The sequence below is a fragment of the Salmo trutta genome, chromosome 31, assembly GCF_901001165.1.
Source record: "Salmo trutta chromosome 31, fSalTru1.1, whole genome shotgun sequence".
NCBI classification, from domain to species: domain Eukaryota; kingdom Metazoa; phylum Chordata; class Actinopteri; order Salmoniformes; family Salmonidae; genus Salmo; species Salmo trutta.
This window is the reverse complement of record NC_042987.1, coordinates 11170511-11314689: the sequence shown is the minus strand read 5'-3', so window position 1 is coordinate 11314689 and position 144179 is coordinate 11170511. Positions and strand designations below refer to the sequence as shown.

The window sequence follows — 144179 nt, the reverse complement described above, 5'->3', positions numbered from 1 at the left end:
AAACCAACCAAAAAATTCTAAAAGTTAAAATGCTCTCAGTGAAAGATTTGTAAAACAGAGTCAGTATAGTACGGTCATCATTAAAAGATCCCAGCTTTTAGAGAAAATACACTCTCTTCTGGCTCTTTTTGTAGATCAGGTCTGCACATTTACTCCACTGAAGCTTATTGTGCAAGAGGACACCCAGATATTTGAATTCCTCTACAATCTATATTGTTCACTTCCTGAAGTCTATGCACATATCTTTGGTATTGTTGGTATTGAAGACCAAGTGTGATTCATCACACCACTCTACAAAGTCATTTAGGACTAGGCCATGGTGTTCCTCGTTATCATGCAGCAGGCTGATCAAGGCAATGTCTTCAGTGAACATGGCGAGATGTCTGTCAGGATGGGAACTTACAACTGTTGGTGTACAGATATACAGGAGTGGGGACAAAACACATCCCTGTGGGGAGCCTGTGTTGGTGGTGCGTTTGTCTGACACGTGGGGACCCACCTTGACCCGCTGTGAAAACCAGCCCCCCATCTAAGGAGAAGTCCCTTATGAGTCTCTGTGCCTGAATGTAAGGCTGAATTGTATTGAAGGCAGAAAAAAGGTCAAAAAACAGAACCTTGAAAAGGAATTTGGCGCCCTCTAGATGTCGATAGACTATGTTGAGGAGAGTAATAAAGGCATCTTCAACTCCTCTGCTGGGCTGATAATCAAAGTGAAAGGGGCTGAGAAACTGCTGGGCGGCGCTGAGGATCTGACTTTTCATAATCGTCAAGGAGACAGCGGGATTAGATGCTATTATTAAAAAATATATATACGTTCTTTTATCTTTTCGACATACTTTTTATTTGGTTTTAGTCATTGAAGTTGACACTAAAAGTGTTTTTCCATCCCAAAAAGTATTGCATTTTCTTTTATACAGAAAATGTAATCCCGCGACCCACCTGGACCCCTGCCAAGACCCACAAGTGGGTCCCGACCCACAGTTTGGGAACCACTGATTTAGCAGACGTTCTTATCCAGAGCCTCTTACAGTTCAAATTCACTCTTCGTACTGTAGCCTACAAATAGCATAAACAAGCTTACAGGCTACAGGCTTACTGTCCCGATTCTGCTCCAATTGACGTATCTGATTAGCCAATTGTTCCAAACAGATAACGTTCATAATATGAATAGCTTAAGTACCAAGAAATTTTATTAACTTAAGTCGATGTTGAATCTACTTATCTCAAGATCTACTTATCCGCCCCAACAGATCCACAGACAACACAATCGCCATTGCACAGCACACTGCCCTATCCCACCTGGACAAGAGGAATACGTATGGGAGAAAGATGTTCATCGACTACAGCTCAGCTTTCACATTTACATTTACATTTAAGTCATTTAGCAGACGCTCTTATCCAGAGCGACTTACAAATTGGTGCATTCACCTTATGATATCCAGTGGAACAACCACTTTACAATAGTGCATCTAAATCTTTTAGGGGGGGGGGTTAGAAGGATTACTTTATCCTATCCCAGGTATTCCTTAAAGAGGTGGGGTTTCAGGTGTCCACCATAGTGCCTCCAAGCTCATTACTAAGCTCAGGGCCCTGGGTCTGAACCCCTCCCTGTGCAACTGGGTCCTAGACGTCTTGACGGCCGAACCCAGGTTGTGAAGGTAGGCAATAAAACCTCCACCACGCTGATCCTCAATACGGGGACCCCACATGGGTCAGTGCTCAGCCCCCTCCTGTACTCCCTGTCCCCATAACTGTGTGGCTACACACGTCTCCAACTCAGTCATCAAGTTTGCTGATGACACAACAGTGGGAGGCCTAATTACCAACAACGATGAGACAGCCTACAGGGCGGAAGTGAGAGCCCTGGCGGAGTGGTTCCAGGAAAATAACCTTTCCCTCAACGTCAACAAAATGAAGGAGCTGATCATGGACCACAGGAGACAGCAGAGATGGGGCCACAGTGGAGAGGGTCAAAAGCTTGAAGTTCCTCTGCGTGCATATAACTGAGGACCTGAAATGGTCCCTCCAGACTGACACCGCAGTGAAGAAGCAGCAACAGCGCCTCTTCAACCTCAGGAGGCTCAAGAAATTCTGCTTGGCCCCTAAGACCGTCACAAACTTCTACAGATGCACCAGAGAGCATTCTGTCGTGCTGTATCACCGCCTGGTACAGAAACGGCACCACCCGCAACCGCAGTGGTCTCCAGTGGTGCAGTCAGCCCAACACATCACCAGGGGCACACTGACTGCCCTCCAGGACATCCATAGCACCCGATGTCACAGGAAGGCCAAGAAGATCATCAAGGACCTCAGCCACGCAATCCACGGCCTGTTCACCCTGCTACCATATATCTCTTACATTTTGTAGGTATTTTCTTAAAACTGCATTGTTGGTTAAGGGCTTGTAAGTAAGCATTTCACTGTAAGGTCTGCACCTGTTGTATTCGGCGCATACCATTTTATTTTGATTTGATAAAAGCTGGGACTGACATACTGAAAAACACCTATCTCCAGGCCATCAGACCGTTGAACAGTCATCACTAGCAGGCCTCCGTCCGGTACCCTGCCTTGCACCTTAGACACTGTCACTAGCCAGCTACCACCAGGTAGACTACCTTGCACCTTAGAGACTGCTGCCCCATGTACATAGAGTCACTGAACACTGCTCACATTAATAATGTTCACATAATGTTTATTGTAGTTAGAGAAAGATACAATTAGCATTCCTGCAACATTATTTTGTTGACATTTTATTTGATCTGAGAAATTAAGCTTATTGATCACTCAGTATATATGTACAGTGCATTCAGAAAGTATTCAGACCCCTTGACATTTTCCACATATTGTTACAACCTTATTCTAAAATATATTCAATAGTTTTTCCCCCTCATCAATCTACACACAATACCCCATAATGACAAAGCAAAAACAGGGTTTTAGATTTTATTGCAAATGTATTAAAATTAAAAACTGAAATATCACATTTACATAAGTATTCAGACTCTTTACTCAGTACTTTGTTGAAGCACCTTTGGCAGCAATTACAGATTCAAGTCTTCTTGGGTATGACACTACAAGCTTTGCACACCTGTATTTGGGCAGTTTCTCCCATTCTTCTCTGCAGATCCTCTCAAGCTCTGTCAGGTTGAATGGGGAGCGTTGCTGCACAGCTATTTTCAGATCTCTCCAGAGATGTTCAATCAAGGTTCAAGTCTGGGCTCTGACTGGGCCACTCAAGGACATTCAGAGACTTGTCCCAAAGCCACTCCTGCATTGTCTTGGCTGTGTGCTTAGGGTCATTGTCCTGTTGGAAGGTGAACCTTCGCCCCAGTCTGAGGTCCTGAGCGCTCTGGAGCAGGTTTTCATCAAGGATCTCTCTGTACTTTGCGCCGTTCATCTTTCCCTCGATCCTGACTAGTCTCCCAGTCCCTGCCGCTGAACAACCATCCCCACAGCATGATGCTGCTGATGGGGGTCACCTTGGGGTCATGATAGGGGCTGCACCAAATTATTAATGTATTATAATAATTGATTATGCTTATGTTGTATTAATAGAAGGGGAAGGGCTATAAGACCCTCCCCCACTACATTTATAGGGTCTTGGACCACAGATTAGCAATATATGCATTATGAGGTTTAATACTGTTCCACAGTTCTTTTCTAGTCTCGGCCTCTTATAGAAACGGTCTGAGCATATTGCAGTCAAAATAGGATGTCTGTTGAAAAGCGTCTTATGGCTTAAATTAGGTAATGACTGACAAGGAACAAGGAACCTACCCCAACACCATGCTTCACTGTAGGGATGGTGCCAGGTTTCCTCCAGACGTGACTCTTGGTATCCAGGCCAAAGAGTTCATTCTTGGTTTCATCAGACTAGAGAATCTTGTTTCTCACGGTATGAGTCATTTAGGTGCCTTTTACTGAGGAGTGGCTTCTGTCTGGCCACTCTACCATAAAGGCCTGATTGGAGGAGTGCTGCAGAGATGGCTGTCCTTCTGGAAAGTTCTCCCATCTCCACAGAGGAACTCTGGAGCTATGTCATAGTGACCATCAGGTTCTTGGTCACCATCGGGTTTGGCTGGGCGGCCAGCTCTAGGAAGAGTCTTGGTGGTTCCAAACTTCTACCATTTAAGAATGATGGAGGCCACTGTGTTCTTGGGGACCTTAAATTCTGCAGAAATGTTTTGGTACCCTTCCCCCTTCTGAATCCCTTTTCAAGGGATTCAGAACCCTTGAAAAGTCAAGGGTTCTGAATCCTTTCTAAATGCACTGTACATACTGTATTCTCGACATAGCTCATCCTATATAACTACTGCTGTACATACCTTTTTTCTACTTACATATTGTCCAAATTGTCTATACACACACCACATATTTATATTCTGGACTCTGGCATTTCTTGTTTTGTTATTGCTTGTTCTGATGTTTCTTAATTTCTTGTTTATTCTTCCTTGGGAGGGTATATTTGTGTATTAGTATTGTACAGTTAGACATTGACTGCACTGCTTGAGATAAAAACACATGCATTTCACTGCACTTGCTTTAACATCTGCTCATCTGTGTAAGTGACAAGTAAACTTTGATTTGAAGTCTGAATTTGGCCCTATGTGCATGAAGAGGCCATGACCTGCCCAGCTCAATTAAAAACACTCACTCTTCGTCCTGCCATTTAACTATCAACAGCACTTTCAGTCTTGGGCAATAACAAACAGAATGCAGATAGGGAGGGATATTGCAAACTAGGCATTTCTTGCTTCTCTTATGACCAAGTGCTACTACATGCAGGATTATCATGAGGATAATCATGTGGTTTTAACTACGGTTGTGACCTGCATGTTGGTAGGCAAGCAGGCAGCAATGCAGGCTTTTGGTTCCAGCGTCTTCGGCCCAGGCCCTTATTGCTGCCGATTGTGATGTTTCACTTGCACACTAAAGGCAATACTGCCGTCTAGTGGTGTTGATATGATTAGATGTTTGGTATTTGCTTAGTTAGGCCTAGTCATTAAACTCAAGACCGTCGATCCAGAAAAGTATGAGGAAGTTGCCTGCAGCAAGTAACTAGCTAGCTAACTAGAGAAATTGAGGACCAGCAAGAAACTGTGCAGGTTGGTGTATTATATTTTCTTTGTGAAGAAAAGGTTCCATTTCAGCAATTTCGATAGTCATGATTTTCCATTCAAATAATAAAATGATCTGACCCCATCTCTCACATACCCGCAGAAAAATGTAGCGCGCCTGCTAAGTTCTGTTTGCTTTATAGGAAAGATGTTGTCATGAGCCGGTTTACAGTTTGAACCAGATCAGATGGTGGTGATGATATAAAGACAAGGGATTTTTTGGTGACTGATACATGCACAGTTATATGCATTGACTTTAACTTTAAAGGAGATAAGAATCAAAAAACAGTTGAAGATAAAAGCAACAGGCAGAACAGGAGAAAATATTTGTCACTTGAATCATTATGATGGTATTTGTTATATACCAGCATGTTACAATATGTATATGTTATGTTTGAGATTGTGTCATCTTTCATGTTTCTTGTGCTCTTCTCCCTAGAGTCAGACGTGTCTGCTTGGAGAGTCCTGCACCATGAAGCAGTAGTATGTGTGTACAGTCTCTGTGACACCACCCCTGTCTCTGTCCTGGTGACATAGCCACCATGTCCTCAGTAATGTTTCCACCCTGCTCCCCACCTTCATCCCTGGGAGCAGGGTCTGCAGTGGCAGTGACATATCTGCAGCTGGCGTGACGACCCAGTCCCCTGAGCAGGCTCTGTTTGTGTCGGACCGCTATGCCCGGCTCATCCTGGCCCAGATGAATAAGATGCGTCTCCGGGCAGACTTCTGTGACGTCAGGCTGCGGCTGGGAGGCCGGGTGTTCAGTGTCCATAAGCTGGTCCTGGCTGCCAGCAGCCCCTACCTTTCTGCTCTGTTCTCTGGGTGGATGAGCGAGGCAGGTGAGGAGGTCCAGACCCTGGGGGTGGAGGCACAGGTGTTTGAGGTCCTGCTGGAGTTCATATACACAGGTTTGTCCTATCATGAAATGTACCATTTACTGAATGTGTAGTGTACAGTAGTGTTCATACACAAAACAGTATATAATACAGATTTCTTTGTGTTCCTTTGAACTGAATCCGTCCAGGCATGATTTATGCGACGGTGGAGAACATACAGGAGCTGATGGTGGCAGCAGACATGCTGAAACTGAGTGAGGTGGTGTCTATCTGTGGAGAGTTCCTCAAGAGCCACATGGACCTGTCCAACTGTGTGGGGTTATACCAGTTCCTGGAGCAGATTGCCTGCATGGACATGCTGGAGTTCACTGAGATCTACGTCCATGTAGACTTTCTGGAGGTGCTACACAGTATTTTTCTTCCTCCATTGCTCTGTCTTCAGATTCTCTCTTTACCCTTCCATCTCATTCCAATCTTCTGAGTGTGTGTAACAAAAAGTGAATAGCCTGTTACCAACCTGTTACAACACTTACACCAACGAACAAAAATCACAATCGGAACATCTGACCTTTAGGTATGTGTGTGTAGGTGTGTCGGATGAGTTCTGGGGCCTGTCCAAGGACCAGCTGGTGAAGCTGCTGCGGAGCGAGGAGTTGTGGATCGAAGATGAGTACCAGGTATTCACGGCAGCCATGGACCGGGTCCTTCAGGACGTGGCCAAGAGGAAGAAACGTGGTGGAGGTGCTGGACCCAGTCAGGTTCCCCCTGCTCTCCCCACAGAGACTCTTCAAGTACATAGGTGATGAGATGGAATGATACTCCTGATTTGTCAAGCAGGATCTTTCTTATTTTTACTTATTTATCAAGAAATCCTCTTATTTCTTATACCATTAAAATCCCCCCCCCAATTTTCATTGTTGCGCTGCTAATTATTGAAATTATAACAGTGTCCAAGTCTTACTTTTGGGATTTTTTTTTTAAGAGTCTATGGGATAAGGTCCTGTATGAATAGGTCACCATGATGTCTCCTCACTACTGTGTTTCTGCAGGTGGTTAGGTTGGATCAGAGATTGGGAAGACGATGGAGCGGTACGACCCGACAGAGAATAAGTGGGAGATCATTGGAAGCATGGCAGTGCCTCGGTACTACTTTGGCTGCTAATTCAATTCACTTTCTTTATCCCAAAATTGGCAATTATTTCTGGGCATGAAAGTTGCAGGCTGACAATGCATAACAAGACATTTCTAACGAAATATACCATATCAATATAATTGCTTCTGCTGTCTCAATGTTTATTACATAATTTCTCTGAATGGCCTCTGCTCATTCCCATCTCCCCTCTGTCTAGGCTTCATCTATGTGATCGGGGGGGAATCAGTGATGAGAGGATGGAGCTGCACTCAGCGGAGGTGTACGACCCCATCTCCCGGCGCTGGAGCGCCCTGCCGTCATTGTGACCCGGCAGGCCTACGTGGGCGTGGCTGCATCTATGCCGTGGGGGGCTGGAACGAGGCACTGGGCTCCCTGAAGACGGTGGAAAAGTACTCCCCCAAGGAGGTGAGGGAGTTAGGGTAGATTTATATACTGCTAGTCAGGTCAAAACTCAGAGGGGTTGGCACTCGGGCAGTCTTCACATGTCCGTCCCAATTGGGACGTATATAAATACTGCTTTGTTTGAAAAGCAACACGTTGTCACAATACCTCATCATAGCTTTATGTAGATATTGACCTCAGACGGTGTCCCTCGAACATGTCTCTGTTTCCCTCTACAGGAGAAGTGGGTGGAGGTGGCCCCAATGGCGGTAGCTAGGGCCGGGGTGTCTGTGTCAGCTGTTAACGGGCTGCTGTACGGGGAGGGGGGCTCCAGCAGAGACTTCTCGGCCCTCGTGACAGTGGACTCTGTGGAGATCTACGACCCCCACCTGGACGGAGATCGGCAACTTGATCACCAGCCGCTGTGATGGGGGCGTGGCCGTGCTCTGAGAGGAGCCCTAGTGGAACAAGCGTAGGTGGTTCGGTCACCTTATGAGTAGCCTCGACTTTGCGGTTTGGTACCTGGGTGGACACACTAGACAACACATCTTGGCCACATCAAAGACGAGTCCTCAAGTTCATTGTCAACATGGCCTTCACCAGCAATGTGTTTTAACTTTTGAACAGCAGTGGCAGAATGCTGCAGGTGAATCGAATTCTGTTATTTCCCATATTGTACTCATCTAGCCAATAGAGGGTGCGACTCTTAGAATACTTTTTTCATCACCTCACAGAGCATGAACACAGAGCCTTTTTCTAGCTCGAACGGTTTGGTCTTTGCAAAATACAAGGCAAATCACTTTCTGTGGTCTTGCAGGGGAATTGATGGATTTCAGAATGTTTGGATTGTTCTGTTATTTTGGATAGTTTATTGCTTTTATGTAACTGAACTAGAAGTTCATTGTACACAGACAAACAGATGACTGGGAGAATGCCAACCGGGAGACTGTTGAGTCAAATGAGCTAGCAAGACTGCAGTACCTACTCCGATAGTTACATGGCAGACCTGTCTGTCTCCATCACTCAGTCATATACTTCCTGCTCTGTTTCAGAGGTGTGCCAGTGTTTCTGGAGGGTAAATAGCTTTCATTGTTTACTGTATTTTCTCTGCTAATTTGTGTGGACTTAAACATTGGTGCTTTCAGGACCATTACATTATACATAAGTGTAAAGGATGCTTGTCTGTTTCTGAGAATGGGATAGCTGTCTGTCACTGATATCCTATCAATTGTTTCAGCCTGTGCACTTTGATTGTATATTTGAATAATATTTTTTTGCCCAACTTCAGTGTAACATTTAAAATAAACACCAAAACTATTAACTTACATGGGAGTTGTCCATTATCCATGTTGACTGAAGGTAGACTGACTGCTAGTGCGATGGGCTTCATGCGTTTACACGGAGGTGTATTAAACCTTGTACTGCACTTGATGACTGAAGCAAGAAGCTACTACGAGCAAAATGTTACTTATGGTCCTCATGTCACTGTTATGGTTGGAAATGCTAAGCTTACAGTATCATTCTGCTGTGCTTACAGCATCTGCTAAACGATCACTAAGGTTGATGTTTTAAGTTGCAATTACTCTAGTACAACTGTTGCACTCAGTATTTGCTTAATATGGCTCATTGACCGAAATGCAGCCATAGAACACCACTAAATATCAGTGCCTTTTTAGTCAGTACAGAGTAGTCACCATTTTAAAACACTGAGAAATGTCCCCTTGGTTGGAATGAGCTTGCATCACCTTCATTCAGCAGCAGCACTAGATTACAAAGTGAAATTGTATTTCACCACTCACCTGTTGAGGTACGGAAGTGTCCAAGTAGCACATTGATTAAAAGGAAATCTAGTGAAAATGTATTTTATTGGAAAAGTTTGTTGCGTCGCACCATTTCCATATATATTTTTTATGTTGTTTTCTCCCTGTTTGCTCCTACTGAACAAATCCCACAATGGTCAGTTCCACTGTTCACTTTGAGAGAATTTAGCTTTCAAGTGCTAACTTTAATATCCCTTAGTAAGTACCTAGTCAATTCTCTTGTGCCTTGATCTTCTTCTCCGGGCACATCTTCTGCAATGTCAGTGTGGCCACAAGGGAAAAGGTAGCCACCAGAGTGAGTATGGTTCTCATGGCTTTGAACCAGCCGGGGTAACCAGGCAGCAGGGTGAGGTCATAGTGCAGGGCCAGGCCCAGCCCCATGATGACCACAAGGGCTCCCTCTGTGATGTTGTCTCTGCAGAGCAGAGCCAGCCAGGCCAGCAGGGAGGGCACCACACTGTTGCCAAGGTTCATCCAGTCGGGCTGGGCAGGGCTCCCCTCAGGCAGGGCAAAGCCCCAGCGGGCCCCACCCAGGAAGGACACGATTGAAGCCCCGTAGACCACCTGGGCGTAGGCCACCTCAGGGAGGTAGGACTGGGTCACAGCCATCAGGAGGGGGGCACCCAGGAATGGAAGGAGGCCGGAGAAGCCGAGGTACAAAGCAGGCTTGGGCGCATAGGCAAGGGCTTTCATGCTGAGGCGCTGTTGGTTCTCCTGTCTTCTCCCAGGGGCCGTGGGCACAGGGTGACTCTGGCAGAGCAAAGAGGCAGAGAAGCTTAGGGGCCTGAGCCTCAGAAGCCTGGAGGAGGCTAGTCTCGGGAACAGTAGTGACGTTGCCATGTAAACTTGTGGAGCCAACAAGGGGTTGGAACTGGTGTAAAAACATTCCCTCTTCACCATGCAGCTGGACCCACAGAGTACCCACTGCAGAGATCGCCATGATGGACCCTGAGAATAAAGACAGTTGCAAATGCATTTCTCAGTAGGGTTTTACATGATCTGTGCCTCTATTCTGGTACAGAGATCCCAGATGTTCTTGGCTATTTGTTCCAGATCAAATGGACAAAAGATAGACCAATATTATGGCGTCACAGAACTGATGTAATGTGTATTCTTACCACACAGGGATTGAAGTGCCTTTTCAATGCAAATGAGAACATTTTCAACCTAAAAGGAAAAGAGGCGCATGCACATTTTAGAACATAAGGAATGTAAAGCCAGTTTCACATGTGATTGGCATACGTTATTAATACGCATTTCGTAATGTCATATTTTACTAAATCAAGTTGGTTAGTTAGCTGTTGATTAGCTTTGACCTCTTCAGCATTAGCTAACGCGTTAGCTACCCAAAATAATAATGTGTTCTAACAAAAGCCTTTGCAAATGTAATTATATAACGTTTAGAAATATATATTATCCATTTTACCCTTGATCTTCACGCGGTACAGTCCACTTAAAAGTTAGCCATAGCAAAGGTCTGTAAGGTCGTTTTCTCGATTCACAGTGTCTGGCGAAAGTTCGATGTTCACAAGGTTTGATTAATAGAGCTAGTGAGTAGCGTTCAATATCACAAATATGTACCTAGTATTTTGTTTTTGTACTAGTTAGTGTAAACGGACAATTTTGATGTAACTCTAGTTTGTTTCTAAGCTGCATCACCTTTTTATTTGTTTTACTTTTTTCCACACTCCTGTTCAGTTTGAAACACACCCTGCAACGCGCCAGGCTGCAATATTATTTTCAAGAACTTGAACGTACCCCCAGTAAGCTGCGCGAACCCGCTCCAAAAACCCAAACAAACACCAGAACGCCTCTTCATCTAGAGGCACATAGCAGGAAGAAAGTATTTCAATGCTAATCATCGATGGAATATTACGTCTAAATATATTTTTTATAATATTTATTGAAGAACATCTTGCTTAACATAGCAGGTAGGTTTTTGGCATCATCATATCAAATATAGCAAGCTAACTAGCTAACATGCGAATCCCCGTGTGGGCTAAAGGTAGCCATTTTGAAACCGTCTTGTTCCAACGAAGGTCTGTTTACCTCTATTTGCAGAAATGTGACAGCAATATTATAAACAATTGAAGTTACTCTGTTGCATAACTATACGTTATGTCTTTTAACAGTAGTTTGGGACTGAGTAGTAGTTGTGCAAGCTAATGTAACTAGCTAACATTAGATATTTAGCTAGCTAGTTGACTTGCTAGCTTCTAACGTTGCTGTAGCTCGCTAACAACTCGGTGAACGTTACAAAAAGTTTCAAGGGAACTAACTAGCTAATTATTCAGCAGTGATCAACGTTTTTGTTTTCTGAATCGGATCAAATCCTTTGTCAGTTTGCTGTCAAGAATGTTGATATTGTAGACACATGTTAAGACACTCCATTGCTTCAAGTCAAAAGTCACTACAGTGTTTGTGAATTGGTGCATCACTGAATGTGTCCTTCTCAGCTGGCAGTTCTTCATCAATGGCTCTCAAGCAATTTTACTTTGCAATTAGAGTAATAACTTGGTACACTCAATATACCGTGGAAGCCATTGGGCAGCATGTCACAGTGCTATACAGGATGTTTATTGATTTGTCTTTAGGAAGTACTGCAGCCTCGGTCACTCATGATGACATGCTGTGGTTCGCAGGACTTAGCTAACAGTTTAGAACACAGTCACTCGCTGTGCCTTATTTAGATTAGGGGCTGAGTGAGAGTGTTCAGGTCTAGAGTATTTTTAGACTGGTATAAATATTTGATCAAAGCTTGCAGTTCTATAAGGGAGAAATCTGAGTATAACATGGCTTTGATTGTGTTTTTTTTTTAGCACCATTGCAACATGCTTGCTTTCTATTTGTGGGTTCATCAAAGATGTTCTGGGAGCACATGTCATCAAATTTGACATGCAATACCAATTTAGCTATCAAACTCCAGGCAGAATTCTTCCTTCTCCCAACAGTTCTCAGCCATTAGCTTCACCCACAACTGCCTCGTGAACTACAATCCCTACACTATTTTAACATTTAGAAACGTCAATAATCAGCACTTGCGATATGGCTTTCAAAACATATGGCCCTTCTCTTTCATCAGCGAGAAAGAATCCTTCAATAAAAAAAGATACACTTGTTGTAGGAGGTTTGCACAGATCCATACAGCTATGGGTGTCTCCATCCAACAAAGCTACACTTTTCCGAGTTATGCTTACACACAGGTGTTCGGCGCTGTAACATGGGGATATGGTAGTGTGGGAACACTAACCCTATCAAGGTGTGTATCAATTGAACCTTTTTGTTTTTAGAAAATTAATTTCTAACTGATGTGAAAGATAAGGTCCTTATGCTTCCGAAACCATACCGCAAGCGATGTATGTTAATGTTCAGACCGAGCGTCTGGGCTCTAAACAAAACCCCCCCCCAGAGTCATGATCTAGGGCTAGAACACTGCGCCGGAAACATGACTACAGAAACTTATAGGCTTAGGCGATGGCCATGTGCATTACAACCTTACCGGTGTGCCTGAGATTCAAAAGTATTTGTTGTCGGTTTCTGAACTAATGCTATTTCTGTTTTCTTTTTGCAGGTTGGGTCTGCAGAAGTTGCAGGTTGGGTCTGCAGAAGTTGCAGGTTGGGTTCGCAGAAGTGCATGTGGAAGCAACACTACAAGAGGACTGAAAATACTTGGATTAACTGCATAGCACCTGTCTTTTGTGTTGTGAAAAGCTCCGAATCTTCAACAAAATTATTACGTTGACATTATCTGTGACATTCTCCATATGTTCCTGCGCTTTCTTTTGCTTTGAAGGAAGACATTTGTGTTTGCATTTGAGGTTCCCTCGTTTATGGGAAAGTGTATTTTTATATTTCAACAAAGGAGTCCCAGGTGTGTTGTGACACAGGGCACTGTGCTTGTAAGAGATTGCTGTTATATTGTCTAAAAGCTCACTCATCTATGAAATCTGAGCTATTGCACTCTCCTCCTGCAACCGCACAACCACGGATAATTCTACCGGCAGTTAACAGATACAGATATAAGACGGATGAAGAAAGCAACAGGTCTAACCAGCCATTTAGGCACCATTGTCTTTAGCATGCACTGAAAAACAGCATTATAATGCATTGTTCTGCAGTATCAAAATTTCGCTGACCTCGATTGAAGATGTCAGAAATGTAACAGTGGATTCTACTGCCTTTACTGTCATGTGACTTTAATACTAGACACCTTTTTTTCCTTCAACCCTGGACAGCCTTTTCACCAGTTTAATGAGGTGAGCTGTGGTTTTCAGTGACCATTGGAATAAAAATACTTTCTCTGAATCGATTTATTTTCTGCATGTGTTTGGGTAGAGCTTTAAAATGACTCTGTAAAAGGTGAATCTTGGTCTAAGAGCTGGCACTCATAGTGGCAGGAGAAGAGCTAGAACCACCTCCTACCCATCTTCTGATGTCATTGTGGAACTGTCCTGTTCACACTGACCGGGATCAATACCCCAGAGCGTCAAATCTCAACAGACAACCTGCAGCTGCCTCTCCCATTGGACAATTCACCTTCCAATCTACTGAGCCCGCCAATCAGAACCTTCAGTTTCACAACACAGGTCAAGCTGACTGTGTCTCTGCCCCTGACAAAGAATTCTACCTGCTTCAGTAGAGTGATCAGGAAGAATTGGGGGGGTGGGGGTAACGGTGCTCCCCGAAAAACACACAACTTCCCCAGCTCAAACCACGTGTTAAAATCGTTTGAGAATTTCACAGCCATCAAATCCCCTCCAGGGTACCGAACCCTTGAATCAACCCCAGGCCTCTGGATCACCATTCCAGATCATCTCAGAACCCTGTGACCCGTCTCCCAACACTTCACCCTGGACGACAGGGTCTGCGTCTGGGGAAAGGGGCTGTTCTGTCCTGGAGGAGGAGGGCTCGGCAGTGGGGTGCTGCTCTCCATCACACACTCTGAGTCTAAGACCAGTGGTGTGTCTGAGCGGGCCAGAGAGAACAAGCCCGCAGAGGAGGGAGAGACCGGGCGGAGGAGAGGACTTCAGAGCCAAAGACTCTGGGGTAATAATGATACGTTTTATGCAACAATGTGTTGTTTCTTTTGTCCCAAAGTCCAAGATTTCTCATTCATTTTTCTCTGTCAGATCTTTGCCATGAGGTTTGATGCCTCGATCCACTGACTGGAGACACTGGACCTAAATGGCGCAGCATGACTTTGTCCCTGCCTGGCTTAACTTCTCCACGCCCCAGCCTGCCAAGGTGAGCTCCTGTGTGTGTGTACGTGCGGGCGTGCAGCCAGGGGCAGGCCGATCGGGGGCAGACTGACTGCCATCAGCACAGGGTTCAGGAAAGATACTGTGTGTACTCAGGGGAAACAGACAGGAGAAACGCAAGTAAGTGGCATTGAATCAGGGAATACTGTGCACAAGAGATATTTGTTCCTCAACGAGTGGCTATCTTCCAGGCTCTGATAGAAATGTGTTTTCTTAGTGTGGTAAGTGAAAGCACTAGAAAAGGAAAGATAAATGTGCAGAAGTGTGAAAGACAGGAGAGCTCGGTGTGGTGTTGTCTTGCTCTTGGAGCTACTAGACACAGGGTTGAGATTCAGCTCTAGCTAAGTGAGATCAGTGTTTTTGTACTCTAAGCAAGAGCTTGGCGTAGACAGGGTGTAGACTATACAGATGACTTTCAGGGTGTACCAGCCGAATTACTTGTCTGTGGTGTGGACACAGACCTTAACCTTGGTCAGTGGCAGTCCAGTAAGATCAATCTGATAGTGGTGACTAATGGACTACACCAAGTTATTAAATAAACACCAAACCTAAGCTGCTTAAGGTCTACGTTACTGTATATTACATAGATATGTGTATTATGTTTCTGTGTGATATTCTTCTGCTAATGAAATCAGATAAGATGTGTAGAGTTTGGTGTGGGAGAAGGCTTCCTGTTTCCCACCCCTGAAAGTGTGTGTGTGTGTGTGTGTGTGTGTGTGTGTGTGTGTGTGTGTGTGTGTGTGTGTGTGTGGAGATACTAGAGTTATCTGGGAGCAGATGGATTTTACTTCACTGACTTTTTTTTGTGTCCAGTCCCCTGCAGCCAGCCTTGAGAAGCATGGCAACCCCCATCACCACCGGGACAGTCGTGCTGCTGTGAGCCGCCGCAGACACAACTCCTCCGATGGCTTCTTCAACAACGGGCCCCTGCACGCCCCCGCAGGTAACCCTGATGATCCTAACCCCCTGTGCACCCCCCAAAAACGCATTTTCACCTCTAGTATGTTGACAGCTCGCTTATAAGAACGGTGTTTGTTTTGTGTTCCATAGTATTAACCTGTCTATGTTCCTGTCTGTGTCTGTAGGTGATGGGTGGCAGCAGCCTTCTCTCCTCCTAAGGCATGACTCTGTGGACTCTGGGGTGGCAAAGGGGGGGCATGGTGGCCTGGCGGGAGTGCCCTGCTGGAAGGAGGCTCCTCCCACATGGCACGGGGCACCAAGGGGGGTGCAGGACGGGCACCACCACCAGGGGCGCCACACCAAACGCACCGGGCCCGGAGGAGGGGACAGGGACAGGCAGGGGGGGCACCGGCAGCGCAACGGCAACTTCCATCCCCGCAAGGGCACCCCCGGGGCCCCCTACCAGGACAAGTTCCCCAACGAGGAACACAGCGGGGAGGACAAGCTGAAATTTGTGGAAGAGGACTTTGTGAGTAGTAATCTCATTCTCGAACCCCTCTGAACACCTTCTTGTATCATTTTAAGCAAATTTAGCAAAGGCATTACAGGAGCTACATGTAGAATTTTTTGCTTTGTAATTTCAGAAAATGTCCATAATATATCTGCAGTAATAGTTGAATGATGGTGTTTCACAATATTTTCACAATAAAATCATATTACGATAATGGAGCCTTCCCATGTTGTCAAATGGGAATTCTGCACCCTCCCTCTCTTCCATCAGTGTCACTCAGAGGCATGGTCATCTCTTCACAAGCAGAATCAGCAATGGCAGACTTGGACAGTAGAAATAGCTCTGCATTATGTGGTTTCAAAAATATTTTTGTTGTGCAAAACAAGCAATGTGTAGGGCAGAGGTGTTCAACTGCGAAAATATATATACAGTACCAATCAGAAGTTGGGACAAACCTACTCAGGTTTGAAGACATCAAAACTATGAAACATATGAAATCATGTAGTAACCAAAAAAGTGTTAAACCATTCAAAATGTATTTGAGATTCTTCAAAGTGGCCACACTTTGCCTTGATGACAGCTTTGCACACTCTTGGCATTCTCTCAACCAGCTTCACCTGGAATGCTTTTCCAACAGTCTTGAAGGAGTTCCCACATATGCTGAGCACTTCTTGGCTGCTTTTCCTTTCACTCTGCGGTCTAACTCATCCCAAACCATTTCATTTGGGTTGAGGTTGGGTAATTGTAGAGGCCAGCTCATCTGATTCAACACTCCATCGCTCTCCTTCTTGGTCAAATAGCCCTTACACAGCCTGGAGGTGTGTTGGGTCATTGTCCTGTTGAAAAACAAATGATAGTCCCACTTAGCGCAAACCAGATGGGATGGCGTATCACTGCAGAATGCTGTGGTAGCCATGCTGGTTAACTGTGCCTTTTATTCTAAATAAATCACCGTGTCGCCAGCAAAGCACCCCGACACCATCACACCTCATCCTCCATGCTTCACGGTGTGAACCACACATGCAGAGATAATCCGTTCACCTACTCTGTCTCACAAATACACGGTGGTTGGAACCAAAAACCTTAAATTTGGACTCAGACCAAAGGACAGATTTCCACCGGTCTTCTGTCCATTGCTTATGTTTCTTGGCCCAAGCAAGTCTCTTCTTCTTATTGGTGTCCTTTAGTAGTGGTTTCTTTGCAGAAATTCCTCCATGAAGGGCTGATTCACGCAGTCTGCTCTGAACAGTTGATATGTGAAATGTCTGTTACTTGAAGTATTTATTTGGGCTGTAATCTGAGGTGCAGATTTGCTGATTTCTAAGGCTGGTAACTCTAATGAACTTATCCTCTGCAGCAGAGGTAACTATGGTTCTTCCTTTCCTGTGGCGGTCCTCATGAGAGCCAGTTTCATCATAGCGCTTGATGGTTTTTGCGACTGGACTTGAAGAAACTTTCAAAGTTCTTGACATTTTCTGGATTGACTGACCTTCATTTCTTAAAGTAATGATGGACTGTCGTTTCTCTTTGCTTATTTGAGCTGTTCTTGCCATAATATGGACTTGGTATTTTACCTAATATGGCTATCTTCTGTAAACCACCCCTACCTTGTCACAACACAAGTGATTGGCTCAAACGCATTAAGAAGGAATATATTCCACAAATTAACTTTTAACAAGGCACACCTGTTAATTGAAATGCATTCCAGGTGACTACCTCATGAAGCTGGTTGAGAGAATGCAAAGAGTGTGCAAAGCTGTCATCAGGGCAAAAGGGTGGCTACTTTGAAGAATCTGAAATATAAAATATATTTTGATTTGTTGAACAAGTTTTTGGTTACTACATGATTCCATATGTATTATTTCATAGTTTAGATGTCTTCACTATTATTTTTCAATGTAGAAAATAGTAAAAATAAAGAAACCATGGAATGAGTAGGCGTGTCAAAACCTTTGTCTAGTACTGTGTATATATACATTTTTATATATTTATTTTATTTCAATGTTTTTATGAATATCGCTAGAAACAACAGAATAAATTAATTTGGAATTGCATACCTACAGTATGAAAGAGAAGAATATCTTTCTAATGATGTCAACTTTATTTCTCAACTCCTAATATTGAGCAAATTACACTCATTGCAGGAAATTTAACTCACTGGAGTCAATTACACTCACAGGAGAATCTTGCTTTGAAAAGCACTCGCAAATAGGCTACCAGTGTGGCAAGTAGATATGCAGGGGTACGAGGTAGCTATGTATATATAGGTAGGGGTAAAGTGACTAGGCAATAGGATAGATCGTAGACTGAGCTGTAGCAGAAGTGTATGTGGAGCAGTACAGTGTATTCAGACCCCTTGACCGTTTCCATTTATTTTCTATTTTTAATACATTTGCAAACATTTCTACAAACCTGTTTTCACTTAGTCGTTATGGGTTATTGTGTGTAGATTGATGAGGATTTTTTATTTATTTAATCCAATTTTATAAAGCTGTAACGTAGCAAAATGTGGAAAAAGTCAAGGGGTCTGAATAGTTACATACAGTGTCTTCAGAAAGTATTCACACCCCTTAACTTTTCCCACATTTTGTTACGTTACAGCCTGATTTTAAAATATATTCAATTGAGATTTTGTGTCACTGGCCTACACACTAACTCTATAATGTCAAAGTGAAATTCTGTTTTTAGACATTTTCAGAAATTAATAAAAAATTAAAATCTGAAATTTCTTGAGTCAATAAGTATTCAACCCATTTGTCATGGCAAGCCTAAATAAGTTCGGGAGTAAATATGTGCTTTACAAGTCACATAATAAGTTGCCTGGACTCACTCTGTGTACAATAATAGTGTTTAACATTATTTTTTTAAATTACTACCTCATCTCTGTACCCCACACATACAATTATCTGTAAGGTCCCTCAATTGAGCAGTGAATTTCAAACACAGATTCAACCACAAAGACCAGGGAGGTTTTCCAATGTTTCGCAAAGATGGGCACCTATTGGTAGATGGGTAAAAAAAAAAGAAGACATTGAATATCCCTTTGAGTATGGTAAAGTTATTAATTACACTTTGGATGGGGTATCAATACACCCAGTCACTACAAAGATACAGGTGACCTAACTCAGAAAAGGTCAATGGTGACTTTAAAACAGTTAAGAGTTTAATGGCTGTAATAGAAGAAAACTGAGGATGGATCAACAACATTGTACTTACTCCACAATAATAACCTAAATGACAGAGTGAATGTGTGTAACCTTCATTTAACTAGGCAAGTCAGTTAAGAACAAATTCTTATTTACAATGACAGCCAAACCCAGACGACACTGGGCCAGTTGTGCGCCGCCCTATGGGACTCCCAATCACGGCCGGATGTGATACAGCCTGGATACGAACCAGGGACTGTAGTGATGCCTGTTGCACTGAGATGCAGTGCCTTAGACCGCTGCGCCACTCGGGAAAAGAAGGAAGCTTGTACAGAATACAAATATTCCAAAACATGCATCCTGTTTGCAACAAGGCAGTAAAGTAAAAATGTGGCAAAGAAATTAATTTCATGTCCTGAATATAAAGTGTTTATGTTTGGGGCAAATCCAACACATCACTTCATATTTTCAAGCATGGTGGTGGCTGCATCATGTTATGGGTATGCTTGTCATCGGCAAGGGCTAGGGAGTTTTTTAGGATAAAAATACACGGAATAGAGCTAAGCACAGGCAAAATCCTAGAGGAAAACCTGGTTCAGTCTGTTTTCCAACAGACACTGGGAGACAAATACACATTTCAGCAGTACAATAACCTAAAACACAAGGCCAATATACTCTAGAGTTGCTTCGCAAGACGACATTAAATGTTCTTGAGTTGCCTAGTTACAGTTTGTAATTAAATCGGCTTGAAAATCTATGGCAAGACTTGAAAATGTCTGCCTAGCAATGATCAACAACCAACTTGACAGAGCTTGAATGATTAAAAAATAATAATGCGCAAATATTGTACAATACAGGTGTGCAAAGATTATTAATCCTTTTTGAATTCTGTCTGTAAAACAAAGCATTTTAGAATAAGTCAAGGGGTATGAATACTTTCTGAAGGCACTGTATATGTGGTGAGTGTGTGTGTGTGTTGGTGTGTGGGTGGGTGGAGTCCAGTGTGTGCATAGAGTCGGTGAAAAATAGTTATTTAAAAAAGGGGTCAATAGGCATAGTGACATTGAGACCTAGGGGGGGGGAAATGTCTGGATTGGTACAGGTAAACATAAAACATCATAGCAAATATACAGTATATACAAACTTCAATATAACGAATAATGTTAATGTTTTTTCTCCCAGCCCTCCCTTAACCCTGAAACAACTGGAAAGTCTGGGAACCAGACGAGGCCAATGGCTCCTCACGCTGGAGTATGGGGTAATCACAAATTTATTGATTTCAACATTAGAAAGCTCACATCAGTAACATCTTCAAAGTTCAGACCACTCCTTTGTCTCCATGTCATTACCCTCTAACAAGTTGTTGGTTCCCTTATCTCCAGAGAACCCTCCTAGTGGCAAGCAGATGGTGTCTAAGATGCTGGTGATCAAGAAGGTTTCCAAAGAGGACCCAGGATGCACTGCGTTCTCTGCCAGCTTTGCCAGCTCCGGAGCCCCACCCATCAACAGCAGCAAAGCCCTGCCTACCATTGCCAGTTCCACCCACTCTGTCTACAAGAACCTGGTGCCCAAGCCTGCCCTGGTGACCACCAAGCCCCACCAGTGGAAGCCGAGTGGGAGAGACTCCATCAAGCCTGGCCTCCACTTGTCAGGACGAGACTCTGTCTTCACCAGTCCTGTGTCTGCAGCCAAACCCTATGCCTCTGCCACCCAGCTACAAAGCCACAACACCCCCAAAGAGGTGAGGGCAGCTCTGCAGACACCTAACACGCGTGAAAGGGTTCAGAGTGCATTTGGAAAGTATTTTTTCCACATTTTGTTTTACGTTACATCCTTATTCTGAAATTGATTACATTAGCATTCCTGTAACATTATTTTGTTGACATTTTATTTGATCTGAGAAATTAAGCTAATTGATCACCCACTTTATATGTACAGTGCGTTCAGAAAGTAGACATTTTGTTACGTTACAGCCTTATTCTACAATTTATTAAATTGTTTTTTCCCCTCATCAATCTACACACAATACCCCATAATGACAAAGCAAAAACAGGTTTTAAGGATTTTTTGCAAGTGTATTAAAAATAAAGAAAGTAAATATGAATTTACATAAGTATTCAGACCCTTTACTCAGTACTTTTTTGAAGCACCTTTGGCAGCGATTACAGCCTCGAGTCTTCTTGGGTATGATTCTACAATCTTGGCACACCTGTAGTTGGGGAGTTTCTCCCATTCCTCTCTGCAGTTCCTCTCAAGCTCTGTCAGGTTGGATGGGGAGTGTCGCTGCACAGCTATTTTCAGGTCTCTCCAGAGATGTTCGATCGGGTTCAAGTCCGGGCTCTGGCTGGGCCACTTAAGGACATTCAGAGACTTGTCCCGAAGCCACTCCTGCGTTGTCTTGGCAGTGTGCTTAGGGTCGTTGTCCTGTTGGAAGGTGAACCTTCACTCCAGTCTGAGGTCCTGAGCGCTCTGGAGCAGGTTTTCATCAAGGATTTCTCCGTTCATCTTTCCCTCGATCCTGACCAGTCTCCCAGTCCATGCCGCTGAAAACCATCCCCCAAGGCATGACGCTGCCACCATGCTTCACCGTAGGTATGGTGCCAGGTTTCCTCCATAAGTGACACCTGGCATCCAAGCCAAAGAGTTCAATCTTGGTTTTATCAGACTAGAGAATCTTGTTTCACGTGTTCTGAGAGTCCTTTTGGCAAATACCAAGCTCGCTGTAATGTGCCTTTTACTGAGGTGTGGTGTCCGTCAGGCCACTCTACCATAAAGGCCTGATTGGTGGAGTGCTGCAGAGATTGTTGTCCTTCTGGAAGTTTCTGCCATCTCTACAGAGCAACTCTGGAGCTTTGTCAGAGTGACCATCAGGTTCTTGGTCACCTCCCTGACCAAGGCCCTTTTCCTCTGATTGCTCAGTTTGGCCAGGCGGCCAGCTCTAGGAAGAGTCTTGGTGTTTCCAAACTTCTTCCATTTAAGAATGATGGAGACCACTGTGTTCTTGGGGACCTTCAATGCTGCAGAAATGTTATGGTACCCTTCCCCAGATCTGTGCGGCAACACAATCCTGTCTCGGAGCTCCACGGACAATTCCTTCGATCTCATGGCTTGGTTTTTGCTCTGACATGCACTGTCAACTGTGGGACCTTATCTAGACAAGCGTATGCCTTTCCAAATCATGTCCAACCAATTGAATGTACCACAGGTGGACTCCAAGTTGTGGAAACATCTCAAGGATGATCAATGGAAACAGGATGCACCTGAGCTCAATTTCGAGTCTCATAGCAAAGGGTCTGAATATTTATTTAAGGTATTTCTGTTTTTTTTTTTAATGAAATTTGCAAACATTTCTATAAACATGTTTTCTCTTTGTCATTATGGGGTATTGTGTGTATATTGTTGAGGACATTTTATATTTAATCCATTTTAGAATAAGGCTGTAACGTAACAAAATGTGGAAAAAGTGAATCAATCAAATGTATTTATAAATCCCTTATTACATCAGCTGATGTCACAAAGTGCTATACAGAAGCCCAGCCTAAAACCCCAAACAGCAAGTAATGTAGATGCACTGTGGCTAGAAAGGCAGTAACCTAGAGAGGAACCAGGCTCTGAGGGGTGGCCGGTCCTCTTCTGGCTGTGCCGGTTTGAGATTATAACAGTACATGGCCAAGATGTTCAAACGTTCATAGATGACCAGCAGGGTCAAATAATAATAATCACAGTGGTTGTAGAGGGTGCAGCAGGTCAGCACCTCAGGAGTAAATGTCAGTTGGCTTTTCATGGCCGAGCATTCAGAGGGAGAGGGAAAGAGAGAAAATTAGAGTAAGCATACTTAAATTCACACAGGACACTGGATAAGACAGGAGAAATACTCCAGATATAACAGACTGACCCTAGCCCCCAGACACATAAACTATTGCAGCATAAATACTGGAGGCTGAGACAGGAGGGGTCGGGAGACACTGTGGCCCCGTCCAACGATACCCCCGGACCGGGCCAACCAGGCAGGATATAACCCCACCCACTTTGCCAAAGCATAGCCCCCATACCACTAGAGGGATATCTTCAAACCACCACCTTACTACCCTGACTGCAAGGCTGAGTATATCGCACGAAGATCGCGATCACGGTACGAACCCGATGGGGGCGCCAACCCAGATAGGAAGATCACGTCAGTGACTAAACCCACTCAAGGGATGCACCCCTCCTAGGGACGGCATGGAAGGCACCAGTAAGCCAGTGACTCAGCCCCTGTAATAGGGTTAGAGGCAGAGAGTCCCAATGGAGAGAGGGGAATCGGCCAGGCAGAGACGGCAAGGGCGGTTCGTCGCTCCAGTGGCTTTCCGTTCACATTTACACCCCTGGGCCAGACTACACTCAATCATTGCACCTACTGAAGAGATGAGTCTTCAATAAAGACTTAAAGGTTGAGACCGAGTCTGTGTCTCTCACATGGATAGGCAGGCCATTCCATAAAAATTGAGCTCTATAGGAGAAAGCCCTGCGTCCCTAGAAATTCTAGGGACAGTAAGGAGGCCTGCATCTTGTGACCGTAGCGTACGTGTAGGTATGTACGGCAGGACCAAATCGGAGAAACCGGTAGGAGCAAGCCCATGTAATGCTTTGTAGGTTAGCAGTAAAACCTTGAAATCAGCCCTAGCCTTAACAGGAAGCCAGTGTAGAGAGGCTAGCATTGGAGTAATATGATCAAATTTTTTGGTTCTAGTCAAGATTCTAGCAGCCGTGTTTAGCACTAACTGAAGTTTATTTAGTGCCTTATCCGGGTAGCTGGAAAGTAGAGCATTGCAGTAGTCTAATAGTGACAAAAGTACTAGTGACAAAAGCATGGATTCACTTTTCTGCATCATTTCCGGACAGAAAGTTTCAGATTTTTGCAATGTTACGTAGATGGAAAAATGCTGTCCTTGAAATAGTCTTGATATGTTCGTCAAAAGAGAGATCAGGGTCCAGAGTAACGCCGAGGTCCTTCACAGTTTTATTTGAGACGACTGTACAACCATCAAGATTGTCAGATGAAACAGAAGATCTTTGTTTCTTGGGACCTAGAACTAGCATCTCTGTTTTCATCTCCACTTCCTTATGTCTGAAACACAGGCTTCCAGGAAGGGCAATTTTGGGGCTTTGCCATATTTCATCGAAATGTACAGCTGTGTATCGTCCGCATAGCAGTGAAAGTTAACATTATGTTTCCGAATGGCATCACCAAAAGGTAAAATATATAGTGAAAACAATAGTGGTCTTTAACAGAACCTTGAGGAACACCGGAAGTTACAGTTGATTTGTCAGAGGACAAACCATCCACAGAGACAAACTGATGTCTTTCCGACAGATAAGATCTAAACCAGGCCAGAACTTGTCCGTGTAGACCAATTTGGGTTTTCAATCTCTCCAAAAGAATGTGGTGATCGATGGTGTCAAAAGCAGCACTAAGGTCTAGGAGCACGAGGACAGATGCAGAGCCTTGGTCTTTTGCCATTAAAAGGTCATTTACCACCTTCACGAGTGCAGTCTCAGTGCTATGATGGGGTCTAAAACCAGACTGAAGCGTTTTGTATACATTGTTTTTCTTCAGGAAGGCAGTGAGTTGCTGCGCAACAGCTTTTTCATTTTTTTTTGAGAGGAATGGGAGATTCGATATAAGCCGATAGTTTTTTATGTTTTCTAGGTCAAGGTTTGGCTTTATCAAGAGTCTTTTTTACTGGCACTTTTAGTGAGTTTGGTACACATCCGGTGGATAGCGAGCCGTTTATTATGTTCAACATAGGAGGGCCAAGCACAGGAAGCAGCTCTTTCAGTAGTTTAGTTGGAATAGGGTCCAGTATGCAGCTTGAAGATTTAGAGGCCATGACTATTTCCATGAATGTGTCGAGATATAGGATAAAAAAAACTTGAGTGTCTCCCTTAATCCTAGGTCCTGGCAGTGTTGTGCAGATTCAGGACAACTGAGCTTTGGAGAAATATGCAGATTGTAAGAGGAGTAATTTGCTAATGATCATGATCTTTTCGTCAAATAAGTTAAAGAATTTATCACTGCTGAAGTGAAAGCCATCCTCACTTGGGGAATGCTGCTTTTTAGTTAGCTTTGCGACAGTATCAAAAATACACTTTGGATTGTTCTAGGGTCTGAATACTTTCCGAATGCACTGTAGCAGGCTATACAAATCCAGTCCTGGAGACTGAAAGTGAGAAAAAGTTCACATAACTGTTAGAAGCAAGGGCTAAGCATTCTCTTCTGTCTCTACATCTGTGTTGTCTAGCAGCATCCCTACAGTACGACTCCTCCCATGGACATTGGCCCATCGTCGCGGCTAAAGCTGATGCGGCGCGGACCAGACCGGAAGAGTGACTTCCTGCGGACGCTGAAGGACGAGTGCACCGGAGACCTGACCTCCAGCAGCAGCCCTGCAACTCCTGGACAGGTACATAACACCCCTAAAAAATGTCCAAGTGGGACAGAAAGGCCCTCCAAAACTTTAAAAATCTTACATTTAAACCAAGTGAAGGTAAATTCACAGGCTGACTGAGGAAAATGAACTAGAGGAGGGGAACGTTACATGGTTCAGTTCATATGTCTTTTCTTTGGTGTGAATGACTCCTCAGGGCGAGAGCAGCACCCCAGAGTCCAAAGCCTACAGCCAGGGAGTCTGCCATGAGAATGGCCTGTCTCACTCCCTCTCTCTCAGCAATTCAGACACCGATCACCTGTCTAGCTCCCTAGAGGCAGAACACAGGTAGGACTGACACACACACACACACACACACACACACACACACACCCCATTAGTCTACTAAGCAGTGTTTGCTGTTTTCTTGTAGATTACTGAAAGCCATGGGCTGGCAGGAATACCCAGAAAATGATGACAGCTTCCTGCCCCTGACAGAGGATGAGCTCAGAGAGTTCCAGACTAAAACTGAACAGGTACGAGTTTGTGGCAGTCTTGCAATATCATCAATATGTTATGTGCATCTTCAATGACAGACTGTTATAAACTTCATAGGAAGTGGCATGTGGTTGTACAGAATGAAAACGGGGTGTTTAGGTAACCCAAGCCCCGTTTATACCTGGTGCTAAGATGCGTCCTTTGTCCTGATTTTGCCCACATTCTGATTGTGCCATCATTTTTAGATGGGTGTAGAGTAGCCAATCAAAAGACATTGTGAACTGATTGTAATCAGATCTTTCTGACTACCCTCCGGAGGTAGTCAGGCACGGAATGTATCTGGATATCTTACGAGTGTAAAAAGATCTGGATGGTGAAACCATTTGAATCATCATTATAGCGCCCAGTTGCCTTCCTCCTGGCTACTCCAACCCCAGCCAACAGCTCCCCCCCTCCCACCCCGCAGCTATTCGACCAAGCCTCCCCAGCTTCTCCTTCACCCAAATCCAGATAGCAGATGTTCTGAAAGAGCTGCAAAACCTGGACCCGTACAAATCAACTGGGTTAGACAATCTGGACCCTCTCTTTCTAAAACTATCCGCCACCATTGTTGCAACCCCTATTACCAGCCGGTTCAACCTCTCTTTCGTATCGTCCGAGATCCCTAAAGATTGGAAAGCTGCCGCAGTCATCTCCCTCTTCAAAGGGGGTGACACTCTAGACCCAAACTGTTACAGACCTATTTCCATCCTGCCCTGCCTATCTAAAGTCTTCGAAAGCCAAGATCACTGACCATTTCTAATCCCACCGTACCTTCTCCACTGTGCAATCCGGTTTCCGAGCCGGTCACAGGTGCACCTCAGCCACGCTCAAGGTACTAAACGATATCATAACCGCCATCGATAAAAGACAGTAATGTGCAGCCGCCTTCATCGACCTGGCCAAGGCTTTCTACTCTGTCAATCGCCGTATTCTTATCAGCAGACTCAATAGCCTTGGTTTTTCTAATGACTGCCTCGCCTGGTTCACCAACTACTTTGCAGACAGAGTTCAGTGTGTCAAATCGGAGGGCATGTTGTCCGGACCTCTGGCAGTCTCTATGGGGGTGCCACAGGGTTCAATTCTCAGGTCGACTCTCTTCTCTGTGAACATCAATGATGTCGTTCTTGCTGCGGGTGATTCCCTGATCCACCTCTACGCAGACGACACCATTCTGTATACTTCTGGCCCTTCCTTGGACACTGTGCTAACAAACCTACAAACGAGCTTCAACGCCATACAACACTCCTTCCGTGGCCTCCAACTGCTCTTAAACGCTAGTAAAACCAAATGCATGCTTTTCAACCGTTCGCTGCCCGCACCCGCCCGCCCAACTAGCATCACCACCCTGGATGGTTCCGACCTAGAATATGTGGACAACTATAAATACCTAGGTGTCTGGTTAGACTGTAAACTCTCCTTCCAGACTCATATTAAACATCTCGAATCCAAAATCAAATCTAGAATCGGCTTTCTATTTCGCAACAAAGCCTCCTTCACTCACGCCGCCAAACTTACCCTAGTAAAACTGACTATCCTACAGATCCTCGACTTCGGCGATGTCATCTACAAAATAGCTTCCATTACTCTACTCAGCAAACTGGATGCAGTCTATCACAGTGCTATCCGTTTTGTTACCAAATCACCTTATTCCACCCACCACTGCGACCTGTATGCTCTAGTCGGCTGGCCCTCGCTACATATTCGTCGACAGACCCACTGGCTCCAGGTCATCTAAAAGTCTATGCTAGGTAAAACTCCGCCTTACCTCAGCTCACTGGTCATGATAACAACACCCACCCGTAGCACACGTTCCAGCAGGTATATCTCACTGATCATCCCCAAAGCCAACACTTCATTTGGCCGCCTTTCCTTCCAGTTCTCTGCTGCCAGTGACTGGAACGAATTGCAAAAATTGCTGAAGTTAGAGACTTTTATTTCCCTCACCAACTTTAAACATCAGCTACCTGAGCTGCTAACCGATCGCTGCAGCTGTACATAGTCCATCTGTAAATTGCCCACCCAATCTACCTTCCTCATCCCATACTGTTTTTATTTTATTTACTTTTCTGCTCTTTTGCACACCAGTATTTCTACTTGCACATCATCATATGCTCATTTATCACTCCAGTGTTAATCTGCTAAATTGTAATTATTTGCTCCTATCGCCTATTTATTGCCTACCTCCTTTTGCACACACTGTATATAGACTTGACTTGTTTATTGTTTACTCCATGTGTAACTCTGTGTTGTTGTCTGTGTCACACTACTTTGCTTTATCTTGGCCAGGTTGCAGTTGTAAATGAGAACTTGTTCTCAACTAGCCTACCTGGTTAAATAAAGGTGAAATAATATTTTTTTTTAAGTTAAATGATTGACAAGACAGACTCGAGGCATAAATAATTGTCTAATTTTATGATATATAAAATATTATTTTGAAACACTCTCAAATACTTTTTATACATGGAGTGACCAGGAAATCTGGCCACAGTGGACGGATAAGACACATTTTAATACCATGTGTAAACGTAACAGAACTTGATCAGATAGTGAAACCACATGTTAGCGCAAGGTGTAAAAAAGGCTCCTGTGTATGTGTAGCCAACACTCCCATGCCGTATGGAAGAGTTGTCTAAAGCACATAGCATGAGAACCAGGTTAGTGTCTAGGTTCTTGTTTTGACTCAGGTGGTTCTTGTTCTTCCCAGCTGAAGAGAAACGGGGTCCTCCACCGGGGCGCACGAGGCGTCACCCTCCACTTCACCCCCTGGAGGTGTGTGGCTGAGGCCCACCTAGAAGATGACGAGGGCTCAGAGTCTGAAACCAGCAGCAGCAGCCAGACCTCAGACGACGATGACGTCGGCGACTGCATCAAAACCTGACGAAGTGGCTTTACGAAACAAACCCAACACACACACACACACACACCCCTCTTGTCTTCGTTTTCAGAACACCTGTTTCGACTTGATCTTGCACAAGCTAAAACCAATCACATCCTAGTGGAGGGGGAAGTTTCAGCTTCCCCATGCGGAGGTCTTTTTCCCTGCGTTGCCTCCTTCACTGCACCTCCTCCCCTCTTCCCTTCCTCCTCGCTTTGTGGAACTGAGTGTTCGTCAAGAAAAGGGCAATGCACATCCGATTCTGCTTTAAACAGACTAACTCATCTCAGTGACACTGACGACATTAATGATATTAATAAAATTGGTTCCTGACATGGTGAGATGTTTCAATACGAATCCGGCCTTGCTTGGTGTTATGTGTTCTGATTGTTGTTTCTATGAACAAGTTGTTGGATTGTGTTAATGGTCGATCGCATCACATGGATTCAGTCACACATAGATATACTAACTCTTTCTTCAGTACAGTGTTAACCATGCTGCTTAGAGTACACAAACCTTCCAGGGGTCAAATCTGAGCCAATGCCTGCGACACTCCTATCTTTCCCAGTTTCTCACCTGTCCCATAAATCAAATATGAAAAATGGAACAAACTATGCAGACTGCGATTACCACTAAAACAGATGAAGTGCTCTATTCACTATCGCAGGAACGGTATAGATTGCACACTAGAAATGTAAAGGTAGTTTCTGATTGAGCTGTCATTCAGCGTTTACCGTGAATGCAGTCTGTTAACGAGAGAACATTGCCTTTTAAATGTCAAATCACGCTGTAACACTGAATTTTCCTACATGATCCGCCTCTGTTCCCTCTCAGCAAAGTGTTTCTCACCAGCCCAGTCATCTGATAATGAGTTAATTCAACTGGGCTGGCCACCGAGCAAGGATATCTATTCCATAGTAAGTAAGTAACCTTGGCTTGTGCGAATCGCAACGGCTCATATGAGCAGGAGCCTTTCTCCTGTTTTTGTAGCGTGAGGCAGCTTGATGTACAAGTACACCCCCTGGACAGGACGCTAGTCTTATTGCGGGGCCTTACCTACAATCTATCTCCTTAATGCTGAGTGCCAAGAGACGATGCGTGTAATTCATAACCATACATCTATTCCATAGGTATACAAATTGCAATGTGTTTACAGTGCACCACTGATCACTGCGAGGACGAACTGAGGCATTCGTTTAAACTGTTTCAAGAGGTAGATATCTTCCTACCAAATTCCCATTTTAAGTTTCTTTACAATTCAAACAAAGATGATTCATTGGTCAATTAGGTACTCTTTATTAATACAAAATATTACAAATATGAAAAACAAAGCACAACCAGGTGCACCATAGAAACATGACATATTTACAACTTCATCTGCATTAGAAGGATGTGATGGCATCAGGCAGTCACCAGAGCTTCACTGGCTGCAGGGAGGAAGCATGAGAAAATGATCACAACACTGAATTCACTGACGATGACTTTGTCATTGCAATCACAAAGAGGCACATGCTATTGAATGTGGTGATCTATTTAGTGCATTTAAAATTGGTCTAGTAGTAGTACATGTAGGTATTCCATGATATTTACTGTCACTACCTGTGCAGTGGAAAACACAATCAATATATACCTTTCAACCTCCATTTTGTTAACGTGAGTCTCCTGTTTCACCTTTTTGAAGTCACTCCTTTACTAAGCTGTCTTCTGGTTTCCGCTGTTAAATGGTACAAATAGGTGTGTGTAGATGCTAGGGGGAGGACTAGAGGTGTTATCTGGGAGCAGATATGTTCACGTCACTGACCTTTTTTTCAGACCAGGTGTGATATGTCGGAGACTGAGGGGCCGTTTCTGTAGATGGACCTGATTTGAATCTGAGTGAGGGGTAGGACGCATAGTCATAGAATATGTTGTTTTAAAACACAAACTAACCAATAAACCTGCCTAAAATCCCACATTTTAGGCTTACCATAGATGCAAACGTCCCACCGTTTTGAGAACTTCCACTCGAAGCTGGAAACGCTGAACCACCTGCCTGAATAAACAACCAATGAAAGGTGAAATCAAACTTCATGCTAGCCGTATTGCATGAGCTCAAACCTAATTAAGAGAGCCTAAAAAGGTAAGGGGGCTAGAACTAAGTTAATCAATCTGGTTAGATCCCCCTCCATCTCAATCCCCTGCTCACCAGTGTCTCCTGCATCACAGCCTCTGCTGCAGCAGAGGCAGCCATCTTCTGTCCCACTGTGGCGTCTTCCACCTTCTCCTGGATCTCTGTCAGTAGATCCTTCAGCTCCACCGTTTCCTTCCTCTCTTCAACTGCTGCATCGGGCCCCTCTGCTTTTAACACCCCCTGATGCTTGGTTGGGAGACAAACAATGAAAGAGTGTTTGTTACAAGGTAGAAAACTACAATTTTCCAAGAATTAAACCATCTAAACAATTCCTTTTCATTCAAAATGAGAATCACTCATCACATTCACCTCCTCCGCTAGCCTGCTCTTGATGACCCTGGCGGAGTTGTTGAGGTGTTTGATGGCCTGGCTGTACTGGCAGTCAGAGGGGGGGTGAGACCCAGGTGGTAGTGCATCTCGGCCTGGGCTCCCAGCAGCTGGTCCTCCTTACACTCTTTCCTTCAATAAAACAGAAACTCAGGTTCTCAAACTGTTAAGTCGGTCTCGTATACATCTATCCAACGGGTCAAGGTTATTATAATTAACTAAAAACTGAAACAAACAAAATCTAATCAATTTAGTAAACTGAAATAAAATTAAGAAACCTGTTTGAAAACCTACAACTATACTGAAACTATTATATTTTACTCCAAAACAAAGTAAAATCAAATTAAACCATCATGAATTATCTTCAGTTTTATATTTTTGGGGGGCAAAATTCGAACGGGGGGGTTCAAGCTTTTTTTCAAAGAGGATATTCAAGCTTCTGAATCTGGCAGGTCACATTCTCAATCTCTTCATTCAAAGAGTATCATGGACACTCGTACTGACAGTTGTGGCTTCTCTGTGTGAAGTATTGTCTACCTTCTTGCCCTTTGTGCTGTTGTCTGTGCCCAATAATGTTTGTACCATGTTTTGTGCTGCTACCATGTTGTGCTGCTCCATGTTGTTATGGTGTTGCTACCATGCTGTGTTATCATGTGTTGCTACCTTGCTATGTTGTTGTCTTAGGTCTCTCTTTATGTGGTGTTTTGTTGTCTCTCTTGTCGTGATGTGTGTTTTGTCCTATATATATATATATATATATATATATATATATACATTTAAAAAAATAATAATAATCCCAGCCCCCGTCCCCACAGGAGGCCTTTTGGTAGGCCGTCATTGTCAATAATAATTTGTTCTTAACTGACTTGCCGAGTTAAATTTAAAAGAAATTGAGGTTGACTTTCAACAAGCAGGACCGTAGAGATTGGGCACGTTTAAATGGTAAGGCTAAAGTAACCGACTGTAGACAGAAAGCCGAGGAGTGAAGTCGAGGGAGTTGCATCTGCAATAGCCAAAAGTCGGACACTAATATGGTTTTCCAACAGCAAGGCTTAGATCAACATGGCAGTGTTGCCATTGTTTATAAAACGTTTTCTTTATAATGTTGAAATAAACATGTATCTAACCCCCATAATCACACACTCACAAACTGAAATAAACAATTGTGTATATTGTACAATCAATTAGTGAGAGAGACTCAAATATTTATTTGTATCTATCTACTATATACATAAATTGCAGCAAATTGGTTTCAGTCATGTCTCACATTCGTTTGGGTCAAACAAAAACACCCTAATGATTGGTTGACAATAGAGCCTCCCACAATGCAGGTCATGGCAGCAGGATTAAGTTTAACCATAACTGCAGAAACTTGCAGTTCACTTGGGCACAAGTCAGACAATTTTTTCCCCCAGAATGCAACACATTTTGAAAGACTGACCAACAATGGTCACTGACTTGACAAAAGTGATCCACTCTAACATGGCCATTGAGATGAGCACGATGAGACTTTGCTCTCACACACATGTACACGGGTGTGCTTCAAGCTGCTACAACTGGTACCTACAGGACCAAAACAGTGGAGAAGTTTAGCCTCATGCTTCAAAGCTCCAGGGGCCTCATTTATCAATCATGCTTAGGTACAAATCCGTACATAAAGCATGCATGGGATCATTTCCATGCAAAGTGTGAAATTTGTCAATAAGAACATTTGCTTGTGAGTGTGCATAAATTTAAACACAGCCATGACCATACGCAGTGCTGTCATTAGGCCGGGCTTGGTTTTGATCCAGTCCCAATCTTCTTTTTTTTTACATTTCAGTCTGATATAAGTTTCCATAACCACACATCACTTGCACTATAAAGTATTTAAAAAAGTGTTTTACTAACACATTTTTATGTAAAAAATGAACAATACAAGCCCACCTGCAGGGATTAAAAATTAAATAAAAATATAGGACAAAACACACATCACGACAAGAGAGACACCACTACATAAAGAGAGACCTAAGACAACAACATGGCATGGTAGCAACACAACATGACAACATCATGATAGCAACACAACATGGAAGCAGCACAACATGGTAGCAGCACAAAACATGGTACGAACATTATTGGGCACAGACAAGAGCACAAAGGGAAAGAAGGTAGATACAACAATACATCACGCAAAGCAGCCACAACTGTCAGTAAGAGTGTCCATGATTGAGTCTTTGAATGAAGAGATGGAGATAAAACTGGCCAGTTTGAGTGTTTGTTGCAGCTCGTTCCAGTCGCTAGCTGCAGCGAACTGAAAAGAGAAGTAACCCAGGGATGTGTGTGCTTTGGGGATCTTTAACAGAATGTGACTGGCAGAATGGGTGTTGTATATGGAGGATGAGGGCTGCAGTAGGTATCTCAGATAGGGGGGAGTGAGGCCTAAGAGGGTTTTATAAACAAGCAAAGATTACCAGTTTACAGAGTAGTATAGAGTGCAATGATGTGTCCTATAAGGAGCATTGGTGGCAAATCTGATGGCCGAATGGTAAAGAACATCTAGCCGCTCGAGAGCACCCTCTCCTGCCGATCTATAAATTACATCTCTGTAATCTAACATGGGTAGGATGGTCATCTGAATCAGGGTTAGTTTGGCAGCTGGGATGAAAGAGGAGCGATTACGATAGAGGAAACCAAGTCTAGTCTGCAGCTTTGATATGTGCTGAGAGAAGGACAGTTTATCGTCTAGCCATACTCCCAAGTGCTTGTATGAAGTCACTACCTCAAGCTCTAAACCCTCAGAGGTAGTAATCACACCTGTGGGGAGAGGGGCATTCTTCCTACCAAACCACATGACCTTTGTTTTGGAGGTGTTCAGAACAAGGTTAAGGGCAGAGAATGCTTGTTGGACACTAAGAAAGCTTTGTTGTAGAGCGTTTAACACAAAATCTGGGGAGGGTCTAGATGAGTATAAGACTATCTTCTGCATATAATGGATGAGAGAGCTTCCTACTGCTTGAGCATGTTGATAATGAAAATGTAGAAGCGTGTGGGGCCTAGGATGGAGCCTTGGGGTATTCCCTTGGTGACAGGCAGTGGCTGCGACAGCAGATGTTCTGACTTTATATACTGCACTCTTTGAGAGAGGTAGTTAGCAAACCAGGCCAAAGACTCCTCGGAGACACCAATACTCCTTAGCCGGCCCACAAGAATGGAATGGTCTACCGTATCAAAAGCTTTGGCCAAGTCACTAAAAATAGCAGCATAACATTGCTTAGAGTCAAGTGCAATAGTGACATCATTTTGGACCTTTAAGGTTGCAGTGACACATCCATAACCTGAGCGGAAACCAGATTACATACCCGAGAGAATACTATAGACATCAAGAAAGCCAGTCAGTTGATTATTGACAAGTTTTTCAAACACTTTTGATAAACAGGGCAAAATATAAATTGGCCTATAACAGTTATGATCAGCTTGATCTCCCCCTTTAAATAAAGGACGCACCATGGCTGCCTTCCAAGCAATGGGAACCGCCTCAGAGAAGAGAGACAGGTTACAAAGGTCAGAGATAGGATTGGCGATGATAGGGGCTGCAACCTTAAAGACGAAAGGGTCTAAACCATCTGACCCAGATGTTTTTTGGGGGTCAAGTTTAAGGAGCTCCTTTAGCACCTTGGACTCAGTGACCGCCTGCAGAGAGAAACTTTGTAGTGTGGCAGGGGAAAAAGAGGGAGGAGCATTGGGGATAGACACATTAGAAGGGGTGGGAGATGATGAAATGTTGGACGGGCAAGGAGGCAGAGTCAAATAGGAATCCTGACTTAATGAAGTGGTGATTAAAAAGTTCAGCCATGTGCTCCTTGTCAGTAACAACCACATCATCAACATTAAGGGACATGGGCAGCTGTGAGGAGGAGGGTTTATTCTCCAGGTCTTTAACTGTTTTCCAGAACTTCTTGGGGTTATACCCATAGAGAGAACTTCTCCTTAAAGTAACTAACTATGGCCTTCTGAATAGCCTGAGTGCACTTATTTCTAATTTGCCTGAACAAGAGTCAGTCGGCCTGAGTATGCGTGTGCCGAGCGATTTGCCAAATGGAATTCTTGAGGTGGAGTAACTCTGCCAGATCAAATAAAATAAAATGTTATTGGTCACATACACATGGTCAGCAGATGTTACTGTGAGTGTAGCGAAATGCTTATGCTTCTAGATACGACAGTGCAGCAGTATCTAACAGGTAATATCTCACAATTCCACAACAAAACCTAATATCTGACATATTCCACAACAAAACCGAATACACACAATCTAGTAAAGGAATGGGATAAGAATATATAAGTATAAAATATATGGATGAGCAGTGACAGAGCGACTAAAATGCAATAGATAGTAAAGGATACAGTATACATTATATTCAGTTGAAGTACACTTAGGTTGGAGTCATTAAAACTTCTTAAGGCTAGGGGGCAGTATTTTGACGTCCGGATGAAAAGCGTGCCCAAAGTAAACTGCCTGTTACTCAGGCCCAGAAGCTAGGATATGCATTTGGATAGAAAACACTCTAACGTTTCTAAAACTGTTAAAATAATGTCTGTGAGTATAACAGAACTGATTTGGCAGGTGAAAACCCGAGGACAAACCATCCAGGGAAAAATAAAATTGAAGTCATAGGATTTTCCAATAGTTTTCTACGGGAAAACCTATTTATTAGGAACCTGGTTGCAGTTCCTATGGCTTCCACTAGATGTCAACAGTCTTTAGAAATTGGTCGATGTTTTTATTTTGAGAAATGAAGAAGTAGTGCTATTCATTCCATGTGTCACTCTGAAGGTCCCTACTATTTTGGGGCGCGTGAACAGGAGCGCGCTCTGTGTTATTTTTCTTCGGTATTGGAAACAGGTTATCCCGTCTTAAATTTTATCGATTATTTACATTTTAGGATACCTGAGGTTGGATTAGGAACATTGTTTGAAATGTTTGGACCAACTTTACAGGTAACTTATCAGATACTTTGTAGTCATGTTGGGCGAGTTGGAACCGATGTATTGCTGAATCAAACGCGCCAAATAAATTGACATTTTGGGGATATAAAGAAGGAATTTATCGAACAAAACAACCATTCATTGTGTCACTGAGACATTTGGGATTGCAAAAAGAAGATCTTCAAAGGTAAGGCATTTATTATATCGTTATTTCTGACTTGTGTCGCACCTGCCTGGTTGAAAAATAATTTTCATGTGTTTGTATGCGGGGCGCTGTCCTCAGATAATCGCATGGTCTGCTTTCGCCGTAAAGCCTTTTATCTGACACAACGGCTGGATTAACAAGAAGTTAAGCTTTATTTTGATGTATTACACTTGATATTTCTGTAGTTTGAATTTGGCGCTCTGCAATTTCACTGGATGTTGTCAAACCTATCCCGCTAACGAGATTGCCGTGTGAAAGGATCACTAAGAGGTTAAAACTCGTATTTCAACCACTCCACGAATTTCTTGTTAACAAACTATAGTTTTGGCAAATCGGTTAGGACATCTACTTTGTGTATGACACAAGGCATTTTTCCAACAATTGTTTACAGACAGATTATTTCACTTATAATTCACTGTATCACAATTCCACTGAGTCAGAAGTTTACATACACTCTGTAACGGCTGTCGTCTGAAGAAGTGGACCAAGGTGCAGCGGAGTTAGTGTTCATTATTAGAATTTAATGTAAACAACGTGAACACTATACAAAACAAGAAAATGAGCAAACCGACAGCAAACAGTCCTGTCTGGAACAAAACACTGACAGAAACAATTACCCACAAACCCAAAGGAAAAAACATGCTCCTTATGTGTGACTCCCAATCAGCAGCAACGAGCTTCAGCTGTGCCTGATTGGGAGCCACACTCACGGCCCAAAACAAAGAAATACAAAAACATAGAAAAAGGAACATAGAACGCCCACCCAATGTAACACCCTGGCCTAACCAAAATAAAGGACAAAAACCCCTCTCTATGGCCAGGGCGTTACAGTACCCCCCCCCAAAGGTGCGGACTCCGGCCGCAAAACCTGACTCTGAAGGGGAGGGTCCGGGTGGGCCCTCTTACGGCGGCGGCTCAGGTGCGGGACGTGGCCTCTGCTCCACCCTTGACGTCGCCCTCTTCGGTGGCGCACCTGGCCGCGCCGAAGGTCTGGTGGGCGACACTGACTGCGCCCGGCTGGCGGCCGGCGATGGTTGCGCCCGGCTGGCGGGCGGCGATGGTTGCGCCCGGCTGGCGGGCGGCGATGGTTGCGCCCGGCTGGCGGGCGGCGATGGTTGCGCCCGGCTGGCGGGCGGCGATGGTTGCGCCCGGCTGGCGGGCGGCGATGGTTGCGCCTGGCTGGCGGGCGACCCTGGCTGCTCTGACGGCACTGACCCAGGATTCACCAGGCTGGGGAAACATGACAGAGGCCTGTCCCTAGGCGTAGGCACCGGACTCACCGGGCTGGCGGGCGTCCCTGGCCACTCCGGCAGGTCAGGGCAGTCTGGCCACTCCGGCAGGTCAGGGCAGTCTGGCCACTCCGGCAGGTCAGGGCAGTCTGGCCACTCCGGCAGGTCAGCGCAGTCTGGCCACTCCGGCAGGTCAGCGCAGTCTGGCCACTCCGGCAGTTCAGCGCAGTCTGGCCACTCCGGCAGTTCAGCGCAGTCTGGCCACTCCGGCAGTTCAGCGCAGTCTGGCCACTCCGGCAGTTCAGCGCAGTCTGGCCACTCCGGCAGTTCAGCGCAGTCTGGCCACTCCGGCAGTTCAGCGCAGTCTGGCCACTCCGGCAGTTCAGCGCAGTCTGGCCACTCCGGCAGTTCAGCGCAGTCTGACCACTCCGGCAGTTCAGCGCAGTCTGACCACTCCGGCAGTTCAGCGCAGTCTGACCACTCCGGCGACTGTTGACTGGCGGGCAGCTCCGACGACTGTTGACTGACGGGCAGCTCCGACGACTGTTGACTGACGGGCAGCTCCGACGACTGTTGACTGACGGGCAGCTCCGACGACTGTTGACTGACGGGCAGCTCCGACGACTGTTGACTGACGGGCAGCTCCGACGACTGTTGACTGACGGGCAGCTCCGAATACTGTTGACTGGCGGGCAGCTCCGAATACTGTTGACTGGCGGGCAGCTCCGACGACTGTTGACTGGCGGGCAGCTCCGACGACTGTTGACTGGCGGGCAGCTCCGACGACTGTTGACTGGCGGGGCTGGGGACACGCACCTTGGGCTTGGTGCGGGGTGCTGGTACTGGGCGTACCAGATTGGAGACACGTACCTCAGGGCTAGTGCGGGGAGCTGGCCTGGGGCTCCATCCTTGCCCCTCTTCACAGCCCTTGTGCCCCCCCCCAAAAATTTCTTGGGGCTGCCTCTCGGGTTCCCTTAACTCTTCCATAGCCCTGGACACGAACCTCCTTAAATCCGCCCATGTCCATCCATCCATGCTGTTCTCCTGCTGCTTGGTCCTTTGGTGGTGGGTAATTCTGTAACGGCTGTCGTCTGAAGAAGTGGACCAAGGTGCAGCGGAGTTAGTGTTCATTATTAGAATTTAATGTAAACAACGTGAACACTATACAAAACAAGAAAATGAGCAAACCGACAGCAAACAGTCCTGTCTGGAACAAAACACTGACAGAAACAATTACCCACAAACCCAAAGGAAAAAACATGCTCCTTATGTGTGACTCCCAATCAGCAGCAACGAGCTTCAGCTGTGCCTGATTGGGAGCCACACTCACGGCCCAAAACAAAGAAATACAAAAACATAGAAAAAGGAACATAGAACGCCCACCCAATGTAACACCCTGGCCTAACCAAAATAAAGGACAAAAACCCCTCTCTATGGCCAGGGCGTTACACACTCATTTGAAAGTGCCTATAAAAAGCTTGGAAAATTCCAGAAAATGATGTCATGGCTTTGGAAGTTTCTGATAGGCTAATTGACATAATTTGAGTCAATTGGAGGTGTACCTGTGGATGTATTTCAAGGCCTACCTAGCACTGGAGTAATATGATCACATTTTTTGGTTCTAGTCAGGATTCTAGCAGCCGTATTTAGCACTAACTGAAGTTTATTTAGTGCTTTATCCGGGTAGCCGGAAAGTAGAGCATTGCAGTAGTCCAACCTAGAAGTAACAAAGGCATGGATTAATTTTTCTGCGTCATTTTTGGACAGAAAGTTTCTGATTTTTGCAATGTTACGTAGATGGAAAAAAGCTGTCCTTGAAACAGTCTTGATATGTTCTTCAAAAGAGAGATCAGGGTCCAAAGTAACGCCGAGGTCCTTCACAGTTTTATTTGAGACGACTGTACAACCATCTAGATTAATTGTCAGATTCAACAGAAGATCTCTGTTTCTTGGGACCTAGAACAAGCATCTCTGTTTTGTCCGAGTTTAAAAGTAGAAAGTTTGCAGCCATCCACTTCCTTATGTCTAAGACACAGGCTTCTAGCGAGGGCAATTTTGGGGCTTCACCATGTTTCATTGAAATGTACAGCTGTGTGTCATCCGCATAGCAGTGAAATGTAACATTATGTTTTCGAATGACATCCCCAAGAGGTAAAATATATAGTGAAAACAATAGTGGTCCTAAAACGGAACCTTGAGGAACACCGAAATGTACAGTTGATTTGTCAGAGGACAAACCATTCACAGAGACAAACTGATATCTTTCTGACAGATAAGATCTAAACCAGGCCAGAACTTGTCCATGTAGACCAATTTGGGTTTCCAATCTCTCCAAAAGAATGTGGTGATCGATGGTATCAAAAGCAGCACTAAGATCTAGGAGCACGAGGACAGATGCAGAGCCTCGGTCTGACGTCATTAAAAGGTAATTTACCACCTTCACAAGTGCAGTCTCAGTGCTATGATGGGGTCTAAAACCAGACTGAAGCGTTTCGTATACATTGTTTGTCTTCGGGAAGGCAGTGAATTGCTGCGCAACAGCATTTTTCTAACATTTTTGAGAGGAATGGAAGATTCGATATAGGCCGATAGTTTTTTATAATTTCTGGGTCAAGATTTGGCTTTTTCAAGAGAGGCTTTATTACTGCCACTTTTAGTGAGTTTGATACACATCCGGTGGATAGAGAGCCGTTTATTATGTTCAACATAGGAGGGCCAAGCACAGAAAGCAGCTCTTTCAGTAGTTTAGTTGGAATAGGGTCCAGTATGCAGCTTGAAGGTTTAGAGGCCATGATTATTTTCATCATTGTGTCAAGAGATATAGTACTAAAACACTTTAGTGGCTCCCTTGATCCTAGGTCCTGGCAGGGTTGTGCAGACTCAGGACAACTGAGCTTTGGAGGAATACGCAGATTTAAAGAGGAGTCCGTAATTTGCTTTCTAATGATCATGATCTTTTCCTCAAAGAAGTTCCTCAAAGAAGTTCATGAATTCATTAAAAATAAAGCAAACTGGATGGAATATGGAGAAAAATGCACAAAATTCTTCCTGAATCTCCAATACAGGAACGCTAACAAAAATAATTTGCAGAAACTCGTTACTGAAGACGGAGTCATCTATGATTCCCCAAATGATATTTAAAAGAGGAAGCTCATTATTTTGGGCAGATGTTCTCTTTTCCGTCTCATCCTTTCCCACTGAATGAAGATTATGGTAAGGAATTCTTTCCAAATAATATAAAAAACGAAAATTAACAAATGTACAGAAAGATCAGTGCGAAGGCCAAATTACAGAGGAAGAACTTTTTGAGGCTATTAAATCCTTTCAGTCTGGAAAAACCCCAGGGCTTGATGGCATACCGGTAGAGGTATATGAAGTAGTTTTTGATATACTAAAAGCTCCATTGTTAGATTGTTTTCACTACTCCTATAGAAATGGTAGCCTGTCAGGTACTCAGGAGGAAGGTCTGATTTCTCTATTATTAAAACAAGACCCAGATGGCAAATAAAACGACCCAGTCTATCTAAAAAACTGGAGGCCCCTTACACTTCAATGTTGTGATGCAAAAATACTAGCAAAATGCATAGCACTCAGAATTAAAAGGGTTTTACCAGGTATTGTTCATCCTGATCAGACAGGTTTTTTACATGGACGACACATTGGAGATAATATACAACAACTACTAGAAATAATAGAAAACCATGAAACATATAAGAAGCCAGGAATGGTATTTATAGCAGATTTTGAAAAGGCATTTGATAAAGTAAGACTGGAATTTATTTATAAATGCCTGGATTTTTTCAATTTCGGTAATTCTCTTATAAAATGGGTAAAAATAATGTATAGCAACCCCAGGTGTAAAATAGTAAATAACAGCTACTTCTCAGAGAGTTTTGAATTGTCAAGAGGAGTTAAACAAGGGTGTCCGCTGTCACCTTATCTATTCGTTATGGCCATGGAAATGCTAGCTATTAAAATCAGATTGTAACGATCGTCTGGAAGAGGGGACCAAGATGCAGCGTGGTAAATGGTCATAATGATTTTTAATGAGACACTTCAAAAACAAACAGGAAAACGAAAGCCAACAGTTCTGCCAGGTGAACACACACAAGACAGAAAACAACTACCCACAAAACTTTGTGGGCTATACTCGGCCTTGTCTTAGGACGGTAAGTTGGTGGTTGGAGACATCCCTCTAGTGGTGTGGGGGCTGTGCTTTGGCAAAGTGGGCGGGGTTATATCCTGCCTGTTTGGCCCTGTCCGGGGTATCATCGGATGGGGCCACAGTGTCTTCTGATCCCTCCTGTCTCAGCCTCCAGTATTTATGCTGCAGTAGTTTATGTGTCGGGGGGCTAGGGTCAGTCTGTTACATCTGGAGTATTTATCTTGTCTTATCCGGTGTCCTGTGTGAATTTAAATATGCTCTCTCTAATTCTCTCTTTCTCTCTTTCTTTCTTTCTCTCGGAGGACCTGAGCCCTAGGACCATGCCTCAGGACTACCTAGCATGATGACTCCTTGCTGTCCCCAGTCCACCTGGCCGTGCTGCTGCTCCAGTTTCAACTGTTCTGCCTGCGGCTATGGAACCCTGACCTGTTCACCGGACGTGCTTGTTGCACCCTCGACAACTACTATGATTATTATAATTTGACCATGCTGGTCATTTATGAACATTTTAACATCTTGACCATGTTCTGTTATAATATCCACCCGGCACAGCCAGAAGAGGACTGGCCACCCCTTATAGCCTGGTTCCTCTCTAGGTTTCTTCCTAGGTTTTGGCCTTTCTAGGGAGTTTTCCTAGGGAGTTTTTCCTAGCCACCGTGCTTCTTTCACATGCATTGCTTGCTGTTTGGGGTTTTAGGCTGGGTTTCTGTACAGCACTTTGAGATATCAGCTGATGTACGAAGGGCTATATAAATACATTTAATTTGATTTGAAAACCCCAAAGGAAAACAGGCTGCCTAAGTATGATTCCTAATCAGAGACAACGATAGACAGCTGCCTCTGATTAGGAACCCTACTCTGCCCAAAACAAAGAAATACAAAAACATAGAAAAGGGAACATAGAACGCCCACCCAATGTAACACCCTGGCCTAACCAAAATAAAGAACAAAAAACCCTCTCTATGGCCAGGGCGTTACACAGATCCAATAACAACATTCGAGGATTAGAAATCCAAGGCTTAAAAACAAAGGTGTCCATGTATGCCGATGACTCAAGTTTTATATTAAGTCCGCAAGCTAGATCCCTGCAATGTCTCATTAAAGATCTAGATAACTTTTCTGTACTCTCTGGACTAAAACCTAATTATGATAAGTGTACAATATTATGTATTGGATCCTTAAAAAATACAACTTTTACATTACCCTGCAGTTTACCTATAAAATGGGCTGATGGTGAAGTAGACATACTCGGTATTCATATCACAAAATATATAAATAAGCTCTCCACAATGAATTTCAATAGAAAACTTGTAAAAATAGACAAGATCCTGCAACCATGGAGAGGTAAATACTTGTCTATTTATGGAAAAATTGCCCTGATTAACTCTTTAGTCATATCTCAGTTTACGAACTTACTTATGGCGCTGCCTACTCCTGTGGATTCGTTTTCAAATCATATGAGCAAAACATATTTTGCTTTATCTTGGATGCTAAACCAGACAAAATAAAACATGCCTAGCTATATAATAAATATGAATTGGGTCGGTTGAGATTATTAAATATAAAAGCACTAAACCTCTCTCTAAAAGCTTCACTCATTCAAAAGTTTTATTTGAACCCTAAATGGTTCTCAAGTAGATGACTAAGAAAAGCTCATCCATTGTTTAAAAATTGCCTTTTTGCCTTTGTGCAGATTGCCATGTCTCATTTTCGATTAAATGAAAATGATACTTTTTTCAAAGTATCTCTCTTTTTTCAAACAAGCATTGCAGAGCTGGCTACAATTTCAATTTCATCCCCCTGAAAAGATAGAATATATTACAACAAATATTATGGCTGAACTCAAATGTGCTGGTTGATAAAATACCTGTATTTATGGGAAAGATGTTTGAAAAGGGTATTTTGTTCTTAAATTATATTGTAAATTGGAATGGTAGAGTTATGTCCTTCATGGAGTTATCAGAATTGTACGGAAAGGTCTGCTCAATCCAAGAGTACAACCAATTGATTACAGCATTGCCCCAAAAATGGAGGAGGCGGGTGGCAGCGGGAGGAGGTAGGGAACTGGTCTGTCTGCCCAATATAAAGAATAAAAACTGGCGGAGGAATAAAAATAGCATAAATAGGAAAGTATACCAGTTTCATTTGAGGACCAGAATGTTGACAACTGTGCCATACAGATTGCAAAATAGTTGGGAAGAGATTTTTTATGTACTGATTCCATGGTACAGGGTGTATGAGTTGATATATAAAACAACGCAAGATTCAAGACTTCATGCTTTTCAGCTAAAATTATTATATAGAATTCTTGCCACAAAATGTGGAATATTTGGGGCATAAAATCATCGAAGCTCTGCTGATTTTGTTGTGAGGATACAGAATCAATAGACCATATATTTTGGCCTTGCCCTCAGGTAGCCTGTTTCTGGTCTCAGGTTCAGGAATGGCTGAAAATGCATAGCATTGATCTAAAATTGACCCTAGAAATAGTACTGTTAGGAGATCTGGAGAGACAGGGTCAGTCAATTACTAATATACTAATACTCTTAGTAAAATAATTTATCTTCAACTCGCAATCTGTGGATTCTATTTGATTAGATAGATTGAAAATGTACATTAAACATCACAGTATAGTTGAAAGATATGTGTTGTGTAGAAACCCGAAGTGGGTCGCCAGCAGAGATAGATGGGATGGGCTGAGGGAAGCTGAGGGTTGGTATGTGGAATTGGAGACAAGTGGGAGTGGAGTTGCTGTGTGAGAGATAGAATGATGGCCAAAGATAAAAGTAAAAAAGAAATGTAAAAGAAAGTCAAAATAAATCATAATAAAAAGTACATTTCACTGACACTAAGTGGCAGTGTTTTTACAACTAATGCCGGTTTGCCGTGCAGGTGTTTGTACACATGCATATACACACACTCTCATTCAAATAAACACAAACAAGAACACACACATACATGTAATAGTGCCAGACATGCACACAAACATAAAGTAGTCATTGCTGTTATGATTTCAGTTGTCCTTTATGTCCTTTGTTTTAAATTTATTATTTTGCAAAAAAAAATGTGCATTGTTGTTTGCTGTTTTCTTCTGTCTTTTCCTTTTTTCTCTTTAGTTCATTCTCTTGGTTGTTGGTTCATTCGGGGTTCTTGGGGGTGGGGAATGGAATTATTATTATTTATTTATTTATTTTTCTTTAAGGGGGACTGTGGGAGCGGTCTCGAATGGTTGAGGGACAGCTATTGGGGAACGGTGGGGGGATGTTGGAGGGTTCGGGTTCACGTTTTTTGGCCTGGTGGTAGATCGGTCAACATGCCCTTGAGCAGGGCATTGACCCTGGATGCTTCTGTGTGTCGCTCTGAATGGGAATCTGTTGGATGACTGGTATAATGTAGTTATTGAGCGGCTTCACTGCAAGTATATTGTATGTTTCAATTAGTCAATAAATAATACAAAAATAAAAAATAAAAATAGACTGTTGGAAAAGCATTCCAGTTGAAGCTGGTTGAGAGAATGCCAAGAGTATGCAAAGCTGTCATCAAGGCAAAGGGTGGCTACTTTGAACAATCTAAAATATATTTTGATTTGTTTAACACTTTCTTGGTTACTACATGATTCCATATGTGTTATTTCATAGTTTTGACGTCTTTAATAGTTAAAAAAAAATTAAAAAATAAAGAAAACTCTTGAATGAGTAGCTTTGTACAAACTTTTGACTGGTACTTTATGTAAATATGATTTTTCAGTTTTTAATTCATAATAAATTAGTAACATTTAAAAAAAAAAAACTATTTTCGCTTTGTCATTATGGGGTAGATTGATGAGGGGGAAAATAAATGTCATCCATTTTAGAATAAGGCTGCAACATAACAAAATGTGGAAAAAGTCAAGCAGTCTGAATACTTTCCGAATGCACTGTATTTGAAAAATCTATCATTCGCAATGGATTTTTTTTAAACTTTGTTGATTTGTGTGTACGTGGTGTTGTGGTGTACGTAGTGAGTTAAGACAATCAGAAATAAGACATGGCAATGTCACCATATGGCCCACGCACAGAGTCAATGTGCGTGGGCACCAGTGTCGAGGTAATTATGGTAATATGTACATGTAGGTAGAGTTATTAAAGTGACTATGCATAGATAATAACAGAGTAGCAGCAGCGTAGATGCTTTTCACTGAAAGCCGCAACTCAATCAGTTAGACCTATTGCCATGCATGCGCACTACCCAAATTGTGGGCTTCCCAAACACACTTGTGATTTGAAACAATCCACAGCTATTTTTTTAAAGAAGCTAATGATTCTCTGTGGCTAAGTAATGACCTCTGGTGAAGTATTTTGAATGATTGTATTTAGACAGGAGTAATTATATAATTTTGTCGAAACATCAATTTACTTTAGGGCATTAAAGCATCCTAACAGCGCACTGTCACACCCGCCAAATTTCCTTTCCAATTCGCAAGAGGCAGACACCAGAGATCTATATATATTGACGAGATGCTCATGTCTCCGCCCTAACAATGGGAGTCTTTGTCCCAAAGGTAGGCGACAAGTTTAGGTCTACATATTATTCCCATAGAATACTGGACAGATTTGGGCGAAAGTGACCCCTCTCGCTTCGCCTTTTCCCTCTCTGCTGAAACTATATCACCGGAGAAAGCATCCGAGGGAGGGAAATAGCGCCCCTCTATATGTAGCCCATGTATCTGATGCTCTCTGGACAGAAATAGTATGACATGCCATACTGCTTTGGTCCAGAACAGCATCACATACATGGTCTACACATAATGAGACAGAGGGACGCTGCTTCGCTCACTCGGATGCTTTAACTGAGGTTGATGTGTATTTCTATCGGCGCGCGTCTAGGTCAAATAAATTATACATATTTCAATATTTTATTTGGACGGGTAAAGAAGTACGGTAAGGCGAGCAGGCCGGGCGCGCCCATAACGCCGCCCCTCACGTGTTCCAGAGAGTATAGGGTGTTCCAGAGTAGAGACCCACAGTAGCAACTGTAATTCAGTACTGGCAGTGTCTGCTGTGATAGGTGGGAAGGTGCAAATTACCTGAAAAATATATCATCTCTCAATGTTATAATCTCTCAATGTTAATCTCAAAGTGCACCAAATTCATGCATTTAACTGTTAAAATTATTTACTTTTTTGCTGAGAGAGAATGCCCACGGACACCTCTACGAGCTTTGCATACGCACAATGCCAAGGGGTGGAATATGGAAACTGCTTGTCAAGCATAGAATGTGGAAAATATACACAATGTTTCAAATGTGTAAAATTGAGAGAGTAATAGTGTAATAATTGTTCGATTTCATTGCATTTCCATTGAGAATTCATGCAGCATATCTTGACAGACTATGTCATGTAATTTGACCACATCAGTGCATTTATTATGATAATAATCCATATAATGTATGGTCATTTGTTAAATTAGAGGCACATGTGAAAGGGAAACCATTGCTGAAACACTATAAAAGACAGATAATGGGAAATTGAATAAGAGATGGCTGACCTTGCTCTGTTGGAAGATTTGGCACACGCTGCATTTTGCAGGGAGCGTTTTTAGAGACAGGTGGGACTTTTTTTGCAGAAAGTACAGATTTGTTTTGGGAAACGATATCTGATGAGCCAATCTTGTAGGATTTTTGCGAGGTTTTAGAACCTACTTTGGAAAGGCAAACATGCCATTCCGGTGCACATCCAAGTGCTATCCATGCACCGTCAGGTTTTTGGCAACGGCCAAGGAGGATTGGCATCTCACAGCCCTCGATGAGCAAATGTTTTGGTTGCAATCAGCAAAAGGAACAGTAACATACGATTTCCATACACCATCACACAGCAGGTTGAAGTCAAGAGGGGTTTCTTTGCCATTAATGGGTTTCCCACATTGCCATAAAAGCACCATCCCAAAACGAGTTCAACTATGTGAACAGAAAAGACTTCCACTCTTAATGCGCAGGTAATAGGTTGTAAATGCTCAAAAGACGTATGTATTGGCCAAGTGGAACGCACGACTTGTTCCTTCTGCAGAACAGCAATGTTGGCCTATACTCCTACAGAAGGGCGCTGTTGAGGATGGATGGCTTATTGGTGACTGTTGCCTACTCATTTGAAGTATATTTTCCATTGCTTAAGAAACTTGCACTGTCCTAATGGTCCTCTCTTTGTAGCTATGCTTTTATTTTTACTGGTCAAGCCACAACTGAGCAAGCCAAATAACACATTTTGGTTGTAATCAATATCTGACACTAGCACCTCTGAAGCGTTTTTTTTTCTTACCTTTTTTGGGTCGCGCTGTTGTATTTCATGCACAGGAGGTCGGCGACACCTTAATTGGGGAGGACGGGCTCGTGGTAATGGCTGGAGCTGAATCAGTGGTTTGATGCCACTCCATCCCGCGCTGTTCCAGCAGCCTCCACTGATTTCATAGTACAGCATTATATATTCCTCACAGGATTTAAAGTCATGATTTTAACAATATGGTTAATTAGGGGTGTTTCGATATGCAAATAGCCAAGGTCATGCACAAGCACAGATAACAATTGGTATTTATCAATGTTATCTCCTACCAGTGTGCTTATGACACTCACAGGGTTGTTTAATAAATCACACTTATTCTATGTGTACAAACATTCAAAATTCTGTCCATAAGTAGTATTTTAGAATAGTTACTAAGCCATATTGATAAATGAAGGCCATGGTTGTTGCGGAAAATATCTCACTACTACTGTTTACTTCGTGCATCTCGCTGAGTCTACCTGTAAACCTAACCTAACCTATGACTTGACCTATCACCTTATGCATTACTCCCCCAGTGGCAAGAAGTGACATCCCCAAAAACGATACAACACATACAGATGAAGTCAGACATTTACATACACTTAAGTTGGAGTCATTAAAACTCGTCTTTCAACCACTCTACAAATTTCTTGTTAACAAACTATAGTTTTGGCAAGTTGGTTAGGACATCTACTTTGTGCATGACACAAGTACTTTTTCCAACAATTGTTTACAGACAGATTATTTCACTTATAATTCACTATGTCACAATTCCAGTGGGTCAGAAGTTTACCTACACTAAGTTGACTGTGCCTTTAAACAGCTTGGAAAATGCCAGAAAATGATGTGTTGACTTTAGAAGCTTCTGATAGACTAATTGACATAATTTGAGTCAATTGGAGGTATACCTGTGGATGTATTTCAAGGCCTACCTTCATACTCATACTTCATTCTTTGCTTGACATCATGGGAAAATCAAAAGAAATCAGCCAAGACCTCAGAAAAAAATTGTAGATCTCCACAAGTCTGGTTCATTCATGGGAACAAATTCCAACCCCCTGAAGGTACCACATTCATCTCTACCAACAATAATACACAAGTATAAACACCATGGGACCACGCAGCCGTCATACCACTCTGGAAGGAGACGCGTTCTGTCTCCTAGAGATGAACGTACTTTGGTGCGAAAAGTGCAAATCAATCCCAGAACAACAGCAAAGGACCTGGTGAAGATGCTGGAGGAAACAGGTACAAAAGTATCTATATCCACAGTAAAACGAGTCCTATATCGATATAACCTGAAAGGCCGCTCAGCAAGGAAGAAGCCACTGCTCCAAAACCGGCATAAAAAAGCCAGACTACGGTTTGCAACTGCACATGGGGACAAAGATCGTACTTTTTGGAGAAATGTCCTCTGGTCTGATGAAACAAAAATAGAACTGTTTGGCCATAATGACCATTGTTATGTTTGGAGGAAAAGGGGGGATGCTTGCAAGCCGAAGAACACCATCCCAACCGTGAAGCACGGGGGTGGCAGCATCATGTTGTGGGGGTGCTTTGCTGCAGGAGGGACTGGTGCACTTCACAAAGTAGATGGCATCATGAGGAAGGAATATTATGTGGATATATTGAAGCAACATCTCAAGACATCAGTCAGGAAGTTAAAGCTTGGTCGCAAATGGGTCTTCCAAATGGACAATGACGCCAAGCATACTTCCAAAATTGTGGCAAAATGGCTTAATGACAACAAAGTCACAGTATTGGAATGGCCATCACAAAGCCCTGACCTCAAGCCTATAGAAAAGTTGTGGGCAGAACTGAAAAGCATGTGCGAGCAAGGAGGCCTACAAACTTGACTCAGTTACACCAGCTCTGTCAGGAGGAATGGGCCAAAATTCACCCAACTTATTGTGGGAAGCTTGTGGAAGGTCACCCGAAACATTTGACCCAAATTAAACAATTTAAAGGCAATGCTACCAAATACTAATTGAGTGTATGTAAACTCCTGACCCACTGGGAATGTGATGAAAGAAATAAAAGCTGAAATAAATCATTCTCTCTACTATTATTCTGACATTTCACATTCTTAAAATAAAGTGGTGATCCTAACTGACCTAAGACAGGGAATTTTTACTAGGATTAAATGTCAGGAATTGTAAAAAAAAAACTGAGTTTAAATGTATTTGGCTAAGGTGTATGTACATTTCCGACTTCAACTGTAAATGGCTCCTAGCCTCGCGCACATAGACTACTTTCTGTCCCTAACACTAAAACTAAAAACAAAATAGGAATGTTTTGATAGAACTTAAAAGTACATTTAAAAAATAGTTAAGTAGATCAGAAAACTAACTGAAATTAAACTGAATTTCAAACAAAAAATCTTAAAACGAATAGAAATAAAAACAAATATAAAAACACAACTATAATAACCTTGCTGAATTGCTCAATGGCTGAGTTGAAAAGTACACAACTAGAGCCTTCAAACTCAACTATGGACCTTGAAGCCAGTTCCATTGCATTATTCCATTGGCCGTTAGTAGTGTCAGAACCATTAACATGGCCGTTAGTGGTGTCAGAACCATTAACATGGCCGTTAGTGGTGTCAGACCCATTAACATGGTCGTTAGTGGTGTCAGAACCATTAACATGGCCGTTAGTGGTGTCAGAACCATTGACATGGCCGTTAGTGGTGTCAGAACCATTAACATGGTCGTTAGTGGTGTCAGAACCATTAACATGGCTGTTAGTGGTGTCAGATCCGTTAACATGGTCGTTAGTGGTGTCAGAACCATTAACATGGCCGTTAGTGGTGTCAGAACCATTAACATGGCCGTTAGTGGTGTCAGAACCATTAACATGGTCGTTAGTGGTGTCAGAACCATTAACATGGCCGTTCTCAGTCTGTCCCTCATTGTCTCCTCCACTGTGATCTTATCTGAATCTGCCTTTCTCACCGTTCTTCTCTTTTGTCATGGCGTTATAGACCTGAACTCTGAGCTCATCCTTGGTCTTCTCTGTGATAAATTGAGATGCGTGTTAAGAATCAAAAGATGGTAAAATGTGACTACTACATTATACATTGAAGTTATTTTGCAGATGCTCTTATCCAGAGCAAGTAGGGTTCAGTGCCTTGATCAAGGGCACATCAACAGATTTTTCACATAGTCTGCTCAGGGATTTGAACCAGCGACCTTTCAGTTACTGGCACAAAGCTTTTAACCGCTAGGCGACCTGCTGCCCTATAAATAGCATTAATCTGATCTACGGCATTATCTGATCTACAGCATTATCTTCACTATCAGAGAGATCAGCACAACCACTAGGCCAAATTGTATAATTAGGCAAGCGTTAACTACTTGTGAGGTTTAACAATTCAGAATGCTTACTGTCATTGGGCTACTCTTCCTCATCTTCTTCAGGAACCCTCATCAGAGCATTCCCCAAGACACCATTCTCCATCCTGCTTCACAAAGACAAAATTACATATTCAAAGTCTTACCTACAACTGTAATGGAGGTGGTTTGGTGAGACCCGAAGATGTAATTTATAATAATAATTAATATCACTTAAAATACTGCGAAAGACCATGAAAACCTACCTGGCCAGCTCCAGGAGAGGTTTACCACACATGAAGAAAGCCTCTCCTCACTCATCTGCTGCTGTCACCATACTTTTTGGTTTTGGAAAGATAAATAGGGCAAAGTTATTGATTAGGACATTAATTACAAATTGGAAATGATTTTACAGACAGATTGCTTGAACTGTGTGTGTGTGTGTGTCTTCCAGCCCTACTCACAGCATCCCGCAGGCTTCTTGGAGGACGTTGACTGCTGACACCACATCCCCCATGATGAGATGTCTTTTCTCTGTGCCAATGAGTTTATTTGCCTCCTCCATGAGCATTGTGTAGAACTGAGAAAAAACATTGATAAACAAACCATGTTTGCTGTCTGTTTATTGCCACTAACAAGGTGTCTAGTTAGCTAGTTTACGTTAAACATTGGCCAACAATATTCAGCTGTCAAAGGTAACATGAAATCCATTGACAATAGTTTATTCACTATGCGGTGCAACGCTGCTAGCTTCTCAATCTCAGTAGTGCATTTTCGTGAGCGCTGTTCCGTGATCTTGACCATCACAAATTAAACTAAATGACTGGTAAACATTTACATACAATGAATGCGCGTGTAATAGTTGATCAGAGACAGGCACATCACTCTGCCAATCTTGCAGATCATTTCCGGTCAACTTCAGTTTGGGGAAACCGCAGGAGAAAAATGAAAGGCACTGTGACACATTTTTACATCTGTCGAATGATGACAAATAATGATGCCATATTCATATTTTCTTGACAATATCACAACAAATAATGGAGAAATAGCTCAACAAAGATTATGGTCAGATGATTAGCAACATGTAAAATAGCACTTATTTTAAAACTTACTTGGTAGAAAGTGTGGCAACAAGAGTAGTAGCAAAGGAAAATAGTTAGGGTGGCATGTAGCCTAGTGGTTAGAGTGTTGAGCCACTAACCAAAAGGTTGCTGGATTGAATCCCTGAGCTGACATGGTCAAAATCTGTTGCTCTGAACAAGGCAGTTAACCCACTGTTCCCCGGTAGGCTGTCATTGTAAATAATAATTTGTTCTTAACTGACTTGCCTAGATAAATATAACATTAGTGTAATAAGGAAATCTGCACTACTTTGCCTACAGGTGGGGCTTTAGAAATCTATCCAGCTCACATCAGTCCCTATCAAAAGAACACTCATTGAGACTGAGCTCTTTGAGCCCTTCACTATGGCACCTGCCATGCAATCATTTGATTGAACTCCAGTATGCATGAGATGCAAGCCTTTAGTCTACAGGTAAGCTATCTATCGGGAAGGAGACATCAGAGAGGATGAGAGTTGAAAACAACTCAGAGGGGTTCTGTTACCACACACCACACATTTCTCTCGAGGCTTTTTGTCAGGCCTGCCGTTAATACTAATTTGCCTAAGCCCTAAGGGAACCAATAACATTAAATCAGAGACATTAGCTCTGTCGGGCCTGTATGCTGCTAGCCAAGATCCATCCAGAGAGAACAGAAAGACAGGTGCAAAGGAGGAACCTGTTGCTCTTGCTCTGTCCAGGGAGCTGAGAGAGAGCAGCCCTGCTGTCAGTGCCTTCTGTGAGGGGGGCTCTAAGCACCAACCCCCTCCTGAAGAACCCCCGCTGGGTCCCCTGTTTACAGCCCTGTCAGGGCAGGCCTGGACCTGACAGCCAATCACATGGCAGGCCTGGACATGACAGACCCAATCAGGCTCACACTGAGACCCTTCACACCAATTTGGTCTATATGTCTTCACCAACACAATACTTCTATTCTAACACCCTGTGTCCTATGAATTGTATAATGTCAATGTGTATTGTGACTTGTAAAGGTAATTTAAATGTGAATTGTGTGTGTAATATGTAAAATATGTCTTAGAATGCTGACAATTTTGCTCTATTATGGTGAATGGTAAAAAAGCATCATAACCATCTTCATTCACTAGAGGGGCTGTCGTGAGGAAAATGGTCAGCTGATGGCCTCAATTATATAGGTCTGGATGGCATAGTGTGTAATATCCTGTCTACATGTACACAGTCAGTTTATAAGGAGCTTCGTACTTTCCATAATATAACATGCAGTGCATTCGGAAAGTATTCAGACCCCTTCCCTTTTTACACATTTTGTTATGTTACAGCCTTATTCTAAAATATATTAAATAATTTTTCCCTCATCAATCTACACACAATACCCCATAATGATAAAGCGAAAACAGGTTTTTAGAAAATTTTCGCAAATGTATAAAAAAACAACAACTGAAATACCTTATTTACATAAGTATTCAGTCCCTTTGCTATGAGACTCGAAATTGAGCTCAGGTGTCTCCTGTTTCCATTGATCATCCTTGAGATGTTTCTACAACTTGATTGTAGTCCACCTGTGGTAAATTCAATTGATTGGACATGATTTGGAAAGGCACACACTTGTCTATACAAGGTCCCACAGTTGACAGTGCATGTCAGAGCAAAAACCAAGCCACGAAGTCGAAGGAATTGTCTGTAGATGTCCGAGACAGGATTGTGTTGCCGCACAGAACTGGGGAAGGTTACCAAAACATTTTTGCAGCACTGAAGGTCGCCAAAAATAACAGAGGAACCACCAAGACTCTTCCTAGAGCTGGCCGGGCCAACCTGAGCAATCGTTGGAGTAGGGCCTTGGTCAGAGAGGTGACCAAGAACCCGATGGTCACTCTGACAGTGCTCTAGAGTTCCTCTGTGGAGATGGGAGAACCTTCCAGAAGGACAACCATCTCTGCCGCACTCCACCAATCAGGCCTTTATGGTTGAGTTGCCAGACGGAAGCCACTCCTCAGTAAAAGGCACACGACAGCCCACTTGGAGTTTGCCAAAAGACACCTAAAGACTCTCAGACCATGAGAAATAAGATTGTCTTGTCTGATGAAACCAAGATTGAACTCTTTGGCCTGAATGCCAAGCATCACGTCTGGAGGAAACCTGGCACCATCCCTATGGTAAAGCATGGTGGTGGCAGCATCATGCTGTTTTTCAGCGGCAGGGACTGAGAGACTAGGATCGAGGGAAAGATGAATGGAGCAAAGTACAGAGAGATCCTTGATGAAAACTGCTCCAGAGCACTCAGGACATCAGACTGGGGCGAAGGTTCACCTTCCAACAGGACAACGACCCTAAGCACACCACCAAGACAACGCAGGAGTGGCTTCGGGACAAGTCTCTGAATGTCCTTGAGTGGCCCAGCCAGATCCTGGACTTGGACCCGATCGAAAATCTCTGGAGAGACCTGAAAATAGCTGTGCAGCGCGCTCCCCATCCAACTTGACAGAGCTTGAGAAGATCTGCAGAGAAGAATGGGAGAAACTTCCCAAATACAGGTGTGTCAAGATTGTAGCGTCATACCCAAGAAGAGTAAAGGGTCTGAATACTTACAATTGAAGTCGGAAGTTTACATACACCTTAGCCAAATACATTAAACTCAGTTTTTCACAATTCCTGACATTTAATCCTAGTAAAAATTACCTGTCAGTTAGGATCACCACTTTATTTTAAGAATGTGAAATGTCCGAATAATATTAGAGAGAATGATTTATGTCAGCTTTTTTTTCTTCCATCACATTCCCAGTGGGTCAGAAGTTTACATACACTCAATTAGTATTTGGTAGCATTGCCTTTAAATTGTTTAACTTGGGTCAAATAGTTCGGGTAGCCTTCCACAAGCTTCCCACAATAAGTTGGGTGAATTCTGGACCATTCCTTCTGACAGAGCTGGTGTAACTGAGCAGTGGCTTCATGCTGAGCGGCCTTTCAGGTTATGTCGATCTAGGCCTCCTTGCTCGCACACGCTTTTTCAGTTCTGCCCACACATTTTCTATAGGGTTGAGGTCAGGGCTTTGTGATGGCCACTCCAATACCTTGACTTTGTTGTCCTTAAGCCATTTTGCCACAACTTTGGAAGTATGCTTGGGGTCAATGTCCATTTGGAAGACCCATTTGAGACCAAGCTTTAACTTCCTGACTGATGTCTTGAGATGTTGCTTCAATATATCCACATAATTTTCCTTTCTCATGATGCCATCTATTTTGTGAAGTGCACCAGTCCCTCCTGCAGCAAAGCACCCACACAACATGATGCTGCCACCCCCGTGCTTCACGGCTTGCAAGCATCCCTCTTTTTCCTCCAAACATAACAATGGTCATTATGGCCAAACAGTTTTATTTTTGTTTCATCAGACCAGAGGACATTTCTCCAAAACGTACGACCTTTGTCCCCATGTGCAGTTGCAAACCGTAGTCTGTCTTTTTTATGCCGGTTTTGGAGCAGTGGCTTCATGCTGAGTGGCCTTTCAGGTTATGTCGATATAGGACTTGTTTTACTGTGGATATAGATACTTTTGTACCTGTTTCCTCCAGTGTCTTCACAAGGTCCTTTGCTGTTGTTCTGGGATTGATTTGCACTTTTCGCACCAAAGTACGTTCATCTCTATGAGACAGAAAATGTCTCCTTCCTGAGCGGTATGACGGCTGCGTGGTCCCATGGTGTTTATACTTGCGTACTATTGTTTGTACAGATGAATGTGGTACCTTCAGGCGTTTGGAATTTGCTCCCAAGGATGAACCAGACTTGCGGATGTCTACAATTTTTTTCTGAGGTCTTGGCTGATTTCTTTTGATTTTCCCATGATGTCAAGCAAAGAGGCACTGAGTTTGAAGGTAGGCCTTGAAATACATCTGCAGGTACACCTCCAATTGACTCAAATGATGTCAATTAGCCTATCAGAAGCTTCTAAAGCCCTGACATCATTTTCTGGAATTTTCCAAGCTGTTTAAAGGCACAGTCAACTTAGTGTATGTAAACTTCTGACCCACTGGAAATGTGATACAGTGAACTATAAGTGAAATAATCTGTCTGTAAACAATTGTTGGAAAAATTACTTGTGTCATGCACAAAGTAGATGTCCTAACCGACTTGCCAGAACTAGTTTGTTAACAAGAAATTTGTGGAGTGGTTGAAAAACTAGTTTTAATGACTCCAACCTAAGTATGTAATCTTCCGACTTCAATTGTATGTAAATGTGATATTTCATTCATTTATTTTTATAAAAATATTTGCTAACATTTCTAGAACCTGTTTTTGCTTTTACATTATGGAGTATTGTGTGTAGATTGATGAGGGGGGGGGAAATTATTTAATCATTTTTAGAATAATGCTGTAACGTAACAAAATGTGGAAAAAGTCAAGGGATCTGAATACTTTCCGAATGCACTGTAGGTCCTTAGAAACAGGAGAAGGAAGACATTTGCATTTCCAGTCGGTATATGAAAACAGAGAGGAAGGTCTAGTGCTCTTCAAACAGCAAATTATTAGTGTTTTTGTGATTATTTAGGTATTATTTATGTCCATATTAATGTGTTTTTGAAAGCTGAACATTGGGTTGTAGGCCTCTGTTTGATCTGTGTCCCACCGCACGCTGCCTGCGATTTTAATAAGGGTTTATTGTGTTGGTCCCCTCTTATCTGGCCCTTCATGTGGTGTCCATGGCAACAACATGCAAAGACATCACCCCAGTTACAGCAGCAGCAGGATTAGGAGAGGCACTGGGCCCTTCAGTGTGCACCCAACAATCTCTGTAGCATCTTTTCATCTCAGGGCAGAAAATGACTAGCCTGGTCCCATTGGCATGACAATGGCCTTAGGAGCTGGCAGCACAAGCATATCTGAGACCAGGCTACATGACCACTGTGCACTGTAAACCCCAATGTACTGTCATTACTCAAAACTTTTGAGGAAATCCGTTGCACTTCATGTCTGAGCACCGTTACTTAAAGTGATTTCGTAGTCATTACTCAAACTGATAGTCACTGTGACCCTGTTTGATTAGTATCATCTTGAACATTTTAAGTGACTCCTCCACTATGCCTCCAATATAATTTCCCAGTGTGCCTTGTCTTTTCGAGTGAATTGTAGAGTTACCACACATGACTGTTTTTGTTATTGGCAGAAACATGGTTGTCGAATTCGTTAATTTCCAGTACATTGGCTTTCACCAGGTGAATGTTATCATTATAATTACATTCTTTATGACAATACATGACATACAGTATTTCGGAAAGTATTCAGACCCCTTGCCTTTCTCCACATTTTGTTGCGTTACAGCCTTATTCTAAGATGGACTTATTTTTAAAAAAATCCTTAGCATTCTACACATAACACCCTATAATGACAAAGCAAAAACAGTTTTTTAGAATAAAAAAAAAATGTATTACAAATAAAAAACAGAAATACCTTATTTACATAAGTCTTCAGACCTTTGCTATGAGACTCAACATTGAGCTCAGGTGCATCCTGTTTCCATTGATCATCCTTGAAATCTTTCTACAACTTGGAGTCCACCTGTGGTAAATTCAATTGACTGGACATGATTTGGAAAGGCACACACCTGTCTATACAACTTCCCACAGTTGACAGTGCATGTCAGAGCAAAAACCAAGCCATGAGGTTGAAGGAATTGTCCGTAGAGCTCCAAAACAGGATTGTTTCAAGGCACAGATCTGGGGAAGGGTGACAAAAACTTTCTGAAGCATTGGCGGTCCCCAAGAACAGTGCCCTCCATCATTCTTAAATGTAAGATGTTTGAAACCACCAAGACTCTTCCTAGAGCTGGCTGCCTGGCCAAACTGAGCAATCGGGGGAGAAGGGTCTTGGTCAGGGAGGTGACCAAGAACCTGATGGTCACACTGACAGAGCTCTAGAGTTCTTCTATGGAAATGGGAGAACCTTCCAGAAGGACAACCATCTCTGCCGCACTCCACCAATTAGGCCTTTATGGTAGAGTGGCCAGACGGAAACCACTGCTCAGTAAAATGCACATGACAGCCCGCTTGGAGTTTGCCAAAAGGCACCTAAAGACTCTCAGACCATGAAAAACAAGATTATCTTGTCTGATGAAACCAAGATTGATCTCTTTGGCCTGAATGGCAAGCATCACGTCTGGAGGAAACCTGGCACCATCCATATGGTGATGCATGGTGGTGGCATCATCATGCTGTGGGGATGTTTTTCAGCGGCAGGGACTGGGAGACTAGTCAGAATCGAGGGAAAGATTAACTGAGCTAAGTACAGAGAGATCCTTAATGAAAACCTGCTCCAGAGCGCTCAGAACCTCAGACTGGGGCGAAAGTTCACCTACCAACAGGACAATGACCCTTAGCAAACAGCCAAGACAACGGAGGAGTGACTTCGGGACAAGTCTATGAATGTCCTTGAGTGGCCTAGACAGATCCCGGACTTGAAACCGATCGAACATCTCTGGAGAGACCTGAAAATAGCTGTGCAGCGACGCTCCCCATCTAACCTGACAGAGCTTGAGAGGATCTGCAGAGAAGAATGGGAGAAACTTCCCAAATACAGGTGTGTCAAGAGTGTAGCCTCATACCCAAGAAGACTGTAATCATTGCCAAAGGTGCTTCAAGAAAGTACTGAGTAAAGGGTCTGAATACTAATGTAAATGTGATTTTTCAGGTTTTTTTTTCTTTTATACATTTGCAAAAAAAAAATTTAAAAAGTTTTTGCTTTGACATTATGGGTTATTGTGTGTAGATTGATCAGGGAAAAAAACAATTTAATCAATTTTAGAATAAGACTGTTATGTAACAAAATGTGGAAAACTTAAGGGTTCTGAATACTTTCCGAATACACTGTATATTTAAGCAGGGGGTGTGGTATATGGCCAATATACCACGGCTGCTGTTCTTATGTGCGACCCAATGCGGAGTGCCTGGATACAGCCCTTAGCTGTGGTATCTTGGCCATATACCACAAACCCCCGAGGTGCCTTATTACTATATAAACTGGTTACCAATGTAATTAGAGCAGTAAAAATACATGTTTTGTCATACCCGTGGTATACAGTCTGATATACCATGGCTGTCAGCCAATCAGCATTCAGGGCTCGAACCACCCAGTTGATAATATTATATAAGCCAGATTCTCCAGAACAAATAGAGTTCTATTCTAGTTATCACTGGAATTCTCAGAGTAAATATTACAGGCATTCTCAGATTAAGTATGCTAAGGTGGTCAATGGTCTTACATTTAATGCTTTGTTAGTGTGATCCACACGAGTAGCAGTAGTAGTAGTAGAAGCAGTAGTAGTAGTAGTAGTAGTAGTAGTAGTAGTAGTAGTAGTAGTAGTAGTAGTAGTAGTAGTAGTAGTAGTACTAGTAGTAGTAGGTCAATAGACTAAACAATCAGAGATGGGGAAAGGAGTGGATAAAGTGGATGTCGTAAAATGTCATTTCAACAATGGGTAATAAAGTTGGGTAATAGTTGGAAATCCTCTGCTGTAAAATGTAGATTATATGGTGTCTGTGTTACATGATGGGAGCTTCATGATTGTGGGACCCCAGCATGGCTGTTGACTTGGATTAGAAGAGGGGGGCTCATAGGAGGGGGCTGCTGTGGGCTTTTGCTGCTTTACCTGAAAGTCACTGACAAACATCTCTTTAAAGATGACAAAATTAAGTGTTTTGATTGTAGGGTTATAAGAATGTCGATATTTTATGCAATAACTGTCACAAATGTTATCTAGGCTTACATCTATAGTTTTGCATGTTGAGAAGAGAATAGAAGAGAATGATGAGATGATAAGAGAAGATAAGGGTGGGGGACATGACTACTGTCTTTTCTTTACTCATCTTTACGCATATGAGTTTTCCACCACAAATTATTTGAGATGGAATGAGGATGAAATATGCATAGTCATGGTGCTGTGAGGCAGTCAAATGTGGTCAATGCTATCGTGGATCTTTGGGATGTCCCTACCCTAAACCATAATCTTAACCCTTACCTTAATAACCATTTTAAATGTTAACTTCAGCGGTATGGACATCCTAAGGATTCCGGATAGCACAGACTATAGTCAAAGAACTCATGTCGATTAAATTAATGGGCTGTGGCAAGCTAAATCAATGGCTACAGAGGGTCTTATCTTTAAAAGGAAGAATCCTAATAACCAAGGCTGAAGGTATCTCTAGGCTAACATATGGTGCTCTATCTTTATATCTTGATGGTAAAATAGGCAAGGAGATAGACGAGACGCTTTTCAACTTTCTGTGGAGAAACCGTACCCATTACATTAGGAAAACTGATGTAATGAACACTTATGAGTATGGTAGGCTGAATTTTCTGGACTTTACGGCCTTAAATAATACTTTTAAGATCAATTGGATAAAACAATTCCTAAGAAGACCCCATTTCCATGTGGAATCTTATTCCTCATCATGTCTTCTCTACTTTTGGTGGCCTTAACTTCATGTTGGTTTGCAATTATAATATTGACAAAAGTTCCAGTGAAACTCTCTGATTTTCATCGGCAGGTTTCTTGTCATGGAATTTAATTTATAAGCATCATTTTTCTCCACACAGATATTATATATGGAATAATCGGGAATTTTTGTATAAAAATACTTCTATGTTTTTAGAATATTGGTTCCCGAAATAATATCCTATTGGTGAGCCAACTTGTACAGTTGAAGTCAGAAGTTCACATACCGGTACACTTAGGTTGGAGCCGTTTTTTTTAACCACTCCACAAATTTCTAGTTAACAAACTATAGTTTTGACAAGTCGGTTAGGACATCTACTTTCTGCATGACACAAGTAATTGTTCCAACAATTGTTTACAGACAGATTATTTCACTTATAGTTCACTGTATCACAATTCCAGTGGGTCAGAAGTTTACATACACTAAGTTGACTGTGCCCTTAAACAGCTTGGAAAATTCCAGAAAATGATGTCATGGCTTTAGAAGATTCTGATAGGCTAATTGACATCATTTGAGTCAATTGGAGGTGGACCTGTGGATGTATTTCAAGGCCTACCTTCAAACTCAGTGCCTCTTTTCTTGACATCATGAGAAAATCAAAAGAAATCAGCCAAAAATTGTAGACCTCCACAAGTCTGGTTCATCCTTGGGAGCATTTTCCAAACGCCTGAAGGTACCACGTTCATCAAAACAAACAATAGTACGCAAGTATAAACACCATGGGACCACGCAGCTGTCATACCGCTCAGGAAGGAGACGCGTTCTGTCTCCTAGAGATTAACGTACTTTGGTGCAAAAAATGCAAATCAATCCCAGAACTACCTCAAAGGACCTTGTGAAGATGCTGAAGGAAACGGGTACAAAAGTATCTACTGTATATCCACAGTAAAACGAGTCCTATATCGACATAACCTGAAAGGCCACTCAGCAAGGAAGAAGCCACTGCTCCAAAACCGCCATAAAAAAAGCCAGACTACGGTTTGCAACTGCACATGGGGACAAAGATCGTTCTTTTTGGAGAAATGTTCTCTGGTCTGATGAAATAAAAATAAAACTGTTTGGCCATAATGACCATCGTTATGTTTGGAGGAAAAAGGGAGATGCTTGCAAGCTGAAGACACCATCCCAACCGTGAAGCACGGGGGTGGCAGCATCATGTTGTGGGGGTGCTTTGCTGCAGGAGGGACTGGTGTACTTTACAAAATTGATGGCATCATGAGGAGGGACAATTATGTGGATATATTAACGCAACATCTCAAGACATCAGTCAGGAAGTTAAAGCTTGGTCGCAAATGGGTCTTCCAAATGGAAAATGACCCCCAAGCATACTTCCAAAGCTGTGGCAAAATGGCTTAAGGACATCAAAGTCAAGTTTTGTAGTGGCCATCACAAAGCCCTGACCTCAACCCTATAGAAAATGTGTGGGCAGAACTGAAAAAGCGTGTGCGAGCAAGGAGGCCTAGATCGACATAACCTGAATGGCCGCTCAGCATGAAGCCACTGCTCAGTTACACCAGCTCTGTCAGGAGGAATGGTCCAGAATTCACCCAACTTATTGTGGGAAGCTTGTGGAAGGCTACCCGAAAAGTTTGACCCAAATTAAACAATTTAAAGGCAATGCTACCAAATATTAATTGAGTGTATGTAAACTTCTGACCCACTGGGAATGTGATGAAAGAAACAAAAGCTGAAATAAATCATTCGCGCTACTATTATTCTAACATTTCACATTCTTAAAATAAAGTGGTGATCCTAACTGACCTAAAACAGGGAATTTTACTAGGATTAAATGTCAGTAATTGTGAAATACTGAATTTAAATCTATTTGGCTAAGGTGTATGTAAACTTCCGACTTCAACTGTAAATGCATTTTTTTTAACTTAGTTATAAGGAATTCTTATCACTTTACAAGTCCCTTTAACACCTAAAGAGTTTCCAATAGTTTTAGATGCCATTCTCTCAGGAACGTGTCAAGACCTGACCCTCAGAGACTACCTTCCATTAGTCTTCCCTGTGGCTCAGTTGGTAGAGCATGGTGTTTGCAACGCCAGCATGGTGTGTGCAACGCCAGGGTTGTGGGTTTGATTCCCACGGGGGGGGGCAGTACAAAACAAATGCATGAAACGTATGCATTCACTACTGTAAGTCGCTCTGGATAAGAGCATCTGCTAAATGACTAAAATGTAAAAAATCTAAATATAACCCTGTTGACTTAACAGTAGGAAAGATTTGTTTCTCTTTTGGTCCATTCAACAACAGAGCGATACGAACCTTGTTTCAGCAAAATGTTGTATCTATACCTTATGCAATGCATTATTGGAACGGTTTTATTGATAATATTTGTTGGAAAAAAGTTTGTATGTTGCCACACATACCTACTTGTTCACAAAATTAAGGAAGTTTCCTTTAAAATTATTCACAAATATTATCCTGCCAACCACTAAGTTTAAGAAAAACATAAACTCAAATTGTACCTTTTGTAATGACCACCCAGAAACAGTGTTGCATCTTTTTTGGCATTGTATGCATATAAGAAAACTGTGGCAAGACATCAGTAGATTTAATTGAACACATTTATGAAGATTTTACACTATTGTGGAGAGATGTACTGCTTGGATATTTTACCTACAATATAAATCAATTGAAACAATTTCATGTAATTCATTTCATTATTCTTTTGGCCAAATTTCATATTCACAAATGCAAATTTACAAACAAAACACCACATTTTCTTACCTTACAAAAATAAATGTAACTATATTTTAAGACCATTAAATACTCTGCTAACAAAAAAGCTGTTAGAATTATAAGTGTATGTATGTCCCTTAAGGTCCTTGTGTAATGTGATATTGTAACCCCTAGCCCAGGGGTGTCAAACGTCCGGCCCGCGGGCCGTATCAGGCCCGCAAAGGGGTTTAATCCGGCCCGCGAGATGATTTTGTAAAGTATAAAAATGAGCTGCAATTTCTCAAAATAAACTGCTGTTCCAATTGCATCCACTGGATGGCGCAATAGCAATTGTGTTAAGCAAGCAAACTGTTTATACCGGAGCAGAGCAAGTAGGTCAAGCAAGTGCAGCCAGTCCGGATGAGCTACTTTGTTTTGCCCGCGATATTTATTACGACTTCTACTTTTAACATTATTTGCTTTTGCACCCTCATTGCCCCAATATGTCTCTGTCAAAAAAGAGAAAAGTGGACGCGGGTCTGGCGGGTCTGAAGAAACAGCAGTCTGTGTTTTCTCACAGCCGAGACATCAGTGACGCTGCAGTGAAAGCTAGCTATCTCATTGCTAATGAAATCGCAGTGGCTTCAAAACCATTTAGTGAGGGTGAATTTGTAAAAACATGCATGATGAAGGCAGCGGAGATTGTGTGCCCTGAAAAGCGCCAGGCTTTTGCAAATATCAGCCTGACAAGAAACACAGTTGCAGACAGGATTTCCGATCTTTCAGTGGATTTGGACGGCCAGTTGAAGCAAAAAGTAAAGTCATTTATTGGGTTTTCAGTTGCAATTGATGAAAGCACGGACATTACAGATGTTGCACAACTGGCCATTTTCATCCGCGGAGTTGATGACACATTGACCATCACCGAGGAGTTCATGGAGTTGGTGCCGATGACAGATACAACGACAGCAGCTGATATTTTCACCGCACTCGTCGGCGCGCTGGACAGGGTCGGAGTGGACTGGTCCCGCGCTGTCAGCCTGGCTACAGATGGTGCGCCCTCAATGATCGGGAAAAAAGCAGGCGTTGTGACAAAGTTCAGAGAGAAAGTGCAATCTGCAAATGGAGGACGTGATTTTTGGACTTTTCACTGTATTTTGCACCAGGAGGCTTTGTGTTGCAAGTCATTAAAGATGGATAACGTCATGAAGGTGGTCATCCAAACTGTTAATTTCATCCGATCCAGAAGCCTGAATCACCGTCAGTTTGACAGCCTTCTCAGAGAGAAAGACCACATCTATGGCCTGCCATACCACACTGAGGTAAGATGGTTAAGCCAAGGTGCTGTGCTTAGGCGTTTCTTTGATTTACGAGAAGAAATTGAACAGTTCATGGAAGAAAAGGGCAAACCAGTGTTAGAATTTAATTCCGCAGAATGGATGCAGGACCTTGCATTTATGGTGGATGTTACAGAGCACCTGAATAACTTGAACAAACAGCTGCAAGGGCGCAACAAAGTCGTCACGCATTATTATGACATTGTGGGAGACGCAACTCGCCGGTGGTGATGCAGCTCACTTCTCCTGTCTGAAAAATGTGTGCGTGACCCAACATGTGGCAGACATGAAGCGGTTCAAAGATAAAATAACGGGACTGTTACGGGAGTTTGAGCAACGCTTTCAGATTTTTGGTGAACTGGAGAAAGACTTCAACGTTTTTTGCCATTCACCGTGAATCCCTCTGATCTGCCCGTCAGCTTGAAATAATAGACTTGCAGTGTGACTCGGATATGAAGGGCAAATTTGCCGCAGCTGGCTTGGACACATTTTATCAGAATCTCTTGCCAGGTTACCCCAACTTGACAGCCCTCGCTGCAAAACTGTTGTGCATGTTTGGAACCACATATCTTTGTGAGCAAGTTTTCTCTGTAATGAGCATAAATAAAACAAAGCTGTGCTCAAGGCTCACGCACAAGCACTTGAATCACATCCTGAAGTTGGCTGCCACTCAGGATGTGACGCCTGATATTGATGCGCTGGTGAAAGCTAAAAGATGCCAGGTATCAGGAGTCAACTAAACTATGCAACCCCACTTAAAGTGCTGCATGAGACACCCTGATATAGTTCTGTGATCTGTGATATACTTCTGTGAATCACTGAGGCATTGTGTGTTTGTGTGTTCTTTTTCTTTAGAATTTTCAAATAAACTTGAGGTGTTTTATGATTAATAGTGATGTTGTGCTTGTACTATTGTGGACACACTGTCCTCAGGCTCCAGCTTTATGTTGATCGTATTAAAACAAAGAAAACAATCTGAAGTTGTTGTTTTTAAGTTATATATACCATGATTTTACCGGTCCGGCCCACTTGGGAATAGATTTTCCTCCATGTGGCCCCTGAGCTAAAATGAGTTTGACACCCCTGCCCTAGCCCAATTGTCCTTTGTATATTATTTATATATACTTGTGTTCCCCCATGTACTTTCAGTATTGAATTGGCAGCCACTGGCAGTGTTCTAACATCGCGAGAATTGAGCTGCTGTATATAGTTCCATGCGATTAATCTCATTCTTCTCACTCCTCATCTCAAGCTGCTGCTGTAGGACCAAGGCAGAGGTATGTGTTTTGTAGGGCTACGCTTTCAATCTATCATGAAATATATAGGCTAAAGCATGTTTTCGGTTATTCCAAAAAAAGAATTTGAAAACTTAGCCGTACTATGGCTAATAGTTTTTTTACTTTTATTACTTTATCATTTCATTTGTGTGCAATCTTACCGGCGTTAAACTTGTAGCCTACATTTCCATTGACGACAGAATAAATGCGTTTGTTTAGCTTTACAATAGTTTTTGGGGGGGATGATGTCCAAGTGGCCTACATAATTTATTTGTTCAATGGAATATTGGAATAAAAAAAAATCAGGTGAGGGGAAAAAAATCAATGTTGAGGAAAAAAACGAATGCAGGTTTACGAAATAGGACTGACTGCGTGTGCAATATAGTAAAAGGTTTTGCCACTTGCCAGGCAAGAACAGCCTGTTGAACTATGTGATTAATGCTTAAAATAAAGCCATAAATGGCCATTTAGGAAACACCTGTGGATTAGGTGTTGCTCATGAAAGAAGTGAAATCTTCCATAGAATCAATTTCCTATTCCTGCCTGCCTGGATTGTTTTCAGTTCTTTTCACGTTATAGCTTCAATGCTGAAAATGTATAGAAAGAGGATGGAGAGAGCATCCCAGTTCATCTTTCATGTCCAGTTATCTTAGTGTTTTTTGTGTACTACCATGAGTGGTTATTGTTGTATACTGTACATTGACAGCATACATAAAACAGTAAAGGCCTACACTGCGTGCACAATTATTAGGCAAATTGTATTCCTCGGGATTAATTGTATTGTTGAACAAACACAATGCTCTCAGTCAATCCAAAATGTTATTGAACCTCAAACCTGAATGTTTAACAAAGGAAAAGTGAGTTTTGTCTTTCTCAGGGAAATATATAAGTGTGCACAATTATTAGGCAACTATTAGTGTGCAGAATTATTAGGCAATTCAATTACAAAAATAATTTCTCTCAACTCACTTGTTTATTCTCAATTTTTAGAGTAAGTGTAACAGATAAGTAACACAAAATGACAATTATATAAAAAAATGTACCAATATAGCCACCCTTATTTTCAATAACTGCCATGAGCCTTCCATCCATGGAGTCTGTCAGTTTCTTGATCTGTTCACGATCAATTTTTGCTGAAGCAGCAACCACAGCCTCCCAATATTCTGTTCAAAAAGGTGTATTGTCTTCCATCACTGTAAATCTCACGTTTGAGAAGGGCCCACAAGTTCTCAATAGGATTTAAGTCAGGTGAGGAAGGGGGCCAGGTCATTATTCAGGCATCTTTGAGGCCCTTGCTGGCTAGCCAAGCAGTGGAGTACTTGGATGCATGTGATGGAGCATTGTCCTGCATAAAGATCATGGCCTTCTAGAATGCTGAGGACTTCTTCCTGTACCACTGTTTGATGAAAGAATCTTCCAGAAACTGGCAGTAGGTTTGGGTGTTGAGTTTCAGGCCATCTTCAACCCGAAAAGGTCCAACTACCTCATCCTCAATGATAGCAGCCCATACCAGTACCCCTCCTTCACCTTGCTGGCACCTGACTCAATTTGGTGCCCTGTGTCCATTACTGATCCAGCCACGGGCCCATCCATTTGGTCCATCAAGAGTCACTTTCATTTCATCTGTCCTTAAAACCTTTGAAAAATCTGTCTTCAGGTATTTCTTTGCCCAATCTTGACGCTTCAACTTGTGAATCTTATTCAGTGGTGGTCTTGTTTCAGTCTTCTTGACCTTGGCCATGTCTCTGAGCACTTGACACCTTGTACTTCTGAACACTCCAGGTAGGTTGCAGTTCTGGAATACGATGGCACTGGAGGATAATGGGTTCCTGGTAGTTTGACGTTTAATTCTTCTCAGGTCTTTTGCAGTTAATTTGCGCCGTTTCTTCCCCATGCGTCTTTTGCGCCCCAGTTGACTATTCGCAACAAAACGTTTGAATGTCCGGTGGTCACACCTCAATAGTCTAGCTATTTAAAGAGTTTCTCATCCGTCTGAAAGGCATTTTACATTTTTGGTTTATCAGTGTCAGTTAAATTTATTTTTTGGCCCATTTTACCTAAGGTAATGAGGCTGCCTAATAATTATGAACACCTTGATATAAGGTGTTATTCACTTCCGCCACACCCTCCCTCATTACAAATACATATCACCTGAAAATGATTAAATCCAATAAACATTTAAGTTTATATGGTTTGGAGTTCGAAAATGTGAATAGAAATAATGATGAGATCATAATACTCACTTGCCTAATAATTGTGCACGCAGAGTATTTGTTCAATTTATCTTCCTCCCCCTCCAGTGAAACTGAAGATGGCTGCAGGTAAAGCGCGCATTGGGCATCTGGCCCCTGACTTCAAGGCCACAGCAGTCATGCCAGATGGACAGTTTAAAGACCTCAGCATTTCCAACTACAGAGGTAGACCTACTACTACGCTTCATAGTATTCTGCACTGTCCTTTGTTTTGTATCTGTGTGGTAGGATTTGTGACTGGTTTAGGATTTTAAAGTTTGATAATACAGTAATGACCTATAAGCCTGTTGGATAAGATTTTAGTTGCATTGAATGTGCTTCCAGGCTCCGCAACTTGACAGGTTTGTCTAATGGTGTGTCTTGTGCTGCTTGCCTGCAGGGAAGTATGTGGTGTTCTTCTTCTACCCACTGGACTTCACCTTTGTGTGCCCTACTGAGATCATCGCCTTCAGTGACGCTGCCGAGGAGTTCAGGAAGATCGGCTGCGAGGTCATTGGTGCCTCTGTTGACTCCCACTTCTGCCATCTTGCCTGGTACGAGTCTTTTGCACAATTATTTTGCCTTATGAAGATTTCATCCTAGGTGACGCAGGATAAGTTACAGTGCAGCTTGTGCAGTGATCTTTTTATATAATTTATTGTATATACACTGCTCAAAAAAATAAAGGGAACACTTAAACAACACACTGTAACTCCAAGTCAATCACACTTCTGTGAAATCAAACTGTCCACTTAGGAAGCAACACTGATTGACAATACATTTCACATGCTGTTGTGCAAATGGAATAGACAACAGGTGGAAATTACAGGCAATTAGCAAGACACCCCCAATAAAGGAGTGGTTCTGCAGGTGGGGACCACAGACCACTTCTCAGTTCCTATGCTTCCTGGCTGATGTTTTGGTCACTTTTGAATGCTGGCAGTGCTTTCACTCTAGTGGTAGCATGAGACGGAGTCTACAACCCACACAAGTGGCTCAGGTAGTGCAGCTCATCCAGGATGGCACATCAATGCGAGCTGTGGCAAGAAGGTTTGCTGTGTCTGTCAGCGTAGTGTCCAGAGCATGGAGGCGCTACCAGGAGACAGGCCAGTACATCAGGAGACGTGGAGGAGGCCGTAGGAGGGCAACAACCCAGCAGCAGGACCGCTACCTCCGCCTTTGTGCAAGGAGGAGCAGGAGAAGCACTGCCAGAGCCCTGCAAAATGACCTCCAGCAGGCCACAAATGTGCATGTGTCTGCTCAAACGGTCAGAAACAGACTCCATGAGGGTGGTATGAGGGCCCGATGTCCACAGGTGGGGGTTGTGCTTACAGCCCAACACCGTGCAGGACGTTTGGCATTTGCCAGAGAACACCAAGATTGGCAAATTCGCCACTGGCGCCCTGTGCTCTTCACAGATGAAAGCAGGTTCACACTGAGCACATGTGACAGAGTCTGGAGACGCCGTGGAGAACGTTCTGCTGCCTGCAACATCCTCCAGCATGACCGGTTTGGCGGTGGGTCAGTCATGGTGTGGGGTGGCATTTCTTTGGGAGGCCGCACAGCCCTCCATGTGCTCGCCAGAGGTAGCCTGACTGCCATTAGGTACCGAGATGAGGTTCCTCCTAATGCAAGACAATGCTAGACCTCATGTGGCTGGAGTGTGTCAGCAGTTCCTGCAAGAGGAAGGCATTGATGCTATGGACTGGCCCGCCCATTCCCCAGACCTGAATCCAATTGAGCACATCTGGGACATCATGTCTCGCTCCATCCACCAACGCCACGTTGCACCACAGACTGTCCAGGAGTTGGCGGATGCTTTAGTCCAGGTCTGGGAGGAGATCCCTCAGGAGACCATCCGCCACCTCATCAGGAGGTGCCCAGGCGTTGTAGGGAGGTCATACAGGCACGTGGAGGCCACACACACTACTGAGCCTCATTTTGGCTTGTTTTAAGGACATTACATCAAAGTTGGATCAGCCTGTAGTGTGGTTTTCCACTTTAATTTTGAGTGGGACTCCAAATCCAGACCTCCATGGGTTGATAAATTGGATTTCCATTGATTATTTTTGTGTGATTTTGTTGTCAGCACATTCAACTATGTAAAGAAAAAAGTATTTAATAAGATTATTTCTTTCATTCAGATCTAGGATGTGTTGTTTAAGTGTTCACTTAATTTTTTTAAGCAGTATATATTTATTCAAGTTTTACAAAATGTACATCATTGTAAGTAGAAAGATTTTACCATATCCCAACCAGCCTTCCTTCCTTCCTCCACATAACACATTCACCCAACCCCCACCCTCCCCGTCATCGTTGAGCCATTGAGAAATAAGGGGGGGGGGGTTGAGCAGACTTCCACTGGAAAATAATTCTACGTCGAGCTAATAAGGATGTAAAAGCAACAACATCGGCATGTTTGGGGTCCAAGGAGAAGGCGTATTCTGGAATACCAAAAACAACTATCAAGGGACATGGCTACAGGTTAATTTCAAGCACCTCAGATAATTTTTTAAAGAGAATCCCAGTAATCTTTGTAGTTTAGAGCATTGACTGAACAGAGACATGACATTATCACACTCATCATTTACATTTGGATATATTTCAGACAATCTGGATTTGGAAAAATGCACTCTTTGAAAAACCTTATTGTATGTGACCAAGATGAGCACAAAATGTAGTGGAGCGTACTATATCAATCGCCTCCTCTTACCACTCCTGTGTAAATTCAACACCCATTTCCCGTTCCCAAGCAGATGTCGTTTTGTTGGTGGAGTGGGAATAAGTGACTCTTATCAATAGGATCCATAGTAGATGCAGAGGAGAATTGCACTCGAAACTGGTACCAAATCTTAAGTGTGGAAGGCACTACAGGATTGCCAGTATAGCAAGAGGTGGATGCTGGGAGAGAAGAGCGGAGTAAAGCAGGAAGAGAAGCAGAAATACAAGAATGTGCCTCTAGGTAGCACCATAGGGTATCTGGAGCATGTAACCAGAATGGCAATTACTGAAAGTTGGCTGCCCAGTAATAGTATACAAAGTTGGCTGCCCAGTAATAGTATACAAAGTTGGCTGGTGTATAACCTCCACTAAACTTGCATCTCTGAAGTAAAGATCTACTGACTCTGGGTAGCTTTCCTCCCCAGATAAATGTGGTAACAGCCTGATTTGATTGACTTAAAAAAAAAATGTTGGTAAAAACAATGGGATAGATTGAAATGGATAGTTATTTGGGTAAACTGTTTATTTTTACAGCATTAATCCTTCCTATAAGTGATAGTGGTAAGCTACCCCATCTCTGAAAATCAGATTTCATTTGCGTAAGGAGGGGAACAAAGTTTGCAGAAAAAAGAGCATGTAATGAACAAGTTACGTTCACTTCAAGGTATTTGAAACCAGAGAGGCTAAGCTGAAAAGGCAAGTCTTGTCTGCTGGAACTGTTGTGCTGCTGGATTGAGTGGGAAGTACTCACTTCTCTGGAGTTTCAGTTTCAGCTTGTAACCGGAGAAGGAGCCAAAGTTCTCCAGAATAGAAAGGATAGAAGGTAAACAGGTTACAGGGTTATTTACATAGGTTATCATTATATGCAGATGATTTGTTACTCTATGTTCAACTCCTTCCTGTGTTACACCTTGGAAAGAGGAGGATGCCCGTAAAGCTACTGAAAGAGGCTCAATGGCGACAGCAAATAATAAAGGGGACATTGGGCAGCCTGTCCCACGTTCCAGGGCAAAATAGTCAGAACGGTTGACATTGGTACAGACACTGGCCTGGGGAGATGTATAGAGACGGATCCATGAGCTAAATTTGTCACCAAGTAAAAAAATGTAAGAACATCAAATAGGTACTCCCATTAAATTCTGTCGAATGCCTTCTCTGCATCTAGGGAGATTACCACCTCAGGGGAGTTGGAGAATTGTTTAGAATAAATAATGTTAAACCGTGTCTGAATATATAAAAAAATCTGTCCTTTTATAAAGCCGGTTTGTTTCTGTGATACGAGTCCTGGTAAGACTACTTCCAGACACCTTGCTATCACCTTCGCCAGCACCTTTACATCCACATTAAGGAGACTTAGGGCCCTAAATGAAGAACAGGAAGTGAGGTCTTTCCCCTTCTTAAGGTGAAGCGCTATTGAAGCCTGTGTTAGGGTAGGTGGCAGCGAGCCACGTTCAAGTGATTGATTATACATAGGTAAAAGTAAAAGGGGCTAACTTGTTATGGAATTTCTTAAAGAACTCAGTTGGAAACCCATCGGGCCCTGGAGGTTTGCTGATCTGCATTGACTTGATAGACTGAAGAACTTTTTCAAGGCTGAGAGGAGATCATCTACAGTTTCAGCCTCAACTGTGGGAGTCTCCAGTTCACCCAAAAATGTTGTCATATTGGCAGTATCTGATGGAAATTCAGACGTATACAGGGAGGAATAGAAAGATTTGAAGGTGTCATTGATCCCCGTAGGATCAGAAATCAAGCTATGAGAGGAATCTTTCATTTGGGGAATCATACGGGTAGCAGCGCTGCGTTTTAATTGGTGTGCGAGCAGACGACTTGCCCTGTCGCCATGTTCATAGTAGGTACCACGTGAATGCAATAGTAACCATTCTGCCTCTGTAGTGGACAAGAGATTGAATTCAGATTGTAAGTTCAAGCATTGCTTATATAGCTCTGGAGATGGCGTCAAGGCATATTGATGGTCAATGATGGCTTTCGTGAGTTCTTCTAGTTTAACTTTCCGAGTTTTGTTTAAATGAGAAAAATAAGAAAGGCCTGAAGTGATTCCCATAAGAGAGAATGAGAGGTTGAGCTTGTATGATTAAAAAAAATATATTATCAATAGAAGTGGAGATAACGTTACAGAAGTCTGCATCAGACAGGAGAAGATCATTGAATCTCCAACAGAGAGGAGTACGAGTTTGTCCTGATAGGACTATGTCGAAAGGCTAAAGGTCCATGGTCAGAAATTACAATGGGTAAATATTCAGAAGCGGTGACATTTGGAAGTAACTTATGATCAACAAAGAAATAGTCAATACAAGAAAAAGAATGGTGTACATGTGGGAAAAAAAGAACACTGCCTGGGGATTCTGAAATCTCCAGGGATCTGTACACCCATTCTGAATCATAAAATCTGAGAAGGACTTTGACATAGCAGAAGGAGACATAGTTCTGGGGTTGGAGTGGTCTAAAGCCGGGCTAATAAAACAATTCAGATCCACGGCAAATATCAAAAGATGGGTGTTCAGAGAAGGGATTTTCCCCAGCAACCTATTTGGGAAATTCAACATCATCGAAATTGGGAGCATATACATTGACCAATACTACAGGTATGTGCCAGTTATGATTAAAAATCTCTCGTTACTGTCTGAAATAACATTAGTAGTAGAGAAATGTATTCTTTTACTAACCAAAATTGCAACCCCTCAGGCTTTGGAGTTAAAGTCTGAATGGGAAAACCTGACTGAACCTGGAGTTTTGTAGCCATTGATTGATCTTTAATGCGTAAATCTGCTTTTAGCTTTTCAAATGGGAGAAGATCCTAGACCTCGACAGGATTATTCATTGTTTTAGTATTCCAAGATAAAAACTTTATAAGATTAGGTTTACCTATTACAATTATTAGCTTTGTTAGCCATCTAAAATATTGAAAGGAAAAAGGTGTGAAAACAGACCAAGCATTTGCAAAGACAGAGAACTGATGAAAAAAAGCAAGGAAAAATAAATAAATTTGAACAAAAAAGGTCACCCCTCCTCCTCTCCCAACCCAAACCCAAAGTCTCCTTCCCCAGCAAATGGAGACAGCAGGTTGACGTTAGCGCAGCTTCGGTGCATATAAACCAAGAACCTTTCTATCCTAACGCGGAGAGGCTCCATGGCACGAGTAGTGAAATCCATTTGAAAAGGCATTCACAAAACAGTAAAGTAGGTCAACAAATACCGCACGTTTGCAAGGTCCAAAGATGCTGAAAGAAATAAATCTGATTTCTCCACTCCTATTTCTGATACTAAATTATAATTTGGTGTATTATTTTACTGCAATACTATTATATTAGGCTACATGTGAGTGTTATAGGCCTACAGTCAGTGTACATATTTCAGTTACTAGAGTAGGCTAAAACGTCAGTGTCCAAATAATTATAATTTTTTTCAGAGGACTGGCACACAGAAACCTGTTTACTACTATCCGTGTCTGTCTGTATACCACAGCTGGCAGGGACGCTTAGTCTCAGACACAAAAAAAGACTAAATTCAGTCTCGTTGTGTGTTCTTACAGGACCAACACACCTCGTAAGCAGGGCGGTCTGGGTCCAATGAAGATCCCTCTGGTAGCCGACACACTGCGTTCCATCTCCACGGACTACGGGGTGCTGAAGGAGGACGAGGGCATCGCCTACAGGTGGGTTCACAACAGACAAGTTCAAGGGTCAAAGTTCAGTGTTTCTATGACCGACTGTGTCTCAACCTGGGTAATGTGCCCAACATAAGACTACGTGCCCAACAAGACTAACACATACCTAAATGACTCAGTCTATACCCTATTTGTTTTTTCAGGGGCCTATTCATTATTGACGCCAAGGGCCTCTTGAGGCAGATCACCATCAACGACCTTCCAGTGGGACGCTCCATCGACGAGACCCTGCGTCTGGTGCAGGCCTTTCAGTTCACTGACAAACACGGAGAAGGTACATAACTAACCCTGCTTTCTTTTTGTTTTCTAAAAGACGATGCCTCCTTATCCTACACAGAATCAGGCTAACCTTTTGCAGTGCCATATTTTACCATGTACCATCAGAAGACACATACACTATGTCAGGGGTCATCAACTAGATTCAGCCGCGGGCCAATTTTTTTTCTTGAGCAGATGGTCGGGGGACTGGTACATAATTATAAATCATTTGTACGAAAGAAGCCCAAACAGATACTGTATTTGACAAAAACATAATTTCAAACCATGATTACATTGGTACACAATCACGTCTCTCTATTTATGAGTGGAAAAACTTAGTAATAGATTTCCTAAATTAAAATCATTTTGAGGTGAATTCCTATTGATTTTAGTCTTACATGTCCAAAAAGATTTTTGGGGCTCAAAACTTTGGGGGGGCCAAGGGCCGCCAGTTGACGATACCTGCACTATGTGAACAGCATTTAGAGCACTATTAGCACTCATTCTTTTAAGGTAACATTCCATGTTTGTAACAGCTGAGAATGTTAGGCTGATAGATGTCAGAATGTGTAAAAATGTCAAGCTCAGGTTCAAAGTGTTTTGTTTATCATACTGCACTGTCCTGACACACACACTTCTTCTCTGGTGTTTCCTCAGTCTGTCCCGCCGGCTGGAAACCAGGAAGTGACACCATCAAGCCCGACATCCAGAAGAGCAAAGACTTCTTCTCCAAGCAGCACTAAGATGATGAGTGTCTGCAGCCTGCTGTAGGACAACTACAATTACAGTACATTTCAATAGAACAATAGGCTACTGCTCTTCACTATCTATGTGCCTGGGAACTGTAGAACAATCTCATCAGCATTCCATTATCTGTCATGTGTTTAGATAGAAATTATGACCAAAGAATCAAGATTAGATTGTGTTGTTGATGTTTTAGTGTCATTAACCAGGTTCCATCCAAACGTTTTATGCGAGTAAAGTACCTTCGGATGAAAAATGTCACGACAGATCTGATGGAAACATTGAATTTGTCGGTAAACTTTCCAAATGACGACGAAACAAAATACGCTAGACAAGGTGATCGTTTTGTCTGTACAATGTATTATGAGAGAAATGGCAGTGGAAAGGCTTTTATGCGCAAATATTGATATAATATATATTTTTTAAATTATTGTCACCATCCTATCAAAGTAAACTTGGGAGTCATGTGATGACATGTGTGGTCCTCCCACTACGACTTGGGAAAGCATGCAGTTTATTAGGCTACAGATGAAATAAGTTATGATGAACTTCACCTGGTGGTGAATGTGCCAGTTGATGAGCTTGATGCTCCTTTCCAATAAATATCGAGGGTCTTATTCTGGTGACATGATGATTGATGTTTGGCTGCCATTTGACAAATAAAAAAAATCTCGCTCTTTTGTCCATAATAACCTCATGTGTAGGCTATACCCGCGCTGTATCTGCCAGCTGTTTGCTAGAGCGCACGTGCCATTACCACAGTGGGCACATTTGCTATATAAGGTAACATTCTTTGTTACAAAACCATCAGTAGAGTTGGAAATGCGATGGAAACACTTAATTTATTTTTTATTTGGTACATGGGAATTTAACCACTAAAGTATATTTTATGTGCACTACGTCATCATGCAGATTTTTATCCGCTACAAGTCAATTTGATGGAAACACATCTCTGGTGAGAAAAGGTGCAGATTTTAGAATATTCACATGAAAATCTGTCGCCAGTTAGATGGAAGCCTAGCTAATGATGTCGCCCTTTTGTTTTCTGTTGTATCATTTTGGTAACATAGTTTTTGTCTTTAGGCCACAGTCTGTGAAATGAGGAAAAGCAGCTTTACTGGGAAAAAAAGTGAGGAGAAAACGTAGGTTTTTTACAGTGAAAAACAAACTACTCAAATGTCCTTTCATCTTCTAAATAAAAACTTTTACAAAGCAGTTTTTTTAACTTGACAGATTCAGAAAAACAAACTTAACATGTTAATTACTTTTTGTATGACTTACGATGAAATTGAAATCTGGGTTAATTTAACAATTTAGTTTGCAATTCTGTTTTGTTTTTTGGTGAATTTAGCTACAATGTAGCTAGATATGATACAATACATGACCAAAAGTATGTGGACACCTGCTAGTCGAACATCTCATTCCAAAATCATGGGCATTAATATGTAGTTGGTCCTCCCTTTGCTGCTCTAACAGCCTCCAGGCATTTAACTAGATGTTGGAATATTGCTGCGGGGACTTGCTTCTATTCAGCCAAGAGCATTAGTGAAGTCGGGCACTGATGTTGGGCGATTAGGCCTGGCTCACAGTCGGCGTTCCAATTCATCCCAAAGGTGTTTGATGGGGTTGAGGTCAGGTCTCTGTGCAGGCCAGTCAAGTTCTTCCACACCAATCTCAACAAACCATTTCTGTATGGACCTCGCTTTGTGCACGAGGGCATTGTCATGCTGAAACAGGAAAGGGCCTTCCCCAAACTGTTGCCACAGTTGGAAGCACAGAACCTTCTAGAATGCCATTGTATGCTGTAGCGTTAAAGATTTCCCTTCACTAAGGGGCCTAGCCCGAACCATGACTATCAGTCCAAGACCATTATTCCTCCTCCTCCTCCAAACTTTACAGCTGGCACTATGCATTCGGGCAGGTAGCGTTCTTCTGGCATCCGCCAAACCCAGTTTTGTTCGTTGAACTGCCAGATGGTGAAGCTTGATTCATCACTCCAGAGAATTTGTTCCAGAGTCCAATGGCGGCGAGCTTTACACCACTCTAGCCGACGCTTGGCATTGCGCATGGTGATCTTATGCTTGTGTGCGGCGGCTCTGCCATGGAAACCCATTTCATGACGCTCATGACGAACAGTTCTTCTGCTGACATTGCTTCCAGAAGCAGTTTGGAACTCGGTAGTGAGTGTTGCAACCAAAGACAGACAATTTTTACACGCTTCAGCACTCATCGGTCCCGTTCTGTGAGCTTGTTTGGCCTACCACTTCGCGGCTGAGCCGTTACTGCTCCTAGACATTTCCACTTCACAATAATAGCACTTACAGTTGACCGGGGCAGCTCTAGCAGGGCAGACATTTGATACACTGACTTGTTGGAAAAGTGGCATCCTATGACGGTGCCATGTTGAAAGTCACTGAGCTCTTCAGTAAGGCCATTCTACTGCCAGTGTTTGTCTATGGAGACACATTTTTATTTTTATACACGCAGCAATGGGTGTGGCTGAAATAGACAAATCCACTAATTTGAAGAGGTGTCCACATACTTTTGTATATACAGTATATGTAGCTAGGACTTAAAAAACTGGATCATTGAGTGAGGCTGGCCTATCAATCCAAAACGGGTTGAACAATAGAGTAACATCATCTTAGTCTCTCTCTTAATCCAGCCTGAAATGAAATGAATGTGCCAAAACTTTGCAACTGCAAAAAATGGCAGCAAAGGACAAGGTAACATAAGCAAAAATTGCATGCAAAGATGGAAGCATTTCATCGCAATCACGCGATCATTGAAAACATGTTTCACAAAAACAAATTGGGGGGCATTCATATATATATATTTTGCTTTCATTTACAATTAATTTGTTCTTGCCTTTCAATATTATTTATTTTGCTCTCAATTGGTTAATGTTTTGCTTTCAATATCATCATTTTTTGTGTAATACTAAGAATTTTGTTCTCAAATTCAAAAGTTTTGCTTGAAATTAAAGGCACAAAAGTAATTCCAAAGAACCCTCTCGCTTCGCCTGTTTTTTTTCAACAAAATCAATTGATGTGCATTTCTTATGGCCTGCAGAGTACCGCCAGCTACTGTTCAATTGTTGATTAATGAGCGAGGTTAATTGACTGCAGATGGTTGTAGAATGTTTACTCAACTTTATTTTGTATGTAGTGAGAATATGGTTGTTATCATATAGTCTACCCCACAAGAGGTTGGTGGGACCTTAATTGGGGAGGACGGGCTTGTGGTAATGGCTGGAGCGGAATCAGTGGAATGGTGTCAAATAAATCAAACGTGTTTGACGCCATTCCATTCTCTCCGTTCCAGCCATTATTATGAGCCGTCCTCCCTCAGCAGCCTCCACAGGTCTACCCATATTGGATGCAAAGTCAATATATTCCTTGCAGAAGAGACCAAGTGCTACTGATCTAATTCCATGCACGCATCTGTTTATGTTGCTGGTGTAGCAGGTAAAGTCACAGCGCTGACGTCCTGTTCACGGTTTGCGCGCGTGTAAACCTGGTGTAGCTCCTCTGTAATTGTCAGCAAATTGATTGACTGAATTAACAAGAGAACAATCTGCTGGTGCACAAGCACATTTCTAAATTGCATCTGGTGTATTTTACTATTCTACTATTCTTACTCTCAATAGTAACTAAGTTGAGACCACGACATCCCCCCCCCCCCCCCCCCCAGGAGCCCCAAGTGACCGCTTATGCCTGGAGCCGGCCCTGATTGCACTATATACAACCTGAAAATCCATTCAATTCAATGTCATTTAATATTCATGGTATGACACACAAAATGACAATTATTTGTTCAAATTTGACATCCTCATTTAACAATGCTTACCTTCCTATAAAGCCCTTGAAGCATATCAAGTAATTTATGTCATATTGTTGAGATTAGTAAAAATGCTAGGCAAATTGCCATTCTAATATGGCATTCCCTTTTTGAGCTCTGTAATTTCTTAAATAAACATGAAGTTGAAAAAAAACAATTGGAAGTTCTTACTTGAGTTGTAAGTAGTAGGGTTTTAAAGGTGAAATAATTGTTAAACATGTTTTTCAAGAAGACACAGTTAGGGTTAACTGTACAACGCTGAGGAAAACACTGAACAACATGCAATCTTACATTCTGACATTGGCAAACTTACATTGATGCTTTTGATGTATTTTGAGGTTACCGAGAACCGTGAAACTTTTACCACACTGCACACAACTAAATGGCTTTTGTCCACTGTGAAATCGCTCATGTCTTTGGCAGTTGTCCTGCCTTGCAAACATCTTGCCACAGAGTCTGCAACTGAAAGGTCTCTCACCTGTGTGAACACTCTGATGGGACTTAAGTCTGGTTTTCTGCGTAAAACTTTTCCCACACTCAAGACATCTGTATGGCTTGACTCCAGCATGAGAGTGCTGGTGTGCTTCAAGTTGACAATGGCGGTGGAAGCTCTTTCCACACAATGAGCATATGAACACTTTTTGGTTTGGTACAGCTCTCCAAACATTGACCATTCTTTTTGTTTTCAATCTGTTCTTATTAAGAATATGCTCATTGCTGTGTGAGTTTGACTCAGATGTGTTCTCAGTTGCTCTCATGAGCCCCTGTGAAGAAGGTCCTGGCTGCTGCAGTCTAGGCTGTAAAATCAAGCCCTCCATCACAACAGGGTGCAGAGTATCTCTGTACTGCCCCTGGTCAGCTTGAAAGGACTCAGACATGGCATCGCCATGATAAAGAGGATGCCACTCGGGCTCCACTTTCACTGGGATAGTGCTGAAAATGTCACTAAGTGGTTTCTCTGCAGAAGACAAAGAGTTGCAGGAAGCAGGATGGGATGGGATGGGAGCGGGATATTGATCTGCCTGAGAGGAAAACATCTGTAAGCATCTCTCTGTAGTGTAAGACCCATCTGGGTGAGTGGAATCATTCCCACTTAGTCCTTGTGTAACAGAGAACCACAGCTGACTATCTCTCTCATCCATTCTAAAGTCCAAACTGCCTGTGATTCCTGGGTCTTGTACAGTTCCCTGGGCTACATGTTTTTCCACCTGCTCTGCTTTCACCAGCAACTCCAGTCCACCCCTCGCCTCCACAAGGTGTCCTGAGCTCTGCAGCTCATTGAACTTCTCCGGGTCCTCTACAGGCGTGGCTTGGGATTTCTGGTCCTCTTCATTACCTGGAAGTAGAGTAGACGGTTTATGTAATTGTTAGAAATTTGTCAAATAAGCGATAAAGCAAAACCCTGTACAGTGCAAATAACCTGACTTGATAGCAGGGCCGTAACTACATATGAGGACACAGAGGTCTGGACTTATGTAATTTTTTCTAATTTGAAAAATAATAAAAGTATATAAACTCAGCAAAAAAAAGAAACGTCCTCTCACTGTCAACTGTTTATTTTCAGCAAACTTAACATGTGTAAATATTTGTATAAACATAAGATTCAACAACTGAGACACAAACTGAACATGTTCCACAGACATGTGACTAACAGGCTGACCCCAACCCTCCAATCCAACAGGTCCCAGACGTGATCAATGGGATTGAGATCCGGGCTCTTCGCTGGCCATGGCAGAACACTGACATTCCTGTCTTGCAGGAAATCACGCACAGAACGAGCAGTATGGCTGGTGGCATTGTCATGCTGGAGGGTCATGTCAGGATGAGCCTGCAGGAAGGGTACCACATGAGGGAGGAGGATGTCTTCCCTGTAATACACAGCGTTGAGATTGCCTGCAATGACAACAAGCTCAGTCCGATGATGCTGTGACACACCGCCCCAGACCATGACGGACCCTTCACCTCCAAATCGATCCCGCTCCAGAGTACAGGCCTCGGTGTAACGCTCATTCCTTCCACGATAAACGCGAATCCGACCATCACGCCTGGTGAGACAAAAACGCGACTCGTCAGCAAAGAGCACTTTTTGCCAGTCCTGTCTGGTCTAGCAACGATGGGCTTGTGCCCATAGGCAACGTTGTTGCCGGTGATGTCTGTTGAGGACCTGCCTTTACAACAGGCCTACAAGCCCTCAGTCCAGCCTCTCAGCCTATGGCGGACAGTCTGAGCACTGATGGAGGGATTGTGCGTTCCTGGTGTAACTCGGGCAGTTGTTGTTGCCATCCTGTACCTGTCCCGCAGGTGTGATGTTCGGATGTACCGATCCTGTGTAGATGTTGTTACACGTGGTCTGCCACTGCAAGGACGATCAGCTGTCCGTCCTGTCTCCCTGTAGCGCTGTCTTAGGCGGCTCACAGTACGGACATTGCAATTTATTGCCCTGGCCACATCTGCAGTCCTCATGCCTCCTTGCAGCATGCCTAAGGCACGTTCACTCAGATGAGCAGGGACCCTGGGCATCTTTCTTTTGGTGTTTTTCGTTGTCAGTAGAAAGGTCATAACTGTGACCTTAATTGTCTACTGTCTGTAAGCTGTTAGTGTCTTAACGACCGTGCCACAGGTGCATGTTCATTAAATGTTTATGGTTCATTGAACAAGCATGGGAAACAGTGTTTAACCCTTTACAATGAAGATCTGTGAAGTTATTTGGATTTTTTGAATTATCTTTGAAAGACAGGGTCCTGAAAAAGGGACGTTTCTTTTTTTGCTGAGTTTATTTTGAACACAACAAAGTAAATCAATTACGGGTCAACATCTAAATATTGCTCCCAGCGTTGATCAAAGCTCCGTGCGCTTATATTCTTAATCTGATTGAGTTTTAATCGCTCCAGCCTCTTTGCGAACGAACAGTGGTTTGTTTATGTTTGCCTTCCGGTTTTGCCTTTTTAGCAGCAACCACTCTCTCAAAGGGCTAACCCTGCTTTCTCGCTGCACAGGCTTTCTCACGGCACATAAAACTACATGGCAGGAGTCACTTTTACTTTCTTCTCCAACATTGTTTTTTTGCATTATTTAAACCAAAATGAACATGTTTCATTATTTATTTGAGACTAAATTGATTTTATTTATGTATTATATTAAGTTAAAATAAGTGTTCATTCAGTATTGTTGTAATTGCCATTATTACAAAACAATATATATATATATATAAAAATCGGCCGATTAATTGGTATCAGCTTTTTTTTGGTCCTGCAATAATCGGTATCGGCGTTGAAAAATCATAATCGGTCAACCTGTAGTTGTTAGTCTCATCTCGATCGCCCACTGGAGTTTATAGTTTACCCATAACCCACCTTTTTCTTACCCCTACATCACTGATATTAATACAGAATCGTAAGTAATATTCTAATAATTCATGTGAATGTGATAGTACAATCATCTGTCTGCTCCATTGATGTCTGTTTATGCGGAGCTTGACTGTTAGTCGTTCCGGATAAAAGTGTCTGCTAAATGGCATATATTAGCAGGGGTAAACGTACGATGGTACGATGTACCAGCCCAAAAATTGTAGGAGTATGCTTTACCGATAAAACATTAGCCTATCACAATAATTAAAACAAATGACTGGTTGTGTTTATGCCACAATAAAAGGTAATACATTTTAAAAGTTAAATTACAAATCTTAATGGCTAGGCCCACAGAGATCCTATTGAATTAGGCCCATTAAACATTTGAGCTCCTGCACCATGAAGAAATAAATTCTCCTTTCACTCCTGTATATTAGTAATGCCTAGGACTACAAATGCAAAAGCTATATAATTTGAGAAAAGGAATATCCATGTAAATACCTGATGATTTTATGTAATTCATCATTACAACTGACCGAACAATTACGTTACCTGATGCTACATGTTAGTGTGAATCAGTTCTCATATTTCCTCCCTTTTATGGGTATAACATTACAATTGTATAGCTAATAGTCTGTGTTTGCAGATGACTGATGTGAACTAACATTTTTGCTGTTCTCCAAATAGCATTTTAATAGGGGTCGCGCGCCTTCCGGACCTCATTACAACTCAAATCCTGGTTACACAACTGAGGTACATTGCACGAGGTATAAGACGCTTATTTAATCGTTAGAACCATAAGTATATGGTACGATAGGATCCTATGGGATGAACGTTGCCTTAAAATGCTTTAAACCGGGCCCAGCTTGACAGCACTAAACTAAGAGTGAGCTCTCACCTTTTTGTGAGGTCCCACTCCCAAGCTGAATTCCCTCAGCATGTTGCCTGTCATTTGTCCCTCGTGCTGCTGCTTCCCTTTGAGCTTTCCTCAGTTCTCTTTCCATCAGCTGTAAACTATTTTTAAGGCCTTCTATCTCATTTTCTTTCCGACACATTTCCAGCCGTAGAACGACAGTACCCTCGTCTACAAATTTGGTTATTTCTGCAACAGCTGCCTTTGCTAGCACATCCATGATTGCACCTATTTGTGTACTAAAAGAAACAGTGTTAGACATTGCTCATCAAATAAAATCACCGTTGTTACACAGAAACAAATATGCAGTGCGAGTGCCTCTGTAAAATGTTTATAACATAATCGTTTCTTCTATTGTACAGCCTCTCGAAGCTAGCAAGCAGCAACGTTTGTGGAAGGGGGAAAAAAACCTTCTTCCGGAAAGATGGATAACGGAAATGACGACAGAAAGTACCAAACACTTTCAAATAAATGCACTTATATGGGGATATTTATTTGAAATCAGAAATAAACGCCTTGCTGCCTGGTTTTATTGTCTGCTAGCTACTAGTGAATTGATTTTTGAAAATACAAATACGACGACCACTTTTCTTTGCAGAAGAAGTTTATTTACAAAAACAAATAAAACAGAAAATGCATTATTTTATGGAATTGACACAAATGATGACACATTGCCCTTAAAAACATCTCTAGACAATCATTAAGCAATCATTAACTCAGAAGTTATTACATTTGCTTTCTCACCATTTGCTTGCTCACTCTTAACAACACCCATTGTGGTTATGCATGAGATGTGATACCTGAGATTTCCATACTTGGTGTACATTGACAACTCTTTGCAGAATGATTAAAACCAAGCAGTTAAAATGGTAAGTTACATTAATAGGTTAAAAGCAGCAACAAAAAGGGGGACATTTACAGAGGGAAAGAGAGAGAGTGAGAAGGATCAGTTTTCTGAGTTGCCCTGAATCTGAGTGGGCCGGTTCTAGGCCCAGGCTGAATTATACAGGGAGTATAATAAAAATAATAAAAAAATGTTTCATGTATTTATATATTTTATATAAATGATCAGTTGTATACTAACCGTCCAGACAGAGTCGATGACTACAACATTTACTGGCGTCTTTGTCCACATCTTTCTCTTTATTGCACTTCATATCCTCAATCTTTCTGTTTCTCCCTCTCACTGCTGCCCTCTTCCTCGCTCCCTCTCTTGATTTCCATTTCAACAGCTTCATCAAAACACATACTTATTTGACTGTTCTTCATCATGTCTCTCATTCCCCCCTCTTCCACATCTCTCCTCCTCTCCCCTCCCCACTGTGCCTGCCACTCCCTTTTTCCTCTGTCCTCATCTTCCCCTTTCTCATTCCACTGTTGTTCTGTCTCGCAGACTTTGTCATGCTCTGGCTTCCCTTCCATCTTTCTCTCTTTGTCCTTATCTTGCTGTCCCAAAGCCCCGTGTACCTTTCCCTTCCCCCTGGCTCTGTCTGCCTCTCTCCTCTCCCTTTGCTGCTCTTGTCTGAGGTTCAGTGCAGTTATTCGGCAGTGATGTGGCTTGGGTGGTACCATTGGCACTGATCTTGATTGATACACTTTAGGTGGGGTTTGTTGTTTAGACTTGACCAGCACTCTCCCCACCCCTTTTTCAGACCCCACTTTACTACCTCTCCTTTCCTTCTGTCCCTCATTCAATTCTTTGATGTAAATCTGGACCTCTTTCAGTTCTTCCTCGCTTTCCTCTATTACTGTTGGTATCTGTAGTTGGTCTTTTGTCTCTCCTTCATTCTCCTTATCTGGCCCTGTTGATTCACGTTCCTCTGTCTCCTGTTGGACCACATGTATACTATCTCCTTCTTCGTCCCTGATTACACCTCCCACTTCCATCTCTTTATCTCCCTCCTCATCTCCCTCTCCCACAACATCCTTCATCAGATCTATAGCTCTTTCTCTTCTCTTTAAAACATGCTCCTCATGATCAATCAACATATTTTCCATCCCCTCTTCAGCTGCCTCTTCCTCAGTCTCTCCCATGGTATCCACTCCTTCCACCTCTCGCTTCGTCTCTTCTTTTGCACTCATCTCTTCACTTGCCTTACTCTCCCCTTCCTCACCTGCAATCCTTTCCTCTTCTTCAATCATTCCTCTTTGCTCCCTCGCCCCAAAGTCCACCCCTTCTGTTTTTTCCAACTCCTTTAATACCTCTCTCTTCTCAGTCTCAGTTCTTGTTACCTCTCCTTCTTGTTTGTTAAATTGTCCCCCATTTCTATCTTCTCTTTCCTCCATCTCTTCCTCTACATCTTCCTCCTTTCCCTCGCTATCCCTCTCAGCACTATTTTCAGGCTGCTCCATTGCGCCCCCAGCTGAAACTACCTCCGATCGCTCATTGAGTATGTTCTTTGGGTCTTCAGCACAGGAAACTATACGACAGGCAGTGAGTAAATGCTCTTGTGAATCTGCTTTCTCGGCTTCGCTCACGGTATCGCCATTGTAACCCTCTGAAATCACACCTTCACCACAGTGACTCTTCAGGTCCTCCTCGTCTCTGAGCTGCAGGTGAACTCCAGTGTCCTCTTCCTCTGTAGTGGTCTGCAGTGAGGCCTCCTCACAGTCAGTTGATGAGGATGCTGAAGCGAGGCCCCTCTCAATGTCACCTGGTGTTTCCTCTTCCTTCATCATGCTCGTTTCAACCGAGTGACAACATTCTTGTATCTCAGTGCTGTAAAGTGAAGAGTAAGACATCAGATCTATGATGACAGGTAACATTTATCATGTACATTTATCCTGATATACTGTTCTTGACTTTGAGTCACTTCCTAACCCACCTCGGCTTACCTTTCTGTGCATGTATTCGTCAGTGTGTCTGCCTGGTCTTTCTCCTGGTTGTCTGGATCCTGCCCTGCATCCTCCAACAGGTCTATCGCTTCCAGTCTATTCTCTTCTTCAGCCTTGCTATGCCTCAAGACCTCTTCTGATGGGTTACAGCAATCAGGGGAATCAATGTCCAAGTGCTCAGGAGGCATTCTGGCCTCAGAACTCTGTGATAGACCAATTCCTATGGACCTGTCATCAGAAGCACTGTCCAATTGTTGTGAGGGCTTAGCAGGGAGGGACAAAGCGTTCTCCACGGCAGTCTGAGGCCCACTCCATGTCAGTCTGTTGAACACCAAACTAGATGGTAGACTTTTACAGAACATGTCATCATCGTCCTCCTCATCTTCTCTGTCGTAATCAGCATCTTCGTCGTCATTATCCTCTTCTTCAGAGGAAGAGCACCGAGCAGGCAGGAAGGGCCTGGACATGTAAGGTAGACTCATTGACTTGTTGGCTCGTCCATATTGATCAAAGCTTAGAGGTCTGTGTGTGGGCGTTTGTGTCTGCCTCAGTGTGTGTGTCTCTGTTTGGCAGCCTGTCTGTATTTGTGTCTGTGTGTCTACAGGTGGCTGTGTGACAGAGTCTGGTTTGTCATGTGAGAGTTCAGGGGATCTCTGCTCCACCTCGTCCTCATACTCATCTTCCCCATGATGAGGCTCCACTGAGAACGCCTGGAACATCTGGGAGGAGAGAGGATGGAGAAGAGAGGTTAGAATCATGATTGACTAAATGATGAAACACACATGTGCACACGCACACACACCTTGGTGGAGGCACTGCTGTCCATGAGGTCCAGGAATCCAAAAGTATCCTGAAAGTCTAGTGGACAGTCCTGGACTTGTGCATCGTCCTCCTCCATCGTCGTAGGGTACGGCACATCTGTGGCAACTGCCTCATTTCTGACACCATTTGGAGAATCCAGGGCAGTCTGCACAGAGCCTTTGATTTCTGACAATTAAATGTAGATTTTACAGATTAACACAAAAGTCCTATCCAACTTAGATTGTATATTACCAATTGTCAATAATTAAATTTTCACAAAAAAGTGTAGAAAACTCACTCCAAACAGGATCAATAATCCTACTACAATCCCGGTTTCATTTCCCTTATTGCACAAATGGGTTATGATCGTTAAAATATATGAATGATCAGACATACCCATGTGTTCTCCCTCTTCATCCTCCTCTTCATCGTTTTCATGGTTTACTGTATCCTCTCCTCCACCCTCACTCTCTTCACCCCTCTCCTCTGATGGCTTAGATACACAGTCCCCATTCAGTTCCTCCTCCTTTCTTCTGTCTTCTTTTCCTTCAACTTTAACATCCTCTGCCTCATCTCTCCTCTCCTCCGATACCTCTTGATCTCTTCTCTTGACTCTGTCAGTCTCGTCCTCCACCACAACTTCCACTTGGATGTGCCTTTCCCCTTCCTCCTGTCTCTCACCCTCCCCACCCTCTCCCTTATCTCCGCTCTCCTCTCCTCCGCTATGATTGGCCCTTTCTGCTCCACCCCCCTGCAGCACCCCAATGGCCAGGCCTGATGTGATGTGAAGGGGGACGGTGACTGAGAAAGGTCCGGAGATGTGTATCCCTGCCCGCCGGCCCGCTTTGCTGGAGAGTCCTGGGGATCTGGATGGGGGTTGCAGAGCCTCAGTGCTGTTGCCCCCACTACAGTGACTGTCCAGTCGACTGTATGTGCCCTTTGTTCCCCCGCCCCCGCTCACTACACTCACACTAGCCCCCTGACCCCTCCGGAAGGTCACAGCATACCCGCTGCCCACATCACTACCATTAGTGGATGCCCCTCCATCCGCACCACCTTGGGGACAGGGAGAGGGCTGAGCCAGGGGGGACATGACAGCGGAAGGGGCTCGTTGTCTGGAACCTGTGAGGTATGGTAAACAGTCACATTAGTTTACAGATGAAACTGTCATAAGTGTAAGCCTATAGTACTACTGAACACAGAAATGTAAGTATGCTTTAGCAGCATGCATGGATTACTCTACAAACATGTTCACCAATATCTATACATTATAGATAAGGAGTCGGTAAACAAGGAAGGATGTGTACCTTCATGTGAATAGGGCATTGAGCTCAGGGAATCCATGCTCTTTGCAGGCCTTAAGACAGTGCTCTCTTTTTCTACAGAGAAATGGAGAGATGATTATACAACTCAAATTAATCATTATTACCATTACAAAGCTATGCATTGTATTGAAAGATAATAACATGTGGCACTGATTCTTATGGGAGAGGGTGCATACCTTTGGTTGAGTTCTTGTTCCTTCGTCTCGGGTCTTGGAGTCTGCCTCCTAAATTGAAGATGGACTTCCACTTCCTGCTCTTGAGAGATCCCTTCCTCCTGTAGAGAATGTTACTACTGTTACTGGGGCCAGGAGTTTTTCTTCACCACGTGAACTGTTCATGGAAGAAGAACTATCCCTCTAGTACTAGTCTACCTTTTACGATTGTGACCACTAAATCTCTACCTATCTCAACCACTATACTGTTACTCCCTACTACTACATTGTCATAAATTGGAAATGTTTTGGTTCTTTGGTTAATTTGCTTACTTGTCTGTGCCGTCGATGATGGCGTGATATGAGCGCATGGCCGGGGGGCCGTCCCCTGGGCTGATATTGCCTAACTGGAATGGAATGGCCCGGAATAAAGGTTTCTCTGGATTGTGTATTGAGGGAGATGGGAATGACTTAATACACTCCAGACCAATACCTTTATAAGGAGATGAACAAGAGAGGAGATATGAGAGATTATGAGTGAGTGAGTGCATTCGGAGTGAGTGCACCCCTTGACTTTTTCCACATTTTGTTACGTTACAGCCTTATTCTAAAATGGAAAAAACTGTTTTTTTCGCTCATCAATCTACACACCCCATAATGACAAAACAAAAACAAGTTTTTCAATTATTTTGCAAAATTATAAAAAATAAGAAACTGACATATCATATTTACGTAAGTATTCAGAGCCTTTACTCAGTACTTTGTTAAAGCACCTTTGGCAGCGATTACAGCCTCAAGCTTTATTGGGTATGACGCTACAAGCTTGGTACACTTGTATTTGGGGAGTTTCTCCCATTCTTCTCTGCAGATCCTCTCAAGCTCTGTCATGTTGGATGGGGAGTGTAGCTGCACGGCTATTTTCAGGTCACTCCAGAGATGTTTGATCGGGTTCAAGTCTGGGCTCTGGCTGGGCCAAGGGCATTCAGAGACTTGTCCTGAAGCCACTCCTGCGTTGTCTTGGCTGTGTGCTTAGGGTCGTTGTCCTGTTGGAAGGTGAACCTTCGCCCCAGTTTAAGGTTCTGAGCGCTCTGGAGCAGATTTTCATCAAAGATCTCTCTGTACTTTGCTCCGTTTATCATTGCTCCAAATCATGTCCAATCAGTTGAATTTACCACAGCTGGACTCCAATCAAGTTGTAGAAATATCTCAAGGTTGATCAATGGAAACAGGATGCACCTGAGCTCCATTTCTAATCTCATAGCAAAGGGTACTGAATACTTATGTAAATAAGGTATGGAATTATTTGTTTATATATATTTGCAAAAAAATCTAAAAACCTGTTTTTGCTTTGTCATTATGGGGTATTGTGTGTAGATTGATGAGGAATATTTTTTATTTTAGCATAAGGCTGTAACGTAATAAAATGTGGAAAAAGTACACTGTATATTCTCAGAGAGAGAGCGAGAAAGAGGTGATGTACCTGAATCAGGAAACAGCTGGGGCACGTGGGTGAGGATGAATTCCACTATGATGGACTGGACCCTCACCTCCATGAAGGCTGCAGTACCGTTAAACCCTGACGCCTCAATGTCTTTTGACCTGCAAACAGCTTCAGAAGGTTAAACGACATTGAACAATGCAAATACACTGTTTAAACTGTCTCTATCTAGTTCATGTCTTTCTCTCTCATGTAGATACACACACCTGAGAAGGTTTGGAGCCCAAACAATGGCGAGGTTCCGGGCATGCATGTTGGTGTGTGAGGAATAAGAAGCCATCTTTACAAGGTGACGCATCAGGAACTCTAGAGTTCTGAGAAACCAGGGGGCGGGAGAAGGGACAAAAAGAGAGGGAAGTGCTTTAATTCTATAGTTAGTTTGAAAACAGTTTAAACTATTGAAGAAAAACTACACATGGCAAAATGTACAGTCCCCCTAGTTACAAACAGATGGTTCCAGCAATGTTACACATATGTAACAGTATTCCTTCCGTCCCTCTCCTTGTCCCAACTTGGGCTCGAACCAGGGACCCTCTGAACACATTAACAACTGCCTCCCACGAAGCGCCGCTAACTAGCTAGCCATTTCACACCAGTTACTCTCACCCACCCTTTTGACCTCCTCCTCCTCTGCAGCAACCCCAGCAGCTGGGCAAAGCCCAACTGAGTGATCTGGGTCACGGCACCAATGCAACAGTGCTGCTTCCGTCCCTCTCCTTGCCCCAACCTGGGCTCGAACCAGGTACCCTCTGAACACATCAACAACCGCCTCCCACGAAGCATCGTTACCTATCGCTCCACAAAAGCCGCAGCCCTTGCAGAGCAAGTGAAACAACTACTTGAAGGTGACATCTTTGTTTGAAACGCTACTAGCGTGCACCGCTAACTAGCCATTTCACACCGGTTACACATAGCAAACATTTACTCTTTCTCTATGAAAAATGGCTGAATAGGTAGAGGTTTACCTGTAATGGGGAGCGGGTAATTCCTTCAGCACGTCCTTGATCTTCACCAGCCTCTCGTCCTCCAGCTGAATTGCCACAGCTTCCTGGGGTTAAGCGGTGTGTGAGGTTGATACATAAAGCCATATGCCATCTTAAAGATGCGTTATAAAAGGTTTTGTATAATGTCAGCCAGTTGTTTTAAAAGTAGCGCTCACAAGCCAAACACGGGTCCCAAAAATGTTTTAACAATTGTGTACAACGTCATACATTTCGTATGATGTTACGTCCTGCAATTTAAAAAAATAAGAACTTTTATCCCTCCTGCAATTCGTATGACACAAATTCCAATTCGTACAATATGGTACGAATTTGTGAGTCCCGTTCAATCTCTTTAATGCTGGGTCACGTTCAGTGGGTATGAAATGGGAGAAAACATTTTGAACATACCTGAACATGTCCAATAGAAACACTTCATTTTCCGTGTCAGAATGCTTTCTCCTTTTCGCTCCTACTGAATGCAACCTTGGTGTCCATGTATCTGAATTACTATCAAGTAAAACAGGTACTCACAGCATATTTGTCATAGAGCTGGTATGTGAGGAGAGGATTGGGCAACTCTCTGAAGTAGGCCTTGCAGAGAGAGCTGACACAGTGAATGTCCTGCAGGTACACATCCTTATTGAGATCTGGGGTTCCCTCACTGTCAAACTCACCCCTGTTTGGAGACAAACACATTACATTTCACTGCTGTACTTGACCACATAGAAACGCACGGACTCACGCAAGCACTCAGGAGCGTGCACACACACACATACGAGGCACAAACACACACACGCTTACCGAAGTTTCTGTGTGTTGGATGACACCCCAGATAGCCTGTAGATCCCATCTACAACCCCATGCTTCTCAATGAATTCACTGCAGCTTCGCAGCACCTGAGGAACTGAGAGACAGACAAGATGATAATACTATGGAACTGACAGGGATGAACAACAGGATGCTAATATTTAACTTATTCAGATACAACATATTCTAACAGACTGAGGGAACTTGGGACTTACTCTCCTGACAGCTTGTAGCCAGGTGGTCCAACAGGTGACAGCCAAACACCTTCTCAATGTTCCCTCCTTTTCTCCGGAGTCTCCGCATTACTTATTTTCTCCTGCCTCAACTTCTCACATTCAGCCCTATTGTCAACTAGGCGTGTGCATGCGTGTCTAATATATGTATTTTCTGTATAAATTGGTCAATGGTAACGTGGATTTCATATACATGTACAATGTGCTGTTAATATTATAGGCGGTGTTGTTTTCTTAATTGGATCTTATTGTGCTTTATGTTTAACTCTGGGAAGTGCATTACTTTACTGTGCTATACTGAGCTGTGTTAAGCTATTCTGCTGGGTCATGCGGTATGTTGTTGTGTTTGTGGCACTCTGTAAAGTAAGAAACCAGCAAAATCATATGTATACACCAACATAACACTTAATGTGGTCACTTAAAATCAAACTGTGCATCGCTCACAATCTACAGCAATCATCACTCTCTTCACTTTCCCCCAATATATTTTTCACAAAATAAACAAGCCACACCCTTCACCCCAATACTCCCAGTCACCCTCTCAGTGCTGTGATCTGGGGACACTTCAAATTCAATCAAGCCTCCCTATGCTGATGGGACACCCTGACACCCCAAACCAAGTCTCTGGCTGTTCTCTGTGACCCTCTCTTCCCTGCCTCTCGTGGCAATTGTGGCCCTCTCACTGCAGCTGAAGTCCATTTAACTATACATTGTAACTGCAGGCCTGTCGTAGAAATAAAGCTTCTGAGCCTGAACCCACCTCTCCATCCCCCTGACCCCTACCATCCCACATCTAACACACTGTCACTGCTACTCTTCTCCAGTGTCGGGGTGACTTACAGGTAAAAACAAGAATAAGAAAGAGTAAGAGAGTTAAGACTGTTCCTACCTTCACTCTGCACAGGCACAACCAAGCAGCAGCAATGATGCAAGAAACCACTAAACTTCCCCTGTTGACTTCCTGAGTCTCTCCTTTTCTCTCACATTCTCTTTCTGTACTTCGCCACCGTTATCTCCGCCTGTTGACTGGCAAATCAATGAACCAGTAAATCATTCAAACTAACAAGCATATCAATTTCTCTAATCTATTTAGATATCTACAGTATCTAATGACCTTCGATTCAGATTACCAGTTTTATACAGTACTGGTGTAGTGTCAGATTAAACAATGTACACAGTAAAAGTGTAGTTTCCAGATGTAAAATGTGAAGCTTATTGAAGATGTATAGTCAATTATACTTAAATATTTTATTGACTAGTTTTGAGTTGACATATAACTTAAAGCTGCAATATGTAACTCTTTGGGCGACCCGACAAAACTCGCATAGAAATGTGAGTTATAGATATGTCCTTCTCATTGAACGCAAGTCTAAGAAGCGGTAGATCTGTTCTATGGGCGCTACTTCTAAGATTACCGTTCATAAGTTTAATTTTTGTGTCTTTTACTTTCGGTTTTGTACACCAGCTTCAAAACTGCTGAAAATACAAGATTTTTGGTTATGGAAAAGATATTTCACAGCGGTTTAGATTGTATAGTCGTGGCCAAAAGTTGAGAATGACGCAAATATTAATTTACACAAAGTTTGCTGCTTCAGTGTCTTTAGATATTTTTGTCAGATGTTACTATGGAATACTGAAGTATAATTACAAGCATTTCATAAGTGGCAAAGGCTTTTATTGACAATTACATGAAGTTGATGCAGAGTCAATATTTGCTGTGTTGACCCTTCTTTCTCAAGACCTCTGCAATCCGCCCTGGCATGCTGTCAATTAACTTCTGGGCCACATCCTGACTGATGGCAGCCCATTCTTGCATAATCAATGCTTGGAGTTTGTCAGAATTTGTGGGTTTTTGTTTGTCCACCCAACTCTTGAGGATTGACCACAAGTTCTCAATGGGATTAAGGTCTGGGGAGTTTCCTGGCCATGGACCCAAAATATCGATGTTTTGTTCCCCGAGCCACTTAGTTATCACCATCCTCCAAAAGATGCACTCACACCCGCTTGCTGCCATTCCTGAGCAAGCTCTGTACTGGTGGTGCCCCGATCCCGCAGCTGAATCAACATTTCAGGAGACGGTCCTGGTGCTTGCTGGACTTTCTTGTGCTCCCTGAAGCCTTCTTCACAACAATTGAACCGCTCTCCTTGAAGTTCATGATGAGCCAATAAATGGTTGATTTAGGTGCAATCTTACTGGCAGCAATATCCTTGCCTGTGAAGCCTTTTTTGTGCAAAGCAATGATGACGGCACGTGTTTCCTTGCAGGTAACCATGGTTGACAGAGGAAGAACAATGACTCCAAGCACCACCCTCCTTTTGAAGCTTCCAGTCTGTTATTCAAACTCAATCATCACGACTGAGTGATCTCCAGCCTTGTCCTCGTCAACACTCACACCTGTGTTAACGAAAGAATCACTGACATGATGTCAGCTGGTCCTTTTGTGGCAGGGCTGAAATGCAGTGGAAATGTTTTCTGAGGATTGACTTCATTTGCATGGCAAAGAGGGACTTTGCAATTAATTGCAATTCATCTGATCACTCTTCATAATATTCTGGAGTATATGCAAATTGCCATCATACAAACTGAGGCAGCAGACTTTGTGAAAATTAATATTTGTGTCATTCTCATAACTTTTGGCCACGACTGTACAATGATTCTCTACACTATACTTGCTTGTTTTGTCACCAACTGAAATTAGGCCCACTATTATAATTTTAGCAACCAGGAAATGGCGGAGCGATTTCTGCACAGTGCACCTTTAACATTCTAAGGGTGAGTAAGGTGAAAATATAACTTGAGAAATCAAGTTGAGTTGATTTATTAACCTGACCTGATATGAGACTGTCCCCTTGTGGCAAGTGACATCCCAGAAAGACAAACACGAACTAGACAATACATCCTAAATGACTCTTTCATATATATTTTTTTAATTGAATATAAACATGTTTTTTATGATTTTGTGGCACAAATACACAATGTTACCAGTTGTAAATAGGTTGTTAAAATGAAAGTGAGGTGCCGTCAACAGTCAAAAAAATCTATAGAGAGGAAAAGCTTGTTAAAATGTCTCACATTTTCACATAGAAAATGTTTTCACATAGAAAATGTTACCAAAGAATTATACAATTATGTAACTATTTGTTCCATCTGGTCTGAGACAACATTAAACTTGTGTGTGGATCCCCAGGGAATGCAGGTACCACATGTTGAGACACTGGATTCTCTCCAATGTGAGTTCTCTGATGTGACTTCATACTGGAGCGCCGGGTGAAGCATTTCCCACACTGTGTGCACTCGTAGGGCTTCTCCCCGCTGTGGACCACAGCATGTCTGATCAGGTTGCACTGCTTGGTGAAACTCCTGCCACACTGTTCGCAGGTGTACGGTTTCTCTCCGGTGTGACTCCGGAGGTGTTCTTTGAGCTGGCTGAAACGCTGGAAGCTCTTCCCACAGAAGGTGCAGCTGAAACGCCTCTCAGTGGTGCCGCCGGACCTCCACTGAGTCCTCATCCTCTTAACCATGTTAAAACTACTGCGACTCAGGCTGTATCCAGAGAAGGTGGAGGTGGTGGCCATGTTTGACCCTGTCATGCACTCACTCATTCTCACTGTTGATTCTGAAGCCCTGTACTGATGCTGCCTTGGCTGTAGAGCTAAACTATTTCCATCATTATTTGAGTTCAGCGTCTCACTGCTCTGTCCTTCTGGCATCTGTTGTCTAGTCTCATCAGCCAATGTCCTGACATGTCTTTTCATGTGTGCTGCTGCACTGAACATGTTAGCATGTGGCTTCCCTATAGAAGAGTGAACCGATGGCCCTACGGATGGCAGCCCACTGTGAGATGGAAAAATTGATATATTCTGAGAGTACTCTTCTGCACCATGAAAGGAGAAATCTGGGTGGCCATCAGGGTCAGTGTCTCTGCCTGGATCCACAGTGGTCCACAGCTGCCCATCAGTCTCATCCATGACAAACTGGTCAAGTCCTGCCAGGGCCGTGGTCTGGCCCAGCTCCTCCTCTTTCTCATCCTTCACCATCACTAGCTCTTGTGAGTCCTCGTCCTCGGCTGGGCGGTGCTGCTCTGTGCTGAACACCTCTGTAGACGCAGGCCGGGGAATGCCTGGTTCCTCTGGACCATCAGAATTGGGGTAATGTTCCACTGAGTCTTCAGAACATATGTTGGGTTGTGTGATGAATTCCTCGTCACAGCGCCGTTGCTCAAAGGCTGGTGGTTGCCCAGGCTTGGATCCAGACTCTAAATATTTGGGAATAAACATAAAATAAACATTACAAAAGACCCTTAACGGTTGCAAAACATGACTGCTTTAGAATTGACTGCATGTGTACGTGCGCTCCATATGCCAGAACATAAAACACTCAAAACCAATGTAGCATTTTGGAACGTGCACAGGGGCATCAGTTGGGTATGGCAGTCACTATGCCCTAGGTCAAGACTAAAATTGTAAAAGTAGGCTACCAAAAAGTAGACTAAATCATTCCAATCCCAATTAAAATGCAACAGCTGTTTAGCCCATAGATTGACTGGCTTTAGGACCAGGCGGAGCTTCGCTCAGAGAGAAGCTGCCAGCCTGACCATCTTTCTCTCAGACAGCACACAGTGCCAGACAGTTTTTTTTGCCGGTCAGTCAATTAGGCAGTATGCCTTTGCTTTGAATTTGATGTTGGCAATTCAAGTCGGCTTTGTGGCCACCTGTTTTATGCAACAGTTACTTTCACATTGTTGTCAGCCTAGGGGGCACGTACAATAGACTAGGGATAAACTTCCCCAACAGAAAATTGAATTTGCCAAAATGACCTATACAATTACTCGTGCCTATACAGAAATAAATACAATCATTCAAAATACTTCACCAGAGGGCATGATTTGGCCACACAGGATCACTAGCTTATTTTAAAATATTAGCTGTGGATTGTTTTAGGTGCGCAGTTTTTTCAGCGTGTGCAGCAAATTGCCTACCAAATAGCTGATTGTTATGTTGCAGCGGTCAGTGAAAAGCAGTTTAATAGAAATATGCCTATCACAATATTTCAAAATACAAATCGTAGGAAAAACATAGTTTAGAAAGCAAATGGCTATTGCTGAAAAGAGAAGACAAGAGACTAATCTGTCTCTAGTTATCAAAATTCTCAACTCCCAATTGAGCGAACAGTCTCTTATTGGCACCAGCAGAGAGCATCGGCCATATCCCTGGTGAGTGCGCATATTCACTGTCTTTATCATTGGATGAGTACCACTGTAAAGTTTTTTGGGGGTGAAAAATATTATCCTCCTACAGGCTAGATGGACCTACATATTGTACAGTTTATGTCTCCCACCTTCTTCGGCCTAGATTAGATGGTTGCATTCAAGACAAGGTCATTTTTACTGATCCGTTTGTCAGTCAGCAGATTAGGCTATTTTTAAGTGTATTTTTTAATTTATTTAACCTTTATTTAATTAGGCAAGTCAGTCAAGAATAAATTATTATTTACAATGACTACTAATGTGTCATATTAAAAAAGATGTTGCTTATGTCTCCAGTTATATAAAGTCTAGTAGATTTGCATGAAATGTGTTTATAAAAGATCACATTTTTCCTCTGCAAAGAAAGGAGAAGAAACGTCTCTGATTAGGCTTACTCTATGTCACTACGTGCTCAGGCATACATTGTTCAGAACTGTCTGATTTGCTAACAGTGATTGAGTTACATAAAATTATGACTATGCAATCAACCCATTACATTAGGAATAGTAGCCTATCTTACATTAGTCTGCAAATGCAACGATAGATGCATGCAATCCTTTATTATAAAAGGTGCAATTTTATGCTGAAAAAATAGCTTTCCCAAACTTAAAACTCATCCGCCACCTATGGATGTCGGCATTTGAAGTCGCTATCTGCATTATGCATCTATTTCATGTTGCACTGTATGCGCCGTTCCACAAGTAAATTAGTAACTTAATGATGAGGTTGAGCAGTGGTTGATATTGTACAGTATATGCCATTTCACAGACCTTTAAACCTAATATTGAGTTGATAATTAATGGCTAGGGTCATTTTTGTTTGTTTTTGCTGTCCTTCAAGTAGCATTTTCAATTGACTGTCATAGCCCCACATTAAACATATGTGATGATGAGTTGAGAAGACAATCCAAAATACTGTTAGAATGTTTTTCAATTGACTCCTATAGCCCCAAATAAAAAAAGTAAACATTGGCTGTTCATTACATAATTATTTTCACATGGTTGGGGTCACGAGAGTTTCAGCGATCAAAATGTTTATTTGCCCTAGGTTTAGCTGAACTGACGCCAATGAACCCACCTACCACCACACCCACACAGTCTTTCACAGACAGAGCAGTAGCCCTTATGGTCACACCCACCATCTCCAGTGATCCTGAGCTCTTCCTGAGGGTCTGTTTTCCACACATTCTCTGCTGTCTCCTCATCTTTGATCACTATGTGTTCAGTCTCTGCTCTCTGCTCCACATCTGTAGGCTGTAACAGGGGACTGAGGTTATTACTCTGGACACACCATATCTAACGCTTTTCATACCCATGAATCACACAAAAGCTGTAAATTCTCCTGATATTCCAATAACAGAATTGATCCAAGAGGTCAGGTCTCTGTAATTGTGAAAGGTGACGTATCACACCTGGGGTTGAGAGTCCTCTTCAACAGCCATCTCTCCGTCTCTCCACTGTGATTTACTCTTCTGCTTGTTCAAAACAATATTGACTGGATATGACGATCTCTCTGATGCCATGGGTATAAAATTGAAAAATAATTGTATTCAGTCAGATATTCACACACAATTTTTCATGAATAACACATCTACTACCTTTTCTTCTGACTCGTGTCTTCTTCAGCTCGCTTTCCATTATTTGACACTTCCTTTTCAGAACATCAATATCTTGCTGGCTTTGGGTCATTTCCAAACGTATAACTGCACAGCTATCATCAACTCGTTTGTTTATTTCTGCTACAGCTGCTTTAGCTAATACCTCCATAATGGATAACAACTGCGACTGAAAATTGCAGCTGGCCATCTTGTCTAGTCCAAATTACAGATTTATATTCTCTGTGTGAAGTAAATAGTCTACAATTTACAAGCTAATGTGCAATATCAATACGTTAAGTTGATAAACGGCAACAATGGCTGAATCTCAATTTTACACTCCTCGCGTCCTCTCTTCTGGTCTCCTTCTGAAAATCCATTGAACGAAAAAGCCAGAGGTCCCGCCCCTCTGACCTTCTGCTCCAATGGGTTTTGAGAAGGAGACGAGAAGAGATTACCCGAGAAAACGGTAATTGAGATGTTCCCAATGTTTTAAGGCGGAAGATCCGTGCGCAATAGCAAACTCACTTCGGCTCAACTCGTGACGTAAGTATTTATTACCGTAAATATGAGACTGCAACAGCCCTTTGAAATTGGTAGAATTAGCACTGGCAAGGCAAATACAAGGTCTGTCTAGTCTGCATGTAGGGTACCCATATATTGACAAAAAAAGAGTGGAGTGCAGTGCAATTGCTCACATGGTTATTAACATAGATATCATATTAAATGACTATAGTGGGCTATTTCATTAACTCTAAAATAGCAGCCATTTTGGTCTGGGAGAAATCCAAACAAGCCTAATTGGAATGAATGGCAGCAGAGGCATAATTTACTTATGCAGGAAAATAAAAAGTAAGGGATGTAATATACGTATATCAGAAATTGTGTAATAGAATTATTGTCAACCTAAAATATTGTCATATAATTATAAATACAGTTTACACTGGTTTTATACCAACTTGCTGTATAAATAGCCCCTAAAATATATGTAAACAGACCAATGTCTAAATTCTTGTTTTCTTGAGAAAGCTGTGAGTGCTACTTAAGCAATAAGGATCGAGGAGGTGTGGTATATGGCCAATATACCATGGCTAAGGGCTGTTCTTATGCACGACGCAACCACAAACCCCTGAGGTGCCTTATTGCTATTATAAACTGGTTACCAATGTAATTAGAACAGTGAGAACAGTAAAAAAATGCCAATGGTATACGGTCAGATATACCACAGCTTTCAGCCAATCAGCATTCAGGGCTCAAACCACCCAGTTTATAATATCCTGTCATGAACTGATTTCAGCCAGTGTGTGGCTGTGGCTTGACTGCATTGTTTGAATGAAATGTTGGCATAATTTCAAATTCATTACTTTACACAATATCTTATCACAGCACTGGCAAACCATAGTCCCAGTCGGTATTCACGTAATAATAAGGAATTCCCCTCGACCACGCCTACAAATTGGGGAAAACTAACATTCTTTCTTATTGACCCCAATTGTAAAAGAGGCAACTTCGTCGATTTTTGTTACACAGAAATAACAAAGCATGCCGAAAAGCTGCTTTGTTGTTCAATGTACATGTAGCCAGGTCAAAAATCCTGACCTACGGTTTGCAATGCTACATAGGGAAATAGAGCCTGTGACAAGAGCCCTATGGCTTCAAGCAATTAGGTGTGGGAACGTGGGAAACTTGTTTAGTACAGTCCATTTGTAACTCCATTCACTACTTGTAACTGTATAGTCCGTTTGTTTGTTTGTTTGTGTTGTTGGTCTTGGCTAGCTTCACGTTCCGGTCGGTAGCTAGCTAGCACTCACTCAAGTGGCTGCTAGCATCATTATGAAAAGGGGCATGAGGAAAGCCTTACAATATAACGCTTTTCTAAGTAGTGACAATGCTAGGGAGCAGACAATGTTGAAAAGTATTCTTTAGAGATGTTGTACTTTTCTGAAATGTAGTTTTGTAATTGACTAAAACAAGCAGACAACAAGAAAATAGCGTTTGAAAAAGGTTACGTTTTTGCTGTGAGCCAATGGGGTAGCCTAGGTAACCACTGTTTCCCCCCCACAGGCAGGGTCTCGACATTCTATCTGATACCACTAGGTCTATGATTGACCAACTCCCTGACCAAAATGGCTGATCTTTATACCATCATAAGAAGGTGCATGTCCATTCTAATATTCTCATTCCTAATTCTACGTGGTTATTAATACATAAAATGCTATAGATGCATAATGCACGACGCACTGTGGTAAAATGTAAAATACAAAAACACTTTCTTCAACCATTCTTAACAACTCATGGTTTATGATCAAATATCGTCATTAATATTGTAATCTCCATTCTCATCGACACAACCTAATGAAACCATTCTGAAAATGTGGTATGGTATTTATTAAAGATAGAAAAAGGTATATAACTTGTTTGACACAGCTGGGGAGCAAAGACGATAAACTAGCTTCATGTAAACTTCAAATAAACTTAATTTCATTATATATTTCAAGTACGGTAGACGGGGGCAATTTTAACAGGGGGCAATTGTAACACCTTGAATTTCTACAAACATAAACAAGCTAGAGTGATGAAACTCACACAGTACATGCCCATTTAGGTTGTCTCCCTGCTTGAAAAGTTACAGCCAAATATCTCACTTGTTTTTTTTAACCACTGGCTGTATTTTTCATATACTTCCCTGAGTATTAATGTGCAATAGTTCAAACTACCATAATTTTCATCAGCCATGCAAGCTCCATTGTGCCTTCAGAAATAATTCACACCCCTTGACTTTTTCCATATTCAACCTGAATTTCATATTGATTAAATATCTTTTTTTTTGCCACAGGCCTGCACATAATACTGCATAATGTCAAAGTGGAATTCTGTTTTTTGAAATTTTTACAAATGAATTAAACCTGAAAATCTGAAATGTGTTGAATCAATAAGCATTGTACCCCTTCATCTGTAAGGTCCCTCAGTTGAGCAGGGAATTTCAAACAAAGATTCAACCACAAAGACCACAAAAGTGTTCCAATGCCTTGCAAAGAAGGGCACCTATACATAGATGGGAAAAAACATTTGGATTTTGGAATCGCCCTTTGAGCATGGTGAAGTTATTAATTACTATTTGGATGTTGTACAGTATATATTCAAAAGAATGTGGACACCTCTTCAAATTAGTGGATTTGGCTATTTCAGCCACACCCATTGCTGACAGGTGTATAAAATCAAGCTCACAGCCATGCAGGCTCCATAGACAAATATTGGCAGTAGAATGGCCTTATTGAAGAGCTCAGTGACTTTCAACGTGGCACCGTCATAGGATGCCACCTTTCCAACAAGTCAGTTTGTCAAATTTCTGCCCTTCTAAAGCTGCACCGATCAACTGTAAGTGCTGTTATTGTGAAGTGGAAACGTCTAGGAGCAACAACGGCTCAGCCGCGAAGTGGTAGGCCACACAAGCTCACAGAATGGGACCTCTGAGTGCTGATGGGCATAAAAATCGTCTGTCCTCATTTGCAACACTCAATACCGAGTTCCAAACTGCCTCTGGAAGCAGCGTCAGCACAAGAACTGTTCGTAGGGAGCTTCTTGAAATGGGTTTCCATGGCCGAGCAGCCGGTCACAAGCCTAAGAACACCATGCACAATGCCAAGTGTCGGCTAGAGTGGTGTAAAGCTCGTCGCCATTGGACTCAGGAGCAGTGGAAACTCGTTCTCTGGAGTGATGAATCATGCTTCACCATCTGGCAACCCTCGGACGAATCTGGGTTTGGTAGATGCCAGGAGAACGCTGCCTGCCCCAATGCATAGTGCCAACTGTAAAGTTTGGTGGAGGAGGAATAATGGTCTGGGGCTGTTTTATATGGTTCGTGCTAGGCCCCTTAGTTCCAGTGAAGGGAAATCTTAACGCTACAGCATACAATGACATCCGAGACTATTCTGTGCTTCCAACTTTGTGGCAACAGTTTGGGGAAGGCCCTTTCCTGTTTCAGCATAACAATGCCCCTGTGCACAAAGCGAGGTCCATACAGAAATGGTTTGTCGATATCGATGTGGAAGAACTTGACTGGCCTGCACAGAGCCCTGACCTCAACCCCATGAAACACATGGGATGAATTGTAACGCCGACTACGAGCCAGGCCTAATCACCCAACGTCAGTGCCGACCTCACGAATGCTCGTGGTTGAATGGAAGCAAGCCCATGCAGAAACGTTTCAACATCAAGTGGAAAGCTTTCCTAGAAGAGTGGAGGCTGTTATTGCAGCAAAGGGGGGACCAACTCCATATTGATATCCATGATATTGGAATGAGATGTTCGACGAGCAGGTGTCCACTGTTCACATACTTTGGTCATGTAGTGTATCAAACCACTCAGTCACTACAAAGATACAGGCATCCTTCCTAACTCAGTTGCCGGAGAGGAAGGAAACCGTTCAGGGATTTCACCATGAGGCCAATGGTGACTTTAAAATAGTAACAGAGTTTAATTGATGTGATAGGAGAAAACTGAGGATGGATCAACAACATTGTAGTTACTCCACAATATTAACCTAAGAGTGAAAAGAAGGAAGCATGTATAGAATAGAATAAAAATATCCAAAATATGCATCCTTTTTGCATCAAGGCACTAAATTGATACTGCAAAAAATGTGACAAAGCAAATGGGTCAGTCTGCTTTCCACCAGACACTGGGAGATGAATTCACCTTTCAGCAGGACAATAACCTAAACACAAGGCCAAATCTACACTGGAGTTGCTAACCAAGAAGACAGTGAATGTTCCTCAGAGATCAGGTTATAGTTTTGGCTTAAATCTACTTGAAAATCTATGGCAAGACCTGAAAATGGTTGTCTAGCAATGATCAACAACCCATTTCAAGCTTGAAGAAATTTGAAAATAATAAATAGGCAAATGTTGCACAATCCAGGTGTGGAAAGCTCTTAGATACTTACCAGAAATATATCTGTAATACAGCTGTAATCACTGCCAAAAGTGCTTCTACAAAATATTGACTCAGGGGTGTGTATACTTAGATGAGATATTTTTGTATTTCAATAAAGTATTAAAACATTAAAAAATATATGTTTTCTCTTTGTTGTTATGGGGTATTGTGTGTATGTAGATGAATGAGAAAAAAAACATTGACATGAATGATGTGTCACTTATTGTCTCTTGCTAGGCACATGAGGTTTTGTCATGACTGCTGGGTTGGGTGCAATGGTAATGCAGTGTTAAAATGACCCTGAGCCAAGCAGCCAAATGAAACAAGTGAATTATGAATTATACATGACTTATACAAATACTAACTTTAAATAGCCTTGGGGTCCTGTAGAGTGCTAGATAAGTTGTAAACAGATATGATCTGGGCACCATAAGACTATTCTGGGCCCGGTTTCCCAAAAGCATTTTAAGCCTAAATTCATATTTCTAACGATGAACTTAGCCTTAAGATACTTTTGGAAAAACCGGGCACAGATGTCAAGAGGAACCGAACGGTCATGCACAAACATGGGTGTTACCATAATTATTGGTTACGTACATCAAAATATTCATATTGTCTATCATAATATAATTCAAAAACATGAATATTTTTGAAGTTAAGTGGATTTATTTGGTTTATTTTTTTAGGTGTTACGTTTGACCCCAGCTACTGTTACAATTGCCTCTGGTACGGGGGCAAACGTAACGTCTGGACTTTTCTGATTAAAATCAATATTGTGATCCGACCATCTTATGTACAGACATATAAACGGTATGAATGATTAGGAGACCGATGTAAGTTAATAAATAAATAAACTACTGGCCTAGTTAAAGTGATCGCTGAGCAATAGAGTAAAAGACAAAACTGTAACAATTGCCCCCAGTCTCCCCTAACTATTGCATAGTACATGCATTATAGCTGATTTACACACAGGTGGCAAAATATCTATTTTCATGCCATCATACCAAAGCACCAGTTCCAATCCAAATGCCAATGCCATTTAGCAAACTCCAGGCATTTATATTTGTTGGATGACATGCAAATATAATACACAAGCAGAAAATAACGCCATACTGTAAAATATGGTGATGAATCTTTGAAGTTATGGAGCTATTTTGCTTCCACTGGTCCTGAGGCCCTTGTTAAGGTGTACGGCATCATGAACTTTACCCAGTAAAGGTTGTGAGGACTCTCTGGAGGAAAGAATAAAATACAATTAATAATCAAAAAACAAGCATGGAAATTGGAAGATTGCATTATCAAAGAAAATACAATATACAGACACACACTCACCAGACTGTTTGGACCTCAAACACAGCCAGTTATCCAGTCTCTATGACAGTGTTGCAGACGTAGATAAATGCACACACCTGAGAAAGTTTGGAGCCCAAACAATTTATTTATTTGTATTTATTTAACTAGGCAAGTCAGTTAAGCACAAATTCTTATTTACAATGATGGCCTAGGAACAGTGGGTTAACTGCCTTGTTCAGGGGCAGAACAACATATTTTTACCTTGTCAGCTCGGGGATTCGATCTAGCAACCTTTCGGTTACTGGTCCAACACTCTAACCACTTGGGTACCTGCCACGAGGTTCCAGGCATGCATTTTGATGTTTGAGGAATAAGAAGTTATCTTGTCAAGGTGATGCTTCAGGAAATCTAGAGTTCGGAGAAACCATAGAGAGGGAAAAGGAACAGAAAGAGAGGGAAGTGGGTTTTATTCTGTAGAGAGTGTTTGAAAACAATTGAAACTATTGGAGAAAAACTATAAAATGGCAAAATGTACAGTCCCAAGGCAACAGTAAACATGTCTTCCCCTACGAATGATGCAGGCAAGACGCATCATTTTTTGTCAATTTTTTTTTTCCAAAATCGAGCCAGTGCTGTCTGAGATATTGCGTGTGACTAATTTACGGACACAGAGCCACAGTCCCCTCCCTGATTTTATTGTGGGGGACAACAATAGGCTGGGCAGCACCACCTACGGGATATTTTTGGTTGAGATGGAGACGTGAATCCAACGTATCAATTATTAATTTGTAGACAACCTGGAATTAAAGCCAGACTAGGTCTGGCAACTATGTGTGTGTTCTCTATACCTGTTCACTCTTCTCCTTGTAGGCGTTACAGACGCTCCCCACCACTTGGCTGCAACCCTTTTGGGCTCCAGTGGCGCAGCAGTCTAAGGAACTGCATCTCAGTGCTAGAGGCGTCACTACAGACCCTGGTTCGATCCCAGGCTGTATCACAACCGCGCATAATCGGGAGTCCCATAGGGCGGCGCACAATTGGCACAGCATCATCCGGGTTAAAGGAGGGTTTGGCTGGGGTAGGCTGTCATTGTAAAATAAGAATTTGTTCATAACTGACTTGCCTAATTGAATAAATAAATAACAATGTATCATTTAGTGTACCCTGTACGCACAACCCATGTGGAATTACTGGTCCCTGGCAGGGTTTTGTAACTGCCGATCTGTGGTCAAGAATGCCAAGTTCATCTCAGCCTATGCTGCCTTTCAGTCCCATGACTTTTGGCCTTGATAGAGAACGAATCACGCCAGAGAACACTGCTATTCCAGCTGCTCTCTCTTCATCGGACTACGCTTTCTCTCATAATCCGAGAGCATTTGGTCATCGCGGGGGTGGAACAGAGCTACTCTTTTCACCTCTTTCCTCTCACACTCACCTGTCCATCTCCTCATTTGAATTCCATGCTGTCACTGTCACTTGTCCACTCAAGCTTAACATTGTTGTCCTCTATCGCTCCTCACGTGCCCTTAGAGAGTTCCTCAATGAGCTTGACACCTTGATAAACTAATTTCCTGATGACGGCTCACCGCTCTCTGTACTTGACGACTTTAACCTCCCTATGTCTGCCTTCAATTTCTTTCTTTCCAACTCTCTCTTTCCCCTCCTTGCCTCTTTGGACCTCAACCTTTCCCAGTCCACTCCCATGGCAGGCAATACACTTGACCTCATCTTTACTAGAGGCTGTTCGCCTACTTATCTCACTACAACCCCTCCAGGTCTCTGATCACTACTTTTTTTCCTTTTGTGTCTCCCTCTCCTCCAACACTAGCAACTCAGCCCCTACCTAGATGGTCATGCGCCGTCGCAATCGTCGCTCTCTCTCCCACTAGTCTCTCCTCTTCTACCCTATCATCTCTCCCTTTTGCTAACTCCTTCTCCCTCCTGTCTCTTTGACCCGACTCTCCTCCCTTTCCGCATCCTTTGACTCGCATTGTCCCCTTTCCTCTCGGCTGGCTCGGCCATTCACTCCTGCTCCGTGGCTGAGTGACTCATTGCGACCTTACAGAACAGGGCTGCAGGCAGCTGAGCGAAAATTGAGGAAAACTAAACTTCCAGAGAACCTTTCATCCTTTCACTCCATCCTCTCTACCTATGCATCCGCTTCTAAAGCTACTTTCTATCACTCTACATTACAAGCCTCTAACCCTAGGAAACTATTTTGAATCTTCTCCTCCCTCAATCCTCCACCCCATTCCTCCTCCCTCTCTGTGGATGACTTTGTCAACCACTTTGAAAAGAAGGTTGACGACATCCGCTCCGCCTATTGAGTCAGCTAGTCTCACTCACACAGAACTACCCTACGCCTTGAACTCTTTCTCCCTTCTCTCTCCTGCTGAAATACTGTGACTAGTGAGGTCTGGCCACCCAACAACCTGCCCGCTTGACCCCATCCCCTTCTCCAGGCCTTCTCCCATTCCTCACTTCCCTTATCCCTGATCATTGCTTGTGTCCCCTCTGACTTCAAAATGGCCCGAGGCGCTCCGCTCCTCAAGAAACCAACACTACACTCCTCTGATGTCAAAAACTACAGACCGGTATCCCTTCTTTCTTTTCTTTCCAAAACACTTGAGCATTCTGTCTCTGACCAACTCTCTCGCTATCTCTCAGGACGATCTTCTTGACCCTAAACAGTAAGGCTTCAAGACGGGTCACTCAACCAAAACTGCTCTTCTCCGCACTACCAAAGCTGACTCTCTCGCCTTCTGTATTTGGTTGTGTTGACAACCAAACACAATTCAATATCACTTTTGAAATACAATAAATAGCCTATTAACTTGTTGACAAGTTAACAAATTATATGTTGGATTCACGTCTCCAACTCAACCAAAAATAAAAGTTAAAGAATGGGATTAAGCCAGTGGCTCAGATGGAACTATCCAAGCAGTAGGTATAGTAGATATCCTTTAAATGTTTCTATTTGGTTGCCTTGTCAACCAAACACAATTCAAATGTTGCTTTTGTAATACAGTAAATAGCCTAAAGTTAAGGCTATCTTAAAAACTAATGTAACATTTAACCTTAAAACTTAGACTAAGTCTCAAAAGGGAGGAAATGTCATGGAAAATTACATAATTAGTCATACTATCCCATGTTTTACTGTTTAAAGAATGTATCTTGTTATATGTTGCTGTTTTTTCTAACCTGATACAAACTTGTCTTTGTGGGACTTAAGACTGGGCATAGAGCTAAGGTCCCTTTGGGTGCAACCGCAGCATGTGACATCCCGTGGGTTTACTGGCAGGGTAAACCCACGGTTTATGTGTGTGTATTGACAAGAGATTTATATTATGGACGGACAATGGACCCTATCCGGCCCGACTGGCTGCACTGTGTGATCGAATAAATAAACACATTCTCCAGGGGACTCATTTATAAAATGGACTTACGATCAATTTTGATCTTAAGTATGACTTACGCAGAAAACCACGTATAAGTAGTTATTTATAAAACCTTACTTTGACGTGGAAATGATCTTATCTCTACGCAAAGTCTAGACTTGACATAAGTGATTTTCCTGCTGGTTATGTAGGGGTGTGGCTCAGTTGGCAGAGCATGGTGTTTGCAACGCCAGGGTTGTGGGTTTGATTCCCACGGGGGACTATTACGGGGAAATTTTTTTATGAAATGTATGCATTCACTACTGTAAGTCGCTCTGGATAAGAGCGTCTGCTAAAATGTAAAAAATGTAAAATGGTATTGCAGTTTGGGACACACATGCCAGTGAATGCTCTTTCCCCAATAATGTGCTGGTCCATTTGGGAGAGCTCTGTTGTGCCAGGCCCCCCTCCATTATACATGCTTCCTTCTTTTCAATCTGTCAATTAGGTTAATATTGTGGAGTAACTACAATGTTGTTGATCCATCCTCAGTTTTCTCCTATCACATCAATTAAACTCTGTAACTATTTAAAAGTCACCATTGGCCTCATGGTGAAATCCCTGGGCGGTTTCCTTCCTCTGCAGCAACTAAGTCAGGAAGGACACCTGTATCTTTGTAGTGACTCGGGCGTATTGGTACACCATCCAAAGTGGAATTAATAACTTCACCATGCTCAAAATGATATTCAATGTCTGCTTTGTTTTACCCATCTACCAATAGGTGCCCTTCTTTGCAAGGCATTGGAAAACCTCCCTGGTCTGTTGTTCATTTTTTACATTTTTAGTCATTTAGCAGACAGTCTTATCCAGAGCGACTTACAGTAGTGAATACATACATTTCATACATGTTTTTCTCCGTACTGGTCCCCCGTGGGAATAGAACCCACAACCCTGGCGTTGCAAACACCATGCTCAACCAACTGAGCCACACGGGACTACTTCAATCTGTGTTTGAAATTCACTGCTCGACGGTACCCCACACAAAACTGTATCTGTGGGGTACAGAGATGAGGTAGCCATTAAAAAACAATGTTAAACACTTATTGCACACAGTCCATGCGACTTAAGAAAATGTTTACTCCTGAACTTATTTAGGCTTGCCCTATCAAAGGGGTTGAATACTTACTGACTCAAGACATTTCAGCTTTTCATTCATTTTTAATTCATTTGTATACATTTCTAAATATTAAGGTTCCACTTTGACATTATGGGATATTATGTGAAAGGCAAGAGAAAACAAATATTAATTTAATCCGTTTTTAAATCAGGCTGTAAAAAGTCAAGGGTATGAATACTTTCTGAAGGCACTGTACATGTAACATGTACGCTGTTGAACTGAAACATTTTATTGCCTTGCAATATAACTTTAAAAAAATATAATTCAAGAAATAAAGTTTAGTTATTAACCTGACTTGATACAAGACTGTCCCTTGTAGCAAGAAATTGTTCCAGATAGACAAACACTAACTATATAAACACTAACTAGACAACACATACTAAATGGCTACTATACGTTTTCTTTATCTAAATGCGCAGGATTGACAATTTCTTTAAATACATTTGATTACATAACATTTATGACTGATTAAGTTGTAAGTAGGTTGTTCAAATGAAACTGTGGAGCTGTCAACAGTAAAACATGAAAAACATTTCACAAATCAATTAGGAAGAAAAGCTTGTCAAAATGTCTCAAAACACCTGCTGTAACACATTTTCACAGAAAGTGTTAGACAAGCTATGCCATGTTTTATTTGTTCCATCTCGTCTGAGACAAACTTGTGTGTGGATCCCCAGGGTACACGGGCACCCCATATTGGGACACCGGACTCTCTACTATGTGAGTTCTCTGATGTGACTTCATACTGGAGCGCTGGGTGAAGCATTTCCCACACTGTGTGCACTTGTAGGGCTTCTCCCCGCTGTGGACCACAGCATGTCTGATCAGGTTGTACTGCTTGGGGAAACTCCTGCCACACTGTTCGCAGGTGTACGGTTTCTCTCTGGTGGTGCCGCCTGACCTCCACTGAGTCCTCATTCTCTTCACCATGTTAAAACTACTGCGACTCAGGCTGTATCCAGAGAAGGTGGAGGTGGTGGCCATGTTTGACCCTGTCATGCACTCACTCATTCTCACTGTTGCTTCTGAAGCCCTGTGCTGATGCTGCCTTGGCTGTAGAGCTAAACTATTTCCATCATTATTTGAGTTCAGCGTCTCACTGCTCTGTCCTTCTGGCATCTGTTGTCTAGTCTCATCAGCCAATGTCCTGACATGTCTTTTCATGTGTGCTGCTGCACTGAACATGTTAGCATGTGGCTTCCCTATAGAAGAGTGAACCGATGGTCCTACATCATCGGTCATAGTAGGAAGGGATGGAAGCCCACTGTGAGATGGGAAAATTGAGGTATTCTGAGAGTACTCCTCTATGGCATGAAAGGAGAAATCTGGATGGCCATCAGGGTCAGTGTCTCTGTCTGGATCCACAGAGGTCCACAGCTGCCCATCAGTCTCATCCATGACAAACTGGTCAGGTCCTGCCAGGGTTGTGGTCTGATCCAGCACCTCCTTTTTCTCAACCTTCACCATCACTTGCTCTAGTGAGTCCTCATCCTCGGCTGGCTGGTGTTGCTCTGTGCTGAACACCTCTGTAGATGCGAGCCGGGGTGTGCCTGGTTCCTCTGGACCATCAGAATTGGGGCAATGTTCCACTGAGTCTTCAGGAGATATGTTGGGTTGTGTGATGAAGTCCACATCAAAGTGCCGTTGCTCAAAGGATGGTGGTTGCCCAGGCTTGGAACCAGACTCTAAAGATTTGGGATAAACATAAAAGAAACATTATAACAGTTGCAAAACATGGGTGCTTTAGAATTGACTGCGTGTGTATGTGCACTCCATATGCCAGAACATAAAACATCAATGAAGCAACTTGGAACGTGCACACCACCACATCCAGTCTTTCACAGACAGAGCAGTATCACTTATGGTCATACCCACCCTCTTCAGTGATCCTGAGCTCTTCCTGAGGGTCAGTCTCCCACACATCCTCTGCTGTCTCTTCATCTTTGATCAGTATGGGTTCAGTCTCTGCTCTCTGCTCCACATCTGTAGGCTGTAACAGGGGACTGAGGTTATTACTCTGGACACCCCATATTTAACACTTTCATACCCATGAATCACACAAAAGCTGTAAATTCTCCTGATATTCCAATAACAGAATTGATCCAAGAGGTCAGGTCTTTGTAATTGTAAAAGGTGATGTATCACACCTGGGGTTGAGAGTCCTCTTCAACAGCCATCTCTCCATCTCTCCACTGTGACTTACTCCTCTGCTTGTTCAAAACAATCTTGGCTGGATATGACGATCTCTCTGATGCCATGGGGTAAAGAACTGCAAAAGAATTGTATTCAGTGAAATATTATGGCTATTCACACAAACTTGGGTTTTGCATGTGCAATGAATTTATCATTAATAATTGCCAGAAGGTTCCGACCCTACGTTACTCTTGTTTACACCGAGCTGTACTGGGGTCAGAGAGCATGACTGTGTAGATCAAGACACTGCGGTGCCAGTATGAGATATGGCTCAGAAAATGTACCTCAATCCAGGAATGAGAAATTAGTTTAGAGGCTGACCCCATTTATTAAACTGGTCGATTGTTTGGTCAACAGGCTGCTGTTCGACCGAGCCTTCTTTAGTCTAACAGTAGCAAAAAAATAAAATAATAATAATCATGACACCGGTCTGATTTGTGCCTGCCTGAGTGGACTGATCCATTGTGGAGGCCGTGGGTTGGCACAGTCCATCACCCTAAGACGTGCTACTGAAATTGTATATGGTTATATTACATAAGAACAATGGTGCAACACTAATAAAAATAATATTGGTTTATAACAAAACACACTTTCTCCCACGTTGGAGAGGTCCCTGTCCGCGGTTCTGAATCAGTGCGCTGTTTAATTGCAGCCTTTTCCTAGACCATGTTGCTATAGCAAAGTTAGACAGCATATTGGTGTTGAGAACAATGTGGCGAGGCAGCAGTGGAGTTAGGAGATGAGAAAACAGCCCTCACCTCAATTGTCTAAGGAAAGTGAGGAGAGAGGAAACCCCAACTTAATTTATGGCTTGGCGATATGGCCAAAATATCTTAACACAGCATTTTATTTTTTTATTAGGCCAAAGTATCATATCATGGCATCATTTTTTTTTACGGTATAATGGTATATTTTTGAAAAATAAAAGTAAAAATTTGCTTTATGAGTAGTGTGTGACCGACCCCAGGGTGGAAACACATACATTCTAAGTGATTTCAATTGTTTTTTTCTCTATTCTGATTGATTTATGCTGTTCAAATCAGCTTCAACCAAAAATAACTTCAGCATTTTCATACATTTCTGTATTCCTGCACTCATTTGAGAATTTCCGCACTGCCACCTAGGGATGCATGATATGGGCAAACAATTTAGGCCATATTTTTAACCAAATGTTGCAATTGCGATTTAGAGCAAAACACTTGGGTGAACTGTTGGAATCATGGAAATATAATGATTATTCAAATTCTATAGTTCGAATAGAATAGTGGCCACTTTGAATACAGTGTTTGACATGACAACAAATAAAATGCCAGGGAGGAGTTATTGTGAACTGCTAAAAAGTATTTCCTAGGGGAACCTATAATCTTTGGCTACATTGAATGTTCTCTTAGCTACTTCTTGTAGCTAACATTCTTGCTTCGCGTATTCCTGTTTGATTTAGAAGATACCGTTGCACAAAGAAAAAAAAAGAAAAAAAAAAACATGCAGATGTACAGAGTGTTTATTTTTATTATTTTCTACACTGTAGAATAATAGTGAAGACATCAAAATGATGAAATAACACATGAAAAGTGTTAAATGAAAACGAAAAGTGTTAAATATATTTCATGAGATTCTTCAAAGTAGCCACTCTTTGCCTTGACAGCTTTCCACACTCTTGGAATTCTCTCAACTACCTTCATGAGGTAGTCGCCTGGAATGTTTTCCAACAGTCTTGAAGGAGTTCCCATATGCTGAGCACTTGCTGGCTGCTTTCCCTTCACTCAGCGGTACAACTCATCCCAAACCATCTCTATTGGGTTGAGGTCAGGTGAATGTGGAGGCCAGGTCATCTGATGCAGCACTCCATCCCTTTCCTTCTTGGTCAAATAGCCCTTAGCCAGCCTGAAGGTGTGTTGGTTCACTGTCCTGTCATTGTCCTGTTTGCGCATAGTGGGACTGGCGTATCGCTGCAGAATGCTGTGGTAGCCATGCTGGTTAAGTGTGCCTTGAATTCTAAATAAAATCACTGATATTGTCACCAGCAATGCACCCCCACACCTCCTCCATGCTTCACAGAGGGAACCACACATGCAGAGATCAGCTGTTCATCTACTCTGTGTCTCAAAGACACAGCGGTTGGAACCAAAAATCTCACATTTGGATTCATCAGACCAAAAGACAGATTTCCACAGGGTCTAACGTGCATTTCTCATGTTTCTTGGCCCAAACAAAGTCTCTTCTTATTGGTATCCTCTCAACATTTGATGTTGAGATGTGTGTTACTTGAACTCTGAGGCATTTATTTGGCCTGCAATCTGAGGTGTAGATAATTGCCCATTTCTGAGGGTAGTAACTCAGATGAACTTATCCTCTGCAGCAGATGTAACTATGGGTTTTCCATTCTTGTGGTAGTCCTCATGAGAGCCAGTTTCATCATAGTGTTTGATGTTTTTTTGGTTACTACATGATTCCATATGTGGTATTTCATAGTTTTGATGTCTTCACTATTATTGTACAATGTAGAAAATAGTAAAAAATGAAAAAAACTCTGGAATGAGTAAGTGTCCAAACTTTTGACTAGTACTGTAAGTCTACACAATCACTGGTATTATCAGGCTGTATAGCTAGTTACGTTTGCTCTGACTCAGTACATTTATTAGCTAGCTAGCGATTAGCATTAGCTTTAGGCCCAACTTTCTAAGAAAAGTCAAACTTGCTGTTTGCAGATGTAAAAAACACAAACTAATAGTGCAATTATAGAACGCTGGTGGATTTATATTAAGACGCAAAGTGAAAACAGCGTGCTGCATTGACCATGCAGAGACTGAACACACGTGTCTGGTGGTAGAGAAACAAATGCGCTCCTTGAGTGAAAGGGGGCGGGGCTACGTCTGTGTGAAAAAGCGGCATGGCGAGAGATTACTCAAGTAGCAAAGTAAACTATAATAATGGACGTTACACACGGTGTACCACATTTAACAAACGCCGTTATAAAAGGTAAAGCAAAAACCTAAAATCGGTCCGTGCATCAATACCGGTATATCATAAAATACGGTATACCGCCCAGCCCTAACTTAATTAGGTCTATAATCAACAGCCCAACTGTTAAATGTGCATGGCTTAATAAATCCTCCCTATACAGTGCCTTCGGAAAGTATTTTTGCCCCTTTACATTTTCCACAATTTGTTACATTACAGCCTTAATCTAAAATTGATTAAATTAATGTTTTTCCACTCCAGAGTGGCGCAGCAGTCTAAGGCACTGCATCTCAGTGCAAGAGGCGTCACTACAGTCCCTGGTTCGAATCCAGGCTGTATCACATCCGACCGTGATTGGGTGTCCCATAGGGCGGCGTACAATTGGCTCAGCATCGTCCGGGTTTGGCCGACATTGTAAATATTATTTTTTTCTTAACCGACTTACCTAGTTAAATAATACATCTTCACACAATACCCCATAATGACAAAAAAATAACAGGTTTAGGCATTTTCGCAAATGTATTTAAAATTAAAAACAGATGCCTTATTGACATAGCAAAGGGTCTGAATACCTATGAGACTCAAAACTGAGCTCAGGTGCATCCTGTTTCCATTGATCATCGTTGACTTGATTGGAGTCCACCTATGGTAAATTCAATTGATTGGACATGATTTGGAAAGGCACACCTGTCTATATAAAAAGGTCCAATAGGTTTCAGTGCATGTCAAAGTAAAATACAAGCCATGAGGTCGAAAGATTTGTCTATAGAACTTTGAGACAGATGTGTTGACGGTCCCCAAGAACAGTGGCCCCTCCATCATTCTTAAATGGAAGAAGTTTGGAACCACCAAGCCGTCCTAGAGCTGGCTGCCCGGCCAAACAGAGCAATCGGGGACATGGGCATTGGTCAGAGAGGTGACCAAGAACCCGATGGTCATTCAGCCAGCTCCAGAGTTATTCTGTGGAGATGGGAGAACCTTCCAGAAGGACAACCATATTTGCAGCGCTCCACCAATCAAGCCTTTACGGTAGTGGCCAGACGGAAGCCATTCTTCAGTTAAAGGCATGACCGCCTGCTTGGAGTTTGCCAAAAGGCACCTAAAGACTCTCAGACCATGAGAAACGGCATTATCTGGTTTGATGAAACCAAAATGTAACTCTTTCGCCTGAATGCCAAGCGTCACGTCTGGAGGACACCTGGCACCATCTCTACAGTGAAGCATGGTGGTGGCAGCATCTTGCTGTGGGGCTGTTTTTCAGTGGCAGGGACTGAGGGAAAGATGAACAGAGGAAAGTAAAGAGGGATCCTTGATGACAACCTGCTCCAGGGTGCTCAGGACCTCAGACTGGGGCGACGGTTCACCTTTCCAACAGGACAAGAACCTTAAGCACACAAGTCTCAATGTCCTTCAGTGACCCAGCCAGAGCCCAGACTTGAACCCAATCGAAAATCTCTGGAGAGACATTAAAATAGCTGTGCAGCAACGCTCCCCATCCAACCTGACAGAGCTTGAAAGGATCTGCAGAGAAATGAGAAACTACCCAAATACAGGTGTGCCAAGCTTGTAGCATCATACTCGAGACTGTAATCGCTTCAAGGTAAAGGGTCTGAATACATATGTAAATGTGATTTAAAATATATTATATATAAAATACATTTGCAAAATTCCTAAACCTGTTTGCTATGTCATTATGGGGTAGTGTGTAGATTGAGGGGAAGAAAACTATTTAATTCATTTTCGAATAAGGCTGTAATATCTACAGAAATAAGACTGCGCCTGCTTGTGTTGCCTGTGAGTTTGTTTAACAGCCTACTGATTTCCGTGAGCACCAAGCCTCACAACCACATGTCAGAAACAATTTCACAAATTCAGCAGTTTTTAATATTTGCTATGCTGTAAAGGCTTTAGCATTTTTCATTAGAATAGCCTCTGGTATTACTTACTTAGTGTTTACACTTCCAAATGGTCAGAAATGTGTATTTATAATAAACCCTCTTTATCTCCTTATTGTTTATTACTACTATCATTAAGTAGTGCCATTAGTAGGCTTATATAAGCCTTGTATAACCACCAAGCTGTTAAGTCCTAATACTAACTTTGGCCTATCAATACTTATATAGGCTACTGTATCAATCAATAATTTGTTCATGTCATCACACAGCATTACAAGTCATTCATTAGTTGAAATGCAATCAACCATTTTAGTTTTAAAATAAAGCGACCATTGAATAATAAACCGTTTATGTCTACAATTGCATGCGACTGTTTTTAGTCTGTTACAGCAAAGGGCCAACAATGGTTACTCTGGTTCGCTTAATTTATTTATTGTTCCAAATGGTCAGAATTATATTTCCATCTAACAGCACCCGTTTGGCACAGAGCTTGCTCTTTACCTTTTCTTGATCTCCAGTATTTTCCATAACTAGTCATTTCTTTCACACATGACTTAGCTACACTTTACCTCCTGAGCAACCAAACATTCCCCAATTGAGTATCACACCATCTGCATCCATTTTGCTGTTAAGTATCAATGTCGGAGTTTTATAACCAATTTACTGATAAAAATTATGATATGCTGTAGGTCAGGCCCTATTGGTCAAGTGCATGTGATGCATACCAGTGTCACGTAAAGAGAACAAGGGTTGAGGGAATAGGGGTTGTTTCTCCTAAACAAATGGCAGATTTTTTTTTTAACACAGCACCCGGCATAATCAAATCAATTACGGTCAGACCCCATCTAGTCGTTTGTCTTAAATATTTTGTCAAACAGTGCGCTTAAAAGCATCACAAGTTCAGTGCATATACAGTTGAAGTCGGAAGTTTACATACCTTAGCCAAACACATTTAAACTCAGTATTTCACAATTCCTGACATTTAATCCTAGTAAAAATTGTTTTAGTTTAGTTAGGATCACCACTTTATTTTAAGAATGTGAAATGTCAGAATAATAGTAGAGTGAATTATTTATTTAATCACATTCCCAGTGGGTCAGAAGTTTACATACTAATTGGGTGTATTTGGTAGCATTGCCTTTAAATTGTTTAACTTGGGTCAAACGTTTCGGGTAGCCTTCCACAATAACTTGGGTGAAATTTGGCCCATTCCTCCTGACAGAGCTGGTGTAACCGAGTCAGGTTTGTAGGCCTCCTTGCTCGCACATGCCTTCTCAGTTCTGCCCACACATTTTCTATGGGATTGAGGTCAGGGCTTTGTGATGGCCACTCCAATACCTTGACTTTGTTGTCCTTAAGCCATTTTACCACAAATTTGGAAGTATGCTTGGGGTAATTGTCCATTTTGAAAACCCATTTGCAACCAAGCTTTAACTTCCTGACTGATGTCTTGAGATGTTGATTCAATATATCCACATAATTTCCCTTCATGATGCCATCTCTTTTGTGAAGTGCACCAGTCCCTCCTGCAGCAAAGCACCCCCACAACACGATGCTGCCACCCCTGTGCTTCAAGGTTGGGATGGTGTTTGTCAGCTTGCAAGCCTCCCCCTTTTTCCTCCAAACATAACGATGGTCATTATGGCCAAACAGTTCTATTTTTATTTCATCAGACCAGAGGACATTTCTCCAAAAAGTATGATCTTTGCCCCCATGTGCAGTTGCAAACCGTAGTCTGGCCTTTTTATGGTGGTTTTGGAGCAGTGGCTTCTTCCTTGCTGAGTGGCCTTTCAGGTTATGTCGATATAGGACTTGTTTTACTGTGGATATAGATAATGTTGTACCTGTTTCCTCCAGCATCTTCACAAGGTCCTTTGCTGTTGTTCTGGGATTGATTTGCACTTTTCGCACCAAAATACCTTCATCTCTAGGAGACAGAACATATCTCCTTCCTGAGCGGTATGACGGCTGCGTGGTCCCATGGTGTTTATACTTGCGTACTATTGTATGTACAGATGAACGTGTTACCTTCAGGCATTTGGAAGTTGCTCCCAAGGATGAACCAGACTTGTGGAGGTCTACACTTTTTTTCTGAGGTCTTGGCTCATTTCTTTTCATTTTCCCATGATGTCAAGCAAAGAGTTTGAAGGTAGGTCTTGAAATACATCCACAGCTACACCTCCAGTTGACTCAGGCTAATTGACATAATTTATCAGAAGCTTCTAAAGGCATGACATCATTTTCTGGAATTTTCCAAGCTATTTAAAGGCACAGTCAACCTGGAATTGGAATTGTGATACAGTGAAATAATCTGTCTCTAAACAATTGTTAGAAATTACTTGTCATACTTTGTGCATATGTCCTAACCGACTTGTCAAAACTAGTTTGTTAACAAGAAATTTGTGGAGTGGTTGAAAAACGAGTTAATGACTCCAACCTAAAGTGTATGTAAACTTCCAACTTCAACTGTAGTTGACTTTACTAAAACACAGGATGTCTAAATATGGCAAATACACATTTAAAATTACCAATTAATTATTGTACTTCAGAGGAGCATCCAGTTTTGGGATTGTTTGATCTAGTGATCATGCACGAGAAGCTGGTCTTTGGAGGCGAAATTGGTATGGGTGTTAGGCCAGAGATGAAGTCTATGACCACCAATAATCTTCTAAACACAGACACCATTTGGAGTACAACGCATTTCTCATCCCTGGATTTACATGTTTTCCGAGCTGTACCTTGCACTGGCGCCAACGTGTCTTGCTCTACACAAACATGATGTCCAACCCCAGTGCAGCTCAGTGTAAACAAGGGTAATGGTAGGGTTACAATCTTCTGTCAACATGAATAAAGGCATAGGCATGCTTCCCAACCAAAACAGTTCGGTAGAGTTCGTACATCTTATGACATTGACTTTGTTCGTTTTGCACTTCGATGAAGTTTTTTTTCAGCTGTTCGTGCGCACATTTTTTTTCAGGAGGCAAGCCGAAGTTCGGGGCCGACGTCTACGCCCCTTCGTCGTTGATTCGTCAAAGTATGTCATTCAACGACAGACGACTCGATTTCATGTCTTTTCGGGGTCTTTTACTTAAGGAATTCTGATCACTTTACAATGTCCCTGTAACACACAGATTTAATAATTGTTTTAGATGCTATTCCCTCAGGTGTTGCTTTATTTTTTAGGAACGTGTCTAGACCTGACCCTCAGAGCTTACCTTCCATTAACCCTGTTGACTCATCAGTAGGAAAGATTTGTTTCTCTTTTGGTCCATTCAATAACAGAGCGATATGAACCTTGTTTCAGCAAAATGTATATATACCTTATGTCATGCCTTATTGTAATGGATTTATTGATAATATCTGAAAAAAGTTTGGATGTTGCCACACACATAGAAATAAGTTGAAACAATTTTATGTAACTCATTTCATTCTTTTGGCCAAATTTTGTATTCACCAATGCAAATTTACAAACGCCACATTTTCTTACCTTACAAAAAGAAATTGAACTGTATTTTAAGACCATTAAATACTCTAACAAAGCTTTTACACGTATTCTATGTATGTCGCTTAAGGTCCTTGTGTAATGTGATATTGTAACCCCTAGCCCAATTGTCCTTTGTATATTATTTATATATACACACACTTGTGTTCCAACATGTACTTCCTGTATTGATGTTGTTAATCAAATAACTCGATTTCATGAACTTTTTTTATCGAAAAATACTGCAAACATCTTAGATGTAAAATTAAGCGCCTGAGAACTTGGGCAAAAACGTCAATATTAATGACATTTCTTGTTCTTAGATTCATTCGAAATATTTTGAGGAAGTGTATACTGGCTACGGCGTACAAAATGGACAAACAGTACTATTGCCACCTCTTATTTTTCAAGCGAAGGTCTTAAGGGAATACGCGAGTACACTCGTTCCGTTCGACTAGCCGAGTTTTCGAACTGAAGCATAAATCATCTACACATCTACCTTTTTTCCTGACTTGTCCTCGTGTCTTCTTCAGCTCGCTCTCCATCATTTGACACTTCCTTTTCAGTACATCAATATCTCGCTGGCTTTGGGTAATTTCCAAACGTATAACTGCACAGCTATCATCAACACGTTTGTTAATTTCTGCTACAGCTGCTTTAGCCAAAACCTCCATAATGGATACCAACTGCGCCATTGTTGTCCAGTCCAAATTACAGTTTTGTATACAATTTCGAAGAGTATGTGGCCTAAACAATCCGTAGATATTTATAACTGGCAACAATGTAAGTGGTAACGTTATATGCGTCCGCACTTCCTTTCAACGCCTGACGTACTTCTTCGTTGGGGTTTAACGGCGGTTGGCATTCAATGTTAATGTTGCATTACCGCCACCAGCTGAACGGAGTATTGAATAAGATACTACAAAAACATTGCGGTGAAGGTGGAAAACGACATAATACAAAATTAACTCGTTCACACACATTCCGGATGTTTTAATGTAAAATTGCCAAAACTAGTTCACACAGATTCTAGATATTTAACGCTAAATTACCAAACCCGGGGCATACCTGGCTAGCACATTTAAAATAATTGGAATTCACCACTTATGAGGATCAATTAGACGGTCTCACAGACACTTTTCAGAATGAGGTCTTTCTTCCAATAGGGTTTCACCAGGTACCGTGCTTCACACAGAACCTACAGTCACCCTGGCCCCTCACCCCTACAGACCGCACCAATCCCCACTGTGATCAATTCAGTGTCAGGACAGCTCTCGGTCGCCCGCAACCGACCAATGATAGGTGTCTTTGTCTACTAACTTTCAGATCATCCTCCACTGACTTGGCCCTGTTTACGCCTCCAAGGTGCCACCCTCACACAGGAATACACACGCAGAGCCTACATAACAGAGGCTTTTCTAAAAACTTGACTTTGCGTGTTTCGCTCACCTCTTTATTTAAACAAAAAAAACGAAGTTAGAGATGTGGTATCCACTCGGCTCGCTGCCTCTCAGATCAAAGGTGGGTCCATCTGCTTCGTTCCCGAAGTGAGGTCTCCCTGAGATCCCAAGTATGAGGGATCCCTCGTGCACGATTTACCCAGGTTGTCAGGAGCGGTCACCAAGTGAAGATTCACATCACCATCCCCGTCGCCAAATGTGGTGGTTAATTTATCAAATGAGGAGAGACAAACTTATCACACAAGTCAGAGTTATACTTAAACTAAATCTTTAATCCCTTATTAATAAGGGAGCAGAATACAATGCACACATGTAAAGTGAATCGATTGAGTGCTCTATGATAATAATGGCTGGTCGACAAATCACGCTCAGATGATTTGTTGAGAGCCCAGAGACAAAAGTACAAAGGTATTTTATAGCCAAGATTCACCCCTTTCAACCTATATGACGAACAGATGTATAAGATGGGTCACAGGGTTAAGATTAGTATGAAAGATACTTAGAATTCACAGCAGACAGTATCTGCTGTGTCAACAGTTATCTTTCATTGTACAGACCAGGGTCTGACCCTGGGGTTATCTCTCCCTGGTACCATATAGAACAGAAACATTAACTCATGATCTGGAATGCGACCTCTTTAGGTTTTATCACCCAAAAGACAGCATAAATCTCCTGTCAGTGTTATCTCCCAGATGCCCATCCTCATTAGAACAAACACAGATGAGCGTTCTAACAACCCTTTATTCTGTTGAATAAAACAACCATTTGATGCAATAATAGCATTATAACAATCTTGCAATTTTCCACCATAGGGTATTATTTAATAAAGCTGCCAGTTGAGAACTTGTGAGGTGTTTGTTTCTCAAACTAGAGACTCTAATGTAACCTGAACCCCATTGAACACGTTTGGGATGAATTAGAACGCCAACTGCGAGCCAGGCCTAATCACCCATTATCATTGCCCGATCTCACTAATGCTCCTAAGGCTGAATGGAAGCAAGTCCCCGCAGCAATGCTCCAACATCTTCCCAGAAGAGCGGAGGCTGTTATAGCAGCAAAGGGGGGACCAACTCCATATTAATGCCCATGATTTTGGAATGAGATGTTCGACGAGCAGGTGTCCACATACACTACACGACCAAAAGTATCTCAGAACTTTTTTCTCTCAATGACCCAAAGTGCAGCCTTAGATCCTCAGACAAAGCACTGCTGACCATTCCAAATTCTAGGTTGAAAACTAAAGGAGGCTTGACATTTGCCATTAGGGCCCCTAGACTTTGGAATGGCATGCCAGAGGAGATAAGGCTTGCAGAATCAGTGACTCCTGAAAACGCACTTCTATAGAACTGCTTTAAATGCTTTATTTTCTGCGTTGCCTATGTATCTTTGTAACGTGTGTTGTCATGTTTCTGTATTATTGTAATATGCTTTCAAAATGTTTTTTTTTGTTGTTGCTGTAAATCACATTGTTACTTTGTGTTGAAAAGTGCTCTAGAAATTAAGTTATTATTACATTGAAAACGTTTTGCTTTGCTCAACAGAGTCAGAAGTCTCTGCTGAGAGGGCCATGCAGAAGAAAGAATGTTCTTCATCCAATGTTTGACCCCTCAATCAAGTCGCAGAGTACAGTGGCAAGAAAAAGTATGTGAACCCTTTGGAATTACGTGGATTTCTGCATAAGTCATTTAAGCAGGTTACCTTAGTGTCCTAGGGCACAGGGACTATGGTGGTCTGCTTGAAACATGTTGGTATTACACTCAGACAGGGAGAGGTTGAAAATGTCAGTGAAGACACTTGCCAGTTGGTCAGCGCATGCTCGGAGTACACGTCCTGGTAATCCGTCTGGCCCTGCATCCTTGTGAATGTTGATCTGTTTAAGGTCTTACATCGGCTGCAGAGAGCATGATCACACAGTTGTCCGGAACAGCTGATGCTCTCATGCACATTTCAGTGTTACTTGCCTCGAAGCGAGCATAGAAGTTATTTAGCTCGTCTGGTAGGCTTGTGTCACTGGGCAGCTCTCGCTGTGCTTCCCTTTGTAGTCTGTAATGGTTTGCAGGCCCTGCTACAACCGACAAGCACCGGAGCCAGTGTAGTAGGATTCGATCTTAGTCCTGTATTGACGCTTTGCCTGTTTGATGGTTCGTCGGAGGGCATAGCGAGATTTCTTATAAGCTTCCGGGTTAAAGTCCCGCTCCTTGAAAGCGGCAGCTCCCTTTACTCAAAGTACTGAGTAAAGGGTCTGAATGCTGATGTAAATGTAACACACACATACACACATATATATATATATATGGCCTGATGTCCTTGTTCAACTTCAACGGCCATCGCGCAAAGAGGGGATTAGGAAACAACTGTGTACTCTGTTGTCAACGGTACCTACAAACATGTCATTATTCTGTAGTATATTTTGTATTAATAACTGGGTGGTTTGAGCCCTGAAAGCTGATTGGCTAACAGCCATGGTATATTTAAGCAATAATACATGAGAGAGCCCATGTGTTATGATGACATTTTTATCATGGCTGTGAGTGTCATAACCATAAAAGCAAAGTCCTCTGGGTTTTGTGGTACTGTGCTACCACACAATACATGGTTACAGTCTGTATCCAGGCACGCTGAGTTGCGTTGTGTATAAGAAAAGAAAGCTTTTACTACACCCTCCCATTGCTTAAAGGGTCACTAAGGTTGCACAATCAAAATGACCTGCTCTGTCTGTTTTAATAGGCTAGATTCTTGTTTTGTCTTCTAAACCAATTATTAATTTGCATGGTGGTCATTTGTGTGGTCGCTTTTTGAGAAGAATGGTTTCAGGAGTTTGGCAATTTTTTATGAGGTGATCATGTGACCTTAATGGCCTTTTAACCTATTGACGTGCAAGTTCAAAAAATGTATAACGGTCCGCCCAGCGTGACATTTTGTCAAATTCTTTGATTTATTTTGCTATGCTGGAATTTTTCAAGCTGTTTAAAGGCACAGTCAACTTAGTGTATGTAAACTTCTGACCCACTGGAATTGTGATACAGTAAATTATAAGTGAAATAATCTGTCTGTAAACAATTGTTGGAAAAATTACTTGTGTCATGTACAAAGTAGATGTCCTAACCTACTTGCCAAATCTAGTTTGTTAACAAGATATTTGTGGAGTGGTTGAAAAACAAGTTTTAATGACTCCAACCTAAGTGTGTGTAAACTTCCGACTTCAACTGTAGTATTCTTTGGCTGAATGTTTTGCGCAAATACTGGTGTAATGTAATGAGTAGTGTGATCGCTAATTTGACAAAATTTGACAATTTTTTGGTTACTTTGTACATGTGTATAGGCCACTGTGTTCTTAGGGACCTTCAATGAGGCAGCAGGTAGCCTAGTGGTTAGAGCGTTGAACTAGTAACCGAAAAGTTGCAAGATCGAGTCCCTGAGCTGACAAGCTAAAAATGTCGTTCTGTCCCTGAACAAGGCAGTTAACCCACTGTCCCTAGGCCGTCAATGAAAATAAGAATTTGTTCTTTACTGACTTGCCTAGTTAATAATAAAAAAAATGCTGCAGAAATGGAAACATACCCATCCTCAGATCTGTGCCTCGACACTATCCTATCTCGAACATCTACAGACAATTCCTTCGACCTCATGGCTTGGTATTTGCACTGTCAACTGTGGGACCTTATATAAACAGGTGTGTGCCTTTACAAATCATGTCCAATCAATTGAATTTACCACAGTTGGACTACAATCAAGTTGTAGAAACATCTCAAGGATAACCAATGGAAACAGGATGCACCTGAGCTCAATTTCGAGTCTCATAGCAAAGGGTCTGAATACTTATGTAAATAAGGTATCCGTTTATTTTATTTTTATACATTTGCAAACATTTCAAAAAACCTGCTTTCGCTTTGTCATTATCGGGTATTGTGTGTAAATTGATAAGAAAAAAAAAAGTATAATCCATCTTAGAATAAGGCTGTAACGTAACAAATGTGGAAAAAGGTAAGGTGTATGAATACTTTCCGAATGCACTGTGGCCGGCTGCAAATCAACTAGCCAAATCTTTTTTTAGAAGTGATATGCCTATTTTAGCTAAATCTACAAATTAAATTGATTATTACTCTGCCAATAATAAACATAAAAAGCATAATGTACACAGACTTCATGTAGCCTAGATGTGTGTAAAGGTGTTCATGGTGAGCTCTTTAATAATAAATGTACACAAACTGACACGTGACGTACAAATGTCATGTGTAGGCCAACAAGATGTGAACACTACGTCTTCATGACGTGTGCGTGTCACATGACGTGAGGTTAATGCTCTCCATTGACAGTCCATTTTGCAGCTACCACAGGAAATGGAAAGTAATCAGAGGATAGATGTTGTATGGCAGCTGTAGAAGTACCTGTGTGTACAAGATTTTACTGCAGAAGAGTTACAACATGTTTTGAACGATAGTGTCCAGTCCTCCCAGGCTGCTGGCCTGGACTTTGATAAGATACGGGCAAAGTGGTGGAATAGTGGTGAGGTTTTAATGGGTGCGTGGTTAATTGGTAGGGAATCTTTTTTCTCAAAGTGTAACCTAATGAATTCAAACTACAGAATAGTAGGCTGATACGCAGCCAATACAGTAGGCTTCTGGACCGCCATAATACCAAAGAAGACAGTCCATGTTAATTCATGACGGTATCTTCTGGCGATAGGAAGACATTGGTGAAAGGTATCAGTAGCTTAATTCGGCTTAATTTACAGTGCCTTGCAAAAGTATTCATCCCCCTTGGGGGCATTGTTGGCGTTGTTCCTGTTTTGTTGCATTACATGTAATTTAAATTGATTTTTTATTTGGATTTCATGTAATGGACATACACAAAATAGTCCAAATTGGTGAAGTGAAATGAAAAAAAATAAGTAAAAAAAAAACATTTTTAAATAAAAAAAAAACGGAAATGTGGTGCCTGCATATGTATTCACCCCCTTTGCTATGAAGCCCCTACATAAGATCTGGTGCAACCAATTACCCTCAGAAGTCACATAATTAATTAAATAAAGTCCACATGTGTGCAATCTAAGTGTCACATGATCTCAGTATATATATATATATATATATATATATATATATATATATATATATATATATATATATATATATATATATATATACATATACACACACACACACACACACACACACACACACACACACAGCTGTTCTGAAAGGCCCCAGAGTCAGCAACACCACTAAGCAAGAGGCATCACCAAGCAAGCGGCACCATGAAGACCGGTCTCCAAACAGGTCAGAAACAAAGTTGTGGAGAAGTACAGATCAGGGTTGGGTTATAAAAAAATATCTGAAACTTTTAACATCCCACGGAGCACCATTAAATCCATTTAAAAATGTTTTAAAGAATATGGCACCACAACAAGCCTGCCAAGAGAGGGCCGCTCACCAAAGCTCACAGACCAGGCAAGGAGGGCATTAATCAGAGAGGCAACAAAGAGACCAAAGATAACCCTGAAGGAGCTGCAAAGCTCCACAGCGGAGATTGGAGTATCTGTCCATAGGACCACTTTAAAAACTGTACACTCCACACAGCTGGACTTTACGGAAGAGTGGCCAGACAAAAAGGCATTGCTTAAAGAAAAAAACAAGCAACCATGTTTGGTGTTCGCCAAAAGGCATGTGGGAGACTCCCCAAACATAAGGAAGAAGGTACTCTGGTCAGATGAGACTAAAATTGAGCTTTTTGGCCATCAAGGAAATGCTATGTCTGGTGTAAACCCAACACCTCTCATCACCCCGAGAACAACATCCCCACAGTGAAGTATGGTGGTGGCAGCATCATGCTGTGGGGATGTTTTTCATTGGCAGGGACTGGGAAACTGGTTAGAATTGAAGGAATGATGGATGGCGCTAAATAAAGGGAAATTCTTGAGGGAAACCTGTTTCAGTCTTCCAGAGATTTGTGACTGGGACGGAGGTTCACCTTCCAGCGGGACATACTGCTAAAGCAACACTCGTGTGGTTTAAGGGGAAACATTGAAATGTCTTGGAATGGCCTAGTCAAAGCCCAGACCTCAATCCAATTGAGAATCTATGGTATGATTTAAAGATTGCTGTACACCAGCAGAACCCATCCAACTTGAAGGAGCTGAAGCAGTTTTGCCTTGAAGAATGGGCAAAAATCCCAGTGGCTAGATGTGCCAAGCTTATAAAGTCATACCCCAAGAGACTTGCAGCTGTAATTGCTGCAAAAGGTGGCTCGACAAAGTATTGACTTTGGGGGGGTGAATAGTTATGCATGCTCAAGTTCTGTTTTTTGTCTTATTACTTGTTTGTTTCACAATAAAACATATTTTGCATCTTCAAAGTGTTAGGCATGTTTTGTAAATCAAATAATACAACCCCCCCCAAAATCTATTTTAATTCCAGGTTGTAAGGCAACAAAATAGTAAAAATGCCAAGGGGGTGAATACTTTCGTAGACCTGAATCACTCGCCATACATTTATATGGATACATGATACATCCGTTTTTAATGTCTATGGATACAGCCAATGGGCTAATGATGCGCAATCTCGCCTGGCATTGAAAATGCGCTCTCTCGTTGGGACACAGCTCAGAGAAGCTAGCCAACTACACAACTAACACAATCACTGAAGCTGGAAAGACCGCAAACTACATGCATTTCGTTTCGTTTGACCGGTTTTTCTATTGACATCTTTGTATTTTTCCTTAAAAATTATGCCGATTGTCTGAGAAATGTATTGCCGCATTCAGAACAACTGGGAACTCTGGAAAAAACGAGCTTCGACTGGGATTTTTTCTTGTTGAACGGTCATCCAACTCGGAATTCCATATCGGAATTTTAGGCATCTTTCTAGAGGTCTGACTTTCCGACATAAAGATCACCGAAGTCATGATTTGACCCAGCTGTCTTGAAAGCACCATATCTCGTTCTGACGCATTAATCCTCACTGGGACATTGAGAGAAATTTTTTTATTAAAACAATGTTGCAAAAGGTCAGCAAGGTTTATACAAATCTCCGCCATTGAAAACCAAACGCTAGTCTAAAAGAAAGGGGAGAAAAATGCTTTTTTACAGTGAGGATCAAGTTTATAAATTGCCTGGTTTCCTGATTAGACAGTGGATTGCAGTGAGATGGAACAGTAAATAGGCATTTTAACGTCACAGCCGTAGTCGGTGGTAATTTGTGGATTATACAATGGGTGTGTCTAATCCTGAATGCCGATTGGTTAAAACCGCATTCCAGTTACCACCGGCTAAAGTTACCACCGGCTAAATCTATGACGTTAAAATGCCTATTTACTCTGTTCCATCTGACTGCGCAACCCAGTCGAAATCATGAATCAGCATGCTTTTTAAGGATATATTCAAAGAACTATCAATAGATGACAAGCAAGGGATAAGAATGTTCCCAGCCAGTATGGCAATGGAACATTTACAATGACTGGGTCGCGTCCCTAGACACAGAACAAAGACTGAATAACTGGGTCGAGTCTCTGGTAACCAAACCAATAGAACGAACGACCAGCTTGCTTGGGTAGCATCCCTAGATTTGTGTCGGGACTATATCTTGTGGAAGGATGAAATAGTATGAATAAATGAATCAAAATAACATTTAATGAAAATGTCAATCATTATTTGAATATGTTGCTAACTTGTTGTATTAAAGTGATAATGCCAGAGAAGCCGGTGTTTGGAGGATATGTTGGCACGGTTTCAAACACCGGCTTCTTGGGCATTATCACTTAAATAGGCACCGGCTGGAATGCGGTTTTAACCAATCAGCATCCAGGATTGGACCCGCCGTATGTATAATTCTGTATATCTCCCCTATTATTATTGGCAAATCAATGAATCAGTACATTATTCAAACTACTAATCATATCAATCCATTTCTTATCTACAGTATCTAATGATCTTTGATTCAGATGACCAGTTTTATACAGTTCCAAGGTAGTGTCAGTTTAGACAAATTACATAGGAAAAGTGTAGTTGGCCAAATGTCAAATGTAAAGTTGTATGAACATACAGTACCAGTCAAAAGTGTGGACACACCTACTCATTCAAGGTTTTTTCTTTTTTACATTGTAGAATAATAGTGAAGACATCAAATCTATGAAATAACACATATGGAATCATGTAGTAACCAAAGAAAAGTGTTGAATCAAAATATATATTTTAGATTCTTCAAAGTAGCCACCCTTTGCCTAGATGACAGCTTTGCACATTCTCTCAACCAGCTTCATGAGGTAGTCACCTGAAATGCTTTTCAATTAACAGCTGTGCCTTGTTAAAAAGTTAATTTGGGGAATTTCTTTCCTTCATAATGCGTTTGAGCCAATCAGTTGTGTTGTGACAAGGTATGGGTGGTATACAGAAGATAGCCCTATTTGGTAAAAGACCAAGTCTATTTCTCTTTGCTCAAATAAGCAAAGAGACATGACAGTCCATCATTACTTTAAAGACATGAAGGTCAGTCAATATGGAAAATTAAGAACTTTGAACGTTTCTTCAAGTGCAGTTGCAAAATCCATCAAGCGCTATGATGAAACTAGCTCTCATGAGGACCACCACAGGAAAGGAAGATCCAGAGTTACCTCTGATGCAGAGGATAAGTTCATTGGAGTTACCAGCCTCAGAAATTGCAGCCCAAATAAATGCTTCACAGAGTTCAAGTAACAGACCCATCTCAACATCAACTGTTCAGAGGAGACTGCGTGAGTCAGGCCTTCGTGGTCGAATTGCTGCAAAGAAACCACTACTAAAGAACACCAATAAGAAGTCTTGCTTGGGCCAAGAAACACGAGCAATGGACATTAGACCGGTGGAAATCTGTCCTTTGGTCTGATGAGTCCAAATTTTTGATTTTTGGTTCCAACCGCCGTGTCTTTGTGAGACGCAGAGTAGGTGAACGGATGATCTCCACATGTGTGGTTCCCACCGTGAAGCATGGAGGAGGAGGTGAGATGATGCTTTGCTGGTGACACTGTCTGTGATTTATTTAGAATTCAAGGAACACTTAACCAGCATGGCTACCACAACATTCTGCAGAGATACGTCATCCCATCTGGTTTGCGCTTAGTGGGACTATCATTTGTTTTTCAACAGGACATTGACCCAAAACACACCTCCAGGCTGTGTAAGGACTACTTTACCCAGAAGGAGAGTGATGGCGTGCTGCATCAGATGACCTGGCCTCCACAATCACCCGACCTCAACCCAAGTGAGATGGTTAGTGATGAGTTGGACCGCAGAGTGAAGGAAAAGCAGCCAACAAGTGCTCTGCATGTAGGAATTCCTTCAAGACTGTTGGAAAAGCATTCCAGGTGAAGCTGGTTGAGAGAATGCCAAGAGTGTGCAAAGCTGTCATCAAGGCAAAATATATTTGGATTCAACACTTTTTTTGGTTACTACATGATTTCATATGTGTTATTTCATCGTTTTGATGTCTTCACTATTATTCTACAATGTAGTAAAAGTAAATAAAAACCCTTGAAATGAGCAGGTGTCCAACATATTGACTGGTTACTGTACATGTAAGACGTAAGCTATTACACTGAAACATATTTGATTGCCTAGCTGAGTTGACATAACGTAAGATTTTAAGGCAGCAGAGTAACTTCAAACTATAACTCAGGAAATCAAGTTAAGGTATTAACCTGACTTGATATGAGACTGTCCCATGTGGCAAGAAATTACATCCCGGATAGACAAACACTAACAAGACAACACATACGAAAATGGCTCCTATATACAGTATGTTCTTTATCTAAAAGCACAGATTGACTGTCTTTAAATACATTCCATATAACATGTTTATGATATATTTGAATGGTTTTTATGATTGATGTTACCAGTAGTAAATCAATTGTTTGTTAAAATGAAAATGACGAGCCGTCAACAGTCAAACATGAAAACCAGTTCACAAATCAATTGGGAGGAAAAGATTGTCAAAATGTCTCAAAATAACTTCTGCCCACATTATCACATAGAAAATGTTACCGAAAAACGATACAATTACGCTCTATTTGTTCCATTTCGTCTGAGACAATATTAAACTTGTGTGTGGATCCCCAGGGTATGCGGGTACCACATTTTGAGACACTGGATTCTCTCCTATGTGAGTTCTCTGATGTGACTTCATACTGGAGCGCTGGGTGAAGCATTTCCCACACTGTGTGCACTCGTATGGCTTCTCCCCGCTGTGGACCACAGCATGTCTGATCAGGTTGCACTGCTTGGTGAAACTCCTGCCACACTGTTCGCAGGTGTACGGTTTCTCTCCGGTGTGACTCCGGAGGTGTACTTTGAGCTGGCTGAAACGCTGGAAGCTCTTCCCACAGAAGGTGCAGCTGAAACGCCTCTCAGTGGTGCCGCCCGACCTCCACTGAGTCCTCATCCTCTTCACCATGTTAAAACTACTACGACTCAGGCTGTATCCAGAGAAGGTGGAGGTGGTGGCCATGTTTGACCCTGTCATGCACTCACTCATTTTCACTGTTGATTCTGAAGCCCTGTACTGATGCTGCCTTGGCTGTAGAGCTAAACTATTTCCGTCATTATTTGAGTTCAGCATCTCACTGCTCTGTCCTTCTGGCATCTGTTGTCTAGTCTCATCAGCCAATGTCCTGACATGTCTTTTCATGTGTGCTGCTGCACTGAACATGTTAGCATGTGGTTTCCCTATAGAAGAGTGAACCGATGGTCCTACATCATCTGTCATAATAGGAACAGATGGCAGCCCACTGTGAGATGGGAAAATTGATATATTCTGAGAGTACTCCTCTGTGGCATGAAAGGAGAAATCTGGGTGGCCTTCAGTGTGTCTACCTGGATCCACAGAGGTCCACAGCTGCCCATCAGTCTCATCCATGACAAACTGGTCAAGTCCTGCCAGGGCCGTGGTCTGGCCCAGCTCCTCCTTTTTCTCCTCCTTCACCATCACTAGCTCTAGTGAGTCCTCGTCCTCGGCTGGCCGGTGCTGCTCTGTGCTGAACACGTCTGTAAACGCAGGCCGGGGAATGCCTGGTTCCTCTGGACCATCAGAATTGGGGTAATGTTCCACTGAGTCTTCAGAAGATATGTTGGGTTGTGTGATGAAGTCCTCGTCACAGGGCCGTTGCTCAAAGGATGGTGTTTGCCCAGGCTTGGATCCAGACTCTAAAGATTTGGGATAAACATAAAAGAAACATTACAGAAGACCTGTAGTCCTTTCCACTCAGCCCCTATATGGGTTGAAAATGGCAGATTTTGTCATTGATAAGCAACTAAATTGGAATGCAGTGGCTGTAGAGTAACATGCTATACATGACGTCAAGAGTTCAGATTCTTCACTTCACAGCGCTGTATGGGTTTTGACCAGGGGTTGGAACCGAAATGATTTTCCAATCTTTTCGTTCTGAACGGAACCATTCTTTTTTTCGTTCCGTTTCACTATTCCAAACTGCAAAATAAAGTTCTGAACCTGTTCAAACTCCCAAAAAGTACCAGTTTACATCTGAAATCTATTTATTTTTTTACATTAGCTCAACATTAAATTACTTCACCAATCAGAGCAGCTAGAGTCACTTGCTATGGAGTGGGCAAGCTATTGTTTACATGTGCAGTGGACAGACAAGTGTAGGGCATGAGATGCGACTGAAATTATGCAGGTAGGAAGAGCGCGAGAGAGGGTGGAGGAGGAGGCTTGGCTTGAAGCTCTGGGCCTAATTGGAGTAAACTAATGTACAATACTTAGGCTTCTACATACAAAGATGACCTAATGTAAAATGTTTTTGTTTTTAGTCCCATTCTTCAGCTACCCTCAACCCCTCCCATCTATCTCTGGCAGTTGACTACGACTTTTCAAATCACCTAGCAGTGCTATTTGCAGAGTTAGCCCCAGGTAAATGTTGCAATTTTTCAGCCATTCCTGAACCTGCGACCAAAAACAAGCTACATATGTGCAATACCAAAACAAGTGAGCTAATGAAAAATCCGCAGAGCTGGGACGGCCAAGGGGTCTGAATACTTTCCGAAGGCACTGTGTGCATGTCAAAAATTTGGACACACCTACTCATTCAAGGGTTTATTTATTTTTACTATTTTCTACATTGTACAATAATAGTGAAGACATCAAAACTATGAAATAACACATATGGAATCATGTAGTAACCAAAAAAAAGTGTTAAACAAATCAAAATATATTTTATATTTGAGATTCTTTAAAGTAGCCAATCTTTGCCTTGATGACAGCTTTGCACACGGTTGGCATTCTCTCATCCAGCTTCACGAGGTAGTCACCTGGAATGCTTTTCCAACAGTCTTACCTTGTTAATTTGTGGAATGTATTTTTCTTAATGTGTTTGAGCCAATCAGTTGTGTTGTGACAAGGTAGGGGTGGTATACAGAAGACAGCCCTATTTGGTAAAAGACCAAGTCCATATTATGACAAGAACAGCTCAAATTAGCAAAGAGATATGACAGACCATCATTACTTTAAGACATGAAGGTCAGTCAATGCGGAAAACTAAGAACTTTGAAAGTTTCTTCAAGTGCAGAAACCATCAAGCGCCGTGATGAAACTAAGGCTCTCATGAGGACTGCCACTAGAAAGGAAGACCCAGAGTTACCTCTGCTGCAGAGGACAAGTTCATTTGTTACCAGCCTCAGAAATTGGCAATTAACTGCACCTCAGATTGCAGCCCAAATAAATGCTTCAGAGTTCAAGTAACATACACATCAACTGTTCAGAGGAGACTGCGTGAATCAGGACTTCCATGGTCAAATTGCTGCAAAGAAACCACTACTAAAGGACACCAATAAGAAGAAGAGACTTGCTTGGGCCAAGAAACACTAGCAATGGACATTAGACCGGTGGAAATCTGTCCTTTTTTTTTTTTTTTTTTCCAACCGCCATGTCTTTGTGAGACGCAGAGTAGGTGAACGGATGATCTCTGCATGTGTGGTTACCACCATGAAGCATGGAGGAGGTGTGATGGTGCTTTTCTGGTGACACTGTCAGCGATCTATTTAGAATTCAAGGCACACTTAACCAGCATGACTACCACAGCAATCTGCAGCAAGATGCCATCCCATTTGGTTTGCCTTTAGCGGGACTATAATTTGTTTTTTTAACAGGACAATGACCCAAAACACACCTCCAGGCTGTGTAAGGGCTATTTGACCAAGAAGGAGAGGGATGGAGTTCTGCGTCAGATGACCTGGCCTCCACAATCACCCGACCTCAACCCAAGTGAGATGGTTTGGGATGAGTTGGACCGCAGAGTGAAGGAAAAGCGGCCAACAAGTGCTCAGCATGTGGGAATTCCTTCAAGACTGTTGGAAAAGCATTCCAGGTGACTACCTCATGAAGCTGGTTGAGAGAATGCCAAGAGTGTGCAAAGCTGTCATCAAGGCAAAGGGTGGCAACTTTGAAGAATCTGAAATATAAAATATATTTTGATTTGTTTAACACTTTTCTGGCTACTACAGTATTCCATGTGTTATTTCATAGTTTTGATGTCTTCACTATGATTCTACAATGTAGAAAATAGTAAAAAGTAAATGAGCCTGTTTGTTGTATTGTGAAGAACATTAGCCGCGGAACACGCACTTGAATGCACTCATGACTCCATTCTATGCCCACCAAAATTACAATCGGTCTGAAGTGCCTTTTGAAAGCCTAACATTAAGATCGTATTTTATATCTTAGCTAGCAATTTTGGCAATAGATTAAGCTTTCAAATGATGTCACCTGACCCAGATTGCGATTTATAAAAAACTACAAGTGTGCTTCCCTATGATCTCCAAAGTGTTCTCTTTCAATTGCTACCATGGTCATGCATGCTTTTTTGTAGTTATTCTGTTCGAAACATTTACATTTGGCCCTATCCATATAGGCCATTTTCCATAAAGGCTGAGTGCAAGGGGTTAACAGTTGCAAAATGTGACTGTTTCAGAACTGACTATGTGTGTACATAAAACACTCAACACCAATGTAGCAATTTGGAACGTGCATACAACCACAGTCTTTTTCATAGACAGAGCAGTACCCCTTATGGTCGCACCCACCCTCTCCAGTGATCCTGAGCTCTTCCTGAGGGTCAGTCTTCCACACATCCTCTGCGGTCTCCTCATCTTTGATCAGTATGGGTTCAGTCTCTGCTCTCTGCTCCACATCTGTAGGCTGTAACAGGGGACTGAGATTATTACTCTGGACACACCATATCTAATACTTTTCATACTCATGAAATCACACAAAAGCGGTAAATTCTCCTGATATTCCAATAACCATAGTTCCTGTGCCCAAGAACGCCAAGGTAACCTGTCTAAATGACTATCACCCTGTAGCACTCACATCTGTAGCCATGAAATGCTTTGAAAGGCTGGTCATGGGTCACATCAACACCATCCAAGACACCCTGGACCCACTCCAATTAGCATACCGCCCCAACAGATCCCTAGATGATGCAATCTCTATTGTACTCCACGCTGCGTTTTCCCACTTGGACAAAAGGAAACCTATGTGAGAATGCTGTTCAATTAACTACAGCTCAGCGTTCAACATCATAGTGCACTCCAAGCTCATCAGTAAGCTAAGGACCCTGGAACTGAACACATCGTATCCCTTTTTCCCTTTGCAACTGGATCCTGGACTTCCTGACGGACGCCCCCAAGTGGTGAGGGTAGGCAACACCACATCCGCCACGCTGACCCTAAACAATGGGGCCCCTCAGGGGTGCGTGCTTAGTCCCCTCCTGTACTCTGTTCACCCATAATTGCATGGCTGTACACAACTAAAACATTAAGTTTGCTCGACGACACGATGGTGGTAGGCCTGATCACGATGATGAGAGCCTATAGGGACGAGGTCAGAAACCTGGCAGTGTGGTGCCAGGACAACAATCTATCCCTCAAGGTCAGCAAGACAAAGGAGCTGATTGTGGACTACAGGAAATGGAGGGCTGAGCACTCCCCTACTCAGATCAATGGGGCTGAAGTGGAGCAGATCGAGAGCTTCAAGTTCCACGGTGCCCACATCACTAAGGATCTATCATGATCCAAACACACCAACAGTCGTGAAGAGGGCACGACAACGCCTCTTCCCCATCAAATCCCAAAAAACAAACATTGAGCATCTTGACTGGCTGCATCACCACTTGGTATAGAAACGGCTTGGCAACGGGCTACAGAGGGTAGCGTGTACGGCCCAGTAAATCACTGGGGCCGAGCTTCCTGCCATCCAGGACCTCTATACCAGGCGGTGTCAGAGGAAGGCCCTGAAAATTATCAAAGACTCCAGCCACCCTAGTCATAGACTGTTCTCTCTGCTACCGCACGGCAAGCGATACTGGAGCACCAAGTCTAGGACCAAGAAGCTTCAGCTTCTACCCCCAAACCAAAAGACTCCTGAACATCTAGTCAAATGGCTACGCAGACTACCTTTGCATTGCCCCCCCTCCACACCACTTCCACACTCTGTTGTCATCTATGCATAGTCACTTTAATAAGGATCGGCGTTCCGTCAACGGGACAGTTGTAAATCATGCAGCGCGTTATACAGTTGAAGTCGAAAGTTTACATACACTTAGGTTGGAGTCATTAAAACTCGTTTTTCAACCACTCCACAAATTTCTTGTTAACAAACTAGATTTGGCAAGTCGGTTAGGACATCTGCTTTGTGCATGACACAAGTAATTTTTCCAACAATTGTTTACAGACAGATTATTTCACTTATTCCACTTATAATTCACTCTATCACAATTCCAGTGGGTCAGAAGTTTACATACACTAAGTTGACTGTGTCTTTAAACAGCTTGGAAAATTCCAGAAAATGATGTCATGGCTTTAGAAGCTTCTGATAGACTAATTGACATCATTTGAGTCAAATGGAGGTGTACCTGTGGATGTAATTCAAAGTCTACCTTCAAACTCAATGCTTGACATCATGGGAAAATCTAAAGATATCAGCCAAAACCTCAGAAGAAAATTGTAGACCTCCACAAGTCTGGTTCATCCTTAGGAGCAATTTTCAAACGCCTGAAGGTACCACGTTCATCTGTACAAACAATAGTACGCAAGTATAAACACCATGGGACCACGCAGCCGTCATACCGCTCAGGAAGGAGACGCGTTCTGTCTCCTAGAGATGAACGTACTTTGGTGCGAAATGTGCAAATCAATCCCAGAACAACAGCAAAGGACCTTGTGAAGAGGCTGAAGGAAACAGGTGCTAAAGTATATATATCCACAGTAAAATGAGTCCTATATCAACATAACCTGAAAGGCTGCTCAGCAAGGTAGAAGTCACTGCTCCAAAACCACCATAAAAAAGCCAGACTACGGTTTGCAACTGCACATGGGGACAAAGATCGTACTTTTTGGAGAAATGTCCTCTGGTCTGAAACCTCTTACATCTAGATGTTCCGCTAGCGGAACGTCTGCTCCAATATCCAATGATGGGCGGGGCGCGAAATACAAACTCCTCTAAAATCCGAAAACTTCCACTTTTCAAACATATGACTATTTTACAGCTATTTAAAGACAAGACTCTCGTTAATCTAACCACACTGTCCGATTTCAAAATGGCTTTACAGCGAAAGCAAAACATTAGATTATGTCAGCAGAGTACCCAGCCAGAAATAATCAGACACCCATGTTTCAAGCTAGCATATAATGTCACAAAAAACAAAACCACAGCTAAATGCAGCACTAACCTTTGATTATCTTCATCAGATGACACACCTAGGACATTATGTTATACAATACATGCATGTCTGTTCAATCAAGTTCATATTTATATCAAAAACCAGCTTTTTACATTAGCATGTGACGTTCAGAACTAGCATTCCCACCGAACACTTCCGGTGAATTTACTAAATTACTCACGATAAACGTTCACAAAAAGCATAACAATTATTTTAATAATTATAGATACAGAACTCCTCTATGCACTCGATATGTCCGATGTTAAAATAGCTTTTCGGATGAAGCACATTTTGCAATATTCTAAGTACATAGCCCGGCATCACAGGGCTAGCTATTTAGACACCCAACCAGTTTAGCCTTCACCAAAATCACATTTCCTATAAGAAAAATGGTTTTACCTTTCCTGTTCTTCGTCAGAATGCACTCCCAGGACTTCTACTTCAATAACAAATGTTGGTTTGGTCCCAAATAATCCATCGTTATGTTCCATAAACGACCTTTTGTTCGTGCGTTCTAGACACTATCCCAATGGTAAATCACGGTCGTGCGCATGGCGCAGAACGTGACAAAAAAATTCTAAATATTCCATTACCGTACTTCGAAGCATGTCAACCCCTGTTTAAAACCAATTTTTATGCAATTTATCTCGTAGAAAAGCGATAATATTCCGACCGGGAATCTGCATGTCTGTAAACTGAGGGAAAACCCGAAAGACGGGGGCGGGGCAGGTCGCGAGCCTAAGCATTTCTCCACTGATAGCCCACTTAGCTTTTGCTCTCCTTTGTTTCAGCCAGGGCTTTGAATTACGTCATTCCTGTTTTTCCCGGGCTCTGAGAGCCCATTGGAGACGTGGGAAGTGTCACGTAACAGCAGAGATCCTTTGTAATAGATAGAGAGAATCAACAAGGGCAAGAAATGTTCAGACAGGGTACTTCCTGAACAGAACCTTCTCAGGTTTTTGCCTGCCATAGGAGTTCTGTTATACTCACAGACACCATTCAAACAGTTTTAGAAACTTTGGAGTGTTTTCTATCCAAAGCTAATAATTATATGCATATTCTAGTTTCTGGGCAGGACTAATAATCAGATTAAATCGGGTACGTTTTTTATCCAGCCGTGAAAATACTGCCCCCTAGCCATAAGAGGTTAAACAAAAATAGAACTGATTGGCCATAATGACCATCGTTATGTTTGGAGGAAAAAGGGGGAGGCTTGCAAACCGAAGAACACCATCCCAATCGTGAAGCATGGGGTGGCAGCATCATGTTGTGGGGGTGCTTTGCTGCAGGAGGGACTGGTGCACTTCACAAAACAGATGGCATCATGAAGGGAAATTATGTGGATATATTGAAGCAACAGCTCAAGACATCAGTCTGGAAGTTAAAGCTTGGTCACAAATGGGTCTTCCAAATGGACAATGACCCCAAGCATACTTCCAAAGTTGTGGCAAAATGGCTTAAGGACAACAAAGTCAAGAAATTGGAGTGGCCCTCACAAAGCCCTGACCTCAATCCCAAAGAAAATTTGTGGGCAGAATTGAAAAAGGGTGTGCGAGCAAGGAGGCCTACAAACCTGACTCAGTTACACCAGCTCTGTCTGGAGGAATGGGCCAAAATTCACCCAACTTATTGTGGGACGCTTGTGGTAGGCTATCCGAAACGTTTGACCCAAGTTAAACAATTTAAAGGCAATACACTCAATTAGTATTTGGTAGCATGTAAACTTCTGACCCACTGGGAATGTGATGAAAGAAATAAAAGCTGAAATAAATCATTCTCTCTACTATTATTGTGGCATTTCACATTCTTAAAATAAAGTGGTGATCCTAACTGACCCAAGACTGGGAATTGTTACTAGGATTAAATGTCAGGAATGGTGAAAAGCTGAGGTTAAATGTATTTGGCTAAGGTGTATGTAAACTTCTGACTTCAACTGTATCAAGATCGCATATTTTAGAGTAACACCAAATGTCGGTACATAGTGTCTTATATCGGCTGAAAGCTACAATTCTTGTTAATATAACTGCACTGTCTAATTTACAGTAGCTATTACTGCGAACAAATGCCATGCTATTGTTTGAGGAGAGCTCCTAACAACAAAACACTTCAACGCGATAGGTTTGATAAATTCACCTCTGAAGGTGAAATGTGTATTTACATTCTGAAATATTGCTCTGATTTATCATCCAAAGGGTCCCAGAGATAACATGAAGTGTCGTTTTGTTAGATAAAATCCTTTTTCATATCCTAAAAGGTCCATATACCACACGCGATCGATTTTGTATTTCCACTCGTTCAATTTGCAAAGAAAGGAATCTGTGAAAATCTCACCCTAAACGATGTTTGAACGAGTCAAATCATGTTTGTATGTATTCCTCAGAGATCCTAGAAGGTAACAAGACTTCACTATTTCATTAGGGTTGTAATATATCCGTTAGGACACCATATTTGGTCAAAGAGCAATGCCTTCATGGCACACCGATGACGCGGGCTGCCATCACTTGAAGGACTGTATCTTTGTCAAATAAGCACCAATCGGGGTCAAACAAAGCTAGCTAGACAGCCAATGAGCTGGGCTTTACGGGAGTATCCGGAAACCCAGTCTCGGTCGCAAAATGTAGGGGCTAACCTTTTGCGACAGCATGCCTTTTCCTTTTGGACACAACGTATAAGAATATTCAGAGTTATGAAGTTATGAAAACTGGTTGTTTTGCAAATGTTGAACTTATAATATAGCTACTAATACTTGGAAAGCTTAATCAAAGTCCAAGTATACAGATTTGACGATATTCTTGCAGAAAAATGGAATATGAATGCAAATGTCTCATTCATGATTTGCCCAAATGTACCTGGGGACTTGACACTAAAAGTGTCACTCATTCTTCAAGTTATCCATCTGAAACTTGGCACATACACTGCTGCCATCTTGTGGACAATATTGAAATTACAACCAGAGTGATGACTATAACCTTTCTCTTGCATTTCAAAGATGGTGGTAGAAAAAGACTGGTTGGTTTTTTGTTTGTATTTTCCTTCTACCAGATCTATTGTGTTATATTCCCCTACATTCAATTCACATTTCCACAAACTTCAAAGTGTTTACTTTCAAATGGTACCAAGAATATGCATATCCTTGCTACAGGCAGTTAGATTTGGGTATGTCATTTAGGCGAAAATTTGAGAAAAAAAAGGGGGGGCTATGCCGAAGTTAATAAATCTACCTACATGTACATACTACCTCAACTAACCGGTGCCCCCGCACATTGACTCTGTACCGGCACCCCCCTGTATATATTGTTATTTTTTACTGCTGCTCTTTAATTACGTGTTACTTTTATCTGTATTTTTTTTTTAAACTGCACTGTTGGTTAGGGGGTCCTAAGTAAGCCTTTCACTAAGGTCTACACCTGTTGTATTTGGCGCATGTGACTAATAACATTTGATTCATTGTTACTATGATTTTACATTGTTACTATCTATTATTACATGTAAAAATGTTTTTTTATTATTTCTATATTTTCTTTCCTTTCAGTGTTAGTCCACGCCTATTTACAAAGCATGACGAATACAATTTGATTTGAACATAACTGATCCGAGAAGCCAGGTCTAATTGTGAAAGGTGATGTATCACACCTGGGGTTGAGAGTCCTCTTCAACAGCCATCTCTCCATCTCTCCACTGTGAGTTACTCCTCTGCTTGTTCAAAACAATCTTGACTGGATATGACGATCTCTCTGATGCCATGGGGTAAAAAAAAATTCCATTCTGTCAAATATTAGGGCTAGTTACACATTTGGGTTTTGCATATGCAATCAATGCACATGAATTACACATTACCTTTTCTCCTGACTCGCGTCTTCCTCAGCTCGCCCTCCATCATTTGACACTTCCTTTTCAGAACATCAATATCTTGCTGGCTTTGGGTAATTTCCAAACGTATAACTGCACAGCTATCATCAACTCGTTTGTTTATTTCTGCTACAGCTGCTTTAGCTAATACCTCCATAATGGATAACAACTGCGACTGAAAATTGCAGCTGGCCATCTTGTCAGATTTGTATTCTCTGTGTGAAGCAAAAAGTCTACAATCTCCCAACTAATGTGCAAGAAACAATCCGTAAATATTGATAAATGGCAACAAATTTCAAGTGGGAGATGCGTACGCAACTGCAGTCGCACTTCCGTTCAACTCGTGACGCAAGGATTTATTACCGTAGAGACAGAACGCAACAGCCCTTCAAGAATGGTAGAAATAGTATGTACTGTAGTCTGCATGTAGGCTAGCTATATCTATTGGGGGAAAAAACTACGTTTTTAAACGTATTCTCCATTGTAATGCAGGAGAGTGCATAGCAATGAAGTGGCTCACGTGGTTATCAATGCATAAAAGGCATGAAGCACTTTAGTAAAACGTAAATTAAAGCATTCTTAAAAACTCATGGTTTATATATGATCAAATGTTGTCATTAATATTGTCATCTCCATTCTCATCAACACAACCTAATAAACCATTCTGAAAATGTGGTATGGTATTTATTAAAGGATATATCACTTGTTTGACATGGAGAACAAAGACTAAACTAGTTTCATGTAAACTTCAAATTTCATTAAATATTTCTAGTAACTTGCATACTAGGCCACATGCATTATACCTGATTTACATTGAGGTTCTTCGCTTAGGGTTTTTAAGGCACATACTTTTTCCCCCCCACACTGTATTTGATCCCCTGCTGATTTTGTACGTTTGCCCACTTACAAAGAAATGATCAGTCTATAATTTTAATGGTAGGTTTATTTGAACAGTGAGAGACAGAATAACAACAAAATAATCCAGAAAAACACGTCAAAAATGTTATAAAATGATTTGCATTTTAATGAGGGAAATAAGTATTTGACCCCTCTGCAAAACATGACTTAGTACTTGGTGGCAAAACCCTTGTTGGCAATCACAGAGGTCAGACGTTTCTTGTAGTTGGCCACCAGGTTTGCACACATCTCAGGAGGGATTTTGTCCCACTCCTCTTTG

General features: G+C 42.2%; 7 protein-coding genes, 1 long non-coding RNA gene and 2 pseudogenes across 11 annotated transcripts; 3 read left to right on the top strand and 7 right to left on the bottom strand.

Moving 5' to 3' along the window:
* Positions 1-5649: 5649 nt before the first annotated feature.
* LOC115169175 (actin-binding protein IPP-like) lies at positions 5650-8812 on the top strand (annotated as a pseudogene).
* A 521-nt stretch (positions 8813-9333) lies between these two features.
* LOC115169523 (transmembrane protein 69) lies at positions 9334-10863 on the bottom strand. Its single transcript, XM_029725225.1, has 3 exons — positions 10734-10863; positions 10426-10474; positions 9334-10255 (listed from the first exon to the last, which is right to left on the bottom strand). The coding sequence occupies exons 2-3, from the start codon at positions 10465-10467 to the stop codon at positions 9518-9520; spliced, it is 780 nt and encodes a 259-aa protein (XP_029581085.1). The 5' UTR covers positions 10468-10474; positions 10734-10863; the 3' UTR covers positions 9334-9517.
* A 201-nt stretch (positions 10864-11064) lies between these two features.
* Positions 11065-29301, top strand: LOC115169522 (vasculin-like protein 1). Of its 2 annotated transcripts, none has more exons than XM_029725224.1 (11): positions 11065-11238; positions 12879-14353; positions 14437-14551; positions 15379-15508; positions 15651-15994; positions 20305-20380; positions 20505-20863; positions 25407-25565; positions 25747-25877; positions 25963-26065; positions 28774-29301. In XM_029725224.1, the coding sequence occupies exons 3-11, from the start codon at positions 14492-14494 to the stop codon at positions 28945-28947; spliced, it is 1536 nt and encodes a 511-aa protein (XP_029581084.1). In that variant the 5' UTR covers positions 11065-11238; positions 12879-14353; positions 14437-14491; the 3' UTR covers positions 28948-29301. The 2 variants fall into 2 exon arrangements, with proteins under 2 accessions (XP_029581084.1, XP_029581083.1); XM_029725223.1 differs by having other exon boundaries at positions 25404-25565.
* Positions 29302-30345: 1044 nt separating this feature from the next.
* Positions 30346-34444, bottom strand: LOC115169174 (histone-binding protein N1/N2-like; annotated as a pseudogene).
* A 17217-nt stretch (positions 34445-51661) lies between these two features.
* LOC115169525 (uncharacterized) lies at positions 51662-52177 on the bottom strand. Its single transcript, XR_003870879.1, has 3 exons — positions 52094-52177; positions 51896-51967; positions 51662-51757 (listed from the first exon to the last, which is right to left on the bottom strand). It is a non-coding gene; the product is annotated as an uncharacterized LOC115169525 (long non-coding RNA).
* Positions 52178-66420: 14243 nt separating this feature from the next.
* LOC115169524 (peroxiredoxin-1-like) lies at positions 66421-76534 on the top strand. Its single transcript, XM_029725226.1, has 6 exons — positions 66421-66470; positions 68771-68887; positions 69102-69255; positions 74976-75098; positions 75254-75384; positions 76026-76534. Exons 2-6 carry the CDS (start codon positions 68782-68784, stop codon positions 76109-76111), a joined length of 600 nt encoding a protein of 199 aa, XP_029581086.1. The 5' UTR covers positions 66421-66470; positions 68771-68781; the 3' UTR covers positions 76112-76534.
* A 3337-nt stretch (positions 76535-79871) lies between these two features.
* On the bottom strand, positions 79872-84646 carry LOC115169521 (zinc finger protein 34). Its single transcript, XM_029725222.1, has 2 exons — positions 84198-84646; positions 79872-81288 (listed from the first exon to the last, which is right to left on the bottom strand). The coding sequence occupies exons 1-2, from the start codon at positions 84472-84474 to the stop codon at positions 80240-80242; spliced, it is 1326 nt and encodes a 441-aa protein (XP_029581082.1). The 5' UTR covers positions 84475-84646; the 3' UTR covers positions 79872-80239.
* Positions 84647-84798: 152 nt separating this feature from the next.
* On the bottom strand, positions 84799-93815 carry LOC115169516 (rho GTPase-activating protein 30). The gene is made up of 14 exons (XM_029725211.1): positions 93736-93815; positions 92829-93202; positions 92608-92710; positions 92338-92482; positions 91789-91871; positions 91030-91137; positions 90806-90924; positions 89659-89818; positions 89350-89447; positions 89156-89227; positions 88245-88970; positions 87850-88034; positions 87048-87766; positions 84799-86931 (listed from the first exon to the last, which is right to left on the bottom strand). The coding sequence occupies exons 2-14, from the start codon at positions 92914-92916 to the stop codon at positions 85374-85376; spliced, it is 4164 nt and encodes a 1387-aa protein (XP_029581071.1). The 5' UTR covers positions 92917-93202; positions 93736-93815; the 3' UTR covers positions 84799-85373.
* Positions 93816-95649: 1834 nt separating this feature from the next.
* LOC115169519 (zinc finger and SCAN domain-containing protein 2) lies at positions 95650-121832 on the bottom strand. Of its 3 annotated transcripts, XM_029725217.1 has the most exons (5): positions 121498-121832; positions 112616-112737; positions 112344-112458; positions 111671-112153; positions 95650-96640 (listed from the first exon to the last, which is right to left on the bottom strand). In XM_029725217.1, exons 1-5 carry the CDS (start codon positions 121691-121693, stop codon positions 95982-95984), a joined length of 1575 nt encoding a protein of 524 aa, XP_029581077.1. In that variant the 5' UTR covers positions 121694-121832; the 3' UTR covers positions 95650-95981. The 3 variants fall into 3 exon arrangements, with proteins under 3 accessions (XP_029581077.1, XP_029581078.1, XP_029581079.1); XM_029725218.1 differs by lacking the exons at positions 111671-112153; positions 112344-112458; positions 112616-112737; positions 121498-121832 and adding exons at positions 99231-99345; positions 99504-99604; positions 99690-100047 and having other exon boundaries at positions 95650-97102; XM_029725219.1 differs by lacking the exons at positions 111671-112153; positions 112344-112458; positions 112616-112737; positions 121498-121832 and adding exons at positions 99231-99345; positions 99504-100047 and having other exon boundaries at positions 95650-97102.
* Positions 121833-132210: 10378 nt separating this feature from the next.
* Positions 132211-143418, bottom strand: LOC115169520 (zinc finger protein 436-like). Its single transcript, XM_029725221.1, has 4 exons — positions 142991-143418; positions 142787-142887; positions 136518-136632; positions 132211-133625 (listed from the first exon to the last, which is right to left on the bottom strand). The coding sequence occupies exons 1-4, from the start codon at positions 143196-143198 to the stop codon at positions 132490-132492; spliced, it is 1560 nt and encodes a 519-aa protein (XP_029581081.1). The 5' UTR covers positions 143199-143418; the 3' UTR covers positions 132211-132489.
* Between the last annotated feature and the right edge of the window lie 761 nt (positions 143419-144179).

Coding starts and splice junctions, on each gene's coding strand:
- LOC115169520 (XM_029725221.1), bottom strand. CDS start 143,198: ATGGCCAGCTGCAATTTTCAGTCGCAGTTGTTATCCATTATGGAGGTA. Junction 142,888..142,990: donor GACGCGAGTCAGGAGAAAAG/GTAATGTGTAAT, acceptor CCATGGCATCAG/AGAGATCGTCATATCCAGTC. Junction 133,626..136,517: donor GCTCAGGATCACTGGAGAGG/GTGGGTGCGACC, acceptor CCAAATCTTTAG/AGTCTGGATCCAAGCCTGGG.
- LOC115169524 (XM_029725226.1), top strand. CDS start 68,782: ATGGCTGCAGGTAAAGCGCGCATTGGGCATCTGGCCCCTGACTTCAAG. Junction 69,256..74,975: donor CACTTCTGCCATCTTGCCTG/GTACGAGTCTTT, acceptor GTGTTCTTACAG/GACCAACACACCTCGTAAGC. Junction 75,385..76,025: donor CACTGACAAACACGGAGAAG/GTACATAACTAA, acceptor GTGTTTCCTCAG/TCTGTCCCGCCGGCTGGAAA.
- LOC115169519 (XM_029725217.1), bottom strand. CDS start 121,693: ATGGCGCAGTTGGTATCCATTATGGAGGTTTTGGCTAAAGCAGCTGTA. Junction 112,738..121,497: donor AGGACAAGTCAGGAAAAAAG/GTAGATGTGTAG, acceptor ATTCTTTTGCAG/TTCTTTACCCCATGGCATCA. Junction 112,154..112,343: donor GCTCAGGATCACTGAAGAGG/GTGGGTATGACC, acceptor CCAAATCTTTAG/AGTCTGGTTCCAAGCCTGGG.
- LOC115169521 (XM_029725222.1), bottom strand. CDS start 84,474: ATGTCTAACACTGTTTCTTTTAGTACACAAATAGGTGCAATCATGGAT. Junction 81,289..84,197: donor GAGTGGGACCTCACAAAAAG/GTGAGAGCTCAC, acceptor CTCTACTTCCAG/GTAATGAAGAGGACCAGAAA.
- LOC115169516 (XM_029725211.1), bottom strand. CDS start 92,916: ATGCGGAGACTCCGGAGAAAAGGAGGGAACATTGAGAAGGTGTTTGGC. Junction 92,483..92,607: donor TCCAACACACAGAAACTTCG/GTAAGCGTGTGT, acceptor GTCTCCAAACAG/GGGTGAGTTTGACAGTGAGG. Junction 88,971..89,155: donor AATGCCCTATTCACATGAAG/GTACACATCCTT, acceptor CATACCTCACAG/GTTCCAGACAACGAGCCCCT.
- LOC115169523 (XM_029725225.1), bottom strand. CDS start 10,467: ATGTTCTCATTTGCATTGAAAAGGCACTTCAATCCCTGTGTG. Junction 10,256..10,425: donor GGCACTTCAATCCCTGTGTG/GTAAGAATACAC, acceptor CTTTATTCTCAG/GGTCCATCATGGCGATCTCT.
- LOC115169522 (XM_029725223.1), top strand. CDS start 14,492: ATGGCGCAGCATGACTTTGTCCCTGCCTGGCTTAACTTCTCCACGCCC. Junction 15,509..15,650: donor GCCCCTGCACGCCCCCGCAG/GTAACCCTGATG, acceptor CTGTGTCTGTAG/GTGATGGGTGGCAGCAGCCT. Junction 25,566..25,746: donor GCCCTGCAACTCCTGGACAG/GTACATAACACC, acceptor ATGACTCCTCAG/GGCGAGAGCAGCACCCCAGA.